The 138,096-nt window shown below is 36.4% G+C and overlaps 8 protein-coding genes across 11 annotated transcripts; 4 read left to right on the top strand and 4 right to left on the bottom strand.

Annotated features, from left to right (window-relative positions):
- Positions 1 to 18,562: 18,562 nt before the first annotated feature.
- Positions 18,563 to 24,665, bottom strand: LOC131941373 (alpha-(1,3)-fucosyltransferase C). The gene is made up of 3 exons (XM_059300619.1): positions 24,588 to 24,665; positions 21,867 to 22,746; positions 18,563 to 19,996 (listed from the first exon to the last, which is right to left on the bottom strand). The coding sequence occupies exons 1-3, from the start codon at positions 24,588 to 24,590 to the stop codon at positions 19,140 to 19,142; spliced, it is 1,740 nt and encodes a 579-aa protein (XP_059156602.1). The 5' UTR covers positions 24,591 to 24,665; the 3' UTR covers positions 18,563 to 19,139.
- A 1,447-nt stretch (positions 24,666 to 26,112) lies between these two features.
- LOC131941372 (tRNA wybutosine-synthesizing protein 5) lies at positions 26,113 to 29,892 on the bottom strand. The gene is made up of 7 exons (XM_059300618.1): positions 29,788 to 29,892; positions 28,569 to 28,723; positions 28,405 to 28,474; positions 27,669 to 27,851; positions 27,149 to 27,236; positions 26,637 to 26,753; positions 26,113 to 26,538 (listed from the first exon to the last, which is right to left on the bottom strand). Exons 1-7 carry the CDS (start codon positions 29,848 to 29,850, stop codon positions 26,285 to 26,287), a joined length of 930 nt encoding a protein of 309 aa, XP_059156601.1. The 5' UTR covers positions 29,851 to 29,892; the 3' UTR covers positions 26,113 to 26,284.
- A 6,810-nt stretch (positions 29,893 to 36,702) lies between these two features.
- Positions 36,703 to 54,429, bottom strand: LOC131941369 (importin subunit beta-1). 3 transcript variants are annotated; one of them, XM_059300612.1, is made up of 25 exons: positions 54,245 to 54,429; positions 49,055 to 49,113; positions 48,727 to 48,909; positions 48,445 to 48,645; positions 48,276 to 48,352; positions 48,094 to 48,169; positions 47,890 to 47,949; positions 47,722 to 47,811; positions 47,510 to 47,620; positions 47,306 to 47,407; positions 46,909 to 47,080; positions 46,298 to 46,542; positions 46,076 to 46,206; positions 44,940 to 45,015; positions 44,316 to 44,387; positions 43,919 to 43,990; positions 43,433 to 43,580; positions 43,153 to 43,235; positions 42,505 to 42,612; positions 41,849 to 41,992; positions 41,415 to 41,520; positions 40,072 to 40,186; positions 39,748 to 39,909; positions 39,368 to 39,453; positions 36,703 to 37,989 (listed from the first exon to the last, which is right to left on the bottom strand). In XM_059300612.1, the coding sequence occupies exons 1-25, from the start codon at positions 54,282 to 54,284 to the stop codon at positions 37,982 to 37,984; spliced, it is 2,727 nt and encodes a 908-aa protein (XP_059156595.1). In that variant the 5' UTR covers positions 54,285 to 54,429; the 3' UTR covers positions 36,703 to 37,981. The 3 variants fall into 3 exon arrangements, with proteins under 3 accessions (XP_059156595.1, XP_059156596.1, XP_059156597.1); XM_059300613.1 differs by having other exon boundaries at positions 39,381 to 39,453; XM_059300614.1 differs by lacking the exon at positions 39,368 to 39,453.
- Positions 54,430 to 57,490: 3,061 nt separating this feature from the next.
- Positions 57,491 to 81,444, bottom strand: LOC131941371 (serine/threonine-protein kinase ULK4). The gene is made up of 33 exons (XM_059300617.1): positions 81,327 to 81,444; positions 80,447 to 80,602; positions 79,609 to 79,747; positions 78,877 to 79,116; positions 78,134 to 78,293; positions 77,677 to 77,778; positions 77,456 to 77,539; positions 77,018 to 77,096; positions 76,675 to 76,907; positions 76,351 to 76,432; positions 75,811 to 76,000; positions 74,995 to 75,055; positions 74,287 to 74,450; positions 73,626 to 73,687; positions 73,226 to 73,304; positions 72,917 to 73,024; positions 72,696 to 72,779; positions 70,946 to 71,020; positions 68,515 to 68,601; positions 67,940 to 68,122; positions 66,514 to 66,641; positions 65,604 to 65,740; positions 65,293 to 65,414; positions 65,037 to 65,145; positions 64,661 to 64,807; positions 63,562 to 63,697; positions 63,264 to 63,405; positions 62,315 to 62,420; positions 61,598 to 61,767; positions 60,215 to 60,322; positions 59,702 to 59,809; positions 58,875 to 59,038; positions 57,491 to 58,650 (listed from the first exon to the last, which is right to left on the bottom strand). The coding sequence occupies exons 3-33, from the start codon at positions 79,744 to 79,746 to the stop codon at positions 58,581 to 58,583; spliced, it is 3,858 nt and encodes a 1,285-aa protein (XP_059156600.1). The 5' UTR covers position 79,747; positions 80,447 to 80,602; positions 81,327 to 81,444; the 3' UTR covers positions 57,491 to 58,580.
- A 1,252-nt stretch (positions 81,445 to 82,696) lies between these two features.
- On the top strand, positions 82,697 to 89,819 carry LOC131941374 (caspase-3). The gene is made up of 6 exons (XM_059300620.1): positions 82,697 to 82,815; positions 85,610 to 85,681; positions 85,867 to 86,093; positions 86,436 to 86,611; positions 87,329 to 87,497; positions 87,877 to 89,819. The coding sequence occupies exons 2-6, from the start codon at positions 85,617 to 85,619 to the stop codon at positions 88,098 to 88,100; spliced, it is 861 nt and encodes a 286-aa protein (XP_059156603.1). The 5' UTR covers positions 82,697 to 82,815; positions 85,610 to 85,616; the 3' UTR covers positions 88,101 to 89,819.
- A 6,904-nt stretch (positions 89,820 to 96,723) lies between these two features.
- LOC131941368 (threonylcarbamoyl-AMP synthase-like) lies at positions 96,724 to 102,207 on the top strand. Of its 2 annotated transcripts, none has more exons than XM_059300611.1 (7): positions 96,724 to 96,849; positions 97,145 to 97,177; positions 97,721 to 97,918; positions 98,491 to 98,646; positions 99,714 to 99,894; positions 100,672 to 100,758; positions 101,628 to 102,207. In XM_059300611.1, the coding sequence occupies exons 2-7, from the start codon at positions 97,175 to 97,177 to the stop codon at positions 101,777 to 101,779; spliced, it is 777 nt and encodes a 258-aa protein (XP_059156594.1). In that variant the 5' UTR covers positions 96,724 to 96,849; positions 97,145 to 97,174; the 3' UTR covers positions 101,780 to 102,207. The 2 variants fall into 2 exon arrangements, with proteins under 2 accessions (XP_059156594.1, XP_059156593.1); XM_059300610.1 differs by lacking the exon at positions 96,724 to 96,849 and adding an exon at positions 96,866 to 96,978 and having other exon boundaries at positions 101,628 to 102,206.
- Positions 102,208 to 104,026: 1,819 nt separating this feature from the next.
- On the top strand, positions 104,027 to 114,903 carry LOC131941370 (uncharacterized). Its single transcript, XM_059300615.1, has 8 exons — positions 104,027 to 104,112; positions 106,303 to 106,378; positions 108,119 to 108,212; positions 109,423 to 109,593; positions 110,841 to 110,898; positions 113,403 to 113,488; positions 114,305 to 114,391; positions 114,754 to 114,903. The coding sequence occupies exons 1-8, from the start codon at positions 104,064 to 104,066 to the stop codon at positions 114,901 to 114,903; spliced, it is 771 nt and encodes a 256-aa protein (XP_059156598.1). The 5' UTR covers positions 104,027 to 104,063.
- Positions 114,904 to 118,236: 3,333 nt separating this feature from the next.
- LOC131941367 (uncharacterized) lies at positions 118,237 to 124,980 on the top strand. The gene is made up of 6 exons (XM_059300609.1): positions 118,237 to 118,270; positions 119,150 to 119,281; positions 119,755 to 119,879; positions 123,536 to 123,624; positions 123,957 to 124,030; positions 124,746 to 124,980. The coding sequence occupies exons 2-6, from the start codon at positions 119,230 to 119,232 to the stop codon at positions 124,973 to 124,975; spliced, it is 570 nt and encodes a 189-aa protein (XP_059156592.1). The 5' UTR covers positions 118,237 to 118,270; positions 119,150 to 119,229; the 3' UTR covers positions 124,976 to 124,980.
- Positions 124,981 to 138,096: the final 13,116 nt, after the last annotated feature.

Here is a 138,096-nt window from a genome sequence, read left to right as displayed (position 1 = left end):
CATCATGTCCCGTGCATCATGTCCCTGCATCATGTCCCGTGCATCATGTCCCTGCATCATGTCCCGTGCATCATGTCCCGTGCATCATGTCCCGTGCATCATGTCCCGTGCATCATGTCCCGTGCATCATGTCCCGTGCATCATGTCCCGTGCATCATGTCCCGTGCATCATGTCCCGTGCATCATGTCCCGTGCATCATGTCCCGTGCATCATGTCCCGTGCATCATGTCCCGTGCATCATGTCCCGTGCATCATGTCCCGTGCATCATGTCCCGTGCATCATGTCCCGTGCCATCATGTCCCGTGCATCATGTCCCGTGCATCGATCATGTCCGTGCATCATGTCGTGCATCATGTCCCGTGCATCATGTCCCGTGCATCATGTCCCGTGCATCATGTCCCGTGCATCATGTCCCGTGCATCATGTCCCGTGCATCATGTCCGTGCATCATGTCCCGTGCATCATGTCCCGTGCACTGCGCATCATGTCCCGTGCATCATGTCCGTGCATCGTGCATCATGTCCGTGCATCATGTCCCGTGCATCATGTCCCGTGCATCATGTCCCGTGCATCATGTCCCGTGCATCATGTCCCGTGCATCATGTCCCGTGCATCATGTCCCGTGCATCATGTCCCGTGCATCATGTCCCGTGCATCATGTCCCGTGCATCATGTCCCGTGCATCATGTCCCGTGCATCATGTCCCGTGCATCATGTCCCGTGCATCATGTCCCGTGCATCATGTCCCGTGCATCATGTCCCGTGCATCATGTCCCGTGCATCATGTCCCGTGCATCATGTCCCGTGCATCATGTCCCGTGCATCATGTCCCGTGCATCATGTCCCGTGCATCATGTCCCGTGCATCATGTCCCGTGCATCATGTCCGTGCATCATGTCCCGTGCATCATGTCCCGTGCATCATGTCCCGTGCATCATGTCCCGTGCATCATGTCCCGTGCATCATGTCCCGTGCATCATGTCCCGTGCATCATGTCCCTGCATCATGTCCCGTGCATCATGTCCCGTGCATCATGTCCCGTGCATCATGTCCGTGCATCATGTCCCGTGCATCATGTCCCGTGCATCATGTCCCGTGCATCATGTCCCGTGCATCATGTCCCGTGCATCATGTCCGTGCATCATGTCCCGTGCATCATGTCCCGTGCATCATGTCCCGTGCATCATGTCCCGTGCATCATGTCCCGTGCATCATGTCCCGTGCATCATGTCCCGTGCATCATGTCCCGTGCATCATGTCCCGTGCATCATGTCCCGTGCATCATGTCCGTGCATCATGTCCCGTGCATCATGTCCCGTGCATCATGTCCGTGCATCATGTCCCGTGCATCATGTCCCGTGCATCATGTCCGTGCATCATGTTCCGTGCATCATGTCCGTGCATCATGTTCCGTGCATCATGTTCCCGTGCATCATGTTCCGTGCATCATGTTCCGTGCATCATGTTCCGTGCATCATGTTCCGTGCATCATGTTCCGTGCATCATGTTCCGTGCATCATGTTCCGTGCATCATGTTCCGTGCATCATGTTCCGTGCATCATGTTCCGTGCATCATGTTCCGTGCATCATGTTCCGTGCATCATGTTCCGTGCATCATGTTCCGTGCATCATGTTCCGTGCATCATGTTCCGTGCATCATGTTCCGTGCATCATGTTCCGTGCATCATGTTCCGTGCATCATGTTCCGTGCATCATGTTCCGTGCATCATGTTCCGTGCATCATGTTCCGTGCATCATGTTCCGTGCATCATGTTCCGTGCATCATGTTCCGTGCATCATGTTCCGTGCATCATGTTCCGTGCATCATGTTCCGTGCATCATGTTCCGTGCATCATGTTCCGTGCATCATGTTCCGTGCATCATGTTCCGTGCATCATGTTCCGTGCATCATGTTCCGTGCATCATGTTCCGTGCATCATGTTCCGTGCATCATGTTCCGTGCATCATGTTCCGTGCATCATGTTCCGTGCATCATGTTCCGTGCATCATGTTCCGTGCATCATGTTCCGTGCATCATGTTCCGTGCATCATGTTCCGTGCATCATGTTCCGTGCATCATGTTCCGTGCATCATGTTCCGTGCATCATGTTCCGTGCATCATGTTCCGTGCATCATGTTCCGTGCATCATGTTCCGGCTTCGGCATCATGTTCCGTGCATCATGTTCCGTGCATCATGTTCCGTGCATCATGTTCCGTGCATCATGTTCCGTGCATCATGTTCCGTGCATCATGTTCCGTGCATCATGTTCCGGCTGCATCATGTTCCGTCGCATCATGTTCCGTCGCATCATGTTCCGTCGCATCATGTTCCGTCGCATCATGTTCCGTCGCATCATGTTCCGTCGCATCATGTTCCTCGCATCATGTTTCCAGTCGCATCATGTTCCACGCATCATGTTCCACGCATCATGTTCCACGCATCATGTTCCACGCATCATGTTCCACGCATCATGTTCCACGCATCATGTTCCGACGCATCATGTTCCACGCATCATGTTCCACGCATCATGTTCCACGCATCATGTTCCACGCATCATGTTCCACGCATCATGTTCCACGCATCATGTTCCACGCATCATGTTCCACGCATCATGTTCCACGCATCATGTTCCACGCATCATGTTCCACGCATCATGTTCCACGCATCATGTTCCACGCATCATGTTCCACGCATCATGTTCCACGCATCATGTTCCACGCATCATGTTCCACGCATCATGTTCCACGCATCATGTTCCACGCATCATGTTCCACGCATCATGTTCCACGCATCATGTTCCACGCATCATGTTCCACGCATCATGTTCCACGCATCATGTTCCACGCATCATGTTCCACGCATCATGTTCCACGCATCATGTTCCACGCATCATGTTCCACGCATCATGTTCCACGCATCATGTTCCACGCATCATGTTCCACGCATCATGTTCCACGCATCATGTTCCACGCATCATGTTCCACGCATCATGTTCCACGCATCATGTTCCACGCATCATGTTCCACGCATCATGTTCCACGCATCATGTTCCACGCATCATGTTCCACGCATCATGTTCCACGCATCATGTTCCACGCATCATGTTCCACGCATCATGTTCCACGCATCATGTTCCACGCATCTGTTCCACGCATCATGTTCCACGCATCATGTTCCACGCATCATGTTCCACGCATCATGTTTCCACGCATCATGTTCCACGCATCATGTTCCACGCATCATGTTCCACGCATCATGTTCCACGCATCATGTTCCACGCATCATGTTCCACGCATCATGTTCCACGCATCATGTTCCACGCATCATGTTCCACGCATCATGTTCCACGCATCATGTTCCACGCATCATGTTCCACGCATCATGTTCCACGCATCATGTTCCACGCATCATGTTCCACGCATCATGTTCCACGCATCATGTTCCACGCATCATGTTCCACGCATCATGTTCCACGCATCATGTTCCACGCATCATGTTCCACGCATCATGTTCCACGCATCATGTTCCACGCATCATGTTCCACGCATCATGTTCCACGCATCATGTTCCACGCATCATGTTCCACGCATCATGTTCCACGCATCATGTTCCACGCATCATGTTCCACGCATCATGTTCCACGCATCATGTTCCACGCATCATGTTCCACGCATCATGTTCCACGCATCATGTTCCACGCATCATGTTCCACGCATCATGTTCCACGCATCATGTTCCACGCATCATGTTCCACGCATCATGTTCCACGCATCATGTTCCACGCATCATGTTCCACGCATCATGTTCCACGCATCATGTTCCACGCATCATGTTCCACGCATCATGTTCCACGCATCATGTTCCACGCATCATGTTCCACGCATCATGTTCCACGCATCATGTTCCACGCATCATGTTCCACGCATCATGTTCCACGCATCATGTTCCACGCATCATGTTCCACGCATCATGTTCCACGCATCATGTTCCACGCATCATGTTCCACGCATCATGTTCCACGCATCATGTTCCACGCATCATGTTCCACGCATCATGTTCCACGCATCATGTTCCACGCATCATGTTCCACGCATCATGTTCCACGCATCATGTTCCACGCATCATGTTCCACGCATCATGTTCCACGCATCATGTTCCACGCATCATGTTCCACGCATCATGTTCCACGCATCATGTTCCACGCATCATGTTCCACGCATCATGTTCCACGCATCATGTTCCACGCATCATGTTCCACGCATCATGTTCCACGCATCATGTTCCACGCATCATGTTCCACGCATCATGTTCCACGCATCATGTTCCACGCATCATGTTCCACGCATCATGTTCCACGCATCATGTTCCACGCATCATGTTCCACGCATCATGTTCCACGCATCATGTTCCACGCATCATGTTCCACGCATCATGTTCCACGCATCATGTTCCACGCATCATGTTCCACGCATCATGTTCCACGCATCATGTTCCACGCATCATGTTCCACGCATCATGTTCCACGCATCATGTTCCACGCATCATGTTCCACGCATCATGTTCCACGCATCATGTTCAGCCTCATGTTCCACGCATCATGTTCCACGCATCATGTTCCACGCATCATGTTCCACGCATCATGTTCCACGCATCATGTTCCACGCATCATGTTCCACGCATCATGTTCCACGCATCATGTTCCACGCATCATGTTCCACGCATCATGTTCCACGCATCATGTTCCACGCATCATGTTCCACGCATCATGTTCCACGCATCATGTTCCACGCATCATGTTCCACGCATCATGTTCCACGCATCATGTTCCACGCATCATGTTCCACGCATCATGTTCCACGCATCATGTTCCACGCATCATGTTCCACGCATCATGTCACGCATCATGTTCCACGCATCATGTTCCACGCATCATGTTCCACGCATCATGTTCCACGCATCATGTTCCACGCATCATGTTCCACGCATTCATGTTCCACGCATCATGTTCCACGCATCATGTTCCACGCATCATGTTCCACGCATCATGTTCCACGCATCATGTTCCACGCATCATGTTCCACGCATCATGTTCCACGCATCATGTTCCACGCATCATGTTCCACGCATCATGTTCCACGCATCATGTTCCACGCATCATGTTCCACGCATCATGTTCCACGCATCATGTTCCACGCATCATGTTCCACGCATCATGTTCCACGCATCATGTTCCACGCATCATGTTCCACGCATCATGTTCCACGCATCATGTTCCACGCATCATGTTCCACGCATCATGTTCCACGCATCATGTTCCACGCATCATGTTCCACGCATCATGTTCCACGCATCATGTTCCACGCATCATGTTCCACGCATCATGTTCCACGCATCATGTTCCACGCATCATGTTCCACGCATCATGTTCCACGCATCATGTTCCACGCATCATGTTCCACGCATCATGTTCCACGCATCATGTTCCACGCATCATGTTCCACGCATCATGTTCCACGCATCATGTTCCACGCATCATGTTCCACGCATCATGTTCCACGCATCATGTTCCACGCATCATGTTCCACGCATCATGTTCCACGCATCATGTTCCACGCATCATGTTCCACGCATCATGTTCCACGCATCATGTTCCACGCATCATGTTCCACGCATCATGTTCCACGCATCATGTTCCACGCATCATGTTCCACGCATCATGTTCCACGCATCATGTTCCACGCATCATGTTCCACGCATCATGTTCCACGCATCATGTTCCACGCATCATGTTCCACGCATCATGTTCCACGCATCATGTTCCACGCATCATGTTCCACGCATCATGTTCCACGCATCATGTTCCACGCATCATGTTCCACGCATCATGTTCCACGCATCATGTTCCACGCATCATGTTCCACGCATCATGTTCCACGCATCATGTTCCACGCATCATGTTCCACGCATCATGTTCCACGCATCATGTTCCACGCATCATGTTCCACGCATCATGTTCCACGCATCATGTTCCACGCATCATGTTCCACGCATCATGTTCCACGCATCATGTTCCACGCATCATGTTCCACGCATCATGTTCCACGCATCATGTTCCACGCATCATGTTCCACGCATCATGTTCCACGCATCATGTTCCACGCATCATGTTCCACGCATCATGTTCCACGCATCATGTTCCACGCATCATGTTCCACGCATCATGTTCCACGCATCATGTTCCACGCATCATGTTCCACGCATCATGTTCCACGCATCATGTTCCACGCATCATGTTCCACGCATCATGTTCCACGCATCATGTTCCACGCATCATGTTCCACGCATCATGTTCCACGCATCATGTTCCACGCATCATGTTCCACGCATCATGTTCCACGCATCATGTTCCACGCATCATGTTCCACGCATCATGTTCCACGCATCATGTTCCACGCATCATGTTCCACGCATCATGTTCCACGCATCATGTTCCACGCATCATGTTCCACGCATCATGTTCCACGCATCATGTTCCACGCATCATGTTCCACGCATCATGTTCCACGCATCATGTTCCACGCATCATGTTCCACGCATCATGTTCCACGCATCATGTTCCACGCATCATGTTCCACGCATCATGTTCCACGCATCATGTTCCACGCATCATGTTCCACGCATCATGTTCCACGCATCATGTTCCACGCATCATGTTCCACGCATCATGTTCCACGCATCATGTTCCACGCATCATGTTCCACGCATCATGTTCCACGCATCATGTTCCACGCATCATGTTCCACGCATCATGTTCCACGCATCATGTTCCACGCATCATGTTCCACGCATCATGTTCCACGCATCATGTTCCACGCATCATGTTCCACGCATCATGTTCCACGCATCATGTTCCACGCATCATGTTCCACGCATCATGTTCCACGCATCATGTTCCACGCATCATGTTCCACGCATCATGTTCCACGCATCATGTTCCACGCATCATGTTCCACGCATCATGTTCCACGCATCATGTTCCACGCATCATGTTCCACGCATCATGTTCCACGCATCATGTTCCACGCATCATGTTCCACGCATCATGTTCCACGCATCATGTTCCACGCATCATGTTCCACGCATCATGTTCCACGCATCATGTTCCACGCATGTCATGTTCCACGCATCATGTTCCACGCATCATGTTCCACGCATCATGTTCCACGCATCATGTTCCACGCATCATGTTCCACGCATCATGTTCCACGCATCATGTTCCACGCATCATGTTCCACGCATCATGTTCCACGCATCATGTTCCACGCATCATGTTCCACGCATCATGTTCCACGCATCATGTTCCACGCATCATGTTCCACGCATCATGTTCCACGCATCATGTTCCACGCATCATGTTCCACGCATCATGTTCCACGCATCATGTTCCACGCATCATGTTCCACGCATCATGTTCCACCATCATGTTCCACGCATCATGTTCCACGCATCATGTTCCACGCATCATGTTCCACGCATCATGTTCCACGCATCATGTTCCACGCATCATGTTCCACGCATCATGTTCCACGCATCATGTTCCACGCATCATGTTCCACGCATCATGTTCCACGCATCATGTTCCACGCATCATGTTCCACGCATCATTCCACGCATCATGTTCCACGCATCATGTTCCACGCATCATGTTCCACGCATCATGTTCCACGCATCATGTTCCACGCATCATGTTCCACGCATCATGTTCCACGCATCATGTTCCACGCATCATGTTCCACGCATCATGTTCCACGCATCATGTTCCACGCATCATGTTCCACGCATCATGTTCCACGCATCATGTTCCACGCATCATGTTCCACGCATCATGTTCCACGCATCATGTTCCACGCATCATGTTCCACGCATCATGTTCCACGCATCATGTTCCACGCATCATGTTCCACGCATCATGTTCCACGCATCATGTTCCACGCATCATGTTCCACGCATCATGTTCCACGCATCATGTTCCACGCATCATGTTCCACGCATCATGTTCCACAAAAGAGGAGTGCACCAATCACGTGTCCAAGAGGTTAGGAACTGCACTAAGAAACCTAGTGGCTGCAGAAGCGAAGAATGGCAGGACGATAGGTTGACGGAAAGCTGGAAGCCTAACACAAGTTAGTACCCTTTTCAAATATTGTCAGAATTTTCAATTTTATGTTCCTTGCTACAGTGACAATTTATTTTGTAAACATATTTTAATTTTTAAAAATATTCCTCAATTTACAGGCAAAAATTAACCTTCTCCAGAAGTATTATATTGTGGTTCGTAGTTTCGTGGTCGATGTTTGGTTGGTTGTCTTTTATCGGTTAATGGTTGTAACGTATGTTTGTTGGTTTATGGTAGTTTTTTTTTTTGGTAATATGTTGTTTATGTTTACTGTGTAAATATACACGCAAGCTACGCACTTACTGATTTTTGTCGTGTCTGATCATCGTGTTGATGGGTCCTCTAGCGGAAGGGTCCTTTAGCTGATGGGTCCTCTAGCTGATGGGTCCTCTAGCTGATGGGTCCTCTAGCTGATGGGTCCTCTAGCTGATGGGTCCTCTAGCTGATGGGTCCTCTAGCTGATGGGTCCTCTCGCTAATGGTTCCTCTAGTTGAACGGTCCTTTTATTAATGGAGCCTTGTTAATGTTTCCTCATGTTGTTGGTTTTTTTTCTTGCTGGGTCCTGGTGATTACATAGAGAAGATGTTAAGAAATAAAGTCCATGCTTATTCCAGGAACAAATCATAATCTAAAAACACAATCCACACACAGAAACCACACTATTTTACACAATTTAATTTGTGTATTAAAGAAGACTATTTATTTCTAATTAATCATTCATTTAACTGGAACGATCTATATATTTTCCAATTTTTTCCTTGGTGTCACCCCACAAAATGGTGTCACCTGGTGCGGTCAGCACCCCCATCACAACGCCCCTGCCTAGGTTATAATTCGGAAATCTTTCTCGTTACTTGTTTTAAAAATGTAATACTACATCACATAAATACAACGCGTTTCTATACGTATTCTTTTCTTTGATATGTTTTAAAATGATGGTGACCCCCCCCCCCCCCCATGCTTCTTAAACAACTCACAAAGAAAGAGATAACTAGTCTTTGAAACTTGTATTTTATTAGATAAATAAGATGCCTCTAATGAGAAAGCTTATTTTACAGTTGTTGTTTTTTTTACCTCAGTCACCCCTCCCTCTTCCCCCCCCCCCCCCCCCCACACACACACACATCACTCGCCCCATTCATTTACCTTAGTGTGGGTGGACGATGATTAAATTATATTTCATATTTTATTTTAATATTGCGTTCTATATTGTCCGTGGAGGGGTGTGTGTGTGTGTGGGGGGGGGGGGGGGTTGCATGACACATATTCAAATATTATCCTCTATTAAGAGGAAGTAACTAAGCTTGGATGACGCTGTTGAAAGTATTAATAGAGTTGTCGCGCTTGACAAAGAAAATAAACATTTTTATTGCCCCTGTTAATTTTATGACAGTAGGCTACGGCCCTAGCGGGATTAGCGAAAAGGGGAGGGGGTGGGGATCGAACAGTTGTGAGTAGTGGCAGATGGTTCAAGTAGTGTGATGTTCCACTCTCGCATTTTAAATAAAATACTTAAAAAAAACTTTTTAAAAAACCACGTTTTTCTTGTGGACTAAAAAGTAGAAAATAAATTTTCATACATTTGATGACAAAAAACGTGGGTACGTTCACCATCAAATTTCCCGACCCATCTGCCCGACCCACGTTTTTTGTCATCAAATGTATGAAAATTTATTTTCTACTTTTTAGTCCACAAGAAAAACGTGGTTTTTTAAAAAGTTTTTTTTAAGTATTTTATTTTCTCCTTTTTAGTCCGTTGCTACACATGAAAAACGTGTTTTTTAAAAAAGTTTTTTATATAGTTTATTTTCTACTTTATCTAATGACTTGATTAAGTATGAATTGACTAAGTGTTTATAAATACACGGACTAAAAAAATCTTGAGCGACCAGGATTCGAACCTGGGTTGTCGCGGCCACAACGCGAAGTACTAACCACTATACGATCACGGCCAGCGCGCTCACATCGATTGGGGCCGAAGTAACTGTGTCAACAAGCCTCCAGTCTTGTCGGTATCTTTAGAAATCATGTCCTCAATTGTATGGTCCTTTGGGCGTAATTAAATTAAGCTAATTACGGTCTCTAATTGCTAGTTTTTATGATTGCATCTGAAATTGTTAGGCGAAAGTAACCTGCATGCCAAATTTCAGATCTATAGAGCAATCAGAAGTTGGCTAATTTTCGATGTCAATTTTAACAACAAACACATCCACGCGAAGCTGAGTTAATAAAAACGTGTTAAAAAATGTAGAATTGAATAAATAAAAATTTAACATGTTTTATTTTAAGTCGAAATAAAAGCAGATCTGCCTTACTCAATGTTGATCCTAATCAAAGACAAATTGATAGAAAGATAATTTCATTTTTAAAATAAACCGGGAGTGATCTCCCTTAAACTTTCTCGAATATTCTTATATAAAACAACAGGGGATGGGAACTCGGGCTATAGACATGATTTTTAATCCATTTTAAATACTTAAAGTTTTAAAAATAGAATAAAATCTCGTAGACAAAAGAATTGCACACCAAGTGAACGCCAAATAAAAAAGTGCACAATAGTGCGCAATATTATTAGTACTAATTTACATTCGTTTTTTGAGAAATCGGAAGTAGCGTAAATTACTACTTCCGGTCAATGGAAATTACTCAAAATTTAACAGAAGGTAGAGAATTAAATCTTTTACTTACATGTGAAATTTCATTTATCTATCTGTAATAGTACTCAAGTTATCGGCTTTTGAAAAATTCAAAGTAGAAAAAGTACCACTTCCGGTTATCGAAAATCGCACAAAAGTTGATACGGATCTACGATTATTCTGATAAAATACTTATATATGAAATTTCATCAACTTAGCTGTAACGGTACTCAAGTTATCGTGTTTACACACGGACAGACAGACACACAGACATACGGACAGAATTGCAAAGCCCAGTTTTTCAGACTGGATTACGCATAAAACCTCTTAATTTTGATACATCTGGATTGATAACTTTTGCCCGATTAAAATAAATCCTCTATACTTCGAATGTGATGAAGGACAGGAGTAAAACGGTGAAAACTGTCAAAATTTCATGTTATTTTTGTGCACGATTACAATACTTTCTCTATACTTCGTATATACGAGAAAGTAAAAATCCAATTTAAAATACATAAATATGAAAAGCTGTTTTGTGAGGTCTTACCGGGACATGGGGGCAGGCGGTATTAATGACGTCCTATTTGTATGCTGCAAGGTGTAATGACGTGCTACTTGTATGCTGCAAGGTGTAATGACGTGCTACTTGTATGCTGCAAGGTGTAATGACGTCCCATTTATATGCTGGAATATGTAATGACATCCTAACTGTATGCTGGAATATTAATGATGTTCTTATTTTATGCTGGGATGTGTAATGACGTACTTATTGTATGCTAGAATGTTTAATGATCCGATATGTATGCGTGATTGTATAATGACGTTATATTTATATTATTAAATGTATAATGACGACCTAGTTGTATGCTGTAATGTGTGATGACGTCCTAATTGTATGCTTGAATATGTAATGGCGTTCTGATTGTATGAAGGAATATGTAATGTCGTCTTATTTATAAGCTGGGAGGTGTAATGAAGTCCTAATTATATGGTAGAATGTTGATAACGTCCTAATTATATGCTGGGATGTGTAACATATTTCTAATTGAATGCAGGAATGTTTAAAACCAAACATCTATTTGTATGCTAAGATGTGTAATGACGTCCTAATTGTAAGCTGGGATGTGTAACATCTTTCTAATTGAATGCTGGAATGTTTAAAACCAAACATCTATTTGTATGCTAGGATGTACAATGACGTCCTAATTGTATGCTAAGGTGTATAATGACGTCCATATTTAATGCTGGGATGTGAAACGACATCCTAATTGTATGCTGTAATGTGTAATGACGTGCTAATTGTATGCTGTAATGTGTAATGACGTGCTAATTGTATGCTGTAATGTGTAATGACGTGCTAATTGTATGCTGTAATGTGTAATGACGTGCTAAATGTATGGTGGGAGGTGCAAGGTTGACTTACATTTATGCTGGAGTGTGGAATGATGTCCTACTTGTAAGCTTGGAGGTGTAATTACGTCTTAATTGTATGCTGGGATATATATTGACGTCCTAATTATGTACTGGAATGTCTAATGACGTCCTACGTGTGTGCTGTAATGGGTGATGAGGTCCTAATTATATTCTAAAATGTGCAATGACGTCCCGATGGTTTGATGGAATGTGTAATGTCGTTCTAATTGTATGCTTGAATATGTAATGACGTCCTACATGTGTGCTAGGATTTGTAATGACGTCCTTCTTATATACTAAATGTGTAATGACGTCCTATTTGTAAGCTGGGAAGTGTAATGACGTTCTACTTGTAGGCTTGGGGGTTTAATGACGTTCAAATGGTAAGCTGTGAGGTGTAATGACATCTTAATTGTATGCTGGGACGTCCTAATTATGTACTGGAATGTGTGATGACGCCCTACTTACATGGTTAATGTGTAATGATGTCCTACTTGTAGACTGGGAGGTATAATGACGTCCTAATTGTTTGTCATTTGAAAGTTAGTGATTTTGTGGTCTATGTTTGGTTGGTTGTCTGTTAATGGGTTAGTTGTTGTTCGTTGGTCTGTTGTCAGTTAATGGTGGTAACTTATGTTCGTTGGTTTGTGGTAGTTTGTTTATAATATTTTGTTTTTGTTTACTGTATACATATACAAGCCCGCTACGCACTTACTGATTTTCATTGTGTCTGATCATCTTGTTGATCTAGCTGATGGAGCCTCTAGCTGATGGGTCCTCTAGCTTATTGTTCCTCTCGTTGATCGGGCCTTTTTTGATGGAGCCTTGTTGGTGTTTCCTCTGTTGTTGGTTTTTTTTTGGTGATGGGTCCTATTAATTACATAGAAGCAATGTCCAGAAATAAACAGTCCTTGCTGATCCCACGAACAAATCATGCTCCCCACACAGAATCTACACACACAGAATGAACAACAGAATCCAGTCAACTTACACAATTCAATATGTCTACCAAAAACCGCAAAGCGATACAGTTGAGCTAGTTTATCTTGGGAAGTCTTTTCAATAGCCAACACACGTTTAGAAATTTCCCATATCAAAAATAAAAAGTAAAATAGCTGTTGAACACACCATGTCATAGGTTTTGACATGCGTGTTAAGTTTAATCTATTCTCCTTCACACCCCCCTCCCTCCATAGTCCGTGTCACCAGTTGTTTCCCTTTTCCCATCTCTCATTGTTCGTCCCCTGAACACTAGCTCAGCTACCCACATGTCAAAACACACCAGCACTTGTTAACCTTGCACTAGACACTGTCCTACACCCACCCATCGAACATACACGAATGTCAGACAATCTCACTACACATTGTTTACACGTAGCACTTTCACGTACACACAAAACTCCGTCATCACACAACCGATCTAACTGTAGTCACCAGACAACATACACATATATCAGTATATATTTGGTAACAAGCTTAGAACTTTTTAAAACTATGTTCTGTATCACTAAAGCATCCATCGACATTGTGAAGTACATAGGGTATAATTCTGAAATCTTTCTCGTAACTTGTTTTAAAAATGTAATACAACATCACATAACTTCCAGCGCGTTTCAATTTATGTATTATTTCTTTAATATGTTTTAAAAGGAAGGTAGAATTTTTTCCCATACGTTCAAACAATATTGAAAAAAGAGAACTAGTCTTTGAAACTTGATGTTATTTTATTAAATAAATAAGATGCCTCTAAGGAGGAAGCTTATTTTCCCACGTTTTCTTTAACTTGCTTTCGTCTCTGTTTGTCTTTCCAATCAAATCTTGGAATCGAAATTTCTGGCACTTCCCAGTTAGCTAGCGCGCTGAAATTTTCAGGGAAGCTTTGTTTTGGATGACATTAGAATATTCAATTGTTATTATTACTAACTTGATCCATGGAAACATTTTATTGAGCATTTTAGACCGCTATATAATCTATCTATATATATAATTCTCTTCTGGGAGCCGCAAGAAAACAAGCTGTAAACGCGATCCCTACCTCCCCACCCTTACAAGTCCTTAGTGAGCTGTGTTCACTCTAAATGTTTACAAGCAGAGCCAACGATTTTAAACGTAAGGGGGGGGGGGGGGGAGAGGGGGGGGTGGGGGTAAGGAAGGGGGGGGGGTTATGGTCCTTAAAGAGCTACTTATAGTGTTTTAAAGAAATATTTTCAGTGGCAGCACTGGTACTGTCGAATTCACAAATTATGAATTACTGAAAAGTAGAAAATAAATCAACTAAATAGCGGCGTATGATACGCCGCGGGTTGGCTCGTTGTAGTAAAAACGTGGGGAAAAAGGGACATAACCCAGTAACTGTAATTTGTGTACAAACAACCGTAACAACTGGTGGCCAGTATGGGGGAGACGATATGGTCGAGTGGTTGGGCACACGATTCAGTGGCGTAGCGAGGTCGGGTGTCACCCGGTGCGGCACTTAATGGTGTCACCCCCCCAGAGGCATAGAGACCCTTCCCAGGGACAAAGTTTCAAGTTTTCGATTTGCACCCCCCCCTCAAACTTTCGATTTGCACCCCCCCCTCGAGTTTTCGATTTGCACCCCCCCCCCCTCAAACTTTCGATTTGCACCCCCCCCCCCCTCGAGTTTTTCTCTATATATTTTGCTATTTTTTGCCTTGGTGTCACCCCCCTAAATGGTGTCACCCGGTGCGGTCCGCACCCCCCGCCCCCCCCCTCGCTACGCCCCTGACACGATTGCTATCCCACTCGACACGGGTTCAAATCTATGTGTTCTAGTCAGTAACGTATTCACACAACGTGTTTTTTACGAGTTGTCTTTTTACGAGTTGTCTTCGTTTACCCAAAAAAAAGTGAAAAGATAAAATCGATAGCAAGATTTTAATGCAAACAAACAGACAAAGACTAAAAAGTAGAAAATAATAATCATTAAAAAAGTTTTTAAAAACCCACGTTTTCTGATTGAACTAAAAAGTAGAAAATAAATGCTATACATCACAATAATGCAAGCGATCACTCTACTATAAGCGATCAAAAACGTGGGGTGCCGTGATTTTCTTACAGTTTCTAATACTGTTGACTCTCTACAAGCTCCCTAATAAAAGTCAATAGTATTATCTAATCAATAGTAATATAACTTTTACTTCGGCGCCCCACGTTTTTCGTCGCTTATAGTAGAGTGATCGCTTGCATTATTGTGATGTATAGCATTTATTTTCTACTTTTTAGTTCAATCAGAAAACGTGGTTTTTTTTTAACTTTTTTAATGATTATTATTACCGATTGTTTTTACATCATAGTCATCCCCCCTCCCCCCTCCACACACACCACTCACCCCATCCATTTACCTTAGTGTGGGTGGACGGTGATTAAATTATTTATTTCATATTTGATTTTAATATTGTGTTCTATATTGTCCGTGTAGGGAGAGGGGGGGTGGCATGACATACCCTCATCACATAGTCACATATTCAGAAATTATAATCCTCTCTTAAGGGGAAGTAACCAAGCTTGGATGATGCTGTCGACAGTATAAAAGAGTTGTCGCGCTTAACAAAAAATAAACATACATGTTGCCCCAGTTAATTTTTATGACAGTAGGCCTACGCCTACAAGAGGAGGGGGTAAAAAAATTCATTAAAAACCGTTTTAATAACAAGCTTTTATGTAATAATGCACTAAAAAGTAGAAAATAAATTATAGACTACTATTTAAATAACTATAAAGAAAAGCGTGGGTCACTTTAGCACTTTAGTACCTATTGGATACCTTTACTAATATTTGAGAAGAGACCCACGCTAGTACTTGCAATAATGTAAAGACGCTGAAGTTTTGGTATAAATAGGTATAAAGATTTCCCCTATTTCGAGTTAAACAGAAAATTAGCAATTATTACATTTTAAAATAACATTGATCTTTCTGTTGTGTTTAGGTTTAGCAGTTAGAACATTTTTATCCAAAAACTAACTTATGTTATTACATTTCGTAACTGTAAATAATGTTCAAATAATCTATTTACGAATTATTTAAAAAAAAATCAAGAACCGTTTTTCCTTCATTGTTTTCTCTAATTAAAGTCACCAAACAAATACTATCCTAGTTGAAACAGGCGGCACTTTCGGACAGTTTATGTTTGGGGTGAGCTTAATGTGTAAGTAATGTTTGGCCAGCAGAAGTGAATGGTGTGTGTATGAACAAAATACATTCATAAAATACACCGTGTGGCACAAGTAAAGTAATATCCGCTGACTAGTGTCTGTCAAATCTTGCGGAAGTTGTAAAATATAGTTTGGCAATTCATTAACGGTTAATTTATGTATTTATTAATTGTAAGGGTAAAGAGGGGGAGGGGACAAAGGAAGGAGACATAAAAGTAAAAGTGGGACTGAGTGGTCGGGTGGTAGATTGTATGACTGCCAACCTAAATGTCTATGACATTCCTTAGTCCACAACGCTTAGGAAAGGGAAAGTAGAGGCCACAGGACATTGTGCTAACCACATTGTCCCTTCATTTACCCTTCTCAGATACTAGCTGGAAGCTGCTGATCTATAACTATAGCATCTCAAATAGAAGCATATTGTAGGTGATTTGTGTTAAAAATTCAATGTAATATATGTGGATTAGGGACGGGAGCTGAATGCATGAACAGAAAAAAAAACATTCTCACACAAAGGAAATAGCATTAAATGAGTCAAGATGGTCAGCACGCACAAATATATATGTTACGGTCAAAGCCCGAAGTGCGGCCAAACCCCGGATTGGCCGGCCAATCCGCGCATTGGCCGGCTCTCTTGGCCAAAGCCCGAAGAACTTAGCACTAAGATCGTATTTTGTACATTGGCCGGCCAATGCGCGCACTGGCCGGTACGTACTGGCCAATGTTCTATCTATACTAAGTTGTGATCGCATTTTCATTATTCTGAGTGCGCTTTCATTGAGAGTAACGTATTGTTTAGCTCTTGTTTGTATAGCATTCTATATGCAAGTCGACAAGGATCAAAAGGGCAGTCAGTCCATGAGACAGACATAGCAGATGGCTGTCAAAAGAAAAAAATGTAAATCCATGTTAGTTTCCATATATGGGCTCTCGATAAAATAGTTACTGAGGAAGATCTTGAGAACATTGAACAAGAAATGGAGGTTGCCATAAATGCAACGACATCCTCAGCTAACACATATGCTGCCTTGGCGGAACGTCCAGACCAGTTGCGTGACAATAATGTGGCCAACAGATTCTGTATAGTTTGTGAAAAACATTGTAGTGCAGCTCATTCTTTTGGATCCTGTGGCAACGATGTCCATGCTATTTGTGGAATACTCAATGAAGCAGACGAAGGGTACGGAGGGAACATTACCTGCAGATTGTGTCAGAAAAAACAAGCCATCATGGAACACAGATCAGCAGCTCATACTGGTTTGCAAATTCAAGGTGCTAAGATGCTTAAAACATCAAATACAAAATTTAAAGATGGTGAAGTGGGTGACAATGTACGCATCCGTTTTCCAGATGTTGACAGAGGTCACGGTGATCCCAGAAGCGTGATTGCAGTTGTCATGGGCGTCGAGGGCGGTTTCTACAAATTAGGAACGGAACATGGTGTTCTAAAACAACTGTATGCTAGTAGTGAGTTTTCAATTCTTCACGAAAAACTGCTCTTATTGTCGTCAGTTGACACTGAGGAAAATTCACTACGAACCATCGCATCTTCACAATCATTGACTGGGGGCCAAGGCTACACTCGCTGCAATTGCACAACTAAGTGCACAACAAATCGCTGCAAGTGTAAAAATAACAAGCTGCTATATCATTCTAAATGCCATAAAAGTTCAACTTGTTTAACAAATGATGATATTGATAGATTGAGACTATAGTACAATAAAAAATGTGAATGTTTCTGTCATTTACTTCAATTAATAATCAATAAAGACTTAATTTCATGATCCTTACGGCATAAAAAAAAACAAAATCTGCTCATGATCTTCTAGTTCGGACTTTGGCCAGTCTTCCTTAACCAGATGATCTTCTAATTAAGACTTTGGCCGGTCCACCATGGCCAGTCTGCGGATTGGCCGGCCAAAGGCCGAAATCAAGCAAAGTTTCGGACTTTGACCGACCTATTGGAGGCGATATTGGCCAATGCGCGGATTGGCCGGCCAATCCTAGCATTGGCCGACTTCGGGCTTTGACCGTAACATATACTTGTATACCTCATGTAAATTTAATTAATAACAATTTTTAAATACTGAGAAAAAAAACTGCCTCCTCATAAAACTTCAGAAAAAAGAATAACTTTAATTTTTTTTTTACAATACGGATATAACATTTTAAACAGGTAATAATATACTCTGGAAAAAAATTCAATTACAAGTAAAAAAAAGAAAGTGAAAACAGTACAGTGATCCAACCAAACGTTGTTATTCTGATAAACAAAAAAAATCTTTAAAGAGCAAAAAAGCAGCAGCTAATTTACAAACAGGTTTTGTTCTGAAGCAAGATATATTGAGTTGACAAATTTAAAAATGTGCAAGTTCACTTTAAAAAGGTTCCGTGGGATTTAGATATAAATTTACATAATCGCGTTTTTATACCAATCGTACTATTATGAACCTTCTGTATGCTTTGATATTTTAGCTTGTAAAAGTTTTAACGGGAAGTTACCGTAAAAATAAAAAAGGAACTGGCAAACGATTTCGTGACACGGGTGAGAGACTTTCTTTGATAAATGTATAATTCCTTATGTGGCTCGCAGTTAGATCACAAATGTCAATAAAATAGTCCTTTAAAACAATAACAAAAGTGGCGTATTAAAATATAGTTTAAAGATAATTTAAACATAATTGTAAGTATAATTTTAAAATAAATTTCGGCAGGGCGTGAGACAAATCAAAATGATGTCAAATATCTAGAGGTGGACGACACATCTTTTTTGTGAACCATTCCTTAACGTCTGGAACTGTTTTAGAATATGACTGAAGGTTCCACAACCTCTGACATACTTGACAAAATGCCACGCCCTCGTAATGATAATGCATGTAACGTATCCGCCCATCCTCTTCTCTGATTGGATAGTCTTCATAGATACCAACGTACTTGTCCTTCTCTTGTAAAAAACGGATGTACTCGCTGTCATGTTGGTCCAGGTAAAGCAGCTTGTCCGCGAGCTCTTTAGGGCTGGCATAATCTGCCGTGTTGATGAAAACTTCTGGAGGGGCGTGGCGTGAGTACTCATTGCTTGCACGGACCACTAGGATTGTGTTGGTGCTAATGTACCTGAAAAGCTTTTCTGTTATGTAGTCCTCACACATTGAACTCTCGAAGGATAAATAAAATTTGTAGTTGGTGTCGATGGTTTGGAAACACTTATCATCATCGGCCCGTGCGCAAGAAAAATTTCCACATTTGCCGTATACGTCTACAGAAATATATTTCTGTATCTCTGCAATATATTTTTCTCGTTTCCCCGACGATTTACAATTGCTAACAAGCACAGCAGCTTTCCTTGTCTTTTTGGCCAGGATAGATTCATAATCTCGAGTGATCGGTTTAAACCGCCTTCGTAAGATTCCATATAAGGAAGTGACGTCAGAATCCATTCTGTAAGTCATGGTCCAGTTGAAGACAGTCTTCCATCCGAGTTTGTCGTTCTTGAGTCCACTTTTCCCCCACCAATATGGGGTGGGTGGCTCGTGGTTGCTAAAAATAAACACCTGGTCTGGACGCCGTTTTGGTGGAGGTCTTGTCAGCAGTTCACCTGGTGATTAAACAAAGTGTTTATTATTATGAATAAAATAATCACTTAATTTTAAAAAAAAATTCTTTTCTTAAATCTAACCGTTTAATTTTCGTATAAGGATTCCGTCCCCTATGATGCTATAATTAGGGGAATATTCCCAGCCTTTCTCTGGCTGCTATTTATTACATAGGCCTACATAACAAAAAATGGGTAAAGTATCATTTTTTAATTATGTGTACATGTTGGTAGTTAGAGCAATCTTAAATAACACTTTCTTTTGGTTTTTTTTATTCTAACTCATGTAAACTTTTATCCATAGAGAATGTGTAGATAAACACGTAGACACAACTGTCTCACACACTGTTGTTTTAAGACACAATACACGCTTTTGAAATTAAAGAGGTTAGTGCTAAGAGTGATTAATTTATTTAAAAATGTAAATTGGCTGTAAAACGATTTTTTTTTCAAGAAAAGAAATTTAGTTTAAAAAAACTTTTGATAGCAAGTTTTTTATGCATAAAAATCATTTGTTTAATAAATTATTTTTAAAATATATATTAATGCATGCATAAATAAAGCGGGAGAATGGGGTGGCACTTCCAGGGCTATAGAAATGTTTTTTATTAATTAATTTAATTTTTTTTTAACCAGAATAGAATGGCTCCAAAAAAAAAAAGAATTGACCACCAAATACACGCAAACAGTGTACTTTCTAAATGAAACATTAAGTTTTTTTGAGACATCGGAAATAGCGTAAAGTACTACTTCTGGTCACCGGAAATTGTTTCAAGGTTTGGAAGAAACCAGCGATTAAGAACAAATATCTGTGTTTGAAATTTCGTCAATCTAACTGAAAAAGTACTCACGTTATTTGGTATTTTAGTATTTTTAGAAACAAGAAATAAAGTACCAATTCCGGCTATCCGAAGCCACTAAAATTGAAAGTTATCTACATATAAGCTCTTTTACGTAAACATGAAATTATTTCCTTTCTGTAACTGAAACAGTTCTCGAGTTATTGTGTTTCGTCTACCTAGCATTAATGTTACTTAGGTTATCGGCTTTTAAGAAACAAAATAGAGTATGAATAACTTCCGGTTACCGGAAATAGCTCAAAAGTTAAAGAAAACTACAAATTCGATATAATATTTATGTGTGAAAATTGGTCAGCCTAACTGAAACGGTGCCCGGGGTATCGGGTTAACATACACACACAAATGGAAAAGATGGGAAAAATAAGTTTTCTGGCTCTAGAAGGTAATAAAACAACAAAATTAAACAAAAGCTTGATTTTAGATTTTTGCATAGTTGCAATGAATCCTTTATATTCCGTATACGATACAGTGGGGAGGTGTGAAACTGCAAATACTATTTACAATTTTTCTGCACGATGACAATACTTTCTCTGTACGAGAAATTAAAAATCATAGGTCGCTATAGGTATTTAATACATTTACTAAAATAAATTTAATAAGCGCCAGGTGCTTTTCTTTATAGTTATTTAAGTAGGGATGCATTATTATTTTTATTTATTTTTTTAAAACATCTTTTTTTTCTTATTTGTATTATATATATAAGAGCTTGCTGTCAAAATGTTGTTTTTCTAATCACAAAGATGATTATAAACAAAGAAATTTCCAACAAATAGCGGTCGTATGCTGATAATGCTGTTTGTGATTGCTAGATAGAATAAAATCAATTACAATTGGTATGTCTAGGTTAGGACAAGGGATAATTTTAGACATATAGCTAGGGATAGTATTGACAATTTTATTGCCAATAATCAATGGTTTAAATATACAACATGCTATCTAATATTTACTTTTCTTTTTTGGAGCTCATTGAAATGGCATACTACGACTCTATTGAGCTGCTCCTGTTTACTTACCCGGAAAAACCATCGCAGCACTTTGTTCAGCAAACGTTTTATTTGTAGTTATCACACAAGGAAAATCCGGACAAAACCTTAAGGGGTTTAAGCTGTCCATCTTTGGCCAATACCGTGTTGGTATGTACCATAGAATTATTTTTTTCTTGTCAATCACAGCTCCGGCTTCCCGCTGGTCTTCAAAAAACGTGGAGGAATTAAACGGAACAAAAGGCTCCAACTCAGGGACGTATGGACTTGGGTACGGGTCGGTTGATTTGGTTGGCACTGGCTGACGGAAGATGACGCCGTTCTCCATCCATTCCTCTACACCTTCCTTAGTGACACGCCTCTGAAGACTTGAACCTGACCGTATGACTTGTGCGATGATGGACTGACACGTCTGATTACACGTTTCATTTTTGCCCCACATTTGTCTCACCAGTTCTTCGTTGATGGGTATAAAAGTTGGCACTTTTGTTGCAGGCACATTTGAGTTGTTTACCAACTTATTCTGTGTCAGCCCTTCATTGTTTGGAACAAATTGGGAGGAAAGTATTGGCACTTTTGTAGCAGGAACATTTGAGTTCTTTACCAACGTATTCTGTGTCAGCCCTTCATTGATTGGAACAAAGTGGGTGAAAAGTATTGGCACTTTTGTAGCAGGCACAACTATTTTATTAGTCTGTGCATCTGGCACGGCCGCTAACTGATCTCTACCGCGGTTATCACGTGACATGAGCTCGTCCACGTCCAGCACTGAATCGTCAACCAGCTGTCTACCGCTGCTCGCCCCCGCGCCTTTCTGTGACGTCACCGTGTAGTAGAGCAGCGAGGACATGAGGGTCAGCACCGCCAGGGACAGAGTATTTGTCCGGCAGACTTTAAACTTTCGTGACAACTGCAAATACAAGAAAACAAAAACAAAAAAAAATTAAATTTTAGAATATTCATGAAAATATTAAAAAAAAAAAAGAAAATCTTTCTAATGTAAAATTGTGCATGTCTACTTCATGGAAACCTTAGTATCTCCGACCAGTGTTTCTTCCAGACTTTTTTCTCCGGGGGGGGGGGGGGGGGGGGACTTGAAATTTTCAGGGGGGCGGTAGACTTTCTTCGGGGGGGGGGGGGGGCGGACACTGTTAAAAGTATATATTTTATATATAAATTATATAAATTTTAATTTCGTTCGGGGGGGGGGGCGGTAGAATTTTTTCGGGGGGGGGGGGGGGGGGGCGAAGAGATGCCTGGAAGAAACTCTGTCTCCGACAACTAATAAACAAGCTGTGTTTATTTTATGTTCCTTATTCTCGGATTTAAAAAAATCACATAAAAAATCATATTCCTCTCACTGTGTAATGCTAAATTTTATGTTTAATAAAAAAAAACGTAATTATAAAACTGGAATCATCCATCTCTGTCCCCAGGCCACATACGGTAGGACTGCACTATTAAAATATCACTGCTGTAGATGCGTAATAAAATAAGCTTTTCAACAGTTCGATGGGGTTACACAGTTTTTTTAAATAAATTCTAGCAAAATATGCATGTACTCTACTTAGTATACTTTTTTAAAAATAAATTACTTATGACTATTACTTATAATTAATTGAATGGGGTCATCCATAAATGACGTCACACTCGTAGTGGGGAGGTTGTCAGTAATTTTGTGACGATGTGTGATGAGGGGGAGGGGGGGGGGGTCAGATGTTGCGACGTCACATTTTTGCATTATATAAAAGCAATGTTAGAAAACGAATTTTAGACGTTATTTTGCATTTTAGATAACTGTTTTAATAAATTGTAATAGTTTAGACAAGATTTTAGAAAAATATCGATGTTTAAAAAAATTCAACTGCAATTTTGAGGGGGGTTGTAGATTGAGGTGTTACGTCATTTTGAGACGACGTGTGACGGAGGGGAGGGGGGAGGTAAAAATCGTCCAAAAAAGCGTGACGTCATTTATGGATGACCCCAATACAGTTTATTACATTTAAACCGGAAATTAGTTTAGTAACGTAATGTTGTATTGCCCGTAGAAAACCATTTTTGCTTATCTCTGATATGTCAATACTAGCAGGAAATTGCCAGGCCTTTTGTACGTTAGCTGATCTAGAACTTCCTAGGGCAACTTTTACAGAGCACATACATTTAGGTCGATTGTGTTAAAAAAAACTCTATGCAACTATATGGGGTAGGGGGGGAGAGAGAAACTAAATTATTATACAGAAAAAAAGTACATTCTCACACGTCAAGAACGTTAATTAGAGGGCGCCCAAAGGGGGGGGGGGGTAGAGAAATAAGAGCTAATCCTGAAATGCAGTACTGAATTATACATATTCATTTATTCAACGTTAAGAAAATACTGATTTAAAAGTATTGTACATCAAGTGTGTGACACCAAAATCAAAATGTTAAGGGGTTAGGCTCCAGAAAAAAAAAACAAATTCTTAATTAATACGTTTCATTATTTAAGAAGTTTTTTTACCCGTTTTTTTCTGGAGCCTACCCCCTTAAACGACATTGACGGTAAATAGCGCTCTAGATCAGTAGATCTAGATCTAGAATCTAAGTTACTAGATCTATGATTTTTTGTTAAAAACAATTTTTTTTCCATTCATTTACACTATTATCACTAAGTTTTATCACATGGATCTAGAAATCTAGATCTATATTATCTATCACTAATCTTTCTCATATTATTTGTATCATCAGTCTTACGGTGGTATAGTATAAGCTTACCATGTATTCTTATAATCTCGCCTCTGGCCGAAAGGAAATGAAATAATATAACTAAACTGACAATCTATCTGAACGACTCTATTGTGTGAGTGCATACGTTCATTGTGTTTTGAATCTGGTTTTGAACGGCGCGGACCAAGAAGGTAGGCCAAGTCTCTTTATTGCATATTACGCACCTCACCGAGAAGTTTCGCGTCTTCACATAGAGATATTGTACAAGAAATTCTGTGAAACTCGTTTAGTAGACCTTTGTCAAGTTTCACTACGTTTTAGTCATGTGTGGCATATTAAAGTTTAATGTTGCGGGACTCCCAAACTTGCGGTGTCAAAATTCGTAGAAAAGTATTGAAAAATTATTTATATCTGTATTATGAAATCACTCAGTCCAAGTAAAGAAAATACGCAAACACCTTTTTTTTCAGGTTAATTTCAATATTTTCCTTATTGAGGTTGTAGCAAGTAGTAAAATACACTTGAAACGTCACTGGTCAGTGAAGGTCACACACCCACCTAACCCTAACGGTTTTATAGTTCGGGGTAGGGTGGGGTTCGCACTTTTTTCCTAAATAATTCGGAAGCATGGATTTTTAAACTTTTTTTTTATTGGTAAGTAAAGATGTCATTTCAAACAAACAAAAATCATTGTAAGCAAAATCAAATGTGTTTTTATGAATTCAGTCAATGCTTACAGGGTTAAGACAGGACGCCAAATGAGAGCTGACATATATGAAACCTGTCGAAAAGTAACTGCAGCCCTTTTTGGAGCGCCAAGGGATAGGGTTAAGAAAATGGTTTCAACTAAAGTGGGGAAAGGGAGGAGTGTGCCGCTGTTTCTCTGTGATTTTAAGAATCCAGAAAAAAATAATATGTATTGTAACATTATAAAACGTTTGCCTATTTACAAATACAACACAGATGCTACAATTATAAATTTAATTTTAGTTAATAGGTTTGAGTATGTAAGTACTAAGTTTATTTTCAAGTTATTTAAAAATTGGTAATTTCATTTCTTTAAAAAAATAACAGGTGTCTTGAGGAATAGTAATGTATTAATATTATTTAATAGTAATAGTTTCTGCTGTATGTTTATATATAAATATATATAGATGTGGCCTACATATCCCCATGATAGACTTCACGGATGAATTGAGTTCTTATAAAATCTGCAAGAATCAGCGTCAAAAATAGTTTTGTGGCAACAAATCTCGTCTTCTTCATCACCAATGTGAGAGTATTTTGTGACTTAAAAGTGTCCATGCTTTCTTTATGGTGCCAGCAATTTTTACTTTCTGGTAGTTGTATAGGGAGAAATATTCCAGTTGTACACAAACTTTAAATTGAGATTTAAACAAATCTCCACTTTTAACACCTTCCTGAGTTGGAGAAACCTGGTTTTCCAATTATTGCTTGACATGAAAATCAGTGTAAGTCCTATCATAACCAGAAATCAGAAGAGATAACAACGACAAGTAAAAGAAAATAAAGAAAAAAACATTTTTTATAATACTTTACGTACATCATTTAATGAAGACAGTCATTCACATAATAGTAAAATGTGCTAAAAATTACATTAAAATGATACTTATTTAAAAATGCATCACATAGCAGGTAAAATGCATTATCACTATTGTAACATCATCTTGACATTCACCTAAGACAGCAGGGTCATAGTACCAAAATCATTGTGTGACAAGCTATCATAACGTTTGAACACAAGCTTTAGATTTAATTCTTTCACATAATCGCTTGGCATAAAAGTCTCTGTACTGATCTGGCAACTCCTCCAAGGCTTTCAGAGCTCTGTCCACAATCTGATTGGCCCTCTGTGCAGGAAGGGGGTCATGGTTGCCATACGGGTCTTTGTTATCATACATTTTATCCTCTAGATGCCTCCAAAACACATTGACTGCCACCCCAGCTTCAGTGTATGTCATGTTATGGAACCACAAGGCTGCAGAAGATAAAGGTATTAAGCTTATGGGCAGCTATTCTCAGGGCTTACACCTGCACTAGGTCAGGGAAATCTAGGACAATTAAGGAAAATTTTACCTGGAATAAACAGGACATCACCTGGTTCAAGATACCCGTGGTAAGGGGTGGCTAGTGCGAAGTTTGGGAACCTCTGCAAGTCAGGACACTCCACATCTAAAATTTCTGATTTATCCCCTGTAGAATATTTTCCAGTATGAGAATATATTTTAAATAAATGATGGCATACTTAATCAACTTAAGAGAAGGCTATGTTTACAACGCCAAAAAAGAGTTCTTAAAGGATAACTTGTTTATGTTTTGTACAGTATTTTGTAAATTGCAATTTATATTTTAGAGTATACAATAGTTATTTCCCTTGTTTTTTTTTAAAAATTAATAACATAAAACACAACAAACTACCCCCTTCTCCCCCTCCCCCCCCCCCCCCCCCCCCGAATACCCCCTACACCTTTAAACAAATTTCTAGCATTGAACCTATAAAATTAAGAATATATCATAAATTATTCAAGGTATCAAACTGAGGCCAAATTTAACTCATGCAAAAACAAAGGTGGAAGATGTAAACTCACCATTCAGATACAAATACTCAACATCTCTTGGATGAAACAAAACAACTTTTTTTCTTCCAACAATCTGGATAAGGAGATTATCCATTACCTAGTGCAGAAAAAAAATTATATAAATAGTGTTTGCAATCAAAGAATAAAAACATCCCAAATATATATTTTTTTTTTTAAATCACTATCAAATATACATAACAAACGAGGTTAAATGAGGTTTAAATTTTAAAATTATAATCATGAATATTTAAAACTGCAATAAAAATTAAAAAGGACAGTGATCACAGCTTTAAACATTTAGCTAAATAAACAGCTTAGCTCTAGTTTAGTATTAGAACTTGTTAATAATTAACCATTTGCATGTAACTGAATGATTAAAATAATATAATTTATCAATATTGCTACTTAGTAATCAAAATTCTAGTACTGAAATGGATTAATAAAAAGATATTCCATTATGTAAAACTTAATAATAATTATAACATTACAATAAAACACAAACTTCAGACACACAAAAACAAACACTTACATCGTAGTGCGTCCATAGCTGAACTCCTTTTGAGGCTATCCTGAAGACGCTTGAGAAAAATTTCCCATCTTCATAAAACTTTGGGACAATCAAGTCAGCAGCTAGTTGAGGGAACTGGACTGATATGTCGGCTGCATCTTTACGTGGATCCTCACCAAGAGCACGCAAGTAGTATTTCTCTGTCTTGATAAATACATTCTTTAGTTTTAAACCATTACCTTACATTACAGTATTGCAGGATTCACCAATAATTACAGATTGAGGTAGAAACATTGTATTTTGCTTTACCTGCTATACTATAGTGTAATGCCAATGCTTACAAGCTAATATTCAAAACTGATAGAAGTATATCATTGATTCTGATATAGTTATCTGTGATACTCTAAATGTAGGTGGCTAATCGCATCCACAGCTTCATCATTATCTTTGCCCGTTTGTGCCCAAGACAAGGGATAGTGTGGTCAGCTCTATGCCCAGCAGCCTTTGTTTTCCCTTATGTGAGTTAGGTACCCATCAGAGCTGGGTGGACTCAGGGACCTTCTACTGGCTTGAACCCAGCTTCGAACTCGAGACTTTTCAAGTTAGCAGTCTAGCTCTCGACAGCTAGGCTTAGCCGTCCCATATCCACAGCTTAACTTATATACATAAATACAAAATTTAAAATTCTTTTCTATGGTTTTTTTTAAATTCTTATTCTTATATACTAAATTTAATATCGAGAAATAAGTGTCAGTACCGGATCAATAAAAAAGTGCTTATGATGTTCTTCAAATGTTCTATGCACAAAATCGTTAAATGGTAGTGTTCTGAAAAATTTAAGAAGATTGTAATAATCAAATGAGAATAAATACCAACATTTTTCACTAATAATCTCAAAGAGAAATTCTACTTCAGGCCTACCTGTATAAAAAGTTTTTTCTAATAAAATCCATCTGACATGAAGAAGACACATGAACTTTGACCTCTTGATGGCCCCCATGACTTGCTAAATATTCTAGTGTCCACTTGTGTATACATTCACCAATGTTAATTCCCCGAAGTATAACAGGTTCCCTCTACAAAGATAAAACAATAATATTAGACTAACTACATTTTTAATGTGTGACATAGTTAAATGGGAATTCATTTTGACCGCTTGTACAAAAGTCTCAAGTTCAGATCAAGGTCATAGTGCTCATTTCACTGCTCATTCAAATTATTCTTAGGTCACTGACTTGAACCCAGATTCAAACTCGAGACTTTCAGGCTTTGCACTTGCAGTCTTGAGCCCTACCGCTAGGCAACACCTTTCCTGTTATTGATTATGCTACTACTATATGGCTAGTAATTGGTTTACATATTATCAGTGGCGTAGCGAGGTCGGGTGTTACCCAGTGCGGCACTTAATGGTGTCATCCCCCAGAGGCGTAGCGACCCTTCCCGGGGACAAACTTTCAAATTTTCGATTTGCACCCATCCTCAAACTTTCGATTTAACTTTCAATTTGCACCCCCGTCAAGTTTTTTATTTGCACCCCCCCCCCCCCTCAGACTTTCGATTTGCACCCCCCCCCCCCCCTCGAACTTTCGATTTGCACCCCCCTCACGTTTTTTATTTGCACCCCCCCCCTCAGACTTTCCATTTGCACCCCCCCCTCAAGTTTCTCTCTATATATTTTGCTATTTTTTGCCTAGGCGTCACCCCCCTAAATGGCGTCACCCGGTGCGGTCCGCACCCCCCCCCCCCTCGCTACGCCCCTGCATATTGACATTGACGGAATCTCCTTAAAAAAGCAGAAGGGTTACTATTTTAAAATTGTTAAATTAGATCTAGCATTTTACTAGATCTAGATTTATTAATTTTTATTAAAGTAGGAGTAGGGCCTAAACCTAAAGTACTAGATCTATTTATTTATTAGACTATTGTTAGTGGTCTATTACTAGATCTAGATTCTATTAGTATTAGATTAGCCTAGCTCTAGCCTCTAGCTCAGTGTGGTGAGTGTACTGTCCATCCCAGGGCCTGAGTTTAGATTAGTACTTTAGGCGGTACGTAAAATCGGCTGAGGTTAGTAATGTGAATACACACGATACTCTTCTAAAATCAATGGATCTAATACAAATTTAAAAATCCGCTTTGCCTTTGGATATATTTCACTTAGGAATTTCTCTTTTGTGATGTTTTCAAATATTGATAATTCCATTTCGTTTCGGTTTCTCTAAACATCGAAAAGAAAACGGCAGTGATCTCCCCTAAACTTTCATGTAAATCTAGATTTAGAGCTAGATAGGCCTTGAGTCTAGATCTAGATTCTAGATCACGGGTTCCCAACCTGGGGGTCGCGAATGTCTTTCTGGGGGGTCGCCAACTGGTATACTAAACCTTAGTAATTTGAAACAAAACATAAATATTTAGAAGAATTTTTTAAATTCGGCTTCATTAACATCACTGGAAATGTAATAGAGAAGAAACAAAGCGCACTGTACAAAGTTGTTCTCAGTCAAGAATCTATGAAATCTTCAAAACTAAAACGTCGTTTGAGACGAGTCATTCTGAACACACCAAAAAATATATGGAGTTCTTTCGTCGGTAAGAAGCTAGTTGCAAACGCCAGAGACTTGATCAAACAGGAAGTTTTAACCAGCATTAGTGCAAGCATCAAATGAAGTCGTGATAGAAAATGCCAAGTAAAAAAAAAAAAAAAATCTCATCAAACGCTGCTTGTACGTAAATGTTAAATAACACCTTTTTATTGAAATTAAGCTTTCACCATTGTTTGCTTTTCAAGATGATAAATCAACAGACGTGAGTTCGTGTTCGCAGTTGCTGGTCTCTGTCTATATTCATGCGGATGATAGCAAAGAAAAGTTGCTCTTTTGTGAAGATAGCATGGAGAAAATAAATACCTTTTTTGAAACTGGATGATTAAAATGGGTTAGAACGGCTGTGGGGGTTTGTACGGATGGTGCGCCATCTATGTTTAGCTCAAAATCGGGCTTTCAGAAAACAGAAAAGATTTAGCTTCCTAACCACTGCCCTAACCAATTGACATCAAGAGTCTATTGCTAGTATAAGTCGTAAATTATATAAAATCTGAAGCCTTCAAAGAACTGAGCAGAACATTAATATAGATCACGAGGTTCTGCTCTTCTACACTACAGTACTCTGGCTGTCAAACGAAATGTAAATTGTGTTTTTGAATTCAGAGTTTCTTCCAGGCATCTCTTCGGGGGGGCAAAGCCCCCCCCCGAAATTTTTTTACCGCCCCCCCGAACAAAATGAAATTTATATAATTTATATAGAAAATATATACTTTTAACAGTGTCCGCCCCCCCCCCGAAGAAAGTTTACCGCCCCCCCGAAGATTTCAAGTGCCCCCCCCGGAGAAAAAAGTCTGGAAGAAACACTGTTTTGAATTGAAATCTGAAATCAAATTGTGCTTGGGAGTGCAAAGGAAACAAGACTTTTTGGTATACTTAAAACGACATAGAGTGGTTGGAAAGAGTATCATACCTAGCAGATGTGTTCGAACATCAAGATAAGCTTAACCTGAAGCTTCAGGGAAAATGAACGAATATTATAACTTTCCATGATAATCTCGGGGCATTTTTATCAAAGCTGCAAAATCGGTAAAGAAAACAAATATTGGAAATATTGTAAATTTGAGAAACTCTGCGCTGTGGTAGATGAATCTGATTGTGAGATAATTAAAATTTTGAAAGAAGCGATTTCTGGGCATCTTGAATCTCTTGAAAACGAACTGCATCGCTATTTCTCTGAGCTGAAAAAAAGAAGAATCTGCATTTACGCATTACCCGTTCTCTTCTTCCCTTGATGTTGCCAGCATTCCCGATGAATTACAAGATGAATTCTTTGATTTGCAGAATGATTCCGAGTAAGATGAAAAACTGCAGACACAATTTTGGTGTAGTATTCACCATTCATACCCAAACATAAAATTGATTGACTTTTCGAGAATATATTTTCAACACTATTCTTCGATTAAAAACAAAATTAAGATAATTATAATGACATAGGTTGGCGTTAACAAAAAATGTTTTTAATTAAAAACTTAACCACGAAGGTTTTGTGAATAGTATGCAATTTTACCCATGCTTTTAAAACAGTTATCAAGAGTAGTTCATATTGAAAGTCTACTAGAAAAGCTTAATTTAGTGCTTATTAATTTCCATACTAATTTCGGCTTTTTAATTCTATGGGGGTCGCGGGTCACTTACTTTTTATAAAAGGGGGTCGCCACCCGAAAAAGGTTGGGAACCACTGTTCTAGATTCTATATTCCTTTTTGGCACAAAAATAATTGTGCACCAAACTGTTTATAATACAGCGAAGAATTAGTTCTTTATAAAGGAATCATAGGTTAATATTTTTTAAAGGGTATTAAATATCTAGTTAGTCACATTTATGTCAAAGTGCATAGTCATCGAGTCCTCACCGTAAAAAGTTTGAAAGAAATCGGTCTGGTAGAAGTGATCGTTTTGAGAAATCGGAAAAAGCGTAACCATAAAGTAGATCTACTACTGTCGGTCACCGGAAATCAATCAATATTTGTTATAATCAAGAGAACAAGATTTTATATTTTATACTTAGATCTATTATATAAATTCGTCCACGTAAGTGAAACAGTACTCAAATTAAGGGTCATCCACAAAAATTTCGGATTTACCCCTCCCCCCCCCCACTATCTTCAATAACATGTATTGTGTACCTATCAGTGGCGTAGCGAGGTCGGGTGTCACCCCCCCCCAGAGGCGTAGCGACCCTTCCCGGGGACAAATTCGAGGGGGGGGTGGGATTGCAGGCTGAGGTGTGACGTCATTTTAGGGGGGGGGGGTTCTGGCTTTTTGTGACGACGTGTGACGGAGGGGAGGTAAAAATCGTCCAAAAAAAGCGTTACGTCATTTATGGAAGACCCCAAAAATCAATTGAGGCCGATTCAACGTTGACCATGATCGGTAAATATTTAAGAATTTTTTTAAAATTATAGTTTTGACGGGTGTGTCGTTATTTGGGTGTAGGTCCCCCTTTTTTAGTGAAGAGGGGAGGTAACTTTCGTTAAAAATCATGACGTCGCTTATGAAACGGACGGCCCAAGTGAGGTTATAAATCCAATGCTTTATTTACACGTTGCGTCGGGGCATTATTTAACAGGAGCACTGCCGTCTTAATTTCATGTTTTACATGCAGGATATGACTTGTATGATGTACACACTTCGATGTTAAATTCAACACGTGGACTTCCAAAAATGAATAGACAAAGTACCACTTCCGGCCTTTTGGAGGTCAAAGTATAATAAAATATACTTCATATAGATCTGTTTGAAATTTCGACACAGTACTCAAGCTATCGTGTCACTTTTGGTACCGGAAATTGTTCCAAAGGTGATAGAAACCTGCGCATACATTAAGAAATGTAGCTATTATTAGAAATGTGTCCACCTATCCTAACTAAAACGATACTCAAGTTAGGCCTCGACCCACTGCGCATGTCTAGCGCGTTCGTGTGGAATCTCACCTTTCTCTTTTGCAATCCACTTCTACCTAACACATTTTTTTCCAAATGCGCATAGCAAGTGTAGATCTATAAATCCGATCACAATCAAAATATCTATAAAGCTTGAAAGTTTGATGTAGATCACTATGCTTTGTTGTATTTTATTAGCTTTTATTTAGTTCACAATTTCTGTTAGTAGTGTTGGCGACAAATTTTGTTACTCAGTTTTGACCAACTTCTAATTAAGCGATATTTCACACTTAACAAGTAAGGTTTTTCTTTAATGACAATGCAACTTACACTAACACCTAATTTTTAATCTAATTATATAGACAATTAGGAGCAGACAACTGTCTTTTGGAGATCGCGAGCTACTTGTCTGGTTTAAAAACTAATATTTTTAGTCGAAATAATAATCATTAAAAAAGTTTTAAAAAACCCACGTTTTCTGATTGAACTAAAAAGTAGAAAATAAACGCTATACATCACAATAATGCAAGCGATCACTCTACTATAAGCGATGAAAAACGTGGGGCGCCGAAGTAAAAGTTATATTACTATTGATTAGATAATACTATTGACTTTTATTAGGGAGCTTGTAGAGAGTCAACAGTATTAGAAACTGTAAGAAAATGCCGGTTTTTGATCGCTTATAGTAGAGTGATCGCTTGCATTATTGTGATGTATAGCGTTTATTTTCTACTTTTTAGTTCAATCAGAAAACGTGGGTTTTTTAAAACTTTTTTAATGATTATTATTTTCTACTTTTTAGTCTTTGTTTGCATTAAAATCTTGCTATCGATTTTATCTTTTCACTTTTTTTGGGTAAACGAAGACAACTCGTTAAAAGACAACTCGTAAAAAGACAACTCGTAAAAAACACGTTGTGTTAACACATAGATTTGAACCCGTGTCAAGTGGGATAGCAATCGTGTGCCCAACCACTTGACCATATCGTCTCCTCCTGTAAGTTTAAACTCGGTTAAAACTAAATTATCTGCCCCTAAGCCTGTGGCGATGTGGGATCGTTCGCTTCACTGCGCGCGAGGTACGCGTCGCTCGTTTTTTTCTAATGGCTCGCAGAGGAGAATTATATATATAGATTATATAGCGGTCTAAAATGCTCAATAAAATGTTTCCATTGATCAATTTAGTAAAAATAACAATTGAATATTCAATGGTCATCCAAAAGAAAGCTTCCCTGAAAATTTCAGCGCGCTAGCTAACTGGGAAGTGCCAGAAATTTCGATCGCAAGATTTGATTGGAAAGACAAACACAGAAACACAGAGAAAGCAAGTTAAAGAAAACGTGGGAAAAATGGACACCACGGAGCCTAGTTACAGTGAGACACACAAAAAAGTAATATAAACACAATATATGCGCAGAATGACAAAAAAAAAACTCAGGAGAGACAACAACGTATAAGCAATCAGTCCATTTTTTTTGTTCAATGAAAATTATGTGGAAAGTTGATTCCGCGAACTATCGATCTATGTATTTATCATACTTTTTGGGCTGGTATTTTTGTGCCGACTTGCTTTTTTTAAAAGAATGTGCTATCGAAGTATTTTACATTAGCCAGGGTTATCCGTTTCACGTGAATTATAGGCATACAACATTTTCAATGTTATACTGGTTTAAAAAAAAAAAAAAAATTTATAAAATATTGGTCAAAACGCTATGTGCTTTACTACACCTTGTTGAACGATATTAGTGACAAAGTAAAGAAATAACTAAATAGCTAAAATAATTCATTTAAAAAAAAACAACGGTTTAATAACAATCTTTTACGTGATAATGCATTAAATAAAAAAGAAAAATGGATTTTCTTAAAATATGTAATAATACACTATTTAATTTATTACATATTTTAAGAAAATCATTTATGTTCTGCTTTTTAATGCATAACTATAATACTAATCATGCGGAATAGTTGAGTAACACTGCCTAATTTCACAAATTTTAATTAATAAATAAATATTAATAACCCACCGTATCTCCATATATAGCTGAACATACTGATCTCATAGCCTCATGTTGCGCACATGGGCTTGAACTTGTGTATAATAATTTAATATTAGAATGCATTGTTTTATTACTTTGAAACATTTATTAAACAATAGGAAATAATTTATGAAATTTTTGTTTGTGTCAAATTTTAACAGATTTCAAATAATGCAGTGATTACATTTGTCTGTGATACCTAAGAATTTTAAAAAAATATATAGCCTACATCTCACGGTTTTTTAGGAGGCGACCCCATTTCCGAAATTACTGCAAATAGGAAAAATCATCTTGTTCATTGATATAGCTGACTATACCGACGTCAGAGACAGATTTAGAATTTTTTAACTGCCTTAAGCCAACTGCTAGTTTTGAAAAATTAAAAACCATTACAATTACATGCAAGAATCGAGTTCGCTAAGCTCACCTAACTCGCGTTAGGGAAATAATGCTGCCGAGCATAGTACTGGCACTATACCCAGGTAGGCAGAGGTTTGAAACAGATGTACTCTGCATCATCTACAAGTCTTGGGCCCTACCTAGAAGAAGATAGTTACTATTTCAGTAGTTTTACTAGTGGGGTTTGGCTGCAGTGTAAATATCTTAACACAGCTGATACAGATAACCCTTAAATAAAGAAAGTTTGGCAAAGTGCAGAAAACAACATAATCAAAATGTAATTTAATTGCCATTGATATTTTTTTTTATTATGATCAGATTTCTCCATGATGAAGCACAGGTAACTTAAAACAGCTGTTCTTGTTTCAGTATTTGCAATATCAAGTTCAGTCACAGAAAAAGTTGACTGGTATATATAAAAAAAAAGAATAATATATACATAAGAAAAAATAATGACCTTTCTAAAAAAAATTACTTCAAGTGATTTTAACCCCACAAAAAAATTGAAAAATGTATTAGCACAAAATACTGATGTTAACTGAAGATTCAAAATGCTTGATCAACAAAACTGATTTTTAATCACCGTTGTAAGCATTATTTTGTTTAACTACTGAAACAAAGCTAGTTGTTACTACCTTAAATCTAGTAATCTACAGACAAAAAGTAATTAGATCTAAGTACATTAATATAAACTGGTTAATGAACAAAATACCTATTGAATAAACTTCCAGCTTTATGTTGTGTATGATAAGTATGAATACAGATGGTAAAGTGTTTTTACGCTGAAATTTTAATACAGTTGGGGGAAAAAAGACTATCAGAGAAAAAACACTGCCAGCAAAATAAAGGGAAAAGCTATCAACACTAATTTCATGGTGCTGATCATCAGTTTTCGTGTATAAGCAGAGTTTCAGCTGTTTGAAAGTGTTATGTAGCATCAATGTTTCAACCAAGATCAGTGACTTGCATAGCATCCATGCATACCAAATATCCATTCAGGCTGGGAACATGCGTAACTGTACATACAGAGATAATTTACAAGAACACCACATGTAAATCATACATAGGCACATGGTTGATCCACTCTCCTATTTTCCAGAATTTGTACATTCATACAAAAAAAAGTGAATTCATGAAGGCAATATGGGCTGTTAATGACTAGCATTCTGAAAATGAATGCAAAAACAAGCAGCAAACTACTTACATATTAACTAAACTGTATTTACTGAGACAAAATTTCTACTTCTAACATATTGTATATCAAAGAAAATAAGTTTGCTTAATTATGTGCAATGCCTCTACCTTTTTAGTGCATCTTATCCATAATTATGGGGTACATAAAAGGAAGTTTGAGCATGGTTTTAAGATACCTGTTTATTAAGTGCAGAAATGCAACTGGAATTCGTTTAATTTTCAAGCTGACAATTATTGTTAAAATCAGCATAAAGTATCAACAATTTTAAATCTTTAAGTTAATTTTACAGTATTCTAGCACAGTATATATTTTTATTAGGTTGGTACATTGAAATTATTGAGAAAATATTTTAATGTCAGCAGCCTAATTGCATACAAATGTCTAAAAATGTCCATGCCCTTTTAAATGTATAAAAACAAAATATTTTTTACAAAATAACTGATATAAAAAGTTATCCATAAAATAATTTTCTTCCAAGACCACTAAATGTATTAATACTTCACTTTTGCAAAGTTAGTTTGCTTTCTGGAAAAATTGAGCAACGCAATATGAAATCAGACATAAATCCAGCCAAGGTGTTTACTTTAAATGGAACAAACAACGGCATGTAATGTGGTGTATTTCTGCAAGCAGAGGAAATTCTTGCACAACAGATAAGTAAAAATTTATAATCAGCTGAAACAGTCTTGAATGCTGCTCTTCCTCCAAACTGCCTTCATATCCACAAAATAGAAAGTAAACTTCACAAGCATGTCACTAACTCAAGCAAATATAACATAACCGACTTCTTACAGTTTGCCATGTCACAATGGAGCAGCCTTTGAAAGATCCTTAAAGCTGACCTTTGGTCGAGAGATATTGCTCAACATTATGACATGTCCATATCAAATCTGGCTTGGGACTTACACTCAGTGAGCATTCATAATTTCGTCCACTCTTCACTCAGTCTTTTTTTTGCTTGGTTGATATCTCACTGCTTCCTTTTTCACTGTTCACTCACTCGCTGGCAGAATGTGTCAAGTAAACTTTGTATTATTGTTTAATGATGCTGTCATTTCAGTCATGGTGGTGCTGGTGGTAGAAAAGGCCCTTCCACTGACCAGCTGTTTAGCGGAGCAATGCCAGTTTGGGGTGGGGAAGTGTCGTTGACGCCGTCAGTCACTGTTTTTTTTCCAAGCTGTAATAGTCGGAAGGTAGTCTTGTCTGAAGTCCTTTCACAATTCATGCATCTGAAACAAAATTGAAACAATTACATCTTTGTAACTAAATTAAAGAAAAATTCTTATCTGCAGTTAAGTAATTTAATAGATGACATTAAAATTTTTAATTACTCAATTGTGAAATAGAACAGTTATATACCATAACAAAATCATTGTTAATAAAAACATTGCAAAATTGTTAAAAGGAAAACTAAAATGAGAAATTCTAAGTGAAAATTTGAATTCCACACTTTGTGACATACTATTACCAAGGAAATTTAGGACTTTACAGGAATAACAGCAAAACAATTTCTAATTACAGATATAGGTAATATCAGTTGTAATGAGTTAATAGTACATTTGTGTGAAGATAGACCATGCTGCATGCTGGTTTCTAAAAATTCCCATGATATATATAAATAACAGAATTGTTAACATAATTTCAAGAATATGTAACTAAAAATGCAGGGGTGCCACTAATTTTTCAAGCAAATCCTGAAATCCATTTCTCATTATTTTAAGAAAGGCTACGTTTAAAGATACGATTCCAATCATGTTTAATTGTTACTTAACAGTGCAACACAATAGTGTCTTTTTAAAAAAAAAATGAAAAAAAAAAAAAGAAAATGTTCAAATGTGCATTTAATGATGTTTAGTTTCGGATCCATTTCCTTACCCCGTAAATTTCTGTCCAACAAATTGTAATAAGCTACACATTACTATTTAGGTTATAAATTATAGACTAAAAACTGGTATTTAAGTTCTGGTAGGATAACAAGACCTTTTAAAATATTTAGTATACGGTTTTCAATAAATGTGGAGTAAGCTAACTGTATATTTTTTCACTTAGTCATTTGAATTATTAAAAGCACAAAATTTTTTACAGGGTAGTGCTATTATGAAGGGCATTTTTAAAAAAGTGACAAACTAAGCCCCTAATATCTCCTCTTGATGTATGGGCACCACATGTGAAATAGTATACAAAGATAAATTATATTAGTATACATGATAGATAAATACTAGCCTTCATTAATTTTATTTTTAAATCTAGATTATGTATAATTAGCTCATGAAAGTCTAGAAATCATGTCTACCTGAATGAATGCATTTATACACATCTAGATTGAATGGAACAAAAATGTCTTTTAAATCATGTTTTATGCATTCAAACTTCAAATTTTTAGATGCTAATAAATATAGTACTATCTTCAATTTGATCAAAACAAGCTGTAACAAGACTGTAATAATGCCTTTCTTGAATGTAGATATTTGCTGTTTTTTTAAAAAGCTGAATTGGGAAAATAAAGAAATGGCTCTGATATGCAGAATTCCGGGACAGCCCGGAAAAGTAGCACCCCTACAAATGTTAAATTTGAAAGGAACAGCCTAGGTAAATTTGAAGACTCACTACGGCTACCCACAGCCATCTCCAAATGAAAATTGTTGCTGATCAAAATATTGTGATCAACGTCAAAGTTTTTGTCCTCATCACAACTGAGAAATACAAACGTCTCTTCATTAGGAATGACTACTTAAAAATGTGTCTCTAATTCTGTTCTTTTTTAAATGCCTCAGAAAGACTAATCAAAGTCTCAGAGAATTTCAACACTTTTTGAGTGTCATCATTGGCACTGAATCAACATATTTTTATAGCTAAGAAGAGACTGCCTAAAGACTATTTTATTAGGACTCTTACTTTTAGTTGAATGGTTCAGAGAGAAAGGACCATACTCTTTTAAACAGCAGAAAATATAGGCTAATTAAAAAATCAAAAGTTCTTAAATTTACCACGAAGCTGCATTCTTAAGTCTTCGGATTTCTTTAGTAGCCCAGGTTGCTAAAGTTTTGGCCTTTTGTACTTTACTGCGTCTACCCTGAGTTAACAAATTACTGATACTATCCCTATCAACCATAGGAAGCATGCTCCCTCCAAAGGCAGAACAAAGATCCCTGTAAAAGCAAAATGTTTAAAATGAATCATTCACCTATAAGCAGTTGAAAAAAAAATGTAAAACAGTTATAAAATTGATAAGCTAAAAAAAATATTACAGGTCAACACTGACATTTCAAATTCTAAATCCTGCCCTTATACAATGTATTTATTTTACATACCCTATAAGCCCACAGCAAGCTGCCACATTGCTATCACTTTTGTCATCATCAACAGCAATGTGCTCAATAAAAGAAACGACATGATTCACATGTTGTTCTATAAGTATTACATCAGCTGAAGATTAGATAGGAAAAGGTAAATATATATAATATGAATGTAAGATTATTATCTAAAAATAAACAGTAATATGAATTTTTTTTAAATTAGATTAAAAAGAAATTTTAATCATAGTTTCTTTTCATTTCAATTCAACAAATTCTGAAAACTTTACTAAATGAATTTTTTTATAAGGGGAAGGGAGACTTTGGAAAGTACAATTATGCCTTCTCAAAAGTAGGAAGTCTTAAGTAAAAAGAGGAATTTCAAGCAAACAAAAGTGTGTAGAAAATAAACCAGCAAAAAAAAAAAAAAGACATGTCAAGCTACTTCTTAATTTCAGCTTTCAAAAAAATATGTAACCCCTCCCTTCATTTAACTAATATAAAATAATGTCAGCTGTTGCTATTATTGGTTTGATTCAACAGTAGTTAAGGCTACAACAATTTGAACTATTCTGGATTCCTTGATGTGCTGTCAATGAAGTTCATATTTTCTTGACTTGCTATGTACTAGCTATATCCTAGTTCAGGGGTCTCCAAACTTTTCAATCCGGGGGCCTCATTAACTATCAAATTTCAGTTCGGGGGCCAGTTTCTTTCAGGTATGTCTTTGATTTTTCTGGGCAAAGTTCCTTAGCAATCACCGACAAATGATTTTTCTTGGACAAAAAGATTCCGCGGGCCGGATGAGAGGACTTCGCGGGCCGTAGTTTGGAGACCCCTGTCCTAGTTGTAGACCATATGAACAACAGGGAAATTCTAAAGCCATTAACAGTAAAAAGCATCATAATGGAACAGTTCTATTTACTAGATTTTAAATTAAAGATATAATTGAAGGCACAAAGCGCCTATTAGGTTGATTACTCCGTATTTCATTCACTGCATATTTTACTATAACAAATCTTGAAACGAAAGTCTATTTTGGTTTCATAAATCGTATTTCTCAGGATTGTGGGCATGTTAGATAAAATAAAAACATCTGAAATTCTACAAGAAAATCTTCCAACAAAAATTAGATGCATGCCTAAAACCTGAAGTTTCGTGTTTTAATTACCAGAAATTAACTTTGCAATAAATACAAACTGCATACTTTTAATGAAAGCAAGTTAAATAGTAATGTCAGTAATAATTTTGAAAAAAACCAACAACGCCTCAGAAAGACTAATCAATGGCTCAGAAAATGTCACCAGTAGATTATTCATCATTGGCACAATTTTTTTTCCCACAAATAGGAAATAACTTACTATTTGGAGTTTCACCATCACCTTTGAGCCCCTGAACAATACCCGTATATGCCTCAAGACATCCTTCCCTAAGCTCATTTAGGTAGTCAATCATATCATAATCCGTCTGAAAAAAAATTTTTTTTACTCATTAATAACAAACAACTAAGACTTTGTACATGTTCAAGTTATTTACTGGAAACCATAATTAGTTTCTCAAGTCCTCAAAGTTAATATGTAATTATTATCTTAACGGAAGAAAATTGTTTTTGAAGTTTAGCAGCATTCTTTAAATGTACTAAATTTTCTTTAGTCAATCTATTCACTTATAGCTGTCTGTTACAAATAAAAAAACCATATCAAACCCTACATTTCCTAAGTTAGTTGTACTATTGATTTAATATAACATTTCAATAACAAATAAATGGGCATTCTAAAATTGAAATATAATTCACCTTATCAACTTGAGCTTGTGAGGCTTGTTGTAGCGTGGTCATTACAACATCTAAATAGATTTTGAAGTTTGTTCCAATAGCCAAAGCAATATCCCCAAACACAGATAATATTTGAGGTTTCACAGAACGATGTACACCTTCATTCTGCAATTTTACAGTAACGAAGAAATTTGTATTAGATAAAAATTCAAGACAGGTTACTCAGTCTTTCATGGCAAAGAAAATAATCAGATTTTCCAAAAGCTAGGAATATTTTATGTTTACTCCCTCAAAATAAGTTACTTTTCAAAGACATGAATAGCATTTATTACGCCAGGCAAAAATATACATTTCTGAACAAGAAAACCCTTAGATTTTTAGGGTGATAGGACAATAAAAACTGCAGATACATTCTGCTGAATAAATTTTTGTGCAGCTTACACTGTCTACACTAAGCTGCAACTTAAACATGGTGTGGGACACATTCAAAAACAGAAACACATAATCAAATAATGGAAACTGAAAAAAAAAAACCACCCAAAGTTTTAAAAGCTAAGATGAACAAATTACTGAAATTGTGGACCAAAAAAATAGAAATTTATCATGCTTCAAAACAGCATATAGTTTGTTGACTGTTTATTGTTAGCATAGTTTTTTAAAAACATAAAAAATGTTACCCCCAGGTTTTCCAAAAGCATCATCATTAATTCATCACAGTGTGGTAAAATGTTAGTGCCAAGAGCACGACACAGGTCACCAACAATGCCAACAGCAGCCAAACAAACCTTTAACAAACAATAAAGTAACTTTACCTAAAAAAGAACTATTTGCAACAATAATTCAACTTTACCTAAAAAATAACTATTTGCAATCACCGTAAGACCCTTACTGTCATCACTGTTAACTAATTAAATATAGCATGCTCATGAAATAAACTTATTAGAGACAACTGGGTTCTACATATTTACTTTCTTAACATAAGCGCAATTTTAAAATGTAGCCATTTCCTGTATGTGCTTTTCCATTGTGTAAAACTTTAAAATTTTAAGTAAGAACTTAAAAACACCAATTTTATTTCTTTTATTATGTTTTCTAACAAAGGGTTTAAAAGGGTTAATGTATGTCCAACAAAGTTGCATTTTTTTAAAATGTTGGATAACAAGCCAATGTTTAACCAGAATTGAACCACAGTAACAAGTTTTAACAATTCTATATCAATTTGTTTTCATATTCACATCTTGTTTATCTTAGCATATTATACAATTGTATAGCATTCTGATAAGAAAACAGAATTTCTCAAGAAGTAGAAAATTGTTAATACATACCTGATATTCTGCATAGTTTTTCAATCCAAGAAGCAGATATGGTTTGAAGGCTTCCATATAGCCCTGGAATCGTTCGCCCAAAACTAAAGATGAGAAAGCAATAATAAAAACACCAGTACACTATTGATAGCTTCATATAATTACCTATCAGTCAATTCACATCAGACCGTAGTGGCAATTTATTTAATCATAAGAGGAATGGCGATGCAAGAACAAGAACCTAACTAATTCTATAATTGGCCAAATAAAATCAAGTAATAAATACACATTTTAAACCAACCTTCAATTAAAGTGGACATAGCTAATAAAGCATCTTCTTGAACCCCTCCTGCTTTGCCACTAGTTGACTGGAACATTCTCAATAGAGCAGTCATAATTTGGTCAGATATTTTTGGAGCATCTTCAGGTGTAACCTTTCTCAGCACACTCTATAAAAAAAAAAAATTAGGGGGTATCCCTTTGCTTTAACATATAGTCACGTATAGTCTATTTAATTTCAATTAAGTTAAAAAAGTTTGAATAACATAAGTTTATAGTAATTTATTTTAAAGACCAGTTAACACTTTTCAAATGCAATCAATTTTTAAAATTCCAGCAGAAGATGAAGTGATATTTAGGGACTCTCTCTTAATAGAAGGTGTTTCTATTGACATATAAGGTGTTTCTATTGACGGTATTAGTCAATTTGTAACATTCAGTAATCAAAACTGTTCTATTTAACACCAAACTTTTAACTTGTAAAAAGATATATTTTTAGCCATAATACCTGAAGAGTAGCACATAGGAGGGATTGAAGATCATTGTATTGTACCCTATCATTAGTTGACTGAATAGCACCCTGAAAAATATGAGATTAAAGTTGGAGTTGACTTCAAGAGCTTAACCTACCTGGTGAAGCCATACCCTGATAACACAATTATAATTACAACCAGATTTTAAAAATTACAATAAGCAAATCCAAAAAAAAAAGTCGCTGTAAATAGGATGGTTATTTTGAAAAAAATAATTTTATTAACAGTAGCAGCTAGAAAATCAAACATTAAAGCCATGTTATATTATTTTTTAAAATAAATATATTTAAGTTAAGAATTTACAGGCAGCTGACATATGATCATGAAAAATTTAAAACAAACCCTAAATGGAGTAAAAAGATAGTACATTACCTCCATAGATAGAACTCTTTCTAATCTTTCAAGAATAATCATTGTAGTTTTTTGTACAATCAAATAGCAATTCTGCAAGTAGATTAATAAATAGTGTCAAGTGTAGTCTAATAACTTGAAAAACAAAATTTTGACCACACTGTTCTATCATATGCAGTGAGTAACTCTACTTCATCTGCTCCATGTGACTTGGGCAAGATGGAGAATAGATCATATAATCTCAGTCACATATAAAGAAAAATAATCCAATTTAAAAAATAATCGGACCAGAAATTGCAATAACCAAGGCACAGTACAAGAAGTCATATTAATTTTTGTCAATCTTATACTACGGTAATCATTTAATAACTCCCTTTCACCTTGGTGATACATGCTTTCCTCCAAGTAAAAATGCACTAAACTTGTCAAATTTGTTTCATAATTAATAATTAAGGTTTTCAAGTTTAATTAACTTTTTTCTGCCTAAATACGAAGAAAATGACTAGGCAAAAAAGTTTGTTATATTTCTGCACAATATTAAACAATATATTAAACATATTGAGTAAACTGAAGGCTACATGTGGATTATTTTTAGCATGTCAAATCAGAAACAACATAGTTAATTAAGAATAATTTTATTAATACCTTGGGACTGTTTTTAACCAATTCCATCAAAGCTTCATAAGCAGCATTGCGTAGATTATGCTGGTTGCCATCCGTCCTACATGAAAAGGTAACAAGAACATGGTTAGTTTTAGTATATTAACAAAAAAGAAAAACCCCATAGTAAACAGGGGAAGAAAGGGGAAGTGTTCTCATTTTAGTTATGCATATTTAGTGTATTTTAATCAGTTGTGTCATTACATAAAACAATTACTGAGGTATTGATATCCTAAAATTTTTTTTTTAACTCTATTTTACATTTTGTATTTTGAAAAATGGACTGAGGAATTAAAATAATGTAGTTGAAATTGGGCGAGCTTGTTTCTAGCAGCCTGTTCTTTATAATTAAATTTCCTGGTACTATTTATATTATTGGCTAAAATTCAATATTAACAAAAAAGGTTTTAGTGTATAGGCATCACCATAAAGTATGAAAGACAAAAGCATATGAAAAATAAAAGTAATGTGATTCTCAAATTTAATTAAGATGTGAATAAGTGTGCAAAATTTGTTCTAAAATACAAATAATTTCATAAAGATTTACAGTATAATGTTACAAAATTAAGTAACATCCATTTTCAAGATCAACACAAATTCTAACTACAATTTAAAACATTTTTTTCTTCCATTTTATATATGAATAGGTGTGAATTATTCAAGGAAGTGACCAAACCATGGAAAAAAATTGGGATATTTTTTTGGACAGGAACTCAACATATTTTATCGATTTCCTTTATCTCAGATAAATGTTTAGTATAGCTAAAATTTTAATTAAAGAAGTTTATGTTACTCTAAAATAACACGTCTCGTCTAATTGCAATCTAATGTATACCTTATAAAACCTTTTTCTTTTTAAATTAAATTTTACTATGTAACAAGGAGGTACTGAGTTTTATTTTAACATTAAGCTAATTTAATGATAAAGCTGTACTCTAGTTTTTAATTTTAAATTGTGCCTTATATTATAAGGAATATTCTTTTAAAGATAGAAACTGTAGCTGAAAATGAAATATCAGGTTTCCGCTGAAAAATCATAAGTCACATCCCTGATTATTAACCTCCTATATTCATAAATAATATTGCTTTTAGGATGGTACATACTCCTTAAATAGCATTACCTGTCTGCAGTTTGCAGAAGTCTTTCAACTATGATTTCAAAATAATTGGAAAGACAGTAAGTTTCTGGCTCAGTACCATCTTCAGGCTGTTCAGCATTTTCATATGCTGCTTCTGCAAGACTAGAGAATGCCTGAAACAAGATAATTATCCAAAATACTAAAAGATATAAAAAACAGAATCTAACTCTCTATTAGTCTAATATATACTTCACTTTTACTTACCCAACAAACATTTGTAGCAACACGAGGCTCAGCAACAAGCCCTTCCACAAGAGCATTTAATAATGGTGTTAAACAAGCTTCATGTAAAACGGATTCTGGTAAAATCTCACAAACTCTGCCAACAGTCCAAGCTGCTGTGTCCCTCACAACAACACTGGGGTCTTTGAGCAGTTCAATTAACATAGGCATGGCCTGTTCAACAATAGGTTTCATTTTCTCTGGATCTGGCCCTTCCAAAATTGACCCTAAAACAAATATGAAATTCTGATTTATAACAATTGGAAATACACCCGTATATGCTAATTAAAGCATCACAAATGCAGTAGAAGTATCTTTACATTTGCAAACCCAGAAAACTAAAAACACAAAGAATTAATTTTCACTATCGATAAATTAAAAACTTTTTTTCTTTAAAAAAAAGTATGATTTTCCTTTATACCTTTTGTATATATTACTTTTTAAAATTTCAACCTATCCTTTAAAAACTATAAAAACCTTGCATTAATTTAACAAGTAAACTTAAAATTTTAAATTTAAGATCTTTACTTTTTTGGACTTCTAAAAATATTAAGGATAAAAACATTCGTAATAAAAAAAAAAAGAATAATTACCAAATGCCATTACAGCTGCATCTCTGTAACGCCAATTCTCATTTCTGATATTATCCCTGACAAATGGAAGTACAAATGGGACAACATCATCTTCACAACACGAAGCCATAAGCATCAAACACACACCAGCAGCTTTACAAGGATTCCACTCATCATCATCATCAAATTCCTCCTAAATGAAAATTGTTGAAAGCATTTAACTATCAATTTAAAAGTAACCTCTTCTAATATTGTTAAAAATCACAACAGATAAGGTAACATATATTTGTGTATATTTTTTATCTATTTAGCAAGAAACAATTTTAAATCAGGAACAAAAATGTTTTAAAGCTTATTTAAGTGACAAACAGCATTATCAATTCTAACTAACGTTGCTGTTGGAAATAGTAGAACTTGCCTGTTTTGTAAGTGTAACCAAAAGAATTGGGACAAGATACTGCAGGGCTCCCTTGGCATAAAACATACTTGTGCGTTCAGGCGGACGACCTTGCTCAGCAGCCTGAATCGAACATTTTTACAAGATTTAATAATACTACTATTCGAAAAGTCAATCAGGAGAAGAAAAGTCAATCAGGAGAAGGGAGTTTACAAAGTATCTTACTTCTGATAGCTCTATAGCTAAGTCTACTTCCTCATCACAGACTGTAGACCAAAATTCTATTCCCTGCAGTGCAATCTCGTCATTCTCATGTTCCATAGCATCTATTGTAATCTACAAAAATAAAAACAACTTTCAAGGTAAATAATTAAAAGTTTACAAAGTATCTGTATGTTAAGAAGTAAAACTTATTTGTATTAAAAAAGATCACTTACAGCAAAAAGTGCTGGGCCCATGTAATGTGTCATGTATATGTAATACAAGGACATTATTTTGACCAAGCACTGCATGGCAGCCACTCTGACCTGTTAAAAAAAATGTATAGGTTAGGCAAAAGAATTATTAACACAGAAATAGCACTTACTAAATGTGTAACTACTAACCTTTGTGTCAGTAGATTGTGTGGCTTCACAAACAACCTGCATGATTAAATGACGTTCTGCCTACAAACAAAAGTTTAAAATGTTAAAAGTTAAAAATGTTATATTTGGGAAGCGTTTACTAACAGCTTCTAGACATCCATAAGATGTGAAAAAAATTATCAAACCTGCATTTTCATTAATAAACTAGATGTGCTAAATGTTTACCTCTTGGTCAAAGTTTGCTTTAGTGAATTCCAAAGAGTTGAGTAGTGCATTTGTTGCAGCCAGCCTCACATGATTACTGCAGAAATAAAACATTATCAAATCCAACATTTCAATTTTACACTTACCTTTACTTACTTCAAAAATAAAATAAATGCATTCATTACAAAAAATTAATATACAACCTGGGTTCTTCTTTCTTCATTGCATGCACAATAGCTGTTAAAATTTCATTTGACTGTGGCTGAAGGATCTCTGGGTCCTAGTGAACAAATGTATTTAAATGACATACAGATTTATCTATTCTTAAATAATGAAAATAACAGCCTACATTATTCACAATAGATTTCTTACTATTTCTTGACAGATGTAGCCAACCGCTTCAAGTGTAGATTCTTTCATCATCTCTGTACTACCAGGATTAATGACATTACTTGTAAGGCGGGAAATGAGATCAGGCCACATTCCATGTGGCAACTCAGCACAAGCCATGTAGGCCACACATTGAGCAGCTGAACTAGGTCGTACTGTTTCTGTACCAAGAGAATCCAGTACCTTTAAAAAACAAAGTTCATATTACACGATATTGTACAATAAACGGAATAACAAAACCATCATAAGAAGAATTGTACTTGCATTTTGTTTAATGTGACTGCGGACTTCATCTGGAAACTGCAGCCAACGTTGCTGGTGCTGCAGTTTAATAGCATTATCCTTTGAATACAATGCATTCTTTAGTTGTAAGCCAGCCTGCATACGAGCAACAGGACTGTTCCCTCCATGTTTTAAAATATCACTGAGTGATTTTAATAACTCCGGCTGAAATGAAAAAAAAAAGCTTTTCAAGACACACCAAGAAAGAAGGCTGAAATGAAAAATAGCCAATCAAAAGACACCAAAAATAAAATTGTTTAAAAAAATTATAAAATTACTATATTGTGATAAGCAGATTTAAAATACTCACAAGATTCTGAGCAGCAGCAGCTTCCAAAAATTGTTGTGCAGTCTCTAACTCATGAGTATCTACAATAAATAGAATATGAAACTCAGTGCACTGGCTTTTAGAAATTCTGAACAAAACCCACAGTTCCCTTTCAAACCTGACAGTTTATGAAGCCAGTGAAGTAAAGATTTCAATTGGCACCAGTTATTCACTTTTTTTTAAACAGCTTACCACATACATAGGGATGTTTTTAATTTCCTATCTTTTTAGGGATGGACAAAGTAAGCCTTGAGCGGAAAAAATTCAGTGTAATTTGTAATTTAACTTGTTAGTTATTGTGATGGACATTGAGATAACTCTTTCAATATATGTAATTATGGGAATACAAGTTTAGTAATCCATATCGAATAGGTGTGGCTATTCATACATTGACTAATCTAAGTGGAGCATTTATTTTTTCTGCAATTCCACTAATTATGCTACATATGCTGTAATGTAGGTCTAATATCTTTATATCTAAATGGTCCTTAACCCAAAAAAAAAGTTCAATGCAGTCTTTATTAACTAGATCTAAGTAAAATTAAAAAAAAAAAAGCAAAATAAAAACTCTTGAGCTAAAAGAAATAGAATCCACAAGATGCCTGATGCAAAACCACTTCAACCAAAACAGCATCTAATATAACATTGAAAAGATGAATGTCATACACAAGATATAAATAAAATGCTTGCAACCTTTAAAAATTATTGGTCAGCTAAAAATAGTTTGAAGGCTACATTTTTGAGTAAACTGCAAATAGACAATGAATCTGCATTTAAAAGCTATTTTGCGTGTAGACATTTTTTACATTACATACGGATATACTTAATAGCCTACTTTATTCTTATGAGGAACGACAGTGCTGATTTGTTATAAGAAACTATGTTCCATGGCCTTAAAACTTTCAAGTGAGGTAACTTGCTGCTACTCAATACCTATTTTATACTATAAGCACTAATGTAAATCTTACTTTGTAATACTAGATCTAGATCTACTTGATTTTTTTATGTTTTATCTAGATCTAACTAGTCTAGAATTCTCTTAATCATGAATCTAAATCTAGACTAGAGTCTAGATCCTAAAATCTAAAACAAAAAAAGTGGAGTTGTCACTAGTGACTAGATATAATATAAATAAACTGGTAATCTATTGCTTTAGGTACGTAAAATCAGCCAAGACTAGTAGTGTGAAAAAAAGTGACTCATTAAATTTTAGTAATTATTTCACATTTTAGGAGGATTTATGTTTTGAAAGTAACAAAAATGTTTCAAAGTAACATGTAACATTAATGTACCCGTTTGTAAACAATTGTATTAAAACTTTTCAGTAAAAAATAAAGATGAGCGATGTTTTCATCAGATGCAACCAAACTCATTTACTTAGCAGCCATCTTATTAGTTTTTATTAATTGTAAAATCATAGTTAGAGATTCAGGGGAAACCACTCTAAATTACAGATGACCGCTGTTTATATAGCAAATCTTTCTCGCAAACAGTGCTGTTTGAAGTTAATTCCTGGTTTATATTGATAGATTTAGCCATTGATTTTGGTTCATTATCCAGTTATCTCTAATATTTGACACACATAGGTGAATTTTTATACCAGTTTCCGATAATAGAATATTTTTAAAAGGGGTGTTAGGTTACTGCTAGTTAACTTACACATATTGCAGGCTAATGTCAATGCTAACCCCAACCCGTCCTACCATATGACTAACCCTAATTTCTAACCATAAAATTAGTCGAGATTACAATACTACTAACAACCCAACACGCCCATTTTATGGAAGTCTATTATCCGACATCAGTTTTTTTTAAAAAATAAATCACAATGTAATAAAATATAGTTCAATTAAAGCCTTAACAATGCCAGAAAAGCATTTTAAAATTTGCTTCGGAGAATGAATGCTAAATTTAGAAGTCGTTGTCATTAAAATTAGGCCTAATAGAACTTTTAAAATATCACATGGAGAGTACAAAAATGAATTGGAGGTTGTAGAACTATTAGGGTTATCAGTCTCGAAAAAATAAATCAGACAGGCCTACGCCCTATTTCAAGCACCTTTTTTTTAAAATAAGACAACTTCTGAATGACAACCAAATTTTTTTTTTTAAACCACCTAACCGCTATTTGGTGATCACTAGTAGGAAACTCTGGGTGCATGGCCACTTGAAAAGTCTAACAGGATTTGTGGTTTTCTTTAGCTTCAAGCATGATGGAGAGGTGTGTCATGCATGGCAGTGACTGCCAATAAATATAAATAATAGGCCTTGGCCTAATTTAGTTTAAAAACGAACTAAAAACTTCAAAAATTAGTGCTAATGGCCGGAAAATACGGAGCACGTCCTTCAGGAATGTTCTTTGTATAGTCAGGCGCGAGTCAGACACTGGCCCCTGCTCACCCCACTCAGGGAAAAATTATATGGGGCACCTGCTGATCTGGAGACCACAATCCGGTTTATTCACGAAGTTGGACTTGTCTAAATCCTCCACCATTTTCTCAAGGCCGATTCTAGTCGGAATAAGATACGCATGCGCAATGGAGAGAAACTACGACTTAGCGGCGATGTTTTCGATGGTACTGCGCATGCGTGTGTTTACAACCGCAGAACCCTAATACTAACCCTAATCCTATCCCTAACCCTAATCCTATCCCTAACCCTATTCCTAACCCTCATTCTAGCCCTAACCCTAGCCATAGGTCACTGCGCATGCGCAGAACTATCTTTTGCCGAAAAATCTTATTCCGAGTAGACACTTCGTTTTCTCAAGAACGAAGAAGAAGTGCTAATGGATTAAATATGGATGTTTTATCATTCAGTGGTCATGTTTCAATTGAAAATTGAGTAGGCCTACCTAAATTTGAGATTTAGATTTGAGATCTAGATTCTAGTATGCTAAGAAAACCTACAATTTTACACACTAGGCTTTTTGATGAGAATTACAGAATGATTTTTTTTATTAATAAACCGGTAGTGATCTCCCCTAAACTTTCTCGAATATTCTTATATAAAACAACAGGGGATGGTAACTGGGGATATAGTTATGATCTTTAATCCATTTTAAATACTGAATCTTTTAAAAATAGAATAGAATCTCAGTAAAAAACAATTGCGCACCAAGCGAACGCCTAATAAAGGTGTGTATAATAGTGCGCAATAGTATTAGTACTTTATAAATTTACATTAGCTTTTTGAGAAATCGGAAGTAGCGTAAAGTACTACTTCCGGTCAACGGAAATTACTCAAAATTTAACAGAAGGTAGAGAATTAGATCTTTTACTTACATGTGAAATTTCATTTATCTATCTGAAATAGTACTCAAGTTATAGGCTTTTGAAAAATTCAAAGTAGAAAAAGTACCACTTCCGGTTATCCGAAATCGCTCAAAAGTTGATACGGATCTACGATTTTGATATAATACTTGTATATGAAATTTCATCAACCTAGCTGTAACAGTACTCAAGTTATCGTGTTTACACACGGACACACACACACACACACACACACACACACACACACGGACACACAGACATACGGACAAGATTGCAAAATTATGTTTTTCCGTATCAGTGAGATGTAAAACGTCGAGATTTGCAAAAATCTCGATTTTTTTTTTTTGCACGATTACAAGACTTTCTCTATACTTCGTATATACGAGAAAGTAAAAATGTATCAATAATAGCTAGAACACTAGTAAACTAAGCTAATTTAGCATATTTTAACTTTCTGTGTAAAGTCATTATTACTGAAAAAAATTCCAAAGTCAGGTCAGTCTGTGGCAACCTCCAATGAACTTGACAGAAGGAAAAAAAACTTGACCCGTGACCTTCATTAAAAGAGAATTTGCTTTTATCTTTTTTTTATTTTTAGTAAACATGTGCTTAATCTTACCCAATAAGTGATAAAAATTTGAAAATTAATCCTAATTACTGCTGTAAAGTGAGATAAACAGCTTAATAAACACATGTATTCTTGAGGGGGTGTGGCACATCGCAATTATAACTTAATGTTTCTGTGTTTTATGACTATATTAGTATATTTGTACACAATCAGGATGCTATGCTTTTAAAATTGATAAATGGTAAGTATACCAAGTTACAAAACCTGCAATCTAACTAATAATCCATACTTTCAGTTATAAAAACTGATCATCAATGAAGAAAGCGTAAACATTCTATTTTTAGGTGTGACATAAAAAAACAGTCATAAATCTAGCCAAATGATTGGATTCTTGCGCAGCACACATTTACCCGCGCCTCGTTTTCACTAAGCAAGATTATAATAAAATGGCATTATTGGGGGGGGTGATCGTTTTCCCACGCACATATCTCATTAACACACCAAATTATTACCAGTTAATGGTAATGTGTGTAAAATTAATACTTTAAAGTTTACATCTGACATAAGCTGGTTTGCATCTGGAAGCGATATGTAAGAGTTATTTGATATAAAAGACAAGAATTCATAGAGCTATTTTCACTAACGCGTCGCTTGCGAGACAAACAAAGAAATTAGGTCAAAAGTACATCTGGGAATTCTTAAATAACAGACTGAAATAGAAACGGATAGTTCCGATGTCTAAAATTAACGATGGCCTCGTAATTATTAGTTTTATCCCTCTACCGTTTAGTGAAAGCGAAACTGGTCGCCATTTTTATTAAGCGCATGAGCCGTGAGATGCCACAAAAATGACAAACCCGGAAGCGTTGAACCGAACGGCCTATACACACCTAACTAAACGATAGAGTAACAATAAACTAAATATTAGGCTGAAATTAAAGTACAAAGCAGGTTAATCATTTAAAATTTGTAGATCTAGACTGAGTCTTAATCTTAATATCTAAATTCTAATCTAGATAGGCAATTTCTGTTGGTAAAGTAAAAAAAACTAAAGTTCATTTGGCCATTCCTACCCGAATTTGAATAATTTTACCCTCCTGGGCTAAACATACTTAATTGAGGTGCGTCGTAAAATAAGTGAAAATTGTAAGTAAAAACTGTAACTAATGTGAATAAGGCATGATATATCATAGATTATTAAGTTAATCGAAATCTGGAAGTCAGTTTCAGTTTGTTCGTCACATGAGACAAGTAGGCCGAGCCTTCCCAGAACTTCAAATATTCTAGTGTACAAATCTAAGAGCCTTCCCAGTGTTTTTTTTTTAAATTTACCTGGAGACACTGTTTTTTCGAGGATTTTAATGAGATCCATGGCGAACAGTTCTGCGGTTGATTAACTTCTTTCCTTTCAATACCTAATTTAAATTGCTGCAGATCCAAAGAAAAAAAATAAACAAGTCACTTCGTTGCAGAAGGTCAGCTCAACACATGTGGAAATGCGCAATGATACACCAACTGAATTCCGGTACATATAACATTTGTATCAGATATTATAATTGGCTGTCGTTTTAGAAATTATTTTAAAGAACCAATGAAAACCTCTGTAACTAAAACTTAAGAGCAGCCCCGGCCTGTTGCCGGCAGTTCAATATTCAGTATGTAACATCATCAAGAGAAATATTTTTGTAATTGATTTTAAAAGAGAACTCACTTTATTGAAGCACACTACATTTTAATAAATACAAATTAATATATCAATATATCAACCAAAACCTTTATGCAGTTTTGCGCATTAGCTTCCTTTTAGCGGTTAGTTATCGATTACAAAACACGGATTCGCGCCCAAACACAAAACAAAATTAACTAAATACAGCAACACTAAATTTTAAAGTAAAAGAGCACACAATTTAAATCATTTCCTTGATACCCTATAATCTCTATTAGCGCTTGTATTATCTGTATAAAAATATTTCAAATATGTATTTGCATTTAATGAGCTTCTGTAGTTAACGTCACACAATCCCCCCCCCCCCCCCACATTTCTTACTATTTTTCCGAGCAGTAGACTAATATTATTTGGAAGTGAGATCGCTTTTAAGAATTTAACTTTTAAGTAGGCCTAGCCTGTGTCGGCCAGTGTTTCTTCCAAACTTTTTTTCTCCGGGGGTGCACTTAAAATTTTCGGGGGGGGGGGGGGGCGGACGGCGGACACTGTTAAAAGTTTATATTTTCTACATAAATTCCATTTCGTTCGGGTGGTGGCGGTAGAGATGCCTGGAAGAAACTCTGGTGTCGGCCTAGTATCATTAGCATCAAAAGAAAGGTGGAGACCCCATTTTAAAAAAAAGGCAATATACATGCATTTAAAAAAATACAATGCTTGTCTAAAAACAAATGAACACGAAAAATATGTTTGTGAGGGGTCGTCCATAAATGATGTCACGCTCGTAGGGCTAGGTCCTAGGCCTACACGATGCTCAGTTTAAATGTTCTTAATTAATTTTTTGTGACCGAACGAAAGGATATTTTTGAAAACTTTCTTCGGCAATATTGGTCTAAATTATGTCATGAATCGATTGGTAAATGTTTCAAGTCGCTAAGTGGTCTGGTTGCCGAGATATGGAGCAAAAACTGCATTTGTTTTTTTGCTTTTCCGGGAAATCCAGGAAGGAATTCCGGGAATTTTTTTGCCCACAATCATCCTTGGAACTTGCTTAACATATTTGCTTTTGGAACTAGTCCTCGATATTGCTTCGTTGAGGAGGAGATACGACTTAAAGGCTGCGGACACACATCCATACATCCAGAATTGCGCTAAAAATATTTGAATGACAAATAAGAGTTGCGCACCAAATGTGCGTATAATAGCGTCGAGAATTAGAGTGGTCTCGAACCAGACAATCAAAGTAAAATGAGCGTCGATAATAAACGAGGATTATTCAAAATGGTGTGTCATAAACCACTCTTCCTTATAAAAGCCAAAGTGAAAGTTGTCTCATGTTTTTGTTACAGCTATTGGCGACAGTGCGTTGGTGTTGCTTTGTCTAATTCAAAATTTTGAATGTCATATTAAAAATTTACGCTCTTCAAATTGTTACAGAATAGTAAATAGGCCTATTATATCTGTATTATAAAAAAATTGCCTTCATGAGCAGAGGCGTCGAGAGGCGGGTGCGAGGGGTGCGGACCGCACCGGGAGACACCATTTAGGGGGGGGGGGGGTGATACCAAGACCAAAAAAAATTGCAAGGTATATAGAATAAATAGTTTTTTTTTTTTGGTAATTAGAGTTAAAAAGTATTTTAAGTACATAATGACGATCCCCACAAGGGAGGGGAGGATAAAGTAAAGATGCAAACTATAGAGCAAACAATGTTACACTTACACCCAGCTGTATTAACAACAGACTATAGATAAACATCGTTTGTATTAAATGTGTACATCAAAGGTTTTACCAAGGGGAGTGGGGGGAGGGGGGGTGACACCAATTGTAAAATTTACAGAGAAAAAAAATAGGGGGGGGGTTGACACCATGAGATGCCGCATCGGGTGACACCCGACCTAGCGACGCCACTGCCCATGAGAACATTTCCGGGGAAGATGATCTAGAATCTATATATGGTGATTTAGTGAGATGTAGTAATGACTCTCTTGGGGACACATGAAAACAAAGAAGTCACTAGACTTAATAGAATTGGTCTAGATTAGCGTACGGCTTGGTGTGAAGTCACAACGATATCTGTCAAGCGAAACACATAAGTACTAGGTCTAATCGTAGGCTGGAGAAACGGGTCGGGTTGCCCACCTCAAATTCAAACATCAGCTACCAGACAGATCTTACAATCACACAAGAGAAGTAAAGAAAAGACGCACTTCGTAACATTTAGTAAGTAGCTTACAATCACACTAGACAAGTGAAGATACTTGCACCTCATAACATTATATACCCTTTTGAACCTAACGATCCATAGGTCAGATGAAATAGAGTTTGTTTCTTGAACATGGCAGGGAAGGTTTGGTCAGCACCATGTCCATCCACCTTTAGTTTTCCTAACCATCGGAATAAGGTGGACTCAGGGACGTCCTGTAGACTCGAACCTAGGATCCGAACTCGACACTTTCATTCCGGTTAATGATTTGCCAATATATTTGAAGCTTTTACAAATTAACAGCTTATTTCAAGCTAGCAGTTGAGCGCTCTACAACCCAACCACACTGTTCCATGTAAAATTTAATAAAATATGGAAAAGGCTTCAGATTAAGACATTTTTTTTATTTAGTACATTCACAGAAGTACAATGACTTAAAGCATCACAGTATCTAGTGGCAGAACATTTATTGATATGTGATAATAGGATTTGTGATGATGTGGAGGGTCTATTAGATGTGTGATGATGTGGAGGGTCTATTAGATGTGTGATGATGAGGAGGGTCTGATAATAAGATATGTGATGATGTGGAGGGTCTGATAATAAGATATGTGATGATGTGGAGGGTCTATTAGATGTGTGATGATGTGGAGGGTCTGATAATAAGATATGTGATGATGTGGAGGGTCTGATAATAAGATATGTGATGATGTGGAGGGTCTATTAGATGTGTGATGATGTGGAGGGTCTGATAATAAGATATGTGATGATGTGGAGGGTCAGATAATAAGATGTGTGATGATGTGGAGGGTCTGACAATAAGATATGTGATGATGTGGAGGGTCTATTAGATGTGTGATGATGAGGAGGGTCTGATAATAAGATGTGTGATGATGTGAAGAGTCTAATGATGAAATGAAAATTTCAGACTAGACAGCCAATGGGGTAGGTGAAAAAGAGTCCCTCTTTCTCTGAACTCTGCATACGATTATGAATGGACTGTGTGGTAGGCATATGCCCAGCTGCCTTTATTTTTTTCCTTGGTCAAGTCAGGTACCCATCAGGTACAATGGTGTCCTACGGACTTTAGCATAAAAGCCAAACTCATGACTTTAGAGTTAATAATTCAGCACAGTGTCTGCATGATGTGATTACTTGATAAATAAATGATGCTAAATTACAATGACACACTAAAAAGTTTGATATCTAATACATAAGTATTGCATGACAAAAACAAATTTTATGAAATTAAAATAAAATTTTAAATACTAAGCTAATACCAGCATAACAGATCTGCATACAAATATTGAGATTATCTAAGATTTAGAAATAGGGTGAACAATTAAATTTACCATTATAAAATGAAAATTAGATTAAACTTTACAAAATATGTAATACCCAATTAAATTATGTTTAAACTTAAATAAGTATGTCTTCATAACTTATATTTGTAAGTTATCAAATGATAAAATTCAGCATTTCAAAATAAATAAATAAAAGCATATATACAAAATGAGAACAAACGAATGAATTATTAATTAAAACAAAATTAAGATATCGGGACAGATTTTTTGTCATTAAGTGATAAAAATGTGCCAACAACAGTTTTATTTATGTGACATCATCAGTTAAAAATAATACATATGCTTTTGTACTTAAGATTCGAACATACATCTTAAGTAATTTATGCACAATCATCATACAGAGACATCTAACATAAATAATGCACAAACATCATACAGGTCATACAGAATTGAAATGACAAAGCTACAGGTAAATTTATTCCAGGCTTCACATGATCAGGTAAGATGTGATGTCATCTTGAGTATCTCCGCAGCAACTGTAGACAAGGCTATATCAGCATGGGAGCTAAAGGCATTAAAAAATTCTTTGTAAGTTCAAAAATCATAAAGAGTTTTGGCATCATGATTAAATATTGATGGTAGAAGTTTTTAAAAAAAATCCTTTAAATTTGAAATAATAAACAAAACAGATTAAAAATATTTTAGTGTAACTTTTATACTCAGAAATTCATTCTTTACAGGATTTTAAAAAATAATTGAAGTAGATAATAGTTTTAAAGAAAATCTTACCTGGCAGTGTTAGCCAAAGACTGAATTGTTTTGGCCAGGACATCTCCATGCTTTTTCATTGAGTCAACATGAACGCTGTTGGTGCTTAGTATCCTTTTAATAACCCTTAGTAAAACCTTTTGCTTCCGTGGCTCAGCTGACTTGAGAATTTTACTGTAATAATCCTGAAAAAAAATATTTAAAAATGTCAAGTTTTTCTTCAATAAGAAATACATTAAACATCACAACAAAAACACAAAATCGGGGAAAACAATTTAACATTTTAATTAAAAGGTATGTAACTTTCCCTCAATCAAACCTCATCCTTTATAATAACATAATAAAGGGTGTAAGATTTCTTTGTCAGCGAGGAGAAAATGAAACAGATTTGACTTTACCTATAATAATATTTTTTATTCTACAACTTGATTTAATAACATCTAATGAAAATGACAAGTATTTTTCATGTAAAAAATAACAAGGTATAAGAATGAAGTAAACTGTGGGATAATTGATCTTAGATAAAAAAAATCACCCCCTCCCCTTGGTTTCGGACTTGCTACATCATGTACAGAATTAGTGTGATGCTACATTTTGATGCTGTAAAACTTTACATTAGGCTGAAAATTGTGTGTGGGCGTGGGGGTGATGATAAAAAAAAGATGGGTCTATTGAAAAACAAACTCATGTTGGTGTTGTCTACTTTTCTTAGACTTTCACCAACTTCTCTTCTAACGTATGTGTGGATCCATTTACCTTTCTAGACTGGTTATGTGTCATAGAGGGCCATAATGCTGAAGACCCAATTAATTAGAATTTTAATTAAAACAATTAGACCAGCATCTCACCATATTTTCTGATGTCATGGCATCACGATTTTCACCACCAAACAACTGCACCAACAGCGAAAGAGACTTTAAGGCCAGGTCATGAATTTCATTATCTTCATAGCACAGCTAGGGGTGGGGATGAAAGGGAAAATAATGTTAAAAACATGATTGCAAATGTAATAATTCCTTGGTACATGGTAATAATGTAATAATTCCTTGGAAATTACAAAAAAAACATAATTTGGTAAAATTAATCTTAATCATCATCTAATAAAACACTTATTCTAATTGGAGGTATTCTGAAAGGATTAGATGCAAAGGCAAATAAGATGAAGAGCATTTTTCAAAAGTGCAATATCCGTATTTCATGTGCTTAAAGACACATAACCCTTTTTAATTTTTTAAGTTACTACCTTTCAGCTTCTTAATAATTTCAAAACAATAAAAAATTTCTTCATTCACAGCATATTTAACTTAAGTTTGGCCCTTTAAAAAAATGCTACTCAGTTATTGTGTAGAAAAAAATGTTACCAGCTGAGTGAGTAGTGAAGTCAGATCAGTCAAAGACTTGTTGATCATCAGGAGCTGCTCCCCTAACTCAGCCTCTTTGTGTGCACCATCTCCACCTTTGTTCTTCACCTGCAAACAAATGGTGAGGGGGAAGTCATAGTGGTGCCAGTTACACAGATGGCAGATGGAAGAAATACACAAAATTTAAATGATAATTAATTAATTACAGATGGCAGTCATATGATGGAAGAAATACACACAATTTAAATTAGAATTAATTGATTACAGATGTGAGCGGGTGCATGGATTATTTATTTTGTATTATTTTATTGGGTGCGAATCTGTGAGTGAATGGTCCACTGGACAGCGGCTACGGGGATTCCCCATCCGCCCAAAGCGGTCAGTATAAAAACTGACTGCTCGGATAATTTCTTTTGACCAGAGGAGAGATGTAGATTGGGTCAGTTTCTGTGTGGACACCTCGTGCTTGCAGTGAGGTTGCTTGTGCAACTTGGCTGGGTGTTTTGTATATAATGTTTGTGTATAGTGTTTTGTATATATTGTTTTGGCATGTTAAAGTCTGTTTTGTTTAGTAGTGTCAGTAGTTTTTATATCTATTTTTTTTTACAATTTTATGATTGGTTCCATCTAATAAATTTAATAAATTATTGAAGTTTTTTTGTTTTTATTATTTAGGCTTAGGTTAGGTTTATTAACCAGTCTGGGTTTAGCCGGACTTGCACTGACCGGACAGTAGTTAGTTAAGCTTAGAAGGGTAGATTTTAGTGATCCCCCCCCTAGCAGGGCTTACACAGATGACCGTCATATGATTGATTAAAAACAAAATTTAAATTATAATTAATTAATCAATTAATGATGCAAGTTACAAAATGGAAGTCCAACAGATGGCAGTCATTTGATGGAATAAATAAACAAAATAATATTTATAATTAATTAATAAATTACAGATTCTAGTCATACAATGGAAGTCATATTAATACCTGTCATACACTGGAATGAGTAGATAAAATGTTATGACGGGTAATAAAAAAAAAACTAAGCTAGGCACAGTATAAAAAAACAGATTTTGGGAACAATTTAAAAAGTTTGAAACTTTTCACTTAGGGTGACTTTCTTTGGTATTGTTACCGGTCTTACAGTATCAAAGTTAAAAGAAGAATTACTTTATGGCAAAGCAAAGAGTTGTTACCAAAACATTGTATTTACACCATTCCAAGATGTTAAGTAATTAATATTCAGTCATTCCTCATCAAAGAAATCAGAATGTCAAATTTTGTTTAGCATTTCCAGCATTAGTCCAACAATGATATTCATAGGCCAGGACGAGACAAAAAAAAAATATAAGTCCTTCCTGGCATAACTAACTACTGTCATGGCTGTTACCTGTAAAGCCCTGCGAACAACTTCAGACACGTAACGCAGGATGGCATTGAGTGAGTCTAAGAGAGTCAGCAGCATTGATGTTGCTGTTTTCACATCTCTGCCACCCTCTTCACCCTCACACACGGCGTTCCACACCTCAAAGAATAAATTAGTCAGGTGATCAATCAGACCTGGGGAAAAACAGAAAAAAAGGAAAACTTTAAAGTGACGTTCATTATATTTTTTGTGTACTAAATGAAACCTAGAAGAAAGACACAAAGAGGCAGTCCAAAACCCCCAGGCAATGAGATGTCTTGCAGACACCAAAATGGCAGGTAACACCCATAGATAAATCATTGAGTGGGGTGGGGGTGCATAATGGGTGCTTAGTCCCACGCTACCAAACAATTTAGGAAAAAAATTTTGAAAAAATGTTTTGTTTTATTAAATTCATTACAGTATTACTACATTGCTTTTATGAATAGTAAGAGAATGCATGACAATATAATGACAAATAACAAAGCAATCTAAAGTGTAAAATATATATATATATATATATATATATATATATATATATATATATATATATATATATATATATATATATATATATATATATATATATATATATATAGACTTAAGGCTGGTACAGTTTTATGTGCAGAAGGAAAACTCATTAAATTTAAGTTTATGTGAAAAGATGCTGTAGCTCAGTAAACAATTAGGAACAAGACAAACCTTGGTCATAAAGTTCTCTCATATTTGTCTCCTTATGGCAGACCAGACAGTTCAGGACAGCCACCACACCCTGCATGACTCGGCCAAGAACATTGTTTTGGTGATCCTAGGAGTGAACAACACACACAGATCAATGGCCCAGTAGGTCAGCTTGCATACATTTTAACATCTCATTATCAATTCAACTCACACAGATCAATGGTCCAGTGGGTCAGCTTGCATACATTTTAACATCTCATTATCAATTCAACACACACAGATCAATGGTCCAGTAGGTCAGCTTGCATACATTTTAACATCTCATTATCAATTCAACACACACAGATCAATGGCCCAGTAGGTCAGCTTGCATACATTTTAACATCTCATTATCAATTCAACACACACAGATCAATGGTCCAGTAGGTCAGCTTGCATACATTTTAACATCTCATTATCAAATCAACACACACATAAATAGCCCTGTAGGTCAGCTTGCATCCATTTTGACATCTCATTATCAAATCAACACATGCCTATTAGGGCTACCAACACTATCATGTTAATTTACTTACACATTTTTTCTACTTGTTATCATATATCACCACACTTATTTTTATATTAATATACTACTTATACAAATTCATCTAATAACATCAACATCTTAGCAACAAACACATCAAAAGTCCTGTAGACCACATTGCCAACATTGTTATGGGCATCTTGCAGAAGAAATCAAACTTACTATTATCTTCCAACCCTAAAATAGTTAACAGGGTCAAAAACCTGAATTTTTGTCTCTACCAACCAAACCCTTTGTTATTCAATTTTTAAAGGCTTTTTTAAAAAATATCCAAAGTAGCCATTTCCAGCATAACAGTCATTAAATATCAAACTGTTGTAAATTAAAATAGTTCTAAATAATGTAAAACAAAAATGTAAATTATATTAAAATGTTATGAAAACCCACCATTAAAACTTGAAAAATCACAATAATTAGCCCCTGCTGCTCTATCTGCTTTATAAATAGACTGTCATGTTCTAAGAAGGATAGCATCAGCTTTAGCGCATAACTTGGTAGTGGGTCTAAATCTAGAAGTATGGGTTCGAACCTGTGCGTCAGAGAAAAAAAAAGACATTTGTTATTATAATTATATGGCTTTTTCTCATACATTAAAAAATCTATGGACTCAGCAGAGGCAAGAAATGTAGAAAACACCCTAATGTACTTACAAGGCCAGGAGTTTCTCCTATATGATTGTACTTACAAGGGCAGAAGTTTCTCCTGTATGATTGTGTGTAGTTGTGATGTGTTGACCTTGACATCTATACCAAACTGGTCCTGTGTCAGGTAAACTGAGGCCATGTCCCCAAACAGTTGTAAGGCTTGGGCCTTGGTGTCCACTGGTAAATAAACAAAGGTCAGAGGTCATAAAATTTGGGGTCCACTCAAGAGCTCTTATTGATAAGTAAAACCCTAGTTTTCAAGTCACTGGATGACCACCAAAAATATTTTAACATTAATAGTAGGGTTTATGTTTTTTGACAGGGTTATAATTAGATTAAAGATTATGATGATTGGAGTGAGGTTCAGGGGTTAATTTTAGACATAGTAGGTCCATTCCTAATCAAATTAAGCTCCCCTTTAAGACCTAAAGAACCATAGGGTAGATGAAGAAGAGTTTATTTGTTTCTTAACCTCCACATATGAAGGGATGGTGTGGTCAGCACTATACCTAGCTGCTTCAACTTTCTCCAACATGAGTCAGATGCCCATCAGAGCATCTTAGTTATAATGTTGCTCTGCAAAAGGGACAGATACGAAGTGCATAGGGACAATATCTGGGCACATATGAAGGACTGTATTTTCCCATCTCTGGCTCGTATGTTAATTAAAAGAAAAACTATCACGTAATTGCAACACTGCAATTAAAGTTGTCTTAAGATTGAGGAACACGAAAAAATAATAAAAATACTATTTTAATAGGTAATAAGTGTAACACTGCTATTACAGCTGTCTTAAGATTGATAAACATGAAAAAATAATAAAAATACTATTTTAATAGGCAATAAGTGTGACACTGAATTAAAGTTGTCTTAAGCTTGATGAACATGAAAAAATAATAAAAATATTATTTTAATAGGCAATAAGTGTAACACTGCAATTAAAGTTGTCTTAAGCTTGATGAACATGAAAAAATAATAAAAATATTATTTTAATAGGCAATAAGTGTAACACTGCAATTAAAGTTGTCTTAAGCTTGATGAACATGAAAAAATAATAAAAATATTATTTTAATAGGCAATAAGTGTGACACTGCAATTAAAGTTGTCTTACGATTGATCACCATGAAAAAAATCAAATACCATTTTGGCAGGCAATAAGTGATGTAAGCAGAGGAAGAATGTCTTTGAGTATGATGTCATTGTACTGGATCAGGAGGTTTGGATGCTGGGAGATTCCTTCTAAAACTGACAGGGCTGAGCTCACAAATTCTGATGCACTTATCGTAGCTGTGTGTACAAATGAGACATAAATCAGGTTGTATAAATATACATTCTATTCTGTGTGAAAAAGGCTAACATTTTATTTTATAAACTTGAAATAAAATTTAAGTCATGGTTTTTTTTACGTAACTTTAGTTTCTTTACTATAACAAATAAGAAAAAACTTTTTTTTGTATAAGAAACTTCTATACAGCATCACAATATGATTGAGGGGGTAGGTAACTCGAGAACTCACCAGATGATGAGTCAATATTTGTCTCCCCTGACTCAATCATAACAACATGACCTAACAGCTTGACATATTGGGTAAGGAACTGTGGGCTAACTATAAATCCACGGAAAACCTAAAAAAAGAAAATTGTCCTTGACATTAGAGTAGGCCTTTAATGGTACAATAATGGTGGGGAGTTGGTGGAAGTGACTGAGGTAAAAATGAATTTATTAGTTGGGGGAGTGGAAGTAAAGATGCTGATGACTAACTCCCTATTCACCTGGCTAGTCACAAGGTGATTGAATATGGGGATCAAAGGTAGCGAGGATTTAATCTGTTTAATCTGGACTGTGCTGGGATGTTTGCGACCTCCGACCTGGTCCAGGCATTCCAAAATTTCATCTGATGGAAAATTAAATATTTATACAGGAATAAAGGCATTACAATATATGCAAAAGCAATAGTAAATATTTTTTTAGTGACAGACCTCAGAAAAGTAAAGTGGTAAAATTGAAACTAAAACAGTACTAAATGGAAACAGTAATTGATATTATCAGGACTAAAAGTAATGGAAATAGAAATTGATCTTACCCATGACTAAAGGTAAGCGCTGGACTATTCCTGATATGAGCAGCTCAAGGCACTGGGTCAGGTAATCTTGGGCTTCGACTGGTTTAGGCGCTCTGGGTGTCTGGCGTCTGCTGTCTCTCTCAATATACATCACGAGCCTAGCAGGATTTAACATTGACAACACATTACAAACACAGATGTGTTTTAAATAATGTAATTTAATGTGCAAACCTATTTTCCTGTGATATGTCCCATATGCTACCATATCATTAAATTTGTCTTAAGTTATGCTACAATATCTAAAAATTTAACTTTGAACGAGTTGACCTGCCTAAACCAATTCATCAAAGCATTAAACATGGCACAAGTTTAATTGCAACTTAATTTTATTAAAGAACTTGGCACTAGTTGTAGTGCAATGTAGTTCAAATAACATTCAACTTGGCACAAGGTTACCTAAATAAACCAATCCTACCCAAACATTCGGGACTGAGTGGCCTAGCGGTAGAGAGCTGGACCGCTAACCCGTAAGTCTCGAGTTTGAATCCGGGTTCAAGTCAGTAGAAAGTTGCTGAGTCCACCCAACTCTGATTGGTATCTAACTCACAGGGTAAATAAAGGCAGCTGGGCATAGTGCTGACAACACTATCCTTCATATGCAGGGGTCACAGAAACAAGTGAACTCTACTTCACCTGCCCCGCTGACCTTCAGGTTTGAAAGGGAACTTTACTTACTACCCAAACATTCCCCTTGGCGCAAGTTGACCTACATACACCAATCCTAACCAAACATTCACCTTGGAACAAGTTGACCTACATACACCAATTCTACCCAAACAATCAACTTGGCACAAGTTGACCTACATACACCAAACATGGCACAAGTTGACCTACATACACCAAACACAATACCAAGCAGCTGAAGACCCACCTGGCCTGACAACAGCTAAGCAGCAGCTCACTGTTAACATGCACCATCTGGTAAATCACAATAAAACCTTTGGCTCTGATCACAGCCGAGGGGCTTTCAAAACATCGCATTATCTTCAAGCAGAAATCCTGTGGGCAGAGTGAAAGCACAGGTATAATTTGTGAACTAAGGAACATTTTTATCCAATCATTAAAATGGATGGAAATCTAATAACCAATTAATAACCAATTAAATTACCAATAAAAAATGTAAATAAATTATATTACGATTCCAGAATTTAGACTCAATGTTGAAGATATAATTATTCTGTGGTGACCATTAAAGTTTTGGTTTAGTTATAAGTTTTAAGTAGAAAAATTATATCAAGATTAAAAGCAGTGAGAAACGAAATACATACAAGGTCTTTACCATATTGTTATAACTGGGATTAGCATAGAATAGAAAACTAGGATAGAATATGGTTTAAATCTTAATAGTATTTATGGCCACACTGCTATATTGTTTAATTGTAGATTAGATAGATCATAATAGCTGTAATAGGAATAACCCTTAGTGTATTTGATTGAACGTCCCCTTACTAGATACAAGTCTGAATAGCCTGTAGTTGTCCCAGTCGTAAAAAAGTTCGAGTTAATGTATGCACAGGTTAAGCGCCCGCCCCTCGCGGGACTGCTGGGGTTAGGCAGGGTTTGGGTTACCTTAGGGTGAAGTTGGGGCCGTGCGAATGAATTAAGTTAGTTGAATGCTAGACTTGTTATCGTGTGGAAGTGTGTGTCTTGTGCTCCGTGGCAGAACTCTGTGCTAGTTTATTTCGTGTATTAAAAGTCTTAAAATCGTACGTGTGTTGGCGTTATTAAATCAAAGTTTAAACTGTTACCTCAACCCTCACTGCAGTCATCACCACCATCAAAACAAAGCACACCGATGACTACATAACACATATCCTGATCAAAATCCCACATATTTACAAAATAGTTCATAATTACACTATCCTAAGATATTACTTCAAATGAAAAAGTAAATAAAAAATTGAAAGCCATGACTTGTCCTGTTGTTATTTAAAAATGTGGTTAAATAGCATAAAATATAAGATGACTCCAGTGTACCTTGTCCTGTTGTTATTTAAAAATGTGGTTAAATAGCATAAAATATAAGATGACTCCAGTGTACCTTCTCCTGTTATTATTTAAAAATGTGGTTAAATAGCATAAAAGATAAGATGACTCCAGTGTACCTTCTCCTGTTATTATTTAAAAATGTGGTTAAATAGCATAAAAGATAAGATGACTCCAGTGTACCTTGTCCTATTGTTATTTAAAAATGTGGTTAAATAGCATAAAAGATAAGATGACTTCAGTGTACCTTGTCCTATTGTTATTTAAAAATTTGGTTAAATAGCATAAAAAATAAGATGACTCCAGTGTACCTTGTCTTGAAAGAGCCTACTGGAGTAACCAACAGAGGCCAGGAAGGAACCAATCATGGTGATGACAGCCTGCTGTATTCTGGACACCCCACTGGACAGTGCCTGCATGATTGGGGTCAAGCCGCCAGAGTCTAACAGGTACTGGAACAGGGATGGGCTCTGGGAGGTTATCCGACAGAGGGCCTAGGACAGAAGTGTTGATGTTGTTTTAGTTTTTATTGAATAGGTGCTCAACTATTTTAATCATATATTAAACCATTACAGTTGCAGCTATTTAGTTATTGATTTAGTTATAACATCCAGCTCTGTTCTTACATATATTGTTAAACTCTATAGTTATTGATATGTTACACCCTATTTTTACTATTTACTGATTATTTATATTCCACAGTTAAATATTTACTGACATTGTTATACTCAATAATTTTATATTTACAGATAATGTTGTACTCTATAGCTATATAATTACACATATATTGTTATACTGTATAGCTCAATACTTACTGATAATGTTGTACTCTATAGTTATATAATTACACATACTATATTGTTATAGTGTATAGTTCAATACTTACAGATATTGTTGTACTGCGTACTGCCTCTAGAGATGAGTGTTTGAAGAGATACCACAATGACTGACAAACATCTTGTGTAATAAATTTCTAGAGGAAATTAATTTAAGTATAAATTTTAATTTGTAAAACAAAAATATGACAGATTAATTTTGAAAAGCAATTACAGAAACTAGAGAAGAGAGGAAAACATTGCTAATGCAAACATGCTAATCAGCACATTAAAAACAAAAGACTCATAATTATGTCTTAAAAATTAATAAATAATCTTCCAGTTTTAACACTCTCATTTACTTTCCATACAGTGGCGTAGGCAGGGGGGGGTTAGGGGGGGTTATAACCCACCCCATGGACCCCCAAAATGACTACTTTTTTACGTTAAGCTATAGCTATTGACTTGTGTCAATATTATTTAGGGCTTAAACACTAAACACTTAAGCCTGGCAGCCTCTAGAACAACAATGTATATCATTGTGATGAGAATTGCCTGTAGAATTTAGTTATGAATTTTATTATCGCGCTAAAGTAAAGTATAATAATCTGGAACGCAGTAGGCAAAGGGAAAGTTGGCCAAGGTTAGATCAGTTAAGGAGTGTCGAAAGGGAGGGGTGGGCTACGTGGGTAGGCCTTTGTTGTCTAATATGATTGTAGTGCAATCGGAAAGCGTCTAGAAATGAAAAACAAAAAAAGGAATTGATTATTATTCGCATTGAGGTTCTATAATGTGTATGTTTTTACTACTTCAAAGCATTTGAAATTCATTTCACTTAATTTTTAAAAAGATAAGTAAACTGAAAATGATAAAGATGGCAGAGGGAGGAGTAGGCAGGGGTGAGGGGAGGGGGGGGGTAGAACCTTCAAAATGACAATCCTTTACGTTAAGTTACAGCTATTGACGACAATGGACTTGTGTCGCTATCAGTATCATTCAGTGCTTAAACAACAAACACTCAGGGTCGCAATAGGCGAAGGGAAAGCTGAACAAGGTTATCAGTTAAGGGGTGTAAAAGGGGGTGAGGGTGGGATGAATATTGGTACGTATCAATTATAAAATACTACCGGATGCACATCTGGCAGGAAGGCGTGGGCTTGACCCACAATTGTTGACACAAAACTTTGTGTTGGTAGGCTATATAAAAAAAACTGCGTATTTGGTTAAATATAGATGTAAAGCCAGGAACCTACAGTAGTCAATTTAGACAGAATAGAAGACCAATAATAATTTGCTTTCTTCTTCGTATAGTCGTGTTTTAATGTGTATCTTTTAACTACTTCAAGCAATTTAAATTCATTTTAATGATGGCGGAAGGAAAAAGGAAATTAAAAACTACTTTATTAACTGATTTCTTTACAAAGAAAAGTAAAACTGAAAATGATAAAAATGAAGATGGTACTATTGCTTTTCAAAGTACATTACATCAAGAAATTTCGATAAATTCAGCACCTTCGACTGTTTCTTACGCAAATGATATCGGCAATTTTATCAAAGGAGTTATAACAGACGATACACGGTTGTATTTATTAGAAAACATCTGGCGTCCTGATGAACTTTTAAAATTTCCAGCAAGCGGACAAAGAAATTTAAAGTTTCAATATTTGTGGCTACTTAGGTGGAACTGGTTGACTTATTCCAAATTACTTGATGGCGCATTTTGCAAATATTGTGTTTTGATTAGTTTGAATTATCGTGGTGTAGGTAGTCAGCCTATGGATAAGCTATCAAAAATTTCATTTTCAAACTGGAAAAAGGCAACAGACAAGTTTAATGAGCACCAGCAATGTGAGTATCATAAAAGAGCAATTTTACTTTCCCAAAATCGTAAATCGGTGATGGAGAAAAAAAATGAACTTATTAAAATCTCCTTAAATTTATCATAAGTCAACAAATTCAAGAAAATCGTTTAAGATTAGCGCCCATAATAGAATCTATAATATTTTGCGGCCGACAAGGAAATTTTTAGTTGGAGAAAACTGCTGAAAATGATGGAAATTTGATTTTTATAATTTTTTACGATAATGTACATGTGTTACTTGTTACAAAACAATAGCTAATACTAAGATAAGTTAGTCGGTGGCACCCACGAGTTTCTATTGTCACCAGCCACCAATACTTTACACGCACGCACTTACACATGCATATGTACACACACACACACACACACACATATATATATATATATATATATATATATATATATAAATATGTATATATATATATATATATATATATATATATATATATATATATATATATATATATATATATATATATATATATATATATAAAATGCTGGAAAAAAATTTGAACCCCCCCATGAGACGATCCTGGCTACGCCACTGTTTCCATACATGTTATGTTACCCATAGCGAGCAAACTTATTGTTAATGAGGCATGTTGCTTCACATTGATATGGTTGTGATGAAATAAACAAACCTGTGCATGAGATGAAGTAGTAGACACAACTGTTTCAATTATTTTACTTGAGATATGGTTCAGTACTTGTTCATCCTGAAAAACAATCAAAATCCGTCTAAAATAGACATCAAACAGGAGGCTGTTTAAGCTAACAAGTGCATTAAAGCCTTGTCAAAGATATAAATTAACATGCATTAGACATTTGTTTGGCAACACAGCAAGTCATTTAACCCTGCAGTTGTGGCGAAGAATGGGATTTTTATTCGCTTTTAATTTGAACTTTTAATTTCATTTGAAAACTTTTTCTTCATATCAATATCATGACTATCTCTATATTTTCTTTTTCACAGTTGTAACGCTTGGTAGTTGGAAAAGTGATAATCATGTGTTTTACAATTTCATTTATGGAGAGTTCCAATCCTAAATTTGTGGCTGTTTCAGATAAAAAAAACCACTGAGAAAAATGTATACTTGTAATATTTATATTTTTATTTAAAAAAAAAAATCAGGATTAAAAATTTTGCCAATCACAAGCTTTAAAGGACTAAATATTCCATAGATGTAGTCATAAAGCAGTTTGCCTACTGGTGTTGCCAAAAAAAATTAATGTTGATATAGTAATCAAATTTTAAAAATATTTAAATAATGCAAATGATTGAAATTTAAAAAAAAAAAGTGAACTGAAATATTTAATTAAGAATACAGATGAGCATTCACAACTTTTTTCAATTCTTTGATTATAAAAGAATAAAAATTGAATAAAATGGTGGCTGAAGTGTTACAACAAAACAATTTATTTGTAATTGATTTTCATGTATATATTTTCACTTTGATAAACAGATGACAACTATTTCTAGTTATGGAGTGCTTAACCTTAAATTAAAATATTTTAAAATCTAAATATTTGGAGCTTTAAACCTCACAAGTTTAATACGAGTAACAAGACAAATGAAAACAATAAAATGAAAATAAAATATGATAATTCAACTTTATAAGGGGTCATCCATTTATGACGTCCACACGCGGGGGGGGGGGGGGGGTCCGAAAAAAACTGACTTTTGTGGACGCATATGGACTTGTATAAGGAAAAAAAGTGGATTTTTGTGGACGGGGGGGGGGGGGGGGGTGTCCCAAAATCCAAAAAAATTGTGGACGTCATAAATGGATGACCCCTAATGTTACTAATTTTATAATCAACAACTAAAAAATAAATAAAAGTTACATTAGGAAGAAATGATAGGTTAAAATTGTTTTACTTTTATCAGACTTTAAAATATCTTGTTTTATTGTGTTTGTTTTCTCGGGTGGGATTTAGCTAATGGTATGGATAAACAAATAATAACTGATTATACACCATTTTATGTTGCAGTATGAATATTTAAACTTGAAAATAATATGCATTTCTTTTCTTTGGTTTTTCTACTCAATATTTTTACATTTTAAATATCTATTTAACCTGGTCTATGTGCTGAAATTTAGTAGTTCTGGATAGTGTTTTAAATAAAACTGTTGTGTTAGGTTTAGCTACTTACATCTTCTGGTGAATTCTGAATGTTTAAAAACAAAATAAATATAGCTAAATTCAGGTTTAATGAAATTCTGTCTTGCAGAGAGTGAGAAAAAACAAACAGAAATGATTTCAACATTTTGTGATCTGATGTTGTTAAACTTACATGTCCTGGTCTAAGCATGATGAACAAAAATGGGAATAACAACAACAAACAAATAATGCCCAATGATCTTACAAGCTCATCTGATAAAACCTTACCCCTTCCCTGATTCCCCTGATGACTGTGGTGTAAGCTAGAGATGGCACCGTCCACAATTCTACTGCCTCCTGTTGCTTTTGTTCCTGTAATATTCATACTTTTACTTAGTAACATAAAACATTTTAAAATTTCTCATAGAGCAAATCATAGAGTAACAGAAGTTATGTTATCTACTATGTCAAAATCTTCTAAGCTGTAACATGTTTTGTGCTGAACTTACCTGAGCAGATACCAGTGCAATGAGTTCACCAAGTGCAGGGAGTAATCCTTGTTTTAACTTGGTGTTCTTCAGGTTCTCTCTCAGCAACTCAGTCAACGTGGTCAAGGACTGGGAAACAAAAGCTCAAAATTTATTTGCTGTTATTCAAGTCTCTGACCCGGGCATAACTCATGTTGGAGAAAATTAATGTGGTAGGAAATAACACTGATAATAATAGTTTTCTGAGGAATTTTGGTATTTAGTTCCCTTCTCCTAAGTAACAGACCATAAACTCTTGAAGAACAATTTTTTTATTAGCTTAAAACCAACCTCTGTAATATTGACACTTGTATCCAGATGATCCGTGAAGTGGGCAACTAAAGCCATGGCCCTTGCTAATTTTAACCGTCTGAAATATTTTTAAAAACAAGTTTAAAATGGATTCTCAGTCCCACTTCTTGTTGAGGCGTCTACACCCAAGTCACTTCATGTTCCCTGCCTTGAATGTTTGTCACTTAGCTAGTATGGCTGATTTAAAGTATTTCCATCTAAATCAATTTTTAATGCCAAGTACAAAGGTGAAAATAATTTTGAAATAAGACATTTAGACCCTGAATAATCAAAGTTGTACTGTTAATTCTACCCATTAGGTGTGTGTGTGGGGGGGGGGGGGGGTGTCAAACATTTCAAATCAACAATTAAAAAGTCTGCTCTCTATCCTTACACTTACATATCTACATGTGAAGACTCTTTCATCTGTTTAGCTATTGCCCCCAACAATCCATGTTGTACCTGTATATAAATAATTGCTAAGTATTAATCATTCAGTTTATAAACTACTCAATTGGGGGGATGTTCAGCTTATTTTTTAATATAGATAATACAACCCAAATGATCTACATAATATTCACTTATTTATTTTAAAGGCTGAAATGATTTTTCTTTACCCCAAAAATGCATTGTTTTTTTTTCTAAGGTGGGTTTTAGATATTAGTATTGATAAACAAATAATAACTGGTACTTTTAGTACAGAATTTTTAGAACCTTCATAAAAAAATGGGATACACAATATTTAAAATTCTAAAATATACTTAAAAAATAACCAGTTAAATGTATATGCCTTTAACTTTAAGTAAACAGTAAGTAACCATAACCAGACCTTAATCAGGAATAACCAGTGTTTCTTCCAGACTTTTTCTCCCAGGGAGGGGGGGGGGGGGCACTTGAAATTTTCAGGGGGGGGGGGGGCAGACACTGTTAAAGGTATATATTTTCTATGTAAATTCGTTTTGGGGGTGGGGTGAGGGGGGACACAGTAGACTCTCTTTGAAGAGATGCCTGAAAGAAAAACTGGCAATAACCATTACCAGGCCTTAAGCTATAGAAATTACCATTGCTGTTGAGAGCTGCCTACAGGATGCCACACATATTAAGTAGTGGAGGAGGTGAATCCTTTTCTGTGATGGCGGGCCCTTCTCTGTCTGGGTGATGTTTTCAATTACAGCCTTGGCTTGCTTCTCTATTTCTTTTTCTGACAATGTACCAAGCTTCTCAACTGAAAAAAAATCTCAATCACTGCCACTGTTGTCTCATTTACAGCAACATTATTTCAATTTACAGCAACATTTGTCTCAAGTAAAGCAACATTTGTCTCAAGTACAGCAACATTTGTCTCAAGTAAAGCAACATTTGTCTCAAGTACAGCAACATTTGTCTCAAGTACAGCAACATTTGTCTCAAGTACAGCAACATTTGTCTCAAGTACAGCAACATTTGTCTCAAATACAGCAACATGTGTCTCAAGTACAGCAACATTTGTCTCGAATACAGCAACATTTGTCTCCAGTACAACACTGGTCTCAATTACAACAAGATTTGTCAAAAATACTGCAATCTATATTAAAGGTACCACAAAATTTGTATCAAGTACAACATTTGTAAAAAAATATAGACTGCAATATTAGTTTTAATTACTTAAATATTTGCCGCACCCAGGCAAAAAAAAAGTCAAAATTTTGATCTGATGAAAGCAGTGTCAGTCTTACTAAAATACTGCATTAGTTATGTTAGCCACACAGTCATACTTTGACAGGACCTACCGCTAAATGGTGGCACTGGGAGAATCTTCACATCAAATTTACATGGAACTATTTTTTGTATCTGAAATAAAACAAAATTTTAAAATCAATGAGTTTTAGAGGATTACTTGTTTGAATATTATCAAAATGTAAGGGAACCAAAACAATATATTCTTGTCCTATCATCATCATCATTTCCCGTTCGTGCCCAAGACACATGGGGCAGATGAAGTAGAGTTCTTCTGGTTCAGAGACTTTGGCATTATAAGGGATAGCGTGGTCTGAACTATGCCCAGCCGCTTTAGTTTCACTAAGGTGAGTTAGATACCCACAGAGCTGGGTGGACTTAGGGACGTTCCATTTATTTGAACCCAGATTCAAACTCAAGACTATCGGGTTAGCAGTCTAGCTCCCTACCGCTAGGCCCTGCCGTCCTTTCTAATTTCCTATGGTTATATCTTTTATTATTTTTATTCACAAAATTATTTTCCTTTCTGAAGAGTACTTTTGCTTTAACCTGTGATTGGGATGTAATGTTAACATGTTAAAAACCTAACCTTTGGGTTATCAACAAAGTTAACATGTTAAGAACCTAACCTTTGGGTTATCAACAAAGTTAACATGTTAAGAACCTAACCTTTGGGTTATCAACAAAGTTAACATGTTAAGAACCTAACCTTTGGGTTATCAACAAAGTTAACATGTTAAGAACCTAACCTTTGGGTTATCAACAAACTTAACATGTTAAGAACCTAACCTTTGGGTTGTCAACAAAGTTAACATGTTAAGAACCTAACCTTTGGGTTATCAACAAAGTTAACAAGTTAAGAACCTAACCTTTGGGTTATCAACAATCTGAGTGACAACAAAATCACTGTCATGAAATATCAATCTTTTAAGTTCACTGCTGGTGTCCTGCAGAGTTGCTTCCCCATCTGTTGTACTGCCAATTGTTTCCCTTGTTGTGACAGGCCTGTAAGGGGAGGTCACTCTATCATCCGGTGGAACAGCTGTGTGTGGTCGAGCACTGTCAGACATAAAAGTTTAACTGCTACATTTTTAGTCTGGTAACATTTTAATAAGGAATGAAACAACAAATTTTTTATGAAATGTCTTTTCAAATAATTAAACTAAAGTGCTAAATAAAAGTATGAAAAGTAAGAAATATTTAATCTTCTGGCAGCATGGCAGTGTTCTAGATAAAGAAGGTAACGCAATCAAGAAGAAATGCCCTGGAGGAAAACAGTGCTAAATGTTATTCAAATAATACAAAATATTTCGTTTGAGGCTGGCCACTTGTAATTAAAATGGTCACTTCAGGGTTAAATTAATCAACCTAGCTTGGTTCTAATTACAGCAAGCTAATAGAATCTTTACCTTAGTGTAAATAAACTTCCCCCACTTTCCATCCCAGGTGCAGTCTTAGGTCGCAGGTATTCACTCATGCCCACCACTGTGGCTAAAATATATAAAAAGGAGAATTGATAAAAATATGTCATGAGGTTTACAGTAGTACTGGTGAAATCAACACAACAAAAGGTGTGACGTACAGCTGTAAGTGTGTCAAAATGGTTAATTTATAAATTAGCCCTCTAACATTTCATGGCCAACATGTTCACTCCCAGTTAAGCATATGCTATTATCAACAGCCTTTTTTTCTTCCATTACTTTCCAACTGGCCAACTAAAACTGTTGACTCACCTGGTCTACTACTGTCCACTGTGTCAAGTGTCGGCCTCTCTAAACTGTGCCTGGTGTCCAGCCCCTTCACCTGCCCTAACACCGAGCTGACCCCATGGTCAAACACCGAGGACACACCTAGGGCGGAGGCTGTGCTAGAACGGACCACTGAAGCACCAGAAGAAAGCTCATGTGCAAATGATGCAAGCTCCTTCTGCCAGAAACTGTGACTGACCAGCTCTGTCCATCCCATACTAGAGAAAAATAATTAACAAGGCTCCATTGAAAGACAGTTTATAAATACATAAATCTAACAAGTGTTTAAAACATAAGTGTAAGAAATCGAATGTCGGAAGAAGCTTACCGCTGTGTTGGGTCTTTTTTTAATAAACCTTGTAACAGACTGAGAAACTCAGGAGAAGGTTTGGCAGAAATTCTTATTCCTGTAGTGGGAAAAATTATCGTTTAATAACACAATATATAGTACAGAATAAGTTGTAAGTAAACTTAAGCTTAATTTTAATAGCATCAATAAAATTACATTTTTTAAAATTAATTCATGAAAATTCCAGCACATGCATTCATGCTAAAGTATACAAACAATCCCAAAAAGTAAAAAAATATAAAACAAGATCAGTCTCTTAATAATATCTCATCCTGACTTGAAATTTCCCAATTTTTTTTTAATAGTGTAAGTTGAGGAAAAAACCATTCAATGCGCTGGAATACTAGATACAATCCTTGTAAAATGACTATTTGGCACAGAATTTTTTTTTGATGTATACAAATAAAGAAAAACTACCTTTAACTTTTGGAATCGAGAAATCTTTATTGAGAACTCTGTCTTTGATGTGCTCTTCAGACTCAGCATAAAATGGAGGATAACCTATGATGTTTCAAACAATACAGTGATTTAAATTCTGTTTTTTTTTTATAAGACATTATAAGGATTGTTACATTTTCTACTGTTAAATAGTGCTTTAATTTAGAGTTAAATAAGGGCTGTTATAGTAGAACTGTTACCAGCAAACATTTGGTATAGCACACAGCCCAGGGACCAAAGATCACTTAGCACATTAGGTTGTGCCCCTTGGATGAGTTCAGGGGCCATGTACACCAGAGAACCTTTCGAAGCAGTAGAAGATAATAATTAATTTCATCAGAAAACATTCAGGCAAAAATGAATTTCCTAGATTTTAAATATGTAAATTATGTTGCTTTCGTGAGGTAATATTAACTAATTTAATGAGCATCCAATCAATGATTTTTATAAGGATAATTTTTCAGATTTTTAGTGGAAGGTCTAACTCTTTGGTTAATAAGAACGCTGTAATATAATTTTAAAATAATTTCATAACATTTAGCTATTGAAAAAAAATTCATTGTAACTATTATACCATGTTACTTTTTAATGAAAGCAGTAAAAGGCAATTTAAAAATTGGTGACTAAAATAAAAACATTTGCAAAAGCAAATCCAACCTGAACACTTGTTATATCTCATCATTTCCTCTATGGTCAATGAATTCCATTGTTCACCGGCCTCAGCAAACTTGATAAACAATTCCTCCAGATTTTCACCTTCACATTTTGACAGACCAAAGTCAGCATATTTTAAAACACCTGCTGTGTCTAGCAATATCTGGACAAAAAACAATGTCAGTACTTTAACACATCTTTACACTTGCAACATGTGTACTATACATGTCTAAAAAAGAAAACTCTCAGCAAGTTAGTATACATGTTCTGCTGGAAAATGTTTTAAATAACATTTACTTGCTGAGATTATTTTCCTAGACATGTATAGTATATACATTGCTAGTGTTTTTTAGGTTTTAGTGATAATATAAGGATGATAAAACATGATACACCAGACACTTGAATGGAATCACCAGGGAAACCGAAAGAGAGAGCGCCCAAGACAGACCTAAAGATGGAGTCTTCTTGAAGAACTGAAAACAGCAGGAATGTCTAGGGAGACTGCAAAATTAACATCAGCGACTGGACAAAATGGAGGGGTATGGTTGAGGCCCTATGCTCCACAAGGAGCAAAGAGGATTAGGTCAAGTCAAGATAAAACATGATAGACATTTGATGTAAAAAAAATGTCATCGTAAAATAAATCTGAAAGTAAATTTTTTTATTTTTAATGACTGGGAAATTCTAATGATCATAACTAGTATGATAATGGATCAAATGGTTGTGAGTTGATATAATGTTATTACCTTGCTGGGACGAAGATCATGAAACAAAACATTTAAAGAGTGAATGTAGTGTAATCCTGTCACCAGCTGAACACCAAAGGATCTCACTGTTGATTCTGGTAAGCAGCCATCTTGTGCAATCAAAGTTTCAAGGCTACCACCATTGCAAAGTTCCACAACCAGCCACAGGTGATTGCTTGTTTCATACCATTCATGGAACTTTACAATGTTTTCATGTTCAATATCATGGGTCATGCGAACCTTAAATAAAATAAAAATTTGATTGCATGTTTCATATTAATGAAACTTAACTGTGATACATGTTCAATATTACATTTACAACCAGGAGAACATTGAACTTAATTTTTTAGAAGTGAGTAAAAAAATTATTCCAAAGCTCAGAATAAAAAAGTATAGCAAAAAACTCTCTTGGGAAAGTAAAGTAGTGAACTCAACATAAGAAAGGATTATGCTGTCAAAATCATATTTAGCTGACTTTAGAGAACTAAACCAACTAGCTAGAAATCATGCAATACATTATCTCACAACACCACCATATACAGATATGGAGCATATGGAGTAAAATGTACCAAATAAAGTTATACACCATTATGTTATGCAGTTAATACAAAATTTAAAAAATTTATTATTTAAAAAAATTCTGTGTTATTTCTTTTGCTAAACCCTTTTATTTTAAACTTAGGTTAAATGCTGTTAGGTAGTATTAAGTATCAATCAATAATTGATGCTTACAGTATTGGTAACCTCAGGTCTTTTACATTTGTCAATACAATGAATAGCAACAAAATTTATAGTTCCTTTTCGTCTGCCTTTATATATGATTGAGTGATCTCCCTTCCCAAGTTCTTCATACAACACAAAGTTCTCCATTCTGGTGAAAAATAGTAGAAGAGAAAGCAATTTAAGACTAAACAATTTATACTAAGCTTATAAGAGAAAACATAATTACATAAACATTGCAAAAAATTGATTCATTTAAAAAGGAAGAAATATTTTTAGTCTTTAATGATGTTAAATAGTCAATTACTGAATAAGTTAGTGTACACTTGCTAAATCTGTTAAGTCAACTTTAAAAAAAAATGTATCCTTATAGACTGGTTAATTAACCGTCAACTCCAGAGTTATATCGATTTGTTTTTCATAAAGGATATACTTAAAAGTGAAGAGGATAATATAAATATTGCAAGGCTGGTATCCGCAGGGGAAGAGGAAAATAGGCTGGCCAAGGAAATCCTGGCAAAAAACAGTAGAAAAAGAAGCAAGTTCTGTGCAAAAAAAGAGAGCTGTTCAAAACTGAGTCAGGTGAAGAGGTGTGGCTGTAGCCCTTTGCTCCCCAGGGGCCAAAAAGGAATAAAGAAGACATCAGGTGTGTGGCATCAAAATAAAAACTGTCACAGTGATTGGTAAGAAACGCTCCTGCTCCTACCCTTTCCAAGTTAAGGGGGGTACTTTTCTGCCAATGTGAATAGCGATATATAAAGGGTGAGGGGGGGAAATTGATACATCACCCCTAATGCCAAATTAGGTTGTTATGCCTCTGTGAGGTGTAAAAGCTCATATCAATCTTTACCTTATTAAATAAAGTGCATTAATCTGCCTTCCACTGAAGAAAGAGATAAAACGCAAAACCTGTCGTTTCAACTTTGAACCACAGTATCATTTGGCATGTCAGTTCCTTGTAGAGAAGCAGTGCAAAATCTCTTTAAATTCTATTCCTTCATGTTTTCTGGAGATTATAAAAGTTTGGTTTTGACTTGACACTAACAATATGCACAGTGTCAATGAGTAACAGACCATCCATAAATTGGGGACTTTTTATGATAATTTTATGGTGAGGGGGAAGAAAATTTAAGAAATTTAGGTTGTGAGGTCACACTTTTTAATCTACATTTCTAACATTATAATGGCAATGAAGACGCACTGATGCTGACTTTGACAGTTTTAAAACGAAGTGACTACTCGGAAAAAGATTTTTCTCCCTAACGTCTTCACTTAGTCGGCAAAAGATAGTTCTGCGCATGCGCAATGACCTATGGTTAGGGTTAGGATTCGGCCTAGGGATAGGATTAGGGTTAGGGTTGGGGTTATGGCAAGGGTTTTCTGCGTTTGTAAACACGCGCATGCAAAGTACCATCGCCACAATGGCAAGTTGTAGTTTCTCTCCATTGCGCATGCATATCTTTTTCCGGCTAGCATCAGCCTTTTTAAAAAGTAAAAATAAATATTACTGCTACAATGATTTTTAAAATAATAAGTAACATTAAGTTTAAGTGAACACATTTTAGTTTAGGCCTTACACAAATTTCAGATGATAAAATAAGTAATAAATTGGACTATGCCTAGGCCTACAAAATTAAAAAAAAATTAGGCCTATTCTCAAATCTCAATATTTTGCTGGTAGAAAAAGACTTAAAAGTCTTCAATTTTAGTCATGAATCAAATTCTTTTACCTTTACGATTATGTGTGAAAGTGCATTTATAAATGATTGAATAGCGCATTCAAGTCTAGATGCTAAATTTAACTCTAGTATAGAATCTAGATCTAGAGACTAGAACTAAATCACTAAATGGAATTTTGTTGATAGTGTTTATTAACTTTGTACTGACTGTTGCTAGTAATTTTTATCTAAATTGTGTACTGCTGAATTAAAAGTAAACTTCACAAAACAAAACGTTAATTAAATCCACACATTATATCCGCAAAAAGGGTTTCGAATAATTGTTTTAAATAACTGCGCTAACCATAAAAAAAACTTGGACTTACATTAATTTCAATTGGGGGTGGGTGCTAGGTGTGGGGGCGTCGACAATCATAAGAATCAGTAGCGTACGCAAGGGGGGGGAGGCGGGGTGGAAAGCAGGGGGAAACCCTAACCCGAAAACTTGAATACGCCTCTGATTATCTGATAAGAATGGTTAAAGTAAGCCCATATATTTTCAATATATTTTTTTCTATTAGGTCTTGCAAAGGCTACTTTATTGTGCCACACACCGAGTGTCGAAAGGAAGGGGGGCAAGGGGAGGGGTAAAGAGGCGCCTTTCTCAGATCATAGTCTATTTTCTTGAAACTAAATATCGTCAGATTTATTTTGAAATTTGGCTCGGTAAAAATTTAACTGTAGCAGAGGCGTAGCGAGGGGGGGGGGGGGGGGGGGGGGCGGGGGGGGGACATATGTCCCCGGGCGCCGACCTTAGGGGGGCGCCAAATTGACAGTTTGAGGGGGGGTGCAAATGAAAAGTTCGAGGGGGGGGGGTGCAAATCGAAAGTTTGAGGGGGGGGGGTGCAAATGAAAAGTTCGAGGGGGGGGGGGGTGCAAATGAAAAGTTCGAGGGGGGGGGGGTGCAAATCGAAAATTTGCTCCCGAGGGGGGCGCCAAATTGAAAGTATGTCCCCGGGCGCCGGGAAGGGTCGCTACGCCTCTGAACTGTAGCAACCATCTTATATTAAATCACATTTATTTAGATCTAGATCTAATTGCAATATTACTTTAAGAATTGTCGTTTACAAAACGTTAAAATTCGGTTATGATTTCACGTCCTCGAATACAATAGACGTTATGCCAATGTAGACATTCTTAAAACTGTAGGCCATTATTTTGTTATTATTGTTTCTTTTTACCCAAATAAAATAAAAATCTGTAACTGAAACAGAGCTTAATTTAGAATCTAGTAAACTATATTTATGATATAGATATCTAGATAGATCTAAGTCTAGAAAGTCAAGGCTTACTGGATACACTATGACTTTGTCTGCTATGCCAATTTTATTTCAATTGCATTTTCCCCCAAATTTCTACTAAATATCTGGCATGTAGTTAGATTTATGATGATGTAGGCTTGGCTATGGCTTATTCAAAGTATCTAGTGCTCTGTGTCTGAACAGTTTTTTTAGTCCTAGTTTACTAACTTAATTGAATTCTTATTGCTTACAAAGTAAAAGTAAGTAGATCTAGATAAAATATACTATACTTTATTGTTGTATATTTATCGAATTATGATTGTCAGATCTAAGCTTTTATAATTATTAATTATGGGAAATTCCCCCAAAGAGGGCCAAAGACAGAATCACCAAAAGTCCAAACGAAGTGTCTATTCACAGTCGACTGTGAATAGCCGTATTGGGGCTATTCACAGTCGTGACCGTTTTTTGATAGAAATCTAGATTTAATGCTAAAAATACCCAACTGTGCATGAAGATGTGTGGTCGAGCGGTCATGGGGAGAGGCTGTCATGCCAGAAGGTGTGGGTTCAAATCCATGAGTTGTCAATTGGTCTAACGACCCTTAATGTTGATTCTCTATGCCTCTTGTCTTAATCTTATTTTCAAAATATTTTTTCACAATTAGATCTAGATTCTAGATTCTACTTGAGTTACTAATGGAAGTGTTATTTTTGTTAATTTTTTTTTCGTTTGTGACGTAATTGTTGGCATATCAGCAAAAAAATAAAGGACCTGTCCCGTAGATTTTTGCTAACAAAAGTGTGATGGAGACTGTGAATTATAGCTGATGAAAAAGGACATCCTATTTCACCTGATGTTTATTCTATGTGATAATGTGAATTTTTAATGGTAATTGATAGTTGAATAGCAATGTGAACAAACAACTAAACTGATAATACTTAGGCTTAGGCTAATTAGTATAATTTATTTAAAAATTACTACATCTATTATTCTAGTGTATAGATTTAGAGAGCATAATTGATCATCTTATTGTATGACCTATGTAGACGTAGCCTGTCTGATATGAGCCTAAAAGTTAAACTAAACTTTAACGGTAATAACTTTTTTATAAAAATATAACAAAATAAAAATAGCCCTGCTCTCTTAATCTATACCTCACTCCCCAGTCACAATAAATTCTTTTATTATTTTAAGATATTATTCACAGTCGTATTTAGCAAGAAATGACAGCCGACTGTGAATAGCCGTATTGGGGCTATTCACAGTCGGCTGGGAATAGCCCCAATACGGCTATTCCCAACCGGCTGGGAATAGCCTTGGCCAAGTCCAAAATGAACAGAGATGTGAATGAGTTTTTAACTTTCTTTCATATATAATTTATAATGTCATAGATCTATATGAATATAGGCTAGCAGCTAGTTAGTAGTAGGCCTACTACTAATAATACTATTAACTATTTATTAAGTATTGACTTGACTTCTCCGTCTTAGACCTCTTTGCTCCTTACCTTATGGAACATAGGGCCTCCCTCCACCATTTCCTTCCATTTCTTCCGATCCCGGCTATTAATTTTGTCGTCTCCCAAGACATCCCTGTTGGCTTCAGTTATTCAAGAAGACTCCGCCTCCAGGTCTGTCTTGGGCGCCCTCTTTTCCGCTTTCCCTGGGGGTTCCACTCAAGCGCTTGGCGTGTAACATTTGGGTGAGCCTTTCGCAGTGTGTGACCCACTTCCTCTTTCTTATTTGCACACCCATAGGCTCCTGCCTAGCTTTCCTCCATAGTTCTATGTTCGGCACTTTGTCCTGCCATCTCAGTTTCAATATCTGTCTAAGGCATCTATTCATGAAGGTCTGTATCTTTGCTGTGCTTGCTTTGGAGACTCTCCATGTCTCTGCTCCATACAGCATTAAGTATTAGGCTAATGTAATTAATTAAGAAATAAAAAAATAGCTAAAAATCCGATACACTTAAAATAACATAAGTTACCAATACCTATTAGAAAAATCGGATGATTATAGATACCGGTGTCTGATAATGGAATCTTCTTTAAAAAAGGGGTGTTGGGCTGTTAGTAGTATTGTAATCTCGACTAATTTTATGGTTAGAAATTAGGGTATCGTAGGACCAGGGTTAGGGACAGGGTTAGCATTGACATTAGCCATCCATATGTGTATTTAGTTAACTACCAGTAACCTAACACCCCTTTTTTAAAGAAGATTCCATTATCGGACACTGGTATAAACCTCCCGAAAAATCATATAGGCCTACATTATAATTATTAGTCAAGACAACACCATATTAAATACACACACAACAGACTTAAATGATTCCGTTAAAAAAAACAACTGTTCAATGGTATTATGTTTTTTTAAAAAGTAATTTTTATTATATTTGGCCGAGAAAATTGTATAAATTTCATGTCATACGTCTTGGTAAGTAGATCTATAGATCTAAATCAAGTTGGAATGAAATAGTTCATTTCTTCATGTTCTAAAATTGGAAGATGTGGAAAGCGAATCTTTTGAAGATAAGGTCATTAGTATTGTGTATCATTTACTACATTCTGTGTTTAATTCTATTTTTGTCCTACAATCAAAGACGTCTTTAGTGTTGTGTACTTCCCGTAGTTTAAACAAGGGACATGTGGCGTTAATGTTTTTATATTACTTGTATCTTCTCTAGTTATTTAAATTGTAATGTATAATTTATTTTCTACTTTTTAGTGCATTATTACATAAAAGCTTGTTATTAAAACGTTTTTTATGACTTTTTTTCAGCATGTGTATTTAAGAACTGTGTTATCTAGACTATTTCACAATCTCTCATAATAAATAAAGTATGACACATTTGAAAGTATTAAAATTTTCTGTGATTATTTGAAAGTAGTTTACAAATTATAAAAATGTTAATTATACTTAATCCAATAAAGTTAGAATCTCAGTGGACTATAATAATTATTGAGTAGTCAGCAGTCCTGTATGAATATGCATATAAAAACATAAACTACAATGGCACCTGAAACTAAAACAAAGTTAATTTTTGAACTTCTAGAGTTACCATGTCTGTAACTGATGGAGCCAGTGGAGGGCTTGTTTCCGAGGAGGTGGGACCCATGACTCAACAGTAAGTTTATTGTAGGCTACTTAATTATTGTTTTTACTAATTATGCCTTAATAAAGTTAATTAAGACCGTAATCTTGTATTTATTATCGGACAATTTTGTAAAAAAAAAAAAAGTAATTTTAATAGACTTAAATCACATTTACAAAAAGTCTTTAAGAGAAAATTATTTCATACATTTTTTTTAGATTGTCCAGCCAACCCCTTCCTTGTTATTCCTACAAAATGAACTACCCAAGAAGGGGGACTGCAATGATCATCAACAATGAAAGATTTACAAATAATCTACCACAGAGAACAGGATCCAGCTTAGATGCAGACAGATTATACTCACTTTTTAATCTCTTGAAGTTTGAAAAAATCATCCAGCTAGATGACTTGAGAGTGGAAGAAATGAAAAATGAGCTTACTAAAAGTAAATAATACATTTTCATATCATTAAGTGTCCCTTAATAGCAGATAGTTAATATTAACCAAATATGAATATTGGAATATTGGGATTGGGTTGTCAACACTATACCCAGATGTCCTAACTTTTTCAAGTTATGTACCATTAGAGTTGGGGTGGGAGTGTTTGGGGAACTTAAGAAACCCTACAAACTCAAGCTGTTGCATCAAACTCAGGGCTTTTGAACAATCAATTGTTTGCTCTACCACTTAACCATTAAAATGCTGCAATATCTAAATGAAATACTGTAGCATAATTTAGAAGATGAATAGATGCAAATAAATATATTTTTGTTTGTTTGTTTTTTAGTTGCTCAAGCTGACCACTCCAACAGTAGCTGTTTTGTATGTGCCATTTTGACTCATGGCGAAGAAGGTTACCTCTATGGTACTGACGACAAGCTGAATGTTGGGGATCTGTTAGCACCTTTTAAGGGTAACAGATGCAAATCCCTTGCGGGCAAACCAAAAATATTTATTTTACAGGTAAATGCTTAAAATCTTTTTAAAACTAAAAACATTTTTTTATTGTTAAAATGTGGAGACTATTTTACCTGTGTTGTTACAAAAATGATAAATTCCCAGCCACAATGGATGTTAGGGTTGGAAACAGGGTTATGGTTGCTTTAACGCTAAATAATTCCTGCTGACATTTTTAAAAAAGTTTCTAATATTTTATACTAGAATAATAAATAACCGCATTAAAGTGTTCAAAAACAATGCTTCTTCTTTGTTTTAATCATACTGGTTTTTATTTTGGCATTATGGAGGGTTTTTCAAATTACATTATTATAGCATATTTTTATTATCATGTATGCCTAAAATTTTGTATTATATTAGTACTTTTAAACATGCTTAACTCTTGGTCAGGCACACATGTATCATTGGTTGTTTCCCTTGTAGCTGATCTGATATGTTAATTAAGTAAATGCATTTAATTTTATCTATTTAGTATTTACATTTAGCTTGTTGAAATAATTACGATTTGAATTATATTTAAATTGTATTTAAAAAAAAATTAATAGCATGTTTATGTTTAGTTGCTTAAACTGAATTCAGACGAATTAATTTCATTTCCTCTTTTCAATACTATTGACATATTTTATGTAAGTAATAAACCAGCAGGCTCAGTATAATGTGAAAACATTGTTGAATCATCATTCATTGTGCTAATTCTTGCTCTTGTCTATGAATGGTTATTAGGCTTGCAGAGGAGATGACCTGGATGATGGAGTAAGCACTGGGGATTCAGGATTTGATGCTAGTGATGCAGGGGTTTTTGACACTCCAATGCAAGAATTTGAGGAAGACATTGACGAGAGGAAAATACCAGTTGAAGCTGATTTCCTCCTGGCGTATTCAGTTGTCCCAGGTAACTAACCAGTCTAACCATAGCTAAATTTTAGAAAATGAAATTGATTGCTTCCCTTTAGGGTTTTGGTTTAACACTTTCTACCGCTTAGTGATTTGACATTCATTTCATATTACCTAACCATCACAGACTTTCTTTTTTTTCAATATCTGCCACTAAGGTCTTTGTATGTTTTATTTTATTGATCTCACTTTTCTAAATACTTTAAAAATTATAAAAAGTTTACATTAAAAACATTTAACATAAAATAATTTAACGAACACCTTTTAATCTCATCTACAACAATAGTCTTAGCTGTCTGTCATGCATAGAGTTATCTATTTCTAGTTTTATTTAAAATACATTTTATAAAGTATAACACTGTCACACTTTATTTTAGGATATTATTCTTGGAGGAATCCAGACACAGGCTCCTTCTTTATTTCTGCAATAGATGAAGTTTTTAGAGAAAACTGGCGCAAGCTGGATCTTCTAACCATGTTTACCCGAGTCAACTATAAAGTCGCTCATGATTTTGAATCTTTAACCAGGGATGCAAACCGTTTAAAAAAGAAACAAATGCCTAGTATTACTTCTATGTTGACAAAAGATGTGTTTTTTTGAAGTTGAATAGTGTAGCATTGGATTCAAAGAAATTAGTAAAAGGATATTAGAGCAGATATTTTTTTTGTAATCTCATTTACACAAAAACGCTAGAAATTTAGGCTAGGTATACTATTAATTGCGTCAAATTATTCAAATATAGGCTCAGGTAATGTTTTAAGTGCAACTATGTAACGTTTACGAGCTAATTGCTAAATTTGATTTAAAATTGTCTGTTTCTTGTTTTCTGTTTGTTAGATTGTTAAAGCTGCTGTATTTATTTATTTCCAATCATTAGTCTTGTGTTTATGAATAGAAAAGCTATTTTAATTAAAAGAAATGGTTATCATTGGATAATTTACAGGAACTACTGTTAAAAAAAAAAGCCAGTACTTGAACCTTCTTAGTAAATTAAATGCAAAATTAACTGTAAACAATTTTTTAAAAGTATTATAATTTAAATGCTAATATTTCATTACTTGAGGGGGGGGGTGTGACCAGAAATTGTGTGTAAGCCTTGAAAGGAAAAAATGGTAACACTACATAAATTTCTGTATATTCGTATGCAGTATGGCATACATTTATCTACTAAATTAGTATTTAACAGGCTTTGTACATTACATTTATTGAAAGTTATTTTCTTGATGTTGTCTTCATTGTTAACTGATTCAATGATTTTGTTGGACACATTTGTGTTTGTTACCATTGTTTGAATACTCATTTCATTTACAAGCATACATTGTCTGAAATATCTGATGCACTTTTTATCCTATGGTTATGTTCATAAGAAACCTCATTAGTTATGTCTATGATTGTTTAGTTAAATGATTGCCTTTTTTTTACAACTGTCACGGTATGTTGTCACCTAAAAGCTTGAAACTAGTGTTCCCATTTTTTGCTAACATACACATTTACTGTGTTATGAGATTATTATTAAACAAATAAAAGATAAGTAATACTATAGCTTCTAAAATTGATGTATACTACAACTTAGGCCTAGCGGTAGAGAGCTAGACTGCTAACCCATGAGTCTTGAGTTCAGATCTAGGTTCCAGTAGAACATCTCTGAGTCCACCCAGTTCTGATGGGTACCTAACAAAGGCGGCTGGGCATAGTGCTGACCACACTATACCATCATATACCGAGGTCTTTGAAGCAGATGAACTCTACTTCATCTTCCCCCGTGTGTCTTAAGCACGAAAAGGCAATAAAGATGGTAATTAGTTGCAACTTGATAAACAATGTGATAAAAGATTATAGTTTATATACATTTGCTGGATTGCTGGTTCTTACATTTTTGGCTCACAGAATTTAAGCCAGTTTTCTTTTTAAAAGATTCTGAACAAAATATTAAATAGCATTTTGTTTTGTTGACCTTAATGCAGTCAACACCCAATTGTAAAAACTTACTAGGACAAACATTCATGCTGTAAATTATTGTACATAGTACATACTTGTATGTAATTTTTACCACAAAATATTTACATATGCAATGGTCCCTGCTAGAAATTATTTTTTGTGATTGTTTGTCATATTTTCAACTTTTTGGGAAAATGATCTCTAGCTGGGATGTTATTGCTACTTTATCTGGTCATATGCTGTGCTTTGAGAGAAGCTTTTTAGCTTTATTTACACTTGAGATATATATTTCCTCCTTAATTCTAAAGCATCAATTTAAAAATAAAATATTGTCCTTTTCACATGAAATTACTTTAAAAATAAACTTTTGGTTAAAATAATGGCAGGAAAATAACATGTATTTTATTATATATATATATATATATATATATATATATATATATATATATATATATATATATATATATATATATATATATATATATATATATATATATATATATATATATATATATATATATATATATATATATATATATATATATATATATAAAATGTTTTAGTGTACTTGAATTCTCGTTAAATTATGCCTTCAAAAAAATACCGGTGAATGCGAAAAAAGATTAAAATAATAGTGCTAAAAGTCAAATTAATAAATCATTTGCTTCCAGTCTGTAAACTTCTTGTTTTATGTATAGCTATATTGTTTACATTACACATTGAGAATTTTAAAAACTACCGCACTTGTTATATAGCAATTAACAATGTTTACAATAACCACATTTTTTTTTCTATGGTACACTTAAGTAAGTTTTTTTATTACTGTGGTCTATCACATAAAATACATTTTCTGTTTAAAACAATTTTGTGATAATTCCTGTGCATTATTTTTAGCTTATTCATAAAACCTAAACATCTGAGAAGTCTTGAAGATAAGCTAACAACTGAAGTCTAGTTCCTAGTAGTTGGGCCCAGTTTTTGCGTTAAAGAGTACTGTTGTTGTATGGCTTCAAAATAAATTTTAAAAAACATGTCTGAACTAACGCGGAGTTAATTAATTAGCCAGCTAAAATCAATTAACAAATGTTTAGGAGTTAATTAGACGGCTACATTTTAAAGAATTTTACTAATTAAAAATATACTGTGGAAAACGGATAATGTTAAAATTTGTTGTTAATGGAGAAGTTTTGGGAATACCCTATTTTTGCATAAAATTTTGCTTCAAAATAAATTTTAAAAAACATGTCTGAACTAACGCGGAGTTAATTAATTAGCCAGCTAAAATCAATTAACAAATGTTTAGGAGTTAATTAGACGGCTACATTTTAAAGAATTTTACTAATTAAAAATATACTGTGGAAAACGGATAATGTTAAAATTTGTTGTTAATGGAGAAGTTTTGGGAATACCCTATTTTTGCATTATCTTGCTATTTATAGGGGGAGTAGCTCTTCGCGTTCTCGGCCTCGTAAAATAAACGCTATTTCTTGTAAATGATGACCCTATTAATTTAGCAAAATCGTCTACGGAAATTCCCACCTTGACTTTTAATTTGAGGGGATATATAATGTAAATAAGGACCACATTCATTTTTCAAAATGGTCTACGGAAATTCCCACCTTAACTTAATTTGAGGGGATATCCAATATTGTAAATAAGGACCTCATTCATTTTGCAAAATGGTCTACGGAAATTCCCACCTTACCTTTTAATTTGTAGGGGATATCCGATTTTACAAGACTATTTTAATTTTAGTCAGCATACAGAAAGAAACTGAGATTTAAAACCATTGTAGCATATTCTCTTCGGGGTTTTCCGCAATTGCATTTTTAGGAAATCAACAACTCACGGCGGAATAAGAAAACAAGTAAGGTCTTGAAATAAAATAAAAAATACCCGAAGAAGACTAACTGTAATAGTAAATCCTACTCTCTCACCTAAGGTATGTAAGCCAATACTTTATATATTACGAATTCTTTTAAATCGTTAAATAAACTGTAGAAGAAATGTATTAAACTAGTTTGTATTACTGTCGACAACATGAGTAGAAAGGTACAAAGATAAATCGTGCCAACATAATGGACTCATAATCAGTCATAGCTTAAAACGAATGGTAATGGTTGATAATTATCTGAAATAGGGCTACTTAGAACTAAAGGTTTGTGCACACATAAAAATACTTTTATCCACATCAACCCCATATAACATTATATGATATGTTAACAGACCATAACCTCTTACTATAAGCTACATGATTCCCATGCCCCCCCCCCCCCCAATAAACAGGTATTGTTGCTTGTTCAAATAGAAAGTAAACAATTTAACCTATTGGTCCCATGAGTCGTCCCCAAATGACGTCATATTCCTGACTTTTCTGACAAGGACGAAGGTTGTCACACTTTTGATTGTGGGGGGGGGGGGGGCTATAGTGACAATCGAGTGTTCTATAAAATAGCTTTATAACACACCCCTTCCCCTCATTCTCAGAGTTTCTTCCAGGCATCTCATTGGGGGAGCAGAGACCCCCTCCATAAAGAAAGTCTACCGCTCCCCCGAACGAAATGGAATTTATATAGAAAATATATACTTTTACCAGTGTCTGCCCCCCCCCCCGAAAATATCAAGTAACACCACCCCCTTTCCGGAGAAAAAAGTCTGAAAGAAACACTGCCATCATAATACAACACAATATTATAGGACTATATATCACGCGCACAAATGGTTTAAATTATGGTTCGTTTAAGGTGTTTTACAGAGATAATTATATAATTTTATTAACCAATCATATTAATAACCAACCCAACTATGCGAATTATTATAAAGTGCAGCGGTAAACTTGATACGCATTTTTTATTTTAAAAAAAAAAACAAAATCTTCAACAGTTTTGTATTTTGTTTTCAGGTGAGCAAGGAATGGCATCATAAGAGGTTGACCGTGTTTATTAAAACTGGTAACGAAATAAGGTACTGCATCAAAGAGAGAATACAAGTGATGGGTTTGATAAAAAGCCATAATCGTACATCGGCACAAATTTTCCTTCCATTACTTGTTGAAAGGAACTTATTTAAGTTATTGCGTATACAAATCCAGTTCCTCTAAAACACCAACTTTAGTTTGTCAATCAGGTACAAAATCAACGTTTTTCTTCGAAAATGACAAATCTTTATGTAGTAATTTTTTGCCATTTTATTTTCTTAAACTCATTGACACTAAAAATTGTATTAACCGATGAATCGATGATGAACTGCGATGCCGGTTCTTGCGACAAAGGAGAGTTCTTTGATGTTCAGACAAGGAGTTGCCGGCCTTGCTCGAAAGGCACCTACAACAAAATGCGCAACCACAATTGTCTTTCGTGAAAACCTTGCTCAGAAGCCGACCACTATGATGCTGAGATGGTTGTGGAGAACTGCACCAGGACGTCTGATACTGGAATCGTCTGCAAGCCAGGCTACTTCAACGCGCATGACGACGTGGAGTTTGCGACGGATTGCGAGGCGTGTTCAGTGTGTGGTGAAAACGAGGTTCTGCTGCAGGCGTGTTCAAATACCAGCGACACCGTTTGTTTTCGGAATACAACAAAAACAGAACCAACATGGGAGTCAGAGCCTAACACCAGCCTTGTCAAACAACTTATAATAACAGTTTTGGTTTCTGTGGGCTTTGTAGTTGTTGTCTCGATCGTGATTTTAATCTACAAAAGTAAATATATGTTTAGTTTAAAACGAATACAAAATCCATTTCCTCAAAGAAGTGAAATCGACGTGTCGTTTACCAAACTGGAAGATGAAGAAAGAAATCTCTAAACCATGCTGGCTAGGCCAAGTGCTCCGTATGTCTCAGTTTCTCGTGCCGCCCTTTATTTAACCTAATAAAAATTAAATATTTTAAAATAATTGCTTTTACTAAGCATTCCTCATATTTTTATAATTTGTTTCTAATCAAATAAATGACCATTATTTTGTGTTTTTTCGTATAATTCTTAATATTCGCTTTTAAAAAAATTACTTAATATGAATGAGAAGAAGCTTATTCAGTGCACGTGTTTTGGTTTTTTGAAAATCTTTTATAAAATATTAATTGTTGTGTTTGTATGCAATTCTCAACATTTTCTAGTGCATCAATTTTTCTCTCAAATTTGAAATGTTTTAGTAGAGGTTGTGCTAGAATTTAAAGTCTGTATATGATTTAGTTATCTATTCTACATCTTGTCTACTCAAGTACTCATGTAATTCAATGTTTTGTTTTAAAATTTTACTGTACATTGCTAACTGTTGTACTATAAAAATAAACGCAATTTTTGTCTTAAATGCCAAAAAAGTTGATTGCATCCTGTACAAGTTCTGTATACGTTATTTATAAATTAACACCTTTTTAGTTGTTTATTTCATAATTGTTTCACTATTCGCCCCCCCCCCCTCCCCCACGAACACACTCCTGTGACCCCACGTCTCATCAGACTGGGCCACTCGTGTTATGAAAGGCAGAAATGACGTAAAAGCAAAAATGTGGAGCAAAAACACCAACGGGCGCATCGACGAAAAAAAAAAAAGACCGCGTAAAAGTTAAGCTGATGTAAAATGATTAAATAGCCATGATTAAAAATTCTAAACCCTGTTACTAAGGGCAACATAATTACACTAATGTTTATTCTAACTATGAGAAATAACATACACGGATGAGCGTACATCATCCTTTTCCATTCGCGTCCAAGACACATGGGGCCAATGAAAGTAGAGTTTATCTATTTCAATGATATCGGCATACAGGGGGATAGTCTTGTCAGTACTATGTCCATCAGATAAAAGTTTCCCAAAAGTGAGCCGAGTACCCATCAGAGCTGGGTGAACTCAGGGACGTCCTACTAACTCGAGTACGGGATCAAGACTGGAGATTTTCGGGCTAGCGTCGTAAGCTCCACCATTCGACCAAGGCCATCCCCAATGAACGTACATACTTACATCTAATCATTTTGCCTAAATGTAAACAAGGTAATTAAAAAGTCTAGTGACAATTTTAGCGCAATTTCCTTATGTTATCTAAAAATAGCTCTGTCGTAGCGTAAATCAAGAGCAGAGTTAGTAAAACCATTGGTTAAAATACATGTTTTATTTACAATAGAGTTACATGACTAAAAACCATTGCGCGCCTAGCTACCGAACGTGATGTCGCAGCCATTGAACCAGGGTTTCTTCCAGACTTTTTTCTCCGGGGGGGGGGCACTTGAAATCTTCGGGGGGGGGGGGGGCGGTAAACTTTCTTCGGGGGGGGGGCGGACACTGTTAAAAGTATATATTTTCTATATAAATTATATAAATTTCATTTCGTTCGGGGGGGGGGGGGGGGGCGGTAAAAAAATTTCGGGAGGGCTTCGCCCCCCCCCCCGAAGAGATGCCTGGAAGAAACTCTGCATTGAACGTGATGGCGCAGCTATTGAACGTGATGACGCGTGTGGTGTGGTTGGATAAAAATGCCTAATAATTCGGTCCAAATTTTAATCAATTCAAAAATTTTTTTTTGACCGAACGAAAGGATATTTTTGAAAACTTTCTTCGGCAATATTGTTCTAAATTATGGCAGGAATCGATTGGTACATGTTTCAAGCCGCTAAGTGGTCTGGTTGCCGAGATATGGGCCAAAAACTGCATTTTTTCGAGGTTTTTTTTTTGGCTTTTCCGGGAAATCCATGAAAGAAACCCGGAATTATTTTAACCTATGTTCATCTTCGTAACTTGCTTAACATAATTGCTTTTGGAACTAGTCCTATATTGCTTCGTTGAGGAGGAGATACGACTTAAAGCTGCGGACACACATCCATTCATACATCCAGAAATGACGCAATTCTCCAGAATGTAAATTGCGCTAAAATATAAATGTGTGCAGCCTACTGGTGCCCGGGAACATGGATTACAAACATAAGTAAATTATTATAAGCAGCTTTGATACACTTACAAAATCAATACATTTTAAAGTGAAACAAATATCACCATGTATTTGATCGTATGCTGTGCTAGATTATAGGCAACTAATCGTTTTTTTAATTGCATAACTTATATTCAACAGATTGACATAATGATCTCCCCTATTAAAAAAACACCAAGGAGCGCCACCGCATTGTCTTACTAAAGAAATTTTTAAAATGGTTAAACCATTAAGTTACATATTATTTTTAATCATCACATACGTTATAACGGCTATACTTGTACTAAGAGAAAAAAAAATCGACAAAAGTCTGTGCCAATCTGTCTTGTTACAATCTCACTTGGTTGACTAGCTTTTTTACGAACCTAGGTTAAAATCAATACTTAAGTACTTTTCATTTATGCTATTTATACTGGAAGGTTAAGTAAGGTCTGTGTATTGATCAAAAACATATCGCCATATGAGATTTACGCATGACAACAAAATGGAAGGCGATTGGAACCTTTCCAAGTTGTGCTTCAACAAAAGAATAAAGGAGACGCGTTGGTTAATGTAATCAGCTCCAGGGGGTGGGGGGGGGGGGGGTTAGAGCTACCACCGCATGGACCCCCTCCCCATTTCACAACTATAATTGCATATATATATATATATATATATATATATATATATATATATATATATATATATATATATATATATATATATATATATATATATATATATATATATATATATATATATATAAAGTATAATTTAAATTTGCATACATAAACGTATGCACATATTTCTCTAATGAGAAAGTGATCATAAAGGAAATGAATAGAAGGTCACATACATTATTTGCACCTAAATAATATTCACATACCCATTTTTTTCGCATTGAACATAATTTGTGATGAGCAATACTCGAAGTCATCAAATTTTGCAATCAACATCATTCACACTAGACAACAATCACATTCAGCAAAATTCACACACCATTCACGAAAACCTTAATTCTATCGCTACTTCCGAGCATATTGTAAATACTAAACACCAGAAACAAAACGTTTCACCCCCAAACCTATCCTCTAAACAGTCGGCTCTATACCTAAATTGTGTGCAATGTGTTTCGTTCCCACACATTAGTCAAACATTGAATAATGTTACAACTTTGTCACGATTTTACCAGAAAATTGTCTCGTGTTTATTTGTGAAATTCCTTATCATACCCTCCTCTTCATATATATCGCTTGCCCTTTAAATCAATACCAAGGAACCATCGATTTTAATTTCGGGGAACTATTCATAAACCAGTACAGGTAATTCAATCTGCGTCTATATTTAAACCATAAATAGATTGCAGAAGTCCGCGGTTAAAAATTTGTTTGGTGTCATGTTTAGAGTGGTACCGTAAACATTCTTCTTGGTGTGTAACCATGTCTGCAACATTACTGCTGTCTTCCGACTGAAGTAAATTGCTACGTCTTTTGACACTAATAGTGGAATGTATGTTTTAAAATTTTAAAAAGTATACACTATATTGAGTTAAACAATTTTTTAAATTGTATTTTGAAACAAAAATTCTTCTGGTTTCAATATAAAATATACGCTGAGTTGATGTAAGTACTAAAGAAGGTAAGCAACTATTTGATTATTAACAGATACTAATGGCTTTGTATCAACATTTAAAATAATTTTTTTGGTTTAGTAATTTTTTAATTAAACGATTTCATAAATTAATGTGTTCAAACTAAATGTATTCTATTTATAAAAACAAAATAATTTTTTTTTTTAAATTTAGAGTCTTCGAATTACAGCCAAGTTTCGTCAAATGGTAAGTCAAAGTTGGTAGACGAAGCTATAATGTAACTAATAGGTTAAGTGTAAAATGAAAATGTGAACAGGTTTTTTTTGTCAAAGAAATTGAATCAAAATGTTAGCCATTGTGGAGAGGACATTTGGACGTCTGCAGCAGATTTCAGCCATTGATTACAACTACGCGACTTGCATATATACCCAACTCGTAGAGATACCATACAATATGGCACCTAAACCAGAGGCGTAGCGACCCCTCCTGGCGACCGGGGACAAACTTTCAATTTGGCTCCCCCCTACCCATATATTTTTTATGTTTATAATTAAAAACTGCAGCTAAAATGAGCTTTTAATTTTTTCCAACCCATTTTGGCGCTCCTAGGGTCGGCGCCCGGGGACATATGTACCCCCCCGCCCCCCTTCGCTACGCCTCTGACCTAAACAGAAGCAATTCGGTTAGTGTTGCGTTTTTCGATACAGTAATTAAACAATTGCTCAAATTTTAAAATAAGTGAACATGTCTAAACTAAAATTAAACTTTATAAAAAAACTTGTTTTTCAGGCCAAAAATGTAAACCCTCGATCAAAATCAGCCCACTCCCGCTGTCGTCTGATTAATTCTAAACGATGCACTGAGCTTATCACAGCAGCCGATTTACTGAAGAATGGTGGGCTTGTGTGTGTCCCCACCGATTCGGTTTATTCCATAGCGGCTTCAACGGACTTTCCCGCCTCGATTCAAAAGATTTTTGTCGTGAAAGTGAGGGATTCAATTCATTCATTGTGTTTGTTTCCAATTTCCAATGTGTGATATAACACTAACAAAACGTTACGACGCTTAAGTTGAGTTTCTCTCTAACTTCAAAGTGTATTATGACTCTTTCTTCTGCTCTAAGACGCTAACATCATATTTATTTCCTGTTTTCTATAACGCTAATATTCTGTTTATTTCCTGTGTTTTACAGTGTTTCTTCCAGACATTTTTTCTCCGGGGGGGGGGGGGGGGGGGGGGGGGGGGAAAGCGGACACTGGTTAAAAAATATATATTTTCTATATAAATTCCGTTTAGTTTGGGGGGGGGGGGGGAAAGGGCGGTTGACTTTCTTCTATAACGTTAACATTCTGTTTATTTCCTGTGATGTATGACGCTAACATTATATTTATTTCCTGTGCTCTATGATGCTAACATTTTGTTTATTTCCTGTGCTCTATGACTAACAACTCGGTCATTTCCTCCTGACAACCCTTATACTATGTTTGTTTCCTTTGTGTTATATGAGACTAACTCCCCTGAGACCACCACCTAACCCTGAGGCCCCTCCCTCCCCACAGAACCGACCAATGGATCGTTCCCTCTGCCTGTGCCTATCTGGTGTTGACGAGTTGGCCGCTGCTAAACCGCCCTTCAGTAAACTCCTGTGGGCCTTCATCAGAAAATCTTGCCCAGGTCCTACCGGCATCGTGGTACCTAAAGGCGAATGGCTGCTGGTAAAGTTCTTTTAGAGGAGTACTTTCTGTTCTTGACATTTATGTAGAAAAAAACACACGTTTTCTATGAACATCTGATCAAAATGTACTTAAATTTTTTTAGCGCAATTTCCATTCTGGAGAATTGCGTTTATTAACTCGTCTTTTCTGGGAATGGATGTGTGTCCGCAGCTTTAAGTCGTATCTCCTCCTCAACGAAGCAATATCGAGGACTAGTTCCAAAAGCAATTATGTTAAACAAGTTACGAGGATGATAGTGGGCCAAAAAAATTCCGGAATTCCTTAATAGATTTCCCGGAAAAGCAAAAAAACCTCGAACAAATGCAGTTTTTTATCCATATCTCGGCAACCAGACCACTTAGCGACTTGAAACATTTACCAATCGATTCCTGCCATAATTTAAACCAATATTGCCGAAGAAAGTTTTCAAAAATATCCTTTCGTTCGGTCACAAATTTTTTAAAATATATTTTAAACTGAGCGTCTTGTAGGCCTAGTTTTAATTTAAACTGAGCGTCTTGTAGGCCTAGTTTTAATTTAAACTGAGCATCGTGTAGGTTTTTAGCGCAAAGCGCTGAGGTTCGAAAGGATTTTTTAAATTACTTATTTACTTATTAATTCAAACGTTATTTTTGTATCCTATTAATTTATTTATAATTTATATGAGAGTGATAGGGAGTTACAATTACAAGGTTTTGTTTCGCGAGGCCTAATCATTTTTTCACATTTTTTAAAAACAATAGAGTTATATGACTAAAAACCATTGCGCGCCTACTGAACGTGATGGCGCAGCCATGGAACGTGATGACGCATCTATTGAACGTGATGACGCGTACATAAGGAAATTGCGCTAAAATTGTCACTAGACTTTTTAATTAACTTGTTTAAAACAATACGTTTATAAGGACATACTAGTATAGAAAAAAACATAATGTAAAAAAAAAAACGAACTAGAATACGAAATAGATTTTGGACGAAAATATAGACATGTATTGTTTAAACGGACTGTTTATCAATACCACAGACAAAGCTACGACATAAACTAAACATTAATATTTTGTAAACAGAATATAATGTCTGAGAAAGCACTGGACATGATAGGGAATAAGAAAAGTATTTGTATTCGAATACCGGACCACACGGTGCTGTCCCACCTCATCAGTCTGGCCGGACCTGTGGCTATATCGTCTGCTAACATCAGCGGCAGCGACGAGAGTACTCACCACGATATGGTGCAGGAGGCTTTGGGTAAACTTTTTTCTTTTCTAGAACATTCTCAGGAAGATTTAGGTAAACTTTTTTCTTTTCTATAACATTCTCAGGAAGGTTTAGGTAAACCTTTTTTTTTCTAGAACATTCTCAGGAAGCTTTAGGTAAACCTTTTCTAGAACATTCTCAGGAGGCTCTAGGTAAACTTTTTTTTTTCTAGAACATTCTCAGGAAGGTTTAGGTAAACTTTTTTTTCTAGAAAATTCCCAGGAAGGTTTAGGTAAACTTTTTTTCTTTTCTAGAACATTCTCAGGAAGCTTTAGGTAAACTTCTTTCTTTTCTAGAACATTCTCAGGAAGCTTTAGGTAAACCTTTTCTAGAACATTCTCAGGAAGCTTTAGGTCAACCTTTTTCTTTTCTAGAACGTTCTCAGGAAACTTTAGGTAAACTTTTTTCAGTTCTAGAACATTCTAAGGAAGCTTTAGGGAAACCTTTTTCTTTTCTAGAATATTCTCAGGATACTTTAAGTTAAATTTTTTGTAGAACATACTCAAGAAGCTTTGGTTTAATTATTTATTCTAGAACATGCTCATGAAGCTTTAGGTAAACAAATATTTCTAGAAAGTTTTTTATGGAACTTTAGCAGAATGGAGATATTTTTTTCTAGAGCATTCTCCCGATGAAAATTTAGGTAAAACTACTTATTTTCTAGAATGGCTTCAGGTAAAAAAAAAAAACTCCAATTGTGAGTTTAAAACGAACTAACAAGTTAATCCATTATTCCCTCAAGCCAATAATTGATCTCCTGTGTTGCAGGGGAAAAGGTGGATGCTATAGTGTGTGACGGCTTCTCGCTAGAAACTGCAGCTTCTAGTATCGTCAACTGTCTGGACATCGACGAAGGTGTGTATCACACGTATATTTCATGCTTTTTAAAATAACCACACTCCTTTCTACACTACATATATTTCATGATTTTTTATAACCACCCTCCTTACTTCACTACATGCATTTCATGATTTTTTATAAACACCCTCCTTTCTGACACTTCATATATTTCATGATTTTTTATAACCACCCTCCTTACTTCACTACATGCATTTCATGATTTTTTATAAACACCCTCCTTTCTGACACTTCATATATTTCATGATTTTTAAATAACCACACTCCTTTCTACACTACATATTTTTAAATTTCAAAAGCATATTTCCTACTGTATTTATGTTCCGGTATTTAGTACACTTTTAGCAGTTTATTACCGTAGTTGATCTGCCAAATGGTAGATTAGTCATCATTTTGTGTTGGTACAGAACTGTCTATTTTATGTATCCTATAAACGAATGTAGACGGAATAACACATGATAATGTGGGGCGAAAAAGATTTTATAAAACTCTTTTGAACTGATTAATACGATATTTAAAATACAATATTTAAAAAAGAATAAACGAGTCAGTGTATTTATTGACAGAGAGCAATTATTTTATAAACTGTATTTATAAGTTCAAAATTTAGGTAAAAATTTAATCAGTTACGCAGTCTAGCATTACTGAATTATTAATCATTAATGTACTGAAAAATATTTTATCCTAAAATTTGTAAAAGTTTTTTTTGTAAATGCGAGACACAGGGCATATAAAATACAGAAAAAGAAATATATTTCATTGAATTTTCACCATAGCAGAGCTCTTCCTTATAATGTAGAATAGTTCTTCAAGATAGCTTTTTTCAAAGAATTGATTCCCAAAATATTTTTTTCTCCTGATTTCAGATATCATCAGCTACTTCCGGATAGGATGCACGCCTCAAGAAGAAATTTATGCAAATTTTAAAGCGGCGAAGGTGCACGTGTCAAGCGTGGATACTCGGACAAGGGAGAGAGCAAAATCTAGTAAGCGAAGGGACTTCGATAACAGAGACTAGAGGAAAAAAACAATGATAAGAAAATTGAGGTGAAGTCGTCAACAACAGAGGCAAAGATTACAGAGTAGAAAAAGATACAAATACAATATATGAAGTGAAGCTGATTGAAGAAAAACCGAATTCATTTTAACATGAAATTAAAAGTAAAATAAATCAGTATTAACGGCCCTTTGTGTCATGTGCAACGAAAGGAAAACTTGCTTGGCTGATATTAGATCAATACTCATTATATTTCTTTTTTAAAACAAAACAAATATTAGATGTCTGTATCTATAATAGTAACAGTAAATGTATCATATGTATAATACTTTCAGTAATCAATTAACGATGCATGTTTAAATTACTATCCTTTAAAAACCATAACCAAATTGAAAGAGTTTTTGTTTGTTGAAGACATTGTTATCATTACCTTTGTCTTCATGAATGATTTACGTAATGAATATATCTATACATATATATACATACATACATACATACATATATCTATATATATATATATATATATATATATATATATATATCTATATATATATATATATATATATATATATATATATATATATATATATATATATATATATATATATATATATATATATATATATATATATATATATATATATAAAGAAACAATGTCGGTTATAATTATTTTTAACGTGAATATTTGTTTTATTAGACGTGAAAATATAGAATAAAACGTAAAGTTAAACACATTTTTACGACCTGTTTTATTTATTAACCAAATCAGCAACTGGTTAGAATAGGATAAGTAAACCAAGATTTAAACCAGCTGTTGGGTTCTGATGGGTACACACCGGACTTTGCACCACATGTCTATTCCTATAGGGCTGCTAAGTAGGTCACCAACCAGTTCTACGGCTCAATAAAACCTGCATGAGCCAAAGAACTGTTTATTGACCTACTTACCAGCCCTTTAACAAATACAGATAATAACTATTCCCAGGAGATGGTGTGTGTGTGGGGGGGGGGGGGGGGGATAAAGAGGGTGAGTAGTTATGCTACAGATGAAATTAAAAACGTCCTTTCAGACTTGAGTGTCCACATTTTCCAAGTGCAGCTTGACCACCGGGTCTGTCTAAAGCTGGACTTTGCACGGGGTTCCATCCCCCACAGTTATCGATTTATTCATCACAACATAAATTGGCTAAAGAACACAGAAAAAACCTAAAGCCAAGTGGAGTGACGGGGAAAGGGTAACGTCTTTTCCCTGTGTATATTATTATTTATTTAGTTAACAGTGTTTTTGTTTGTTTGCTCTTAGTTTGTGGTGAATCTTGTAACTCAATTTTTACCTACTTCTTAAGCAATGATTTCGTTAAAACTTTTCTTACACATTAGTCTCTGATAACAACGCAAGAATATCCATTTTAAAAAATCTGATTAGTTAAATTAAGTTAAAGAATTATGAAATTAAATGACAAAAGAGGATATAACAAGAATAAAAACTTGAGATATCTCAAGCAGCTACTCGACCGCGGTGAACTGATGCAGTGTTTCTTCCAGACTTTTTTCTCCGGGGGGGGGGGGGGGGGGGAGCATTTAAAAAATTTTTTTGGGGGGGGGGGGGGAGATTTGAAAATTTCGGGGGAGGGGGGCATTTGAAGTGTTCAGGGGGGGGGGGGGCTAAAATTTCCGGGGGGGGGGGGGGGCGGACACTGCTAAAAGTATATATTTTCAATCACGGCTGGTTGGTTTCTGTCCCGAGGGTCGGGCATTGACAAAGAAGGAACAAACAACTCTTTTAGAAATCGCAATCTACTGATCCAGTTTCAAGGCAACTATTTTTGTTTCGTATAAGGTATCGTGTCAACCTCATAAATAACGAACAGAATGCAAAATAATATTAATAATAATAATATATAATAATAAAATAAAATAAATAAAATATGCCAACTAGGCTTTTTTTTATAAACTTAGATTTAGACGTACCATTTTAATTTTTAAAATTGATAATTACTAAAAAGTAGAAAATAAAACAAATACAAAAACCGCCTTCATAATAAGCCTTTAAATGCCCTTAACATGAGAAAATACTGATCCCTAGACTGGAGAAAAAAAAAGAAAATAAAACAAACTTGCTCTTTAACAAAACTGCTGATGAAATCTCTTGCAAATTTAGCAGTAAGAAAAGAAGAGTAGTCAAAATTTAGAAATAGATATCGTATTTTTGACCTTTCAAAATCACACAGGAAATGACGTATTTTAAAGTCGAAATGCAAAACCTTATATATTGTGTGACAGCATTCAAATAAATTGCCTTAAAATGTTTTATTTTAGTTTATTTTTATTCTGTGTATTACAGTTTGAGCCGAGTAAGTACAAGTTAAACAATGTCGTTGATGTTGAGATATTCTTATAATGTAAGGTCAGCTGACGGCAGTTAAGGAAAGCAATTAAAATACTGCTCAAATAGGCCATGCACTTAAAAAAAAACTACTTCCACTTCCATTTTAGTCTATCTAGATCTGGATTTTCTATTTAGTGAATGGAATCAGCTAGAAGAGGACAAGGTGTTCCAACTTAATATCTGTTGATAATGATCTTTTAAAAAAGGGTGTTTGTCAGTTGCGTTTTTTAATTGGTCCTAAACAGTTAAGTATTTGTTTTGGTTTATAATTTGTAGCTATTTGAGTATCATCATTTAAAACAAATTACGAAATATGAGTCTAAAACTTATTTCTCTATACAACAAATTACAAAACACGAATCAAAATTGTATTTCTCTATACAACAAAATACGAAACAATCTAAAACATATTTCTCTATAAAACAAACTAGCTGCATCCCGTGCTCCGCCACGGTAAATCTTTTTTAAATGTACCAACTTGGGAACAGAACAAAACTAAACTAAACACAACACAAACGAACGCAAAAAAAAACAAACGAAAAAACACACAACACTCATAACATAAACACATCTTAAATGCAATCATAAAGGCATATTGCTCACAGTCTAGCCCGTAGCGCCAAATCGCGCCCTTTCCGAGCGCCGACGGACGCGTCTGACACAGTTAATGAGGAGTAGCGACCCTTACCGGCGCCCGGGGACAAAATTTCGATTTGCTAGCCCCCCCCCCCCCCTCAAACTTTTGATTTGCACCCCTTCCCCTCAAACTTTCAATTTCCACCCCACTCCCTTAAACTTTAGTTTTTGCACCCCACCCCCTCCCTCCCCCGCAAATTTTCAATTTGTTTTTCCAACCCATTTTGGCGCCCCCTAAGGTCGGCGCCAGGGGACATATGCCCCCCCTTTGCAACCCCTCTGCTATAAAACCCCTAGCTTGTCCGCAAACCGAAAGATAGAATAATAATTAGTAAATAATACGTTCAGTGTATAAAATAAATTAAAGGCATTATTTAGAATATCCGTGTTTTACAGACCATATTGCACATTATAAATTCATGCATTTTTTTCAGTACTTTTTAAAATTTACAATAAAGTTTCATGACTAAAACCATTGCGCACCTAATGAACGTGATAATTAATATACTAATGGAGAATAGTTTATTAAAAATTATAATTAGTAAACAGTAAATTCAGTGAATAAAATAAATAAAAGATAGCCTTTTATCAATCAATGCTAATTATAATATTCCAACAATAATGTACTCTTACACGTCTGCATAATTTGCAATCACATTTTGCTAATTATATTATTCCAACAATTATTCCGTCTTGCAGATTTTGCATTCACATTTTTAGCTCGAGTTCAATTTATTTTTAAATTACCTCCTTTGGCAAAATTACTAAACAGTTTAATTAGATTTTTCTACCCTACTGTTATTATGTTATAAAAATGTATCCATTTTTTTCTAGGAATATAAACGAAAATGATATTTGACATTGATCCTTTTAATATGCTTTAGCAATGTGCGTGTATTTAATATTTTCTTTACGTTATGCAAAAAAGTAAAAACGGTGGCAATTATAAAATAGCTCTATGCCGTTATATAAACAAACCCTACTCTGTTTCATATAATAAGACACTGCAGTGCACTGAAAAGCACAGTATGGTGCGATGTTTACTTTTATGGTTTCAAAATCTATAGCGATGACAGAAGGACTGACACACGCTCAGCCCGCTTATATTAAAGATTATGAAAAATTAATCTAAAACGTATTTCTTTATACAACAAATAACGAAACATGAATCTAAAACTCATATATCTATACAACAAATTATAAAACACGAATCAAAAACGTATTTCTCTATACAATAAAATACGAAACAATCTAAAACTTATTTCTCTATAAAACAAATTATGGAAATGAATTAAAAACGTATTTCTCTATACAACAAATTAGCAAACACGAATCTAAAACTTATTTCTCTATAAAACAAATTATGGAAATGAATTAAAAACGTATTTCTCTATACAACAAATTAGCAAACACGAATCTAAAACGTATTTCTCTATACAACAAATCACCAAACAATAATCAAAAACGTATTTCTCTATACAACAAATTACCAAACATACTATAAAACTTATTTTTCAAGCGGACGAGGCCAAGGCTTTTATATTACCTCCATTCGGTATCGTTGGACAGGCGATGATTGTGAAGTGTAAACTGACGTAAGTATTTCCCTCTCAAAATAAATCTTACTATATAGTCTAGATAAGAACCAGGGGTGTACGCAGAGGATGGGGGATGGGGGGGGGGAGGGAGCAAGGGGAGCGGCCTAAGACCATATTCAGGAGAGTGGCGCCTTTTCGGGAAATTTATTGAAATGAAATTAACAATTGCAACTGCTACAAAGAAAAAAGTCACCTTACAGCAGTGGCACACGCACTGGAGTTGAGGTGGGGGTGGGGGGGGGGGGGGGTGGGGTGGAGGAAGAGCAGGCCGGGGAGGGTGCTCCACTAAGAACTATTTTAAAGATAATGGCGTCTTATCTGGGGAAATTTAAAACAGACTTTAAAATGTTTCAATAAAAAAAAACAGACAACAACCACAACAAACAAACCAACCTTAATAATTCAAGTGTCAACTAGAACTCATTGGACACCCATATGACGCTTAAATAACTTACTTTGTATAGAGGCAAGGCGACCCATTTTCTGCGCCTGGGGCCAGCTATCAACTTTGCGACCCCATTTATATAGTTATTCACATTTGCAAAAAAGCGCCACCCCCCCCCCATCCCCAATTAGGGGAGATCCGTGGCCCTTTTTACCAGTCACCGCCCCGTAACGGTTTTTATGTTGGTATCACACAATTGATGTAGAAAGCAGTTAAATAAACACACAAAGCGAAATAACGTTCTATTTTCTTAATTTCGACTGTGTATAGTTAAGTAATGCAGCAGTTTCTACCCCGTTCAGTGCCCCTAAGGTCTGCGCCCAGGCCAGCCGCCAAACCCGAACTCCCCTAGCTACGCCTCTGATTTTGTAATAATATCATACGCGCATCTCGGCTTTATTTGAGCGCAGACAAAAAGGAAGCGCCTTCATTGTAGCTATAACAATCGACTATACCAACAGTAATTCTGATATTTACTACATACCTACTGGTTATGGGTCCTGAGCCACATATTTTCGCTGTACACTGGTTATGGGCCCTGAGACATATTTTCACTGTACGCTGGTTATGGGCCCTGAGCCATATTTTCACTGTACACTGGTTATGGGCCCTGAGTCACTTATTTTCACTGTACACTGGTTATGGGCCCTGAGCCACATATTTTCACCGTACACTGGTTATGGGCCCTGAGCAACATATTTTCACTGTACACTGGTTATGGGCCCTAAGCCACATATTTTCACCGTACACTGGTTATGGGCCCTGAGCAACATATTTTCACTGTACACTGGTTATGGGCCCTAAGCCACATATTTTCACTGTGCGCTGGTTATGGGCCCTGAGCCGCATATGTTCACTGTACACTTGCTATGGGCCCTGAGCCGCATATGTTCACTGTACACTGGCTATGGCCCTTGAGCCGCATATGTTCACAGTACGCTGGTTAGGGACCCTGAGCAACATATTTTCACTGTACATTGGTTATGGGCCCTGAGCCGCATATGTTCACTGTACACTGGTTATGGGTCCTGAGCAACATATTTTCACTGTACACTGGTTATGGGTCCTGAGCCGCATATGTTCACTGTACACTGGTTATGGGCCCTGAGTCGCATATGTTCACTGTACACTGGTTATGGGCCCTGAGTCACTGTTTTTCACTGTACGCTGGTTATGGGCCCTGAGTCACATATTTTCACCGTACGCTGGTTATGGGCCCTGAGCCACATATTTTCACTATACGCTGGTTATGGAGGAGCTGTTTAACATTTCTCGTGCATCTATTTAAACAGACTTCGTGAGGATGAAGAGGACAAAGTAGCCAAACTTCCATTCCTGTTTCAAGCAAGAACCGAGAAGACGTCCACATCGCCGAAGAAAGACGTGGTAGGTTGAAAGCCACTACGGCTATTTGTCGCTGGGTTGGTAAAAGCCACAATGGCTTCTGGACATGTGGCTGATAAAAACCAGTGTTTCTTTCAGAATTTTTTTTTCTCCGGGGGGTGGGGGCACTTGAAATTTTCGTGGTGCTGACTAAATTTTCCGAGGGGGGGGGGTATATTTTCTATATAGATTTCATTTCGATCGGGGGGGGGGGGGGGAGGCGGCTCTCTCTCTCTCTCTCTCTACCCCGAAGAGATGCCTGGAAAAAACTCTGATTAAAAATCACTAATGGGCTCAAGCCTTGTCCTAGTAAACGTAGCCCACATATTTATGTTCGCACTGGACATTGGGAAAGTTGACACTAACACGAAAGATGGGTTATTGCTTTGAGTCGTTGGGTGTCATGGATTTCCCCAATAGTGAATCAAACTTTAAGGTCAGTAAAGTTCTCCTTTCAGACCTAGGTCAGATGAAGTAGAGTTATTATGTTTCTTGAAATCGGCAAATAAAGGGATGGTGTGGTCAGCAGTATGCCCAGCCGCCTTAACTTTCCCCCAACGTGAGACAAGTACCCACCAGAGCTGGGTGGACTCAGGAGCGTCCTACACTTCCGAGTCCGAACCGAGATCCGAACTCGAGACCTTCAGGCTAGTTGCGGGACGCTCTACAATTCGACCAACCGTCTCACGATTTAAACCACCCTAAATAAAGGCGGGTTTAGCATTGCGCCGCCCACACAATTCCCATACGGAAACAACAGATGCTAGCCGGAGCAACAACACTAAGTAACCAGTTCATGGAAATTACTTTTACGTTTAGAGTAACTGTAACAACCCGTACATGTCTATTGTGTTATTGTGAGTTCTTTCATCCAAGAAGACGATCAGCAGTTCTTACAACTGGTAACTTTATTTACATCAACAAATAGATCCACAAGAAAAGTGATGGTAAATCCATAGTAGAAAAAAAGGATAATCAAAATACAATCTAGAAACAAAGTGACGTGGTGACATCTTCCAACATTCTTCTATACAGGCACAGCGAAAGCTAGTCCCCCTTGCGCTCCCCTTTTATACATTATATTCTCTCTTTAAATTTGACCGTATTCTGACTCAATGAAACGCTTTCCGGTTTTTTTTTTAAAAGACTTCCTTTATGTTATGATCGGAGATATAAAAAATTTGACAGGAAAATCTCCGATACAAATTTGCAGATTTGCAGGATCGACAACTGGTTAAGCTGTGCCAAACGGTTGCCAAACGCCACGAGGGAGCTGAACGATATCAAGGAGGACCACTGCAACTGTGGCTACAGAACTAATCAGGAACCCTACCAATTCACCTTTTTCTACTATCTGCACAATTTAACGGACGCGTACACCAGGGTGAGGGTTTCGACTAATTTTACAAGCTTTTTATTTAACTTGCTTCTTCTGGCCTTTTGTTTCTCGTGCTTCGTCCCGTCAACTACCGAAACTGGCGAGCGCAATTTCGACTACTTTAAACTCAGTGATTCGTTTGAAACTTGGCACGTGGGTCAAGACTCAATGACAATGCAATTTGGCATCAAAGTTGACTTTGTTGGATGCCTAATTAATTTTTAAATAATTAATTAAAGTCTACTATAATAAAGTCTCTCTATTATACGCACATTTTTCCTGTTCATGTACTGCGAATTTAAAGTTTTTAATCATGCAAATAATGCAATTATATTAAAACTTTTAAAGTACTGATAAAAATGTATTAAAAATAGATAAAATCCTTTTAAGTCTGTCTAATTTCAGAAAATTTTAATTAATTTATAAAAATAATTAGTCATCCAATTATGTCAAATTTAATCTCACATTGCACTGTCTTCAAGTCTTGACCCATGTGCTAACTTTGGAACGAATCTGTCAGTTTGAAGTGCCCGAAACATCGTTCGTCCGTTTCAATTTATGACGACAGACTGATGGTAAGAAGACAGAGGAAGCAAGTTAAATAAAGTCGTGTAAAAAAATTTAATAACACGTTTTTATGTAATAATGCACTATAAAAAGAATAAATAAATTATTTTCTGTAAATATCTAATAATGAACTTTTTTTTTAAAATAACTAAAAATAAAAGCGTGGGTCGCTTCATTTTTATCTTAGTTATTTTAATAGTATTTCATTATTATATATTCACAGAAAATAATTTATTTGCTGCTTTTTTTAAAAGCTTGTTATTAAAACTTTTGAAGCATTGTTTTGTATGTAGGCCTACGTCGCGCTTAATGCTTCGCCCTTCTTGCTTCGAAACTGGCTAGCGAAATTTCGACAATTTTAAACAGACCGATTTCTTTGAAATTTGGCATGTAGGTCAAAATCCGATATCCCGAATAACCACTATACACACACACACCCACACACACACACACACACACACACATATATATATATATATATATATATATATATATATATATATATATATATATATATATATATATATATATATATATATACATGTATATATATATATACATATATATATATACATATATATATATATATATATATATATATATATATATATATATATATATATATATGTATATATACATACATACATACATTAAGGCGTATTTAAAAATTGAAAATCCCACGACAGTTCTCGTGTGCCCTGGAAAACGTGGAAAGAGCGGAGACGGTTGGTGTAGCAATAGCAGGTAAGTATTTGAAGTGACTGCACGGTGGTTGTACACAGTGGCGGAACTAGAAAAAATGGGCCACCCCGCAAAAAAATTTTTTGGGCCCCCCATATATATATATATATATATATATATATATATATATATATATATATATATATATATATATATATATATATATATATATATATATATATATATGTATATATATATATATATATATATGTATATATATATATATATATATATATATATATATATATATATATATATATATATATATATATATATATATATATATATATATATATATATATATATATAGAAACACACAATACGAACATAGGATACTCATTTCTGGCCTGATCGGGTTTTGAAAAAAAAAATTCAATTAAGTCTAATCACAACAACCTGTCATGTGTATGAGTGTATTAGTCTGTTTTGAAAAACTCTTTTTTCATTTAATTTGCCTAATTATTTCTGATCATTAAGCCGGTCAAAAGTATATAAATCATGAAGCTTTGTATAAGTAATGGTGTCTCGTGTTATGTTTATTTTTATGTTTTTTTTATATTATCAATTTTAACTACATTTCATTTTTAAACTATACCATTCTTTAGTACTTATATTAATTATTTTTTTTTTTAAATAAAAAAATTGCTGTTTAATTTTATTAGTACAAATCTATTAAAAGGGGCGTATGAGCACCCCTATTTGACTATTTGAAAAAGGGAAATAATTTATGGAAGTGGTTTGAACGTTTGCCTATCTTTCACACTACAGCTCATGTGTATATTTAAAAATTTTTTTTTTACGCAACAGCATATCTTAGCTACTATATAACAATCTATATATATAATTCTCTTCTGGGAGACGCTAGAAAACAAGCTGTAAACGCTCTCCCTACCATCCCCACCCCTACATGGTCCTAGTGAGCTGTGGTTTCACTCTAAATGTTTACAAACAGAGACGGGTTTAGTGACGACTATTAGGGGCAGATAATTTAGTTTGAAACGATTTTAAACGTTGGGGGGGGGGGGGGGCAGAAAGGAAAGGGAGGGGGGTTATGGTCCTTAACGACCTACTGATAGTGTTTTAAAGAAATATTTTCAGTGTCAGCGTTGGTACTGTCGAATTCACAAATCATGAATTACTGAAAAGTAAAAAAAAAAAACAACAACTAAATAGCGGCAAATGTTATGCCGCGGGCTGGCTCGTGTTATTAACATCACTACAGTATTAGATCTGCTATCTGTTTGTTATTTACAAAACCACTATCAAGGTGCCAGTGACGAAACTAATATATATATATATATATATATATATATATATATATATATATATATATATATATATATATATATATATATATATATATATATATATATATATATATATATATATATATATATATATATATAACACGCTTTCATTCGTGTATTTATTTGAGACTTTTGCCTTGTTTTCTAGTTTTAAAACGTAAACAATGTCGGCACTTTATTTCTTGGATCCTTGTTGTTGGAGCGTTAGTTTGTCCACACTACCACCGAGATGAGACAGCTTAGTTGTTGAGGCGCTATCTATTCGCTTCTTGTAAGGCTAAGAGCGGGAGGGGAGGTCTGAGAAAGGAACTTAAAAGGGACAACAAAGCACCGATGTGCTTTTATCCATCAGTACCAAATTTGGGATGGTCTCAAAAAGTCGTCTTAATATCTAGCGGCCTCTCGCGCAATTGATGTTTTTTCAAAAGAATTTTGCCGACAACAGCGTGTGTTTGATTGTAGGAAAAAGAATATACAAGAGCGTGGGGTGGTGTCTATAGAATAAAGATACTCCAACCGCAGCTACAGTATTCTTTTTTCAAAACAACTATCAGGTCAAAAATGCAAGAAAATTAATTTTAACTATTAAAAAAAAATGATTATGGGCGGCTGTGGGCCCCTTAAACGGCGTGCCCCCCCCCCCCCGCATTGCGGGGTCTGGCGGCACTGTAGTTCCGCCCCTGGTTGTACACCGATGGTGAGAGATAGGTATAGGGGCGGCCAGTGTATGAGATATATATCAAATGGTAGGATATTTGTGTTAGGTATAGGAGGGACCAGTGTATGGGATAAATATCAAATGGTAGGATATTTGTGTTAGGTATAGGAGGGGCCAGTGTATGGGATATATATCAAATGGTAGGATATTTGTGTTAGGTATAGGAGGGGCCAGTGTATGGGATAAATATCAAATGGTAGGATATTTGTGTTAGGTATAGGAGGGGCCAGTGTATGGGATAAATATCAAATGGTAGGATATTTGTGTTAGGTATAGGAGGGGCCAGTGTATGGGATAAATATCAAATGGTAGGATATTTGTGTTAGGTATAGGAGGGGCCAGTGTATGGGATATATATCAAATGGTAGGATATTTGTGTTAGGTATAGGAGCGGCCAGTGGATGGGATAGATATCAAAAGTTAGGATATGTTTGTGTTATCCCCTCTCCCGTTCCACACTAATCGATGTCCTTTACTTGTAGCTTTCACTGACGCACCGGATTCAACAACCTACATGTGCGAGAGTGGAACGATACCGTTAATATGGACCGTGGGCATTTCTTACAATGTAAGTTGGCACGTAGACATAGTATGTTTCTTATAAAGTAAGTAGCCCCATCTTACATAACTAGTCATACAGTCTTACATAATTAGTCATATAGTCTTACACTCAGTGTTTCTTCCAGACTTTTTTCTCCGGGAGGGGAACTTGAAATTTTCGGGGGGGGGGGGGGGGGCGTTAGGTTCGGGGGGGGGGGGTGTTGGGGCGGTCGAATTTTACCAGTAAAATGTGACCTACTTACAAGCCCTATTACTTTGGGGCTTGATTGTAAGTCTGGCTAAACCCAGGCTGGTTAACCCTAGCCTAAAAAAAAAACAACAGATAATTAATTAACAGCTAATCAATTTTATTAAAATGATAGGTGAAACCCTTTATGAAAAAAAAACTCACTAGATGCACAAACAAAATAAGAAAACCTAGCGATTGAAATTTGTTAGATTCATAAGGTATGGGATAAGGTTTTAAGAAAGTTACCTTGATTAAATATTGTATTAGGTATAAGACATGATCAGAGGCGTAGCGACCCTTTCCGGCGCCCGGGGACAAACTTTTCGATTTGCACCCCCCTCAAACTTTTGATTTGCACCCCCCCCTCAAACTTTCGATTTGCACCCCCCCCCCCCTCGAGATTTCCATTTGCACCCCCCCCCCCCCTCAAACTTTCGATTTGCACCCCCTAAACCTTTCAATTTATTTTTCAAACCCATTTTGGCGTCCCCTAAGGTCGGCGCCCGGGGACATATGTCCCCGCCCCCCCCCCCCTAGCTACGCTACTGGACATGGTTTGAAAATATTTTCCAAGTTTTTAGACATTATTTTCAGAGTCCGTTCAAGATCAGAAAAGTGGAATATCAATTGAAAAACTCTGTGTTCTACAACTCAGGGAAGATAATCGTGGAAGGCGGAAAAGTGAGTCCTCAAGAATAATGGCATTCGTTCTCTGACACATTTATATATCTGTACACATCTACTTTCTTGAACACATCCACATGCCTGGACACATCCACATGTCTTTACACATCCACATGTATGTACACATCCGTATGCCCACCTCTATCTTTTAACCAGTGATCACATTTGAAAAGGGGGTGATGTAAAATTGCCACCAAGAAACAATAATTTAAAAAAATCAACTAAATTTTTTTATTTTTTTTTATACCGAGTGACACTAAACTTAGTTCCCCCACATGAATTTATATTTTATTATTGAACATATGTTGCATGACACCCTCCCCACCAACCCCCATTATACCCCCCCCCCCCCCCACCAGATCACATCAAGGTTTAAAGAGGACACCCAGAGGAGATACAACATCACCTACGAGGGCGGGAGAAACATCCCAGTTCTAATTATAAACGACCTCATAGAGGGCGACAGCGGAAAAATAATCGTCCTAGTTTTTATCGAACCCGAGGAGTGAGTCATGTTTTTTTTATAAACATAATTTTTAACTGCTTTTAACACACAGACAGCTAATTAAATCGCCTTTTATTGTTAGTTTAATAAATAGTTAATTAAAAAAAAAAGAATAGTTTCTGACCTGACGGTCTATTAGGGCAGAGAGTATAGAGTTTACGTGTATCGATGACCTTAATGGAAGTAATAGCCTTGACCTTTCCTACCTCAAGTACGGTTCACGCCAGAGCTACGATGACCCAGGGTATCCAGACATAAGGGTGAACAGTCTTACGCTCTTCCACACGGCCCCGCCGCCCAATAGCATTTCACGGATAATTGATTTATAGACACTTAAAAGAGACACATTCCCCCGAGCTGTCTTCTCAATCTTTAATTTAAAGACACTTAAAAGTGACACATTCCCCCGAGCTGTCTTCTCAATCTTTAATTTAAAGACACTTAAAAGTGACACATTCCCCCGAGCTGTCTTCTCAATCTTTAATTTAAAGACACTTAAAAGTGACACATTCCCCCGAGCTGTCTTCTCAATCTTTAATTTAAAGACACTTAAAAGTGACACATTCCCCCGAGCTGTCTTCTCAATCTTTAATTTAAAGACACTTAAAAGTGACACATTCCCCCGAGTTATCTTCTCAATCTTTAATTTAAAGACACTTAAAAGTGACACATTCCCCCGAGTTATCTTCTCAATCTTTAATTTAAAGACACTTAAAAGTGACACATTCCCCCGAGCTGTCTTCTCAATCTTTAATTTAAAGACACTTAAAAGTCACACATTCCTCCGAGATGTCTTCCCAATCTTTAATTTAAAGACACTTAAAAGTGACAAATTCCCCCGAGTTATCTTCTCAATCTTTAATTTAAAGACACTTAAAAGTGACACATTCCCCCGAGCTGTCTTATAAATCTTTAATTTAAAGACACTTAAAAGTGACACATTCCCCCGAGCTGTCTTCTCAATCTTTAATTTAAAGACACTTAAAAGTGACACATTCCCCCGAGTTATCTTCTCAATCTTTAATTTAAAGACACTTAAAAGTGACACATTCCCCCGAGCTGTCTTCTCAATCTTTAATTTAAAGACACTTAAAAGTCACACATTCCTCCGAGATGTCTTCCCAATCTTTAATTTAAAGACACTTAAAAGTGACAAATTCCCCCGAGTTATCTTCTCAATCTTTAATTTAAAGACACTTAAAAGTGACACATTCCCCCGAGCTGTCTTATAAATCTTTAATTTAAAGACACTTAAAAGTGACACATTCCCCCGAGCTGTCTTCTCAATCTTTAATTTAAAGACACTTAAAAGTGACACATTCCCCCGAGCTGTCTTATAAATCTTTAATTTAAAGACACTTAAAAGTGACACATTCCCCCGAGCTGTCTTCTCAATCTTTAATTTAAAGACACTTAAAAGTGACACATTCCCCCGAGCTGTCTTCTCAATCTTTAATTTAAAGACACTTAAAAGTGACACATTCCCCCGAGCTGTCTTATAAATCTTTAATTTAAAGACACTTAAAAGTGACACATTCCCCCGAGCTGTCTTCTCAATCTTTAATTTAAAGACACTAAAAAGTCACACATTCCCCCGAGCTATCTTCTCAATCTTTAATTTAAAGACACTTAAAAGTGACACATTCCTCCGAGCTGTCTTCTCAATCTTTAATTTAAAGACACTTAAAAGTCACACATTCCCCCGAGCTATCTTCTCAATCTTTAATTTAAAGACACTTAAAAGTGACACATTCCTCCGAGCTGTCTTCTCAATCTTTAATCGATGTGTGTGTGTGTGTGTGCATGTGTTTGTGTGTGTTTGTGCGTGTGTTTGTATGTGTGTGTGCTTGCGCGTTTAATTCTACCCATCTTTACTTGGCAGAGAGGACACTGTAAGTCTAGTTTAAAGTCCATTACAAATTGTTTTCTTTTTTTTACGAATTAAACATTACATTTGCTTTCAACAGTTTTGTTAATTTTCTTTTATAAGAAAAAGAGTTTATTGTTTGCCGAACATCGGATGTAAGAATGGAGGGAAATAGTGGATAATGTAGCTACATAAAACGTTCTCTTTTGATAATGTAGCTACATAAGACGTTCGTTTTTGATAATGAAGCTACATAAGACGGTCGTTTTTTTTTAATAGTTTTGCTTCATAAGACGTTCGTTTTTGATAATGTAGCTACATAAGACGTCAGTTTTTTATAGTGTTGCTACATAAGACGTCAGTTTTTGATGGATAGTGTAGCTACATAAGACGTCTGTTTTTGATAGTGTAGAAAACGAGGCTTAAAATGTTCTGCAACATTATCTGTAAAATCCATATATATATATATATATATATATATATATATATATATATATATATATATATATATATATATATATATATATATATGCGCATAATAATATAGGCATAATGATTAGCAGTGGTCAGCTGGGGTGAGAAGACGGATTAACATGTAAATGGGATCAACCTTAAACGACGCCACACGGGGGGGGGGGGGGGGCGGGGGCACTTGAAATTTTCGGGCGGGGTGGGGGCGGGGGGCGGTAGACTTTTTTCGGGGGGGGGGGGGGGGGCGGACACTGTTAAAAGTATATATTTTCTATATAAAGATGCCTGGAAGAAAAATGGATTTATATTCTCGATGCTGATCGAGCTCAGAATTTGTTTTCGAAATAGATCAGTGTTTGAAACATAAATTGGCATTTTGGAGGGAGAATTGTTAGGGTGAGGGGGGGGGGTAACTTCTAGTGACAGTGTGTAACAATGAGGTTGGGGGTAGGTAAATAGATTATAAATACGTGAAGTAGTTCATGAATAACAACCAACTAAATATGTTATACTTGCACATAAAAACCTAACGACGCCCTACAGTTCAAAAACCTTAAGACGCCCTTCTGTTTAAAAAACCTTAAGACGCCCTTCTGTTTAAAAAACCTAACGACGCCCTTCTGTTTAAAAAAACCTAACGACGCCCTTCTGTTTAAAAAACCTAACGACGCCCTTCTGTTTAAAAAACCTAACGACGCCCTTCTGTTTAAAAAACCTAACGACGCCCTTCTGTTTAAAAAAACCTAACGACGCCCTTCTGTTTAAAAAAACCTAACGACGCTGTTCTGTTTAAAAACCTAAGCGCCCTTCTGTTTAAAAAAAACCTAACGACGCCCTTCTGTTTAAAAAAAACCTAACGACGCTGTTCTGTTTAAAAACCTAAGCGCCCTTCTGTTTAAAAAAACCTAACGACGCCCTTCTGTTTAAAAAACCTAACGCCGCTGTTCTGTTTAAAAACCTAAGCGCCCTTCTGTTTTCTCCCACTGTGGCTAGGATGACGACCGATACAAAAGAGGAGTCACCACTGCTAGCAGTAAGTTGAAATTTCCGAAATGATTTTTTTTTTCAGCGGTGGTACTTATAAGGAAGATTACTGGCGTAATTGGCTAGTAACCAAAATACAGGCAGATTGTGTCGACGATTGCGAAATTAGATATCAGCAGGATAAGAAGTCCTTCACCCAATAAAAAACACAAATTCTGCTGGGGAAAATGGGAGCGTGCATTGGGAAGTTGTTTAATAAAATGTGTGTTTGGGTGCCCACAACAATCTCAGAATGTATGAGTTTGTTCTGAATGCCCATAACAATAAAGAGGTGTGCCTGGGTGATACGTGCTAACAACAATCACTGTGTGTGTGTGTGTGCGCGCGAGTGTGTGTGTGTGTGGTTATGCGAGTGTAAAAGCCCATAATAGTCTCAGCATGTGTGTGTGTATGTGTGAGCTAAATGCTCACAAGAATCTCGTGTTTGTGTGTGTTTGTGTTTGTGTGTGCTAGAGGCCCACAATAATCACAGAATGCGTGCGTGTGTGCGTGTTTGTATGTGCTAAATGCCCTCAATAATCACAAAATGCGTGCGTGTGTGCGTGTTTGTATGTGCTAAATGCCCTCAATAATCACAGAATGCGTGCGTGTGTGCGTGTTTGTATGTGCTAAATGCCCACAGCAATCTCAGAATTTATGAGTGTGTTCTGAATGTCCATTACAATAGGGCTTGTAAGTCTACGTTCTCGAAATCTACTAGCTGGCAAGTACGAGAACGAGAATTTGTGACCTACTTACAAGCCTTATAACGGGGTGTGTTTGGGTGATACGTGCTAACAACAGGCGCATAATGTATGTATCTTTGTGTGCGCATGTATGTTTGAATGTGTGCGTGCGCGCGCTCTAAGCAAACATTCATCTTTTTCAGCTGCCCAATCTAACGTGACAGCCAAATACAACACCACCACAACCGGCCACACGACCACACCCTCACCTAACGATATTGAAATGACCTTGAACTATGACCCCATAATCAGTCAAACGTTTTTAGAAGTGACCCGTGAGTATTTAACAGAACACTCGCATTTTCATATGGCAAGATGCTACGCTCGATGTAGAACAGGCGCTCCACCGGCAGGAACAGTATCTAGTTGTGGGTGACATTATATATATATATATATATATATATATATATATATATATATATATATATATATATATATATATATATATATCAGTTTTAAAGCTAAAGATACACTTTTAACACCTACCACCAAAGTAATCTTCCTCAGCGTATGCCACTAACCTTCTCCATATATAATTTAATTCCTAATTCATAATAAACTCATTTTGTTTATACTTTATGTTTTCGACTATACACTATGTATTGGAGACATTCAACAGTCAACGTCTGTCTAATTAAATAACACACAACACAACCTACGCCCTATGTGCTAAAAATCTGACACACAAACATGATACACACTCAACACGTGGCGGCTGTTTCACCTGGATGTGACGTCATTTCCGCAGAGGCGCCGACTGCCGGTCACCTGGAGTTCACCCACATCAGTTCACTGACCGGGGCAATCATCTTGAACTGCGAGGCGAAGCTCATGCAGTTCATGGGTAACCCTCCGGTCACCATAAGTATCTGGGTACATGTTCTTATCACCATAAGTATCTGGGTACAGGTTCTTGTCACCATAAGTATCTGGGTACATGTTCTTGTCACCATAAGTATCTGGGTACATGTTCTTGTCACCATAAGTATCTGGGTACATGTTCTTGTCACCATAAGTATCTGGGTACATGTTCTTGTCACCATAAGCATCTGGGTACATGTTCTGGTCACCATAAGTATCTGGGTACATGTTCTTGTCACCATAAGTATCTGGGTACATGTTCTTGTCACCATAAGTATCTGGGTACATATTCTTGTCACCATAAGTATCAGGGTACATGTTCTTGTCACCATAAGTATCTGGGTACATGTTCTTGTCACCATATGTATCTGGGTACATGTTCTTGTCACCATAAGTATCTGGGTACATGTTCTTGTCACCATAAGTATCTGGGTACATGTTCTTGTCACCATAAGCATCTGGGTACATGTTCTTGTCACAATAAGTATCTGGGTACATATTCTTGTCACCATAAGTATCTGTGTACATGTTCTTGTCACCATAAGTATTTGGGTACATGTTCTTGTCACCATAAGTATCTGGGTACATGTTCTTGTCACCATAAGTATTTGGGTACATATTCTTGTCACCATAAGTATCTGGGTACATGTTCTTGTCACCATAAGTATCTGGGTACATGTTCTTGTCACCATAAGTATCTGGGTACATATTCTTGTCACCATAAGTATCTGGGTACATGTTCTTGTCACCATAAGTATCTGGGTACATGTTCTTATCACACTAAATAAGTATCTGGGTACATGTTCTTGTCACCATAAGTATCTGGGTACATGTTCTTGTCACCATAAGTATCTGGGTACATGTTCTTGTCACCATATGTATCTGGGTACATGTTCTTGTCACCATAAGCATCTGGGTACATGTGCTTGTCACCATAAGTATCTGGGTACATATTCTTGTCACCATAAGTATCTGTGTACATGTTCTTGTCACCATAAGTATCTGGGTACATGTTCTTGTCACCATAAGTATCTGGGTACATGTTCTTGTCATTGTCACCATAAGTATCTGGGTACATTTTCTTGTCACCATAAGTATCTGGGTACATGTTCTTGTCACCATAAGTATCTGGGTACATGTTCTTGTCACCATAAGTATTTGGGTACATGTTCTTGTCACCATAAGTATCTGGGTACAGGTTCTTGTCACCATAAGTATCTGGGTACATGTTCTTGTCACCATAAGTATTTGGGTACATGTTCTTGTCACCATAAGTATTTGGGTACATGTTCTTGTCACCATAAGTATTTGGGTACATGTTCTTGTCACCATAAGTATCTGGGTACATGTTCTTGTCACCATAAGTATTTGGGTACATGTTCTTGTCACCATAAGTATTTGGGTACATGTTCTTGTCACCATAAGTATTTGGGTACACGTTCTTGTCACCATAAGTATCTGGGTACATGTTATTGTCACCATAAGTATCTGGGTACATGTTCTTGTCACCATATGTATCTGAGTACATGTTCTTGTCACCATAAGTATCTGGGTACATGTTCTTGTCACCATATGTATCTTGGTACATGTTCTTGTCACCATAAGTATCTGGGTACATGTTCTTGTCACTGTTACCATATGTATCTGGGTACATGTTCTTGTCACCTTAAGTATCTGATGAGAAGTATAACGTCAGTTCTACACATAAAAAGATACAAGTTTTAAACTTTTTTGTAGTTTTATATATTTTAAACCATTATAAAAATATTGCAAAAATTGATCAATAGACCTAGATTTGTTAACATCTTTTGTAAAAAAAAAATTAATATTGATCTAAATTCATTAAATCTTTAGTAAATAGCATTTACTCCTGCAATGGTAGATAACTCAAGTAATCTTTTGGCAAAATCAATCAAACTTAGTTAAATCCCCTATAAAAATAAACCGGGAGTGATCTCCCCTAAACTTTCTCGAATATTAGTAAATAAAACAACAGGGGATGGCAACTCGGGATAGAGACATGATTTTTAATCAATTTTAAGCAAACTTTTAAATATAGAATCTCGTAGAAAAAAGAATTGCACAGCAAGTGAACTCCAAACAAAATGTGCAAAATCGTGCGGAATATTATTAGTACTTTATAAATAAATTCACGTGTGTTTTTTGAGAAATCGGAAATAGCGTAAATTACTACTTCCAGTCAACGGACATTACTCAAAATTTGACAGAAGGCAGAAAATTAGATCATTTACCTACTTGTGAAATTTCCTTTATCTATCTGAAATAGTACTCAAGTTATAGGCTTTTAAAAAATGCAAAGTAGAAAAAGTTCCACTTCCGGTTATCGGAAATCGCTCAAAAGTTGTTACGGTTCTACAAATTTGATATAATACTTATAAATGAAATTTCATCAACCTAGCTATAATGGTACTCAAGTTATCGTGTTTACAGACACACACACACACACACACACACACACACATATATACACACATACGGACATACGGAAAAGATTGCAAAACTATGTTTTTCCGACTCAGGGAGGTGTAAAACGTCGACATTTGCGAAAATCTCGATTTTTTTTTGCACGATTACTATACTTTCTCTATACTTCGTATATACGGGAAAGTAAAAAAAATAGAAAATGTTTACAATTTTTCAGATAAACACAAACGTTTTAATTTTCTTCTTCTTCGTTCTTAATTGTAATATCGGGGCAGATGTCCTCCAATAAAATAAAGTTAAATATCCGACTTGGCCAGCTTTTCATTCTGAATTTTCTTCCATTGCATTTGTCCATCCAAGAACAATCTGCAGGGCAGCAATTAATGTTTGATTTTGGAGTTGTCTCTCCTAGATGAGTTGCTGTCCCTAGCTAGCGGGTCCCATCTGCCCGTGGGTCCGAAATTGGCCTCCTTTAGTTTTATTAATTTCTTTCCTTTGTGTTTAATGCATGGTAGTAAAAGTAATTCATAAGAAAGGTTCATAAAATTTATAGATAAAGGCTAAATTTATTGTACGAGTCCAGTAGTTTTATTTCGATTTTAATTCTACATAATTTTCACCTTTTATCTTTGTCATTAAAAAAGAAAAGAAAAAACCTCAAGTTATCATTTGGCACAATTGTCACTTTTATTTGTTGTTGGCTATTTGCTTCGCTCGTCAACTTCCGTCTTTATTGTTTACTTCGGTTGACGGTAGAGTTCCCCTTCATACCTGACGGTCTATAAGGCAAGTGAATGAGAGTTCACTTGTTTCTGTGACCTCGGCATATGAAGGGATAATGTGGTCAGCATTATGCCCAGCTGCCTTTACTCTCAGTAACGCGAGTTAGGTACCCATCAGAGTTGGGTGGATTCAGGGACGGTCTACTGTCTTGAACCCGGATTCGAACTCGAGATTTTCGGGTTAGCATCCTTCCGCGTGGCCACTCCGTCCCATGACGAAAAAGTGCAGGCAACTAAAAATGTTAATTATTTTATCTGTAAAGAAATTGAAAATAGAAATGTGTTGATGTAACCTTCTGTCGAGAGAACTTCTAAGAAAGCTGATCCTGAGCAATTATTTTTCCATAAAACAGAAACATCTAAACTTATAAATGTATAATATTACGCGTAATACAATGTGCCACGCCCCCTTTATAAACACCAGTTTCTATAACTCTGTAGGAAGACGAAAAACAGTTATCATCTATTGTGAACGTGAAAAAGTTGCAGTACAGTTTAAACTCATTGAGTGGAACAAACTATTCGTGTGGGTCAGTCATTGTTTGTAGTTTTTATAAGGGAATACATAATATATATATACATTTAGTTTAGTTTCTGGTCCAGTGTCCTTGCTAACTTGGATGTACGCGTCAGGTGTAAAACGGTTGTGTTTACATTTTTTGTCTCTCTGTCTGGCTAGGTCAAGTGATACATGTAATGCGCGCACACACATACACAATGGTATATATATATATATATATATATATATATATATATATATATATATATATATATATATATATATATACTTATTCATACACATATAGATAGTCTTACACTATTACATATAATAATGATAAGCGCCATTATATATCCTTCCTAGTCTTACTGGTGTGGCTCTGATGTGTGTGCCTGATGGAGACACCCGACTCCAACGGATAATTCTGATGTCCCAAGGTTAGTTCCTCATTTTATTGGTCAAGTACAGCCGATAGAATTAGAATAAAAGCCAGACAAATTAGAAACGAACTGACCGGTCAAATGACGGTCAGTTGATCAGTGAAACAGTTATTGATTCGAACGGGCGGCAGGCAGTTGGACGTAGATTTTGTTAGGAGATAGTTGAGTAGGACTTGGAAGTGTTAATTAGTTAAAATACAGGTGAGAAGTGAATTGTTGTAGTAGTAGGAAGTTACAACCAGTCAAGGGTAATAGAAAGTGTACTGCAAAAGCGTTATGATTAGGAATTAGTTGGCATGTGCTTCATATATATATATATATATATATATATATATATATATATATATATATATATATATATATATATATATATATATATATATATATATATATATTAATTGGATTAGTGGAGAGGCGTAGCGAGGGAGGGGGGGCGGGGGGGGGGGGGACATATGTCCCCGGGCGCCGACCTTAGGGGGGGGGGGGGCAAATTGAGAGTTTGAGGGGGGGGGGTGCAAATCGAAAGTTTGAGGGGGGGGGGGTGCAAATCGAAAGTTTGTCCCCGGGTGCCGGGAAGGGTCGCTACGCCTCTGGATTTGTGTCAGTTGTTAATTCCAACTGCAGAAATTCGACAGGAGCACTATTGAAGGGTAAATTATCCCCCTATATGTAACCCAAAAAATAGACTATACATATTTTTTTTTTCTCTCAGACCTGAAAACACAGACCACCGAGACCTACAACTCGATCGATCCCTACGTCATACTGTACGGGGCCCAGGTCATAGTCTGTATCGCCATGGTCCTCTGGAACATCTCCCTCTTGCTTGAGCACATCCAGATCATCATCTCCCAGCAGAAGATCATCAGCATCATCAAAGTGGACCAGGAGCTGCAGAAGATTGCCATCGACCCCAACTATCATCCAGTCATCCCAGATTAAAGAGCAGCGGAACCTATATATATATATATATATATATATATATATATATATATATATATATATATATATATAAAAGAAAGAGAGGGTGAGATATTTGTGTGTGTGTGTGTGCGATACATGTGTGAGTGCAGGGTGTGTTCGGCTCAGTGAGGTATTACGTGACCTAGCTGGGCAGAGAGACAAAAACTGTAAACACAACCGTTTTACATCTGACGCGTATGCCCAAGTTTGCACTGTATTAGCTGGTCTAGAGACTTTTATTATTATTTTATTCACTTTTCAAAGTTTTTATACTTTGCCTCTATTTATACATCTTATTCTATTTAGTTAAATATGAGTTATAGTTATAGTTATATAAGCATGCAATTTTTAGGCCTCTATTCATATACATACACACACACGTATATGTATAGTGAATGTGTGTAAGAGAGCGAAAAAAAGGCTCTCAAGTATACTGAATAAAAGTGTTATAACGTTTTAGTTTAAGACTATTTTTTTCTGAAAATAAAGGGAAGCAATTCCTACAGTTTTGTATTTATTTTAGTTATCTCCCCTACACTGAAAGGAGTGAAGCGCTTCCAAAATGGGCGTGAAAAGTCTATGTAATGTAATCAAACTAATTTTATATAAAATATGGCAAGCGATAAATTATAGTAACATTTTAAAAACAAAGCTGTTTGAGAACCATCGATTACACTCATTTTCGTAGTGAGTATAAGCCGTCGAAAAGCCGTTTAGAATTATTTATTCTAATGTTTTTAAAAACCACCCTCAACATCTCTTTCGCGTCAACCGGAAAGGCCAGGGAGAGTAAAACAATGAAAGTCACAAATACTGTACAGCCAAGTATTGTATTTATATAATATAAATATAACATCCCCTAACACCACGACACCCTGACTCTACTTATCCAAATTAAAAATAAAAGTGTTCGCTAAATTACTATTTGATGATGTTGGCTGCAGTAGAGGGCGCATGTCGAACATCAGCACGTTCATCTGAGTTCCGGTTCCAGTTGGTGCCGGTGAATGTGTGGCCACTCTGGAAACTTTGTAGCGTGGTCGTGATGCGGACCTGGAGTGTTGCGTATCGCTACATCAACCATTAACCCTTACCTTAATCATTAACCCTTACCTTAATCATTAACCCTTACCTTAATCATTAACCCTTACATTAACCATTAACCCTTACATTAACCCTTGCCTCAACCCTAACCAGAGGCGTAGCGACCCTTCCCGGCGCCCGGGGACAAACTTTCAATTAGGCGCTCCCTCGGGAGAAAATTTTCAATTTGCACACCCACACCCTCAAATTTTCGATTTGCACCCCCCACCCCCCTCAAACTGCTAAAATGCAGCTAAAATGACATTTTAATTTGTTTTTACAACCCATTTTGGCGCCCCATAGGGTCAACGCCCGGGGACATATGTACCCCCCTGCCTGACCATCGCTACGCTTCTGACCCTAACCCTTGCCTCAACCTTAACCCTTGCCTCAACCCTAACCTTTGCCTCAACCCTAACCCTTGCCTCAACTCTAACCCTTACCTCAACCCAAACCCTTGCCTCAACTTTAACCCTTACATCTGCCTTACATTAGTTAGGTACCCACCAGAGCTGGGTGGACTCATGGACGTTCTACTGACTTGGACCCGGATTAGGGTGATCAGCCTAGCGCTCTACCGCTTAGGCAACGCCGTCCTTACTCAGCCCTAACCCAAACCCAAGTTAAAACAAATCTACTTCACCAGCGAACTGAACCTAATGCTTGCATCAGCTTTGAGCTTATAAATGAATTTTAAAAAAAAAATCTATACTTTTGTTGGTCAAACGGTCAATACTACAACGTGCCTTTGATTAAATGAAGTTGTTGAATTAATAATAATAAAAAAATATTATACAATTTATAAGGGTTTTGTTGGTAAGGGTGTTTCCTTAAATCTAAAAATAAACCCCTGACCCAACAAGCGTGGGACAAGCCGGTGACATTAAAAAAAAAAGTAGGTCACCGTTTCACCAATCACAGCAGAGGACTTCCCCCTTACATCTGCAAGGCAGTAGCGAGCCAAACTAGCGACGTGCCTAGCGGAGACACGATCGTGCTGTTTTCAATTGTTGATTCTTTCATCGGAATTTATTAAACCATCTGCATTTATAAAGTCGATTGGCAATTTAACTGATGATCGCGTGTTCGAACTATCGATTTGAGTGAGGCGAGAAGGTAAGTGCTTTTTGTTGTGGTGTGGGTTGTTTCAAGGCAGACGTAAAGTTAGCGATCAAGCGGTGAGGGGACAGACGCAACAGGTATTGGTACGGTGGTTAATGATATGAAGCGTTACCTGTGTTCTACCGAGTGTGTCAACCTTTTTTTTTTACACGGCCGTAATGTTGCCCAACGGAATGTAGGGGGAAAAAGTGGCGGTATTAAAAGTGTCAAGCCGTTCGCATTTAACAGTCGTCTGCTGGTGTGGTGTGTTGTTTACATGCATGAGCCACGCCCCTCGAGTATTTCCTTTAAATACATTGATCTCCATCGGTAGTAGTGTGGTGGTATTTTCTCTTATATATATTTGGACCAGGCATTGCTAGCCAAGCTGTTTCTTCTTAGATAACACATCATAGCTGTATTTCATAGGCCAGCAGTCACACACTGGTGACACATGTGTCATGAGAATATAATACATAGGCCTACATGTGCATGATATAGGCTTTTATAAACACACACACACACACACACACACATATATATATATATATATATATATATATATATATATATATATATATATATATATATATATATATATATATATATATACATATACATATATATATATCCCAGTGACGTTATATTGATGTGTTGATTTTAGCCGGATTATGTAAACAGCTTTAGACAATCATGTTTTGTTGACATGACAGGGTCAGATGTCAAAGGGCAATCAGGACCTGATAGCCTACCTTTAATGATGTGTACTATAATCGTATTCAAATGTAATGGAAACAACCTGTGGGTAATGGCCTGTGGACAGTGGCGTAGCAGGGTCGGGTGTCACCCGGTGCGGCACTTAATGGTGTCACCCCCCTCCCAGAGGCGTAGCGACCCTTCCCGGGAACAAACTTTCAATTTTCTATTTGCAGCCCCCCACTCCCCTCAAGCTTTCGATTTGCACCTCTTAAAAGACTAACACTCGAATTAATTACTTAAGTGGAATTATCATTTTTCTCTCTATATTTTGCTATTTTTTTCTGTGTCACCCGGTGCGGTCCTCACCCCCCCCCCTCGCTACGCCACTGCCTGTGGATGCATCATTCGCCTTGAGGTGTGGGGCTATTGAAGATTTTCCAGCTGTTTGAAGAAACTGGGTAACCAATAGTTACCTTATAAAAACTAGCAGACGTCGCCGGACCTTTGAGGTTAGGAACCCCACTTGACTCCAAGGGGTCTTCAGAAATTGTGTAACAGAACCGGCCTTTCATTGAAACCGTGAATTGGGTTATAAAGCGTACTAATTATACAGGTAGCCTTCGCTATACGCTGTAGATTGACGCTCCTTGGAGCCGTAGTTCATTGTGTTTGAGTCAGTGTGTTTGCGTCATTACAGCCTCTCTCTACTATATACTGTTGTCTTTTGTGGGGCGGTCAATGGGGTTATACAGAGGACAGGGAGGTGGTAGTCCTTGGAAGGGGGGAGGTGAGAAGAGGGGTGCACCTGCAGTGAAAGAGAAATCTAAAATTAAAATAAATCCCAGGATAATTTTCAAACTGATGAAGTTTGCAACATGATTTGAGTCAGGATCTTATTACTTTAAGTAAAAATTTAAAAACAAAAAGGCGCACTGAACTAAACTATTTTTATTTAACACTATCCAATGGTCAGGTTTACACTATGGGTAGCATTTGTCAGCACAAGATCTAGTAGACCATTGTAGACCCTTTCTGACCGTTGTTGCACTTTCAAGCTTCCGATCATTGAGTAACTTATTGGATATACGTATGTGCATGCATATGTATGTCTCCGCAGGTAAACATAATTTCCGTGTATTATTGAACCTCAAACCCACGAATTCAATTCAAATCTTCTAACATATTTTTGTCACCTAAAAACTGTGTGTAGTTCTCGTTCTTTACATTTTACGACATTGATCGTCCATGTTCTAAACGCCACATTTTCCCCGCCCTGTTGCATGTAGGCGATAAAATAGTTGAGATTCTCGACAACAAATCTTTTCACACTGGCAAGTCTAGGGGAAAAAAGGGAAGTAATAAAGACAAAGGAAGGGAGACAATCAGGTGACGAGTTAAAGGACAGACGAGTGTCCGTTAAGATAATGACTCACCGTTTTGTTACGTGGAGAATGTTCATGGTTTCCTAGGTAAAAATTCTAATTAAAACATGCGGAATAGGAATAACACAAATTTCTTTTTTTTAAATACAATCTCTATTTTTTAAGTTGTCTTCTAGTAATATATGTGCACTGTTGTTATTATAAATCGCTCAAACTTTGATTATGAACGACTTACAGTTCTAACCATTACTTCAAATCCGAAGACGATTTCGGCTGTTTAATATTAAAATGCATATATTGAAAAAAAAAAAAAAAAAAAAAAAAAAAAAAAAAAAAAAAATGCATATATTGATCAGTGTCAGTCCTATCACGTAGATCAGGGGTCGGCAACCTTTTGTAGCGGAAGAGCCAAAAGTTACAATTTTCAAAATTTCCCTGGTTGTAAAGAGCCGCTAAAATTTTTTTTATTTCAAATATTTTATTTTTTTATTGAGATTATTAGTGTTTGAGCAAGGAGCTGGAGAGCCGCATCTTGATATCAAAAGAGCCGCATGCGGCTCTTTTGATGTCAAGATGCGGCTCTTCGGCTCCATGCAGAAATAATTGTTTTATTTTTTTTTCAAAACTCATAAAAATATTGTTCTGCAACACTCGACATAAAATTATATAATCATAAACATTCGCTATTCTATTAGAATATATAGGTACTCCCTATTTTCAATGTACTTCCTATTAAACTTCCTATTAAACTGTTCATCCCGAATTGAAACATTAAACTTCATGGTGGATATCACAAAGAAAATAATCGAGCCAAATGTAAAACTGCAAGGAAAGGAAAACTCATCCTATGCCTTGCTTGAGAAGTGAATGTTTCGAAAAAAATTACTTTTTTGTTGATATATATATATATATATATATATATATATATATATATATATATATATATATATATATATATATATAAACCTACTGTTGAAAAATGATGGCTCTTTAAAAACTGGGAAATTTTGTAATTTGCATCTTTTGGCTCTTCCGTCTCAAAAGGTTGCCGACCCCTGACATAGATATATCTTAATTTGTAAAAATATTTCAGTTTTGTTTACTGTTTGAAATTATGCTAATGATTTTGATGTTGATATACTTATTTTATATTGAAAATAAAGTTTTTTTTTTTTAAAAATAATAATGAAAAAAAAAAGATCTGTATCAGTCCTCACAAGCCGGTGATGAAAACTGTAATACTAAAGCGAACACACACAACTGACGCTATAAATTACGTGTCTGAGGCGAAAAAAAAAATAATAAAAAAATAAATTAAAAAAAAAATTTAAATGGATATATTTTTCAATAACATTCGTTTATGTACTCTCAGGCTAAACTGATGATCGCAACTAGATGGCGTATCAAGGTCAAGGAGCCTACCAAGGTCAACCGCCACCTTCCCATAATGCTTCGTTTCGAAGTGACCGGGGCCAACACAGCATGTCCTACTCACACAACGGAAGTCTGCGGGACATCCCCCCTCCCTACCGAGACGATAGGACGTCAGGCAGCTTTCAAGACGGCAGGCAACTGGACGTCACACACGACAGGTCACTGGACGTCACGCACGAGAGGTCACGCCAAGACCCGAACGCGTCTATGCGGAGCCAAAAGTCTTTTCAGGATTCCAGTTTCCGCGGCAGCCGTCAGGAGACTAATTTCAACATGGGTGGGGGGAACACGGGTCAGCAGTATAGACCCGAGTTGGGTCAGGGGTCTTTGAGGGGAGCTCGTGATATGCCCGGTGACTCGTCACAGCTCGGTGGTCGTGACTCGCGTCACGGGAGTCAGAGGAGTCTCCAGGCACGCGAGGAGCCGCTCTACCCACCACCGTCACAATACGGCCAGGGGTTTCAGGCGCAGGGTCGAGGTTCCAGACCCGGCAGCACCAGGAGCCTCAACGCCGCTGGAGCTCAGGAACGGCCGGCTTCGTTTAGCCTCCCCCCACAGCCCCAACACCCCCCACAGGCATACAACCCCCCACAGAACAATTACCCCCCTGCAGTGCAGATGCAATATTCACCCCAACCACACCCTTCCCCGCGCGCCACACCTCAACACTCCCCCAGAAACCAACCCCAGTACTCACCCCCATACGCCCCACAAGCCACACGTCACCCGCCACAAGACTACCAACCAACCCCCACGGGTCCGACGGACCCTCGGAGAAACAGCGGTCGGGACCCCCGGGATTATCCTGACATCCCAATGGGATCCAGACAAGGGAGTGTGCGCAGTGTTCAGGGCGCCACGGGCGTGTCGAGCCAGAGGGCCGGGAGTACCAGAAGCCAAACAGGGGGCGCCAGGAGTCGCCGCAGTACCGGAAGTAGCATTTATGGATTATTGGTTGAAGGTAAAGATTTTTTTTACAAAGCTCATCTTCTTTAATTAATTTCTTCGTCTTTTTTTATTTTAACCACATCACCTTAAGGACCATAAACTGCCATAATGAAGATTTTTTTTACAGTTAATACAGTTGATTAGCAGTGGCATAGGCAAGGGGGCTTAGGGGGGTTATAACCCCTCCCATCAGTGGCGTAGCGAGGTCGGGTGTCACCCGGTGCGGCACTTAAAGGTGTCACCCCCTCAGAGGCGTAGCGACTCTTCCCGGGGACAAACTTTTAATTTTCGATTTGCACCCCCCCCTCAAACTTTCGATTTGCAACCCCCCCTCGAACTTTCGATTTGCACCCCCCCCCCCTCAAACTTTCGATTTGCACACCCCCCCTCAAATCTTTCTCTATATATTTTACTATTTTTTTGCCTAGGTGTCCCCCCCTAAATGATGTCACCCGGTGCGGACATATGTCCCCGGGCGCCGACCTTAGGGGGGGGGGGGCGCCAAAATGGGTTGGAAAAACAAATTGAAAGTTTGAGGGGAGGTTGCAAATCAAAAGTTCAAGGGGGGGGGGGCGCTGCAAATCGAAAGTTTGAGGGGGGGGGGGGGTGATAATCAAAAATTCGAGGGGGGTGCAAATCGAAAGTCCCCGGGCGCGGGAAGGGTCGCTACGCCTCTGGGGCTCCTTAAAGACACAAGAACTTCCTAAAGTGTGCTACATTTACAAACCGGCTCCATTAAATGAAATGTAAAAAATGAAAACATTGACAGTACATAAATCAGCAAGTTTAACAGGCAAAAAAAAACTTGTATTTTTTTTTTTTTACAACTTACAGTTCTTGACCCAAGCCACCACAGTCTTACGACACGCATATTGTAGCATGTCCCCAGTACTTGCAGCTTTGGTCGAAGTGTGTGCTTACATGTGGGTGTGTGTTTATGTGGGGGGGGGGGGGGGGGGGGAGCGTTATCTTGAGTTGTAAGGTTGTAAAATTAAATACTTGTCACCTCTAGCCTCAGGTGTTGTTGGTGTTTTAAAAATATCTACTCATTCTATTTTTTAGCCTAGTGATTTTTTTAAAGTTCCTGAATTTTAGTAAACACGTGATTATTTTAAGTAGATAAAAGATAGCTTCGTAATGTTATTTAATGGGTTACTCCAGATTTTAAAAAATAAACAGCACATTTATGGGCTACCCCTTTCAGAGTTTCCTCCAGGCATCTCTACCCCCCCTCCCCCCCCCCCCCCCCCCCGAAGAAAGTCTACCGCCCCCCCCCCCCCAGAACGAAATGGAATTTATATAGAAAATATATACATTTAACAATGCCCCCCCCCCGAACGAAATGGAATTTATATAGAAAATATATACATTTAACAATGCCCCCCCCCCCCCCCCGAAAATTTCAAGTGCTCCCCTGAGAAAAAAGTCTGGAAGAAACACCGACCCCCTTTAAAGAAGTAATTCCCCTACTAAAGTAGTTGTCGGTTGTTAATTATGTGTCCAATTATACCAATGTATCCGGAGACCTACGCGCCACTGTAGGTATCTGTAAGCTGGTGGATCTCCGTCTAGCATGACGGACCGTATAATCGGACAGGCTGCTGAGATTTTCGGCCGTGTAAAGTCAAATGTGGACCGATATTTTTGCTGCCTAGAGGAATTTTGATATTTTCTAGTTCAATAACACGCGTTCAACAGACAAAAGCGTAGTTTTGATTAGTTCACACGCATAAAACATGTTTCCGTTTTTAGGCTTAAAGACCTACTTGTTGGCTATCACAGAACATGTATTTTAACACTGCAGAAATATTTTTGTATAGTTTATTTACAGAACGTGTAATTTTCTTTTCGCATTATTCTAATATTTGCCTTCGTGTTGTAGATAGGCTAGTGTATACAATAACTTCATAATAAATCGATTTTTGATTGGTGCTTTCTTGCTTAACATGGGTACACAACTGAATATAAGGCGCAAACTGACGCTACAATGTTTACATTATAAAGTATGATTTAGTTGATAGGTAGAGCCCTTGTGTTTTAGCTGAAACGTTTTGAGTTCGAATCCAATTACATGCGATGGTCGTGAAAAGATAATTGAAGCCTGATAACTTGTTGATTAAACCTAAACATCTACTGAGGGTGATTTTTTTTTTGTAAACGCCCGTAGTCTATGCGCTATTGTTTAATATTATTTAGGGTTAGGGTCAGATATTTGGTCAGGGCCATGAGATATTTGGTCAGGGCTATGGTTAGGTAGGGCAGTTACTCGATGTCTAACGGAGCTTCAGTGTTACTTGCTGTGTTATTAATATAACATACATGGTCGCATTGGATAACAATAGTTTTTCGTTTTGCCTTTATGGGTGAGGGGTCACACTCGTAGAGGGGATGTAGGGTCCATAATTTTGTGTCGGGGTGTGTGAGGGGGAGGGGGGGTCCCGATGCTATGACGTCACACTATTTCATTATTTAAAAAAAAACAATGTTCGAAAACTAGTTTTATTTCGCGTTCTAGAAAACTGTTTTAATAATTGATTTGATTAAGTAATTGAATTGATTAAAATACTCTGTGTTGACAGAGTTCAGACAGGACATTGGAAAAATATCGATGTTTTAAGAAAAATCCAACTGCAATTGGTGTAGGCTGATGTGTGACGTCATTTGGGGGGGTGGGGGGTTGGGTCTGCCTTTTTGTGACGATGTGTGACGAGGGGATGGGAGGGAGGTAAAAATCGTCAAAAAAAAGCGTGACGTCATTTATGTATGACCCCCTTAAAAACATTTATACTAACTAAATGGGTATGCCATATCTATTCTAAATAGCTTAATGTTAAAAAACACACGCTCTAAAGTCTACTATATAAAATCTCCTTTCACAAAAGGGCGATAAAGCCCAAACCGGAAATGACCTGAATGCACAGCAGATCTGACACGGCAGCCATAACTCAAGCGGCACACACTGTCTCGGGCTGTCGTTGAACATCCTGACGATCCGTTCCGCATGACGGACGCATACAGGGAGAAATTCGAGGCCTTTTACCTACACGAGAAACTGGTTTTTGAAACCTTATCGTTGAAATTTAGAGGCCAGGATTCTATATTTAGAGCAATGAATACACAATTTAAGTGAGATTATTTTTTTATTGCGGATATTTCGTGGGAACTTTAAAAAAGGAATTGAGTTGTTAAAGCTTTCATAGAGTATTAGTGGTGGTTGTTAAAGCTGTGTTTTAGAGCAGATTAATATTTTGATAGCTAGAAGCAAAATTTGATAGCTCATGCTAGAAAACGAAGTAGGATTTTGTTTCAACGGTTTGAGATACAAACCAAAGTTTATGCACTTGGCGCCCTAAATTTTCCAGTGACACCCCCCCCCCCCCCAACTAGTATTCTAACCCAACTAATATCCTCTCTCTTCCAGTGCCCCACACACGCACTCTACCCCCACATTTCCTATGCCCCACACAACTCCCCTCACACTTCAGATTCCCCCACACCTCAAGTTCACTCACACTTTTCAAGTACCAAATTATGATTACGAGTAGGGCCTACTAAACTGTGGAACTCATTAAAGTCCACTTAAATCATTTTCCCACATGGAACCAAAAAAAAAATCGTGTGTTTATGGTCTCGATCGATTCGGTGAAGCCAAGTCGATATTATCGATACGGTCAGGCGATGGATGGTCCAGATTTGGTTCTGTGAATTCTTGTCTGGAATTTTGCTGACGTCAGCTGAACGTGTCCAAGTTCAAACAGCTCCCTGTGTGGAGCGGTTGTTTGAGTGATTCGGAGCTGGATGAGCTGCTGTTGACTCTAGCATGAACTACAGCTGCTGTTGACTCTAGCATGAACTACAGCTGCTGTTGACTCTAGCATGAACTACAGCTGCTGTTGACTCTAGCATGAACTACAGCTGCTGTTGACTCTAGCATGAACTACAGCTGCTGTTGACTCTAGCATGAACTACAGCTGCTGTTGACTCTAGCATGAACTACAGCTGCTGTTGACTCTAGCATGAACTACAGCTGCTGTTGACTCTAGCATGAACTACAGCTGCTGTTGACTCTAGCATGAACTACAGCTGCTGTTGACTCTAGCATGAACTACAGCTGCTGTTGACTCTAGCATGAACTACAGCTGCTGTTGACTCTAGCATGAACTACAGCTTCTGTTGACTGTAGCAGGAACTACAGTTGTTGTTGACTCTAGCATGAACTACAGCTGCTGTCGATCAACATACTGTGTATATTTCATACAAAAACAACTGCACTCTACAGCGAATAGCCCGGGGTGGCGTGACCGGGAGGTAGAGCGTTCACCCGCTAACCTGAAAATCTCGAGTTCAGATCTACAGGTCTGACTCACGTCATAGAAAGTAAAGGTGACTGTAGTCATACAAATATCAACTCTACTTCCACTGCCTTATAAGTCAAAAGGGTAACCGTGAATATCCACTGCTTCTATTTAATTATTAAATACACTTAAGTACTTGACTGTCAAATAGCGTAGATGACGTAGAGTCCACCTGTTTTCTATGAACCTCGCAGGTTAGGCTATATGCCCCAGGCTTTACCCAATCTGTAACCCACGGATAAACGTTCGAGCTGTCTTTCGACAAACAAACATAGCAGCGTAGTCTAGGGCCGGGTGTATAGGGCTTGTAAGTCTACGGTCTCGAAATCTACTAGCTGGCAAGTACGAGAACGAGAAGTTGTGACCTACTTACAAGCCCTATAATCTTCACTGCAATTAAACCCTGTAGACTTCACTGTAATAAAATACTTCCAACTACTACCAGGAGGTTGATATTGATAGCAATATTAATAGAAAGTGATATTTCAACGCCAAGGGTAGATAAAGGTGCAGAAAATAGTCCAAGTAAAGACAAGCAGTCAGAACCCAACGGGATCTGAACCTACCATTCCACACGGCACCAATTTGCCTCGCCTTCAATGCATCAAGTCAGATGTGTAACTGCTTCTGCCAATCAGCCCTACAAAAATAAGGCTTTCAAGGCAGACCACTATCATAGCTTGTGCAGGTAGACGCGGGGTTTCTGTTAGTATTGCTATTTCAGTTACAACGCCTGCTTCCGCCCCCCTCTAAATAGCTACATGTTTACACTATTCAAACAGCAACAAGTCTTAAGTTAACGAAGTAATAAATTAGAAAACTATCGGAAGAGATTTAAGCACGTGTCGCCATCTTCACCAATCTACTTTTGATGTCAGATGGTAGTTGGCAGAAGTGTGAGACTCGTCTGGGGGGGGGGGTTGGCATGGGGGAAGGGAGGTGATGGATAGGGCTATTAATCTTGTCCGTACATGTACTAGCGGCCCGCCTTATGAGGCTTCAAGTAAGTAACTATAGTTAGTAGGTTTTGGTGGTCTAGTGCTCAGTTTGGAAGGGAATGTTGTGAAAAAAGCGTGTTCAAATCCAAGGTTTAAGATTAGGCCTAAGTAGGAGAAATACAAAGACGAAGTTAGCCATCTGGACAATTAGACAATAATTACTATAGCAACTAGAAGTTTCTACCAAGTTTCTCTGTCAGCACAGTAAGTCGTAGCCATGCAGCTTGAAAAAAAATGTCAAAATTATATTTAACGTTTTTAAAAAACAACAACAAAAAACAAAACAGCAGTCGTTGAATTTGTATTGTCACCATACAATACTTTCGGTATGTTTTATTCAGACTTTCCTTCAGGTATCTCTTGGGACGGGGATGGGGGAGGCGCCTGTATATTAAAATTAACCCACGCCCAGAACCAAATATCTGGAAGAAACCTGGTCTTCTTTATATACGTTTTTTCGATGCTTATACATTTTCTTCTTAGTCTACTACTTTAGTAATAGTAACGTCGTTGGAAAAAAAAAGGTACAATGAAACTATTGTCTTTTTTTTCGGGAAGTTTCCGATTACCCAGTATGCCGCGGGCGGCAATATTTGCTTGACTACTTATCTTCATACATACATCGTATACATTTTTTTTTACAACGAAAACTGTGCTGACTTTCAAAGATTACACATGTTGCAATAGTGACACACGGTGGGACACGGTTATTGATTACGGGCCGTGTTCGACCTAGTCGTATGTGGGTTACCTTGACATATTGACACTGTGACCTGTTTTGTTGTTTTATTCACTTACACATTCTTGAAGAATCAGGGGAAGGCGTGGGCGTAATCACGCCCTTTGTGGGATCCCGATAGTTAATCCGTAAATGAGTTTGGGCCTTAATGGATATCATAGTGGATATATTTTGCTATGAAATATGTTAACACGCTAAATTAGGAAGAAAATCAATTTAAATTGAGTGAGACTAATATATATATATATATATATATATATATATATATATATATATATATATATATATATATAATATATATATATATATATATATATATATCAGACGTTTGATTTGTTGTTAACAATAACACTCGTCGTAC

This window comes from Physella acuta, unplaced genomic scaffold (assembly GCF_028476545.2).
Source record: "Physella acuta isolate Inbredline_101_S28 unplaced genomic scaffold, ASM2847654v3 ptg000359l, whole genome shotgun sequence".
Lineage (NCBI taxonomy): Eukaryota > Metazoa > Mollusca > Gastropoda > Physidae > Physella > Physella acuta.
This window is presented reverse-complemented; position numbering and strand designations above follow the sequence as displayed.

Coding starts and splice junctions, on each gene's coding strand:
- LOC131941373 (XM_059300619.1), bottom strand. Junction 19,997..21,866: donor TGCTGCGATGGTTTTTCCGG/GTAAGTAAACAG, acceptor TTTAATCACCAG/GTGAACTGCTGACAAGACCT.
- LOC131941368 (XM_059300611.1), top strand. Junction 97,919..98,490: donor AAAAGATTTTTGTCGTGAAA/GTGAGGGATTCA, acceptor CCCTCCCCACAG/AACCGACCAATGGATCGTTC. Junction 99,895..100,671: donor TATGGTGCAGGAGGCTTTGG/GTAAACTTTTTT, acceptor CCTGTGTTGCAG/GGGAAAAGGTGGATGCTATA.
- LOC131941371 (XM_059300617.1), bottom strand. CDS start 79,746: ATGGAGAACTTTGTGTTGTATGAAGAACTTGGGAAGGGAGATCACTCA. Junction 61,768..62,314: donor GAGAGAACTTTATGACCAAG/GTTTGTCTTGTT, acceptor GTTTTTCCCCAG/GTCTGATTGATCACCTGACT. Junction 59,810..60,214: donor CTTCACTACTCACTCAGCTG/GTAACATTTTTT, acceptor CCCCACCCCTAG/CTGTGCTATGAAGATAATGA.
- LOC131941370 (XM_059300615.1), top strand. CDS start 104,064: ATGTTTTATTTTAGTTTATTTTTATTCTGTGTATTACAGTTTGAGCCG. Junction 104,113..106,302: donor TGTATTACAGTTTGAGCCGA/GTAAGTACAAGT, acceptor TTATTTTTCAAG/CGGACGAGGCCAAGGCTTTT. Junction 114,392..114,753: donor TAATCGTGGAAGGCGGAAAA/GTGAGTCCTCAA, acceptor CCCCCCCACCAG/ATCACATCAAGGTTTAAAGA.
- LOC131941369 (XM_059300612.1), bottom strand. CDS start 54,284: ATGGATCTCATTAAAATCCTCGAAAAAACAGTGTCTCCAG. Junction 48,646..48,726: donor GCAGTCACATTAAACAAAAT/GCAAGTACAATT, acceptor TGTTTTTTAAAG/GTACTGGATTCTCTTGGTAC. Junction 44,388..44,939: donor TGGTTAAAAACAGTCCCAAG/GTATTAATAAAA, acceptor ATCTACTTGCAG/AATTGCTATTTGATTGTACA.
- LOC131941374 (XM_059300620.1), top strand. CDS start 85,617: ATGTCTGTAACTGATGGAGCCAGTGGAGGGCTTGTTTCCGAGGAGGTG. Junction 85,682..85,866: donor GTGGGACCCATGACTCAACA/GTAAGTTTATTG, acceptor CATTTTTTTTAG/ATTGTCCAGCCAACCCCTTC. Junction 87,498..87,876: donor GGCGTATTCAGTTGTCCCAG/GTAACTAACCAG, acceptor ACTTTATTTTAG/GATATTATTCTTGGAGGAAT.
- LOC131941372 (XM_059300618.1), bottom strand. CDS start 29,850: ATGGAATTATCAATATTTGAAAACATCACAAAAGAGAAATTCCTAAGT. Junction 28,475..28,568: donor AGAAAAAACTTTTTATACAG/GTAGGCCTGAAG, acceptor TAAATTTTTCAG/AACACTACCATTTAACGATT. Junction 27,237..27,668: donor AGCTATGGACGCACTACGAT/GTAAGTGTTTGT, acceptor TTTCTGCACTAG/GTAATGGATAATCTCCTTAT.
- LOC131941367 (XM_059300609.1), top strand. CDS start 119,230: ATGACCTTGAACTATGACCCCATAATCAGTCAAACGTTTTTAGAAGTG. Junction 119,880..123,535: donor CGGTCACCATAAGTATCTGG/GTACATGTTCTT, acceptor ATAACTCTGTAG/GAAGACGAAAAACAGTTATC. Junction 123,625..123,956: donor GGAACAAACTATTCGTGTGG/GTCAGTCATTGT, acceptor TATCCTTCCTAG/TCTTACTGGTGTGGCTCTGA.